Source organism: Marmota flaviventris, chromosome 1 (assembly GCF_047511675.1).
Source record: "Marmota flaviventris isolate mMarFla1 chromosome 1, mMarFla1.hap1, whole genome shotgun sequence".
NCBI classification, from domain to species: domain Eukaryota; kingdom Metazoa; phylum Chordata; class Mammalia; order Rodentia; family Sciuridae; genus Marmota; species Marmota flaviventris.
In genome coordinates this window covers 195,422,380-195,544,275 of record NC_092498.1, presented here as the reverse complement: position 1 = coordinate 195,544,275, position 121,896 = coordinate 195,422,380, and the positions used below count along the sequence as shown (strand labels likewise).

At 40.2% G+C, this 121,896-nt stretch overlaps 1 protein-coding gene across 5 annotated transcripts; it reads left to right on the top strand.

Moving 5' to 3' along the window:
• Window positions 1-285: 285 nt before the first annotated feature.
• Trank1 (tetratricopeptide repeat and ankyrin repeat containing 1) lies at window positions 286-105,730 on the top strand. 5 transcript variants are annotated; one of them, XM_071619748.1, is made up of 25 exons: window positions 286-327; window positions 21,824-21,955; window positions 25,492-25,618; window positions 29,363-29,513; window positions 32,223-32,341; window positions 35,430-35,513; window positions 36,147-36,285; window positions 38,153-38,284; window positions 55,865-56,035; window positions 63,335-63,496; window positions 66,354-66,608; window positions 67,957-68,133; window positions 69,231-72,137; window positions 74,958-75,157; window positions 75,451-75,588; window positions 78,172-78,243; window positions 79,790-79,936; window positions 80,687-80,843; window positions 90,537-90,625; window positions 93,531-93,634; window positions 93,757-93,889; window positions 97,617-97,762; window positions 98,595-101,638; window positions 102,514-102,612; window positions 104,141-105,730. In XM_071619748.1, the coding sequence occupies exons 1-25, from the start codon at window positions 305-307 to the stop codon at window positions 104,239-104,241; spliced, it is 9,009 nt and encodes a 3,002-aa protein (XP_071475849.1). In that variant the 5' UTR covers window positions 286-304; the 3' UTR covers window positions 104,242-105,730. The 5 variants fall into 5 exon arrangements, with proteins under 5 accessions (XP_071475849.1, XP_071475850.1, XP_071475853.1 ...); XM_071619749.1 differs by lacking the exon at window positions 35,430-35,513; XM_071619752.1 differs by lacking the exon at window positions 63,335-63,496.
• Window positions 105,731-121,896: the final 16,166 nt, after the last annotated feature.

Genomic DNA, 121,896 nt, shown 5'->3' with positions numbered 1-121,896 from the left:
GCGGCGACGTGCACGTGACAGTTTTCGGGCTCTCGCAACTACGTGGAAACTTGGCCTCGGTCTGGTCTGCGGCTGCATTCCGCCCGGGCGCCGGGGTCCCGGCGCCCCCGCTCTGTTCAACACGGCCGGGGAACCGAGCCGCAGGGAGCAGGGGTCCCCGCGGGCGGCCGCTGCCCCGCGCCGCCCCTGCCCCGCGCTACGGCGCCCGGAGCTTGCGGGCTTCCGCACCGCCCGCCGCGCGCGCCCCCCGGGCAGCGGCTCCCGAGGCGGCGGCGGTCCTGGCGCGGTCCCTCCGGCCCCAGCCATGTGGGACCCGCGGGCAGCTAGGTGCGTAGCGGCGCTGGGAGCGCGGGGCGCCTCCGGCCTTCTGGGCCCGCGCCCCTGCCTGGCGGGAAACGGCCGCGCGGGGGCTGGCGACCCCAGAGGCGGCGGCGCAGCAGGCCTGGCGAGCCATCCCCGGGAGGCCGCAGCGGTCGAGACACAGACCTGGGCCTGTCGCGCGTGGGCGGGCGTGGGGGCGGCTCTGGCCTTCCGCCCCGGGGGACTAGGGCACGCGCTGCGACAGGACTGCGGCGGCGCGCGGCCTGCCTGGATCCCACCGGGACCTCGAACCTGCCGCCCTCGGCCCACTTCCCCTCCTCCGGGACCCCGGCCCGCTGGCGTAGTCCCCGCGGACGCACCCCCGGGGCACGCACTGGGGAAGGCTGGCTCCCGGGCGCGGGGTTCGGCGGGGCACGGAACGGCGCCAGGCTGGAAGGGCGGGATTCGCGGGGAACTTTGAGAGCGCTGGCCTCTTCCCGGCAGGAGGAGGCCTCCTTCCCTGCCCATCCGGATGGGCTTGCCTGAATGGGGCCGCATGGCCCACCTTCCTCCCCTGACGGAGTAACGGAGCAGGGTGGCAGCTGGGGGCCCAAGACAGAGCACCAGAGTCCTCAGAAGCCCAAGCTTTCTGCTTCTGAGAGTTTCCCAGCGTGTGCTTGGACCCTGTTGCTTTGGAAGAGCTCTCTGCTCCGCTCACTTCCCCAACCCTAGTCCCGCGCTCATGCCAGCAGGGAGCCCTCAGCCCCACTGAGATGGGCTTGCTGTGCTGGCCACCGGTTCTTCAACTTGGGGGCGTTTCTGGCCTGATGCAAGCTTTGGTGTTTCCTAGGGAAATTTTTTAGGGAGGTGTGCAACTTGAAAAAAAAATTGAAGAGAAAGAAAAAGGGGGTTCTGAGGTCTCCAGTGTCCCTATCTGCCCCCAGCCCAGTTGCTGTTGGCCCAGTTGCCGTGCAGCAGGCAAGCTTGGACCCAAGTACTGATGTTCTCTGCTGCTGCCTAATGCTGAGCCTTCTTGTGCCAGGCATCTTTTTGAAGCAAGGCTGTTACCCTGATGGTGTCTTTTGTTGAACATCTTTGGTGCTTTCTAGAAAGTATCATATTGGGTGGCGGGTTTGGTGGCGGGTGTCAGAAGTTTGTTTCAATTGTGTTTAGTCAAGTCTGTTTTGTAGGATTGTAGGATGGGTTCTTGAGTCTGAAGTACCCTTTGCAGGCTTTTGCATCCTCTACAGGGGATAAAGGTGGGATGGGTGTATGTGGCAAGTGCTCCCAGAGTAGAATCTCCCTGCTACTGAGGGTTTTCAGTCTTTTTTTTTGGATCAAGACCCACAATAGAGATTCTCACACCCATGTACATAGAGGTTTATAAAACTACATCAAGAGCTTCTTTTGGTCGATCCTTGTTTTCTACAAGGTGAGACACACTAATTCTATTCTGTTGGACTTAATGTATTTTAAAAAGCTAATCATAATTCATTAACTTGACTTTATGACTGACTAACCAGTTTTAGGTGACAACTGCAGAGCTACAGATGCTTTTGGTTACTCTGGTTCTGGCTGTCTATTCACAGGGAGCCCAGTGAGGCATTGTGAGAGTGCTGGGAAGGTGGGTGCATAATGATTCCTTTTTTTTTTTTTAATGTCATATTTTGGAAAGAAGAAGAAAGGAGAGTGCTTCAAGACTGCAGTAGACTTTGGACCTAAAGCTTTCAACGGGGATTCTTTAAGTCTTTCCTTGGAATTTCACAGCTGCAGTGTCAAGAACTGAGCCTTAATTATTTCGTAGAGGAAGCATTTGCACCCCAGGAAGACCATGACTTGTTAGTCATTAGCTGCTAGAGTAGTGGATATGGTATTAGACATCTGCTTTCTTGACTTCCCTGCCCATGACAAATAGAGAATTTGTCCTCTGGCATTTTTAAACTTTCCTTTACAACTTGGTACTGTTTTCTGTGGTTGCCACCAAAGGCCCATTCTGTGGTGTATACCCTCTTATTTTATCTTTGCTTCTTGGAATGAAGATTCTTTTAGCAGCAAAGAAGAGTCTACAGGTCCCATGTCTTTGACATTTTTGAGAATTGAAGTGGAGTTTGGAGTGTGGGCATCTGGCCATTGTTTTTAATGACCTTGAGGAATGAACCCTCCTTTGCTTTTCCAGATGGGCAAGTGAAGCTGACAAGTCAGAGCTTTGCCCTCAGAATGACTGCAGGCTCACTGGTTTTGGAGCAAGTTTCCTTGGAGTGCAGCCTGAGGTTTTCAAGGCCAAACTTCATTACAAGAAATCTTTTCAAGGAAGAGGAGTTTGGGGGAAATGAACTTTCATCTTAGCAAAGATGACACTAAGTTTCAGCAAAGTTCTGTGCTGGGGGCAAGTGGTAGGATGAATTTAACGTTTTTTTTTTTTTTTTAAAAAGCATTAAAGCAGATAAAAGTCATTTTGGGAACTCAAAAATGTCATAGTGTTGAAACCAACAGCAGTATGGTTTTCTTTTTTGGTTGTTCATTCTTCCCGACCAGACATTTTTCTTGGTCTCAGGTTGTATAAGTAAGTGTTGCCTTATTTCTTTGGTTTTGTTGAAAATATGGAAGAGTGAATGAATTGGGTAAGTGAATGATACTCTGGACTCAGTTAACCTGAATCAATTCCATTTATTGCCTGGATGTTGACTCTTAATGCCCATGCTGCAGTCACCATAGCATGCCTGTCTAAGCGCCCACGAGCCTGGTGAGCTGATGGTACTCCCTGTATGTCTTTTGGAACCAAGCCAAATCTAAATTTAGCTTTATCTGTCTTCAAAGTTCTAGTGATATTATTTGGATTGGGATGTTTTATTTAGTTAATTTTTCTGTGCTGGCATTTGAACCTAGGGCCTTGTGCATGGTAGGTAAGCACTTTACCTTTGAGTTACATTCCCAGCCCAAATGTTTTTATTTTCTAAGCACTGGGTCTTTCTATCAATGGGATAACACTTGAAAAGGGTCAGGGTTGCTAGCCCTGGAAAAACAGTGATGATATTTTAGAGGAGACAAGGCCAGTGTAGAAAATATGAAGAATTATAGCACCCATACTGGGCTTTTTTTTTTTTTTCAGTACTAGCGATTGAACGGTAGGATCTTACACATGCTAGACAAGTGCTCTACCACTGAGCTACATCCCCAGACCCCTTTGAAATTTTTTTATTTTGAGACAGTGTTTCTAAATTGTTCAGGCTGACCTTGAACTTGTGATCCTCCTGCCTCAGCTTACTGAGAAGCGGGAATTACAGATACTGTGCCCAGCTCATCCTGGTCAATCTTGATTCATTGTGACAAGAATGCTTAGATAGCAGCCTTGAACTGGGATGGACTTATCTTTCATGTCCAGCTGTGGCTTCCTGGGCAATCTCATTTGGTTGAGCCTGGGCCACATCATTCTTTATCAGAGTCTACTGTACCTGGGAGCCTCCAAACTTGGTGACTTCTAGGGGTCATCCCATTCAGTCCTGAACACTCTGTTCAGGTACTAAGGATACTCATGAGCTAGCCTCCAGAATTTCTGATGTGCTCTTTCTCCTTATCTATTCTCACCTCTTTTTTTGCTTTTCATTTTTTCAGGTCAATTTTGCTCCTTAGATATATCTGAGGGCATTGTATTGGGCTAAAGAAGGATGTAAACATAAAACAGACCTGCTAATGATGATGAAACAGAGTTAATGTCAGGAAGACCTGTGAGAATGGGTTAGTGAAAATGCAGGCAAGCGCTTGGGGTTTTTAGGTCCTGAATGCATCTCAGGAGGAAGTATGGGAGGTCAATTTAGAGCTGTACCTAAACAAGATGAAGAGAACTTCAAGCAGGTGGAATGAGGTCCCGAGAGAGAGAGAGAGAGAGAGAGAGAGAGAGAGAGAGAGAGAGAGAAACATTTTACAAAAAAGAAATTATATTCCAAATACCAATGTAATCATAATAGTTTATCCTGTACCAGGCTCTATATAAAGTGTATTTCATATATTATTTAATTTCCATAGAAGTATTGTGAGTAATCCTCATTTTACATCTCTACCTACATAGAATATGAGCTTCATGAGGGGAGTAGTGGTTTTCTGTCAGTCTTATTCACATATTCCAAGCATCCAGCAGAGTGCCTAGAACCCAGTAGACAATCAATTAACATTTATTGATTGACTGAGAAAATGTAGAGTCCAGGTCCAAGTCATGTAAGGCAATACTGTTCCTGTTTCTAGTAAATAAAACTGAGGCCTGGAGTTAAGTGAATTTTGCTGCCTGACATCAGGCCTGAAAGAGGTGAAAGTGGGACTTGAACTCAGGTTTCTAGGCTTTTTGTTCTGTGAGGAGGATACTGAGTTCTATGTCATCCTCTGGTGCTAGCCCCAGCCCTATTACATTGCATTGCAAAGACTTTTAAGTTGGAGGGAGCCGGGTGAATTTGGAGTCATATGAATATAACACAGCAAGAATAGTGTTGGAGAATGTTGGGAAGGTAAGGTAAGTGTTGTGTATGGAAATCTGAGCTATTTGGGCATTATTCTAAACGAGGTTAGAAGCCATGGAGTGAGTGAGTGTGTGTGTGTGTTTTATTTATAAGGTTAACTCTGGAGGGTGGGAGTGTGGATGAATCAACCTGGCCAAAGTCTACATATTTTTCAAGGCCAAGTCAAGGCCCTGTTTTTCAGGAAATTGTCAGCACACACATTTTCATTAAAGAACTTTTGAGAAATGCATCCTTAGGTGACTTCATTATTGTGTGAACATCATAGAGTGTATGTACACACACTGGGAGGGCTGGGAGGTCACTGAATGATGTAGTTTAATGGGATCACCCTCATATCTGCAGTCTGTTCTTAACCAAAACATTGTTATGGGGTGCATGACTGTTACAGAGAGACTAGGGGAAGGATCTGGAGGAGGGAATGACTGGACTGCTGTTATTCATAACTCAGGATCTCCTTTGAATGAGAAAGCACCTTTGTTCAAGACCTGTCACAGGAATGCTGTGTGCCTTTTTTTTTTTTTTGGCTTCTCAACTTCACAAGTATAGCTTCCAGGTGCTCCAAGGGAGAGCAGAAGCCTAAATGAGGGGAATAGCAAACTGGATTTAGCACAAATACCTGAATCAAGATTTTTAAATAAATGGCTGGAAACTATGGCTGGTGGATACTTAACCTCTTCATTTGTCTTGAGGTAGCATGTTCAATGCTAACCTCTCAGTGGTTCTTCAGATTGGCTTTTGCAGGAGTTTGATTTTAAAGCTTATCTTCTACTTTTTCCCAGTCATCCTCACCTTTTGTGTACTTCATCTCTCTCAGGGATTGTGAACACAGTTTTTGGTTTTAGACTTGGGTTTGAATCTTTTTAGAGAACTCCATTCATTTGTGTGGATATTTTGGATTTTTAAAATTGGGCTAATTGTACCCCTCTTTTATTGAATGTTGTTAGAATTATTCAGGGAGAAAATGCCTAGAAGGGTTTGGCACAGGGCCTGTCATATGGTAAGTACACAAAAGATTTTACCTGTTCCCATGCAACTGCCTTGAATTACTCTCATTCAAACAGCAATAGGGAAAACAGCAGTCTGTGGCCTCTGAGGAGGTATTGTGGGTCTACCACTGCCACAAACTGAGAGGGAGGTGTTCATATGGCTCCCTCTTCGGAGGTTTAATGCACCAGTGGTAGAAACTGATCTATCTTTGCCTTTTAGTGTTATTTCTTGATCATTTTCCAGGGGTCTGACTTGGTTTTTAGGACTTGAAATGTCTGTCAGGGCCCAAATCATCTGCATACTATCCAAGATTAAAATTTGATGTAAGGCTTTTAGCTTGTTTTTCCTTGAGGATGACTGTCTTTAGGCAGAGTTTACATTCTTCTTCTTTCTTTGGAGTTAAAGTATTTCTTTTTTTTTGGGGGGGGGGTGAAATTGTGGGGATGGTAGATGGTACTCATTTTTTTGGAAAATATTCTTACTTGGAAAAATAATGAGTTGGAAACTCTAATTTAGGTCCCCTTCAGTTTCTTTTGGTGTGTGCAAATGTTATTGTTTGCCAGTTCCAAAAATTTAGAAACTGCTGATCTATGGGATTATTCTTTAACAGTTTTGAATCTCCAGGACTATAATTGCACATGCAGATATGTGGCCTTGGATGCTGACCATTAAATTCTGAATGAATATTTTTAAATTTGTAGGTGTCTTTCTCCTTTTCTCCCCTATTAGCCAACAGCTTTGGTGATTTTATTTCAGTTGGACTTAATCTGGTTAGTATTTTGTGTAGTTGGCTTTGATTTGGCATCTTTATCCAAGGGAACAGCTGACAGTTCAACATTTCTTGGCTTTCCAAGAAATGGCAAGAAATCCAGCACTATTAGTGAAATCATTTAGTCCAAAATAACTGTCCCTCCAACTTTCTTCCTTTTCCACTAAGCTAATCATCTGTTTCTGATAAAGAAGCAGCCAGGAAATTATTTATTTATTCAACAATGCTGAGCCCTTGGGTTGCAGAAATAATGATTAACAAAAGACTTAGTTTCTGCCTTACGAGAGTAGGCTGCTGGTGAAAACATTTAAACAAATAAATGTTTAGCACAGAGTTTCTGAGACTTAGCACAGTACCTAAAACATAGATGCTGTTGTATATATTTCTAAATATATTTCCAAAAAGGTGAGTAAAGAGCTCACACAGAGGTGTTCAGAGCAGCAGCAGTTACTGTGGCCAGAGAATGGCCCAGAAAATCTGAAAGTTCCCTGGGGAAGAGCTGATGTGGACGGAGGCAGGTAGGGTGAGGCCCTAGGTGATATTGGAGGGTTTTTCATCCTGGACACAGCACATGATCTGATGGACTTGGGAACTGACTCACTGATGGTGTTGAGGAGGCTGAGCTGGAGCTGAGTGAGACTAGAACAGGGAGAGCAATGAAAAGGCCAGTACTACATTAACACAGGATGGTGAGGAAGATATTTCTGGAGGGTGTGTTGAACCAAATTCAGAGATAGCTATTCTGGGGCCTGCAAATGCCCCTTTTTCTGCTTCTCTCTGGGTATAGGTATCATGTTCTCTTACTGAAGATTGACTTCTCAGTGGAAAGTAAGGCTGATCCCCTCTGGAGCCTCCTACCCGAGCTTCCATTTCCAGAGGATTCTTCCCAAAGTTCCAGTTCAGAAACTCCCAGAGAAGGGCTCTGACCTGTTATATTTGGCACATGAAGAGCACAAGGCCCTGGGGCTTGTGTCTGTGCACCTTAGCTCTCCCCTGAGAAGGCCTTTGCATTGAGGTGAGCAGCCAAACCAGAGCATGCCTACTATGATGACACTGTCCTCTAGCTGGAAAGTGTTTCTTAGGTCCTGTAAACAGATGCTTTTCTTCCCAAAGGAACAATTCAGTAGTAAAAGATTTGGGGCCATTTTCAAATATCCTAGTGCTGACCTCTCCTACTCTAATCATCAGCCTCATCTACCTTGGGAAGTGGTCAAGGCCTTGAGATTCACAGCTTTTTTTGCTGTCGCTGCTTATCTGACTGGTAATTTCAGGTAACCCCTTTCAAAAATACTAGGGCATTGTTTTCACTAAAGGTTTTCTCTTTGTTGGGCAAACAAAACAAAGGTTCTGTAAATATTGCAGGAATTATACTCAATAATGGGCAGGGATCCCCAATGCCTCTTGGACATTAGCCTGAGCTGTCATGGACCAAAGGTAAGACTTGCATTCTAGTCTTGGCTTTCCTGCCTACCCAGAGGTGATGGGGGCAGGGAGCTGAGGTGAGTGAGCCCGGATTTCACCTTTGGTGTTCTTTACTGTGTCATCTGACTTTGGTCCTAAGAGTCTCCAAGTCTTGGATTACTTGCTCTAGAAATTGTAGTTCAAATATCTCAATTTATTAAATTCTTTCTATTTATATGATTCAATGAGGTATTATATTAGTTTCCTAGGGTGGCAGTAAAGAATCACCACAAACTGGGTGACTTAACAGAAATTTATTCTTTCATAGTTCAGGATTATTCTGCCAACTCCTAGATCTGTTCCCTAAAGATCACCACTCTCACTAGTTTCCTAAGTGCCCTTCCAGAATTTCTCTCAATAGATCAAGTGTACACATACATGCACACATTCATACACATCCTTAAAGCTCTCCAAGTTGTTCTCCAAGTTGCTCTATAAATTGCTTTCTATTTTGATTTATTCACTTTAATTGCATATTTTGACATCCTTTCCTTTTTATCTAGATCTACCTTATAGTTTTAAACAATGTTCTGTTCTAAGCTGTATCACACTTTATCTAAACTTCTCCAGTTGTTGGACTTTCGGATTTGTATTATTTTGCTTTTACAGAGAATGAGGCAGTGAACCTCCTTATATCCTTGAATAAAATGTGGTTGTAGAATAAATTCCCAGCAGCTAAATAGCTATGTTACAAGTTTGTGCATTTAACATATACCACTTCATTCTGCCATCAGCAGTACATGAGAGTGCTCTATTCACAATTTTGTTGATTTAGGGTACCATTAAACTTTTTTCAGGTCCTTTTAGTGTATTCCTATAGATTCCTATACATTGTAGTTTTCATGGATTCATATATTTCACTTTTCTTTATGGTTTCTACTTTTAGTATCAGTAGAGTGGACTTCTCAAAATTGAAGATTACCTACTCCCCCCCCCCACTACATTAAAAATTGTTATAATTTATGTCATTCAGGTATCTAGAATATAAAAAGGTTAAGAAGAAAAATCTCCCCTTCTCCACCCTCTGCTCTGCTTCCAATAAAGATAGTTTAATTTCTAGAAGTTCCTTCCAGAATTTCTTTATGTATTTGTAAGCAAATGCAAATACAGATTCTTATTCAGCTCCTCATTTATTTATTTATTTATTACACAAAAGGTAGTGTAGAAGACACAATGTTCTATATCTCTTTTTTTGAAATATATTTTGGATCCCAGATTGGTACATTTTTTTGTTCTTTTTTTTTTGGTACCGGGGATTAAACCCAGAGGGGTTTAACCACATCCTTTTTTGTATTTTATTTAGAGACAGGGTCCCACTGAGTTGCTTAGAGCCTCACTAAGTGGCTAAGGCTGGCTTTGAACTCAGGGTCCTCCTGCCTCAGCCACCCAAGGCGCTGGGATTACAGGCGTGTGGCACCGCACCTGGCTCTTTAAAAAATATGTTGTATTTATATGCAATAAAATAATTTTAAGTGCCCTTAGTCAATCCTGTTGTAAGATTCTGTGAAATCAATTCTTGGCTGATGTGTTGGCACACACCTGTAATTCCAGGGACTTAGGAGGTTGAGGCAGGAGGATTGCAAATTCAAGGCCAGCCTAGGCAGCTTAGCACAATCCTGTTTCAAAATAAAAGAAGGAAAAGGACTAGGTATGTAGCTCAGTGGTAGAGTGCCCTGAGTTTAATTCCTAGTACTGCAAAACAAAACAACAAACAACCACCCCCAACCAATTCCATGTTGATGGGCATTAAAGTTAAGTCCAGATCAAAGTGATGTAAACATCATTTTTTTAGATATTGGGCATATTTCTTCTTCAAGTGATTAAAGATGATCTAAAATTTGTACCTACATTTTCTTTTAGTGCTTTTCATTTCTTTTTCTCAGTACTTTAAAAAATGGGATATTTATATGCAATAAAATAGATTTTAAGTGCCCTTAGTCAATGAATAAGCACAGCAAATGTATACATACACCTATGTGACCAACCACCCTGATCAAAATATAGAACAATTCCACTCTGTCAGAATGCTCATCCATATCTCTTTCTAGTCAGTATACCTGTCTCCCTAGGCAACCAGTTTTCACTCTTTCTTTTTAAAATATCTGTATTTATTTATTTTTATGTGGTGTGGAGAATCGAACTCAGTGCCTTACACACGCTAGGCAAGTGCTCTTCCACTGAACCACAACCCCAGCCCCAACAACCACTCTTCTTATTGTTTAGATTTGCCTGTTCTAGAACTTCATCTAAATGGAATCACACAACATTTGCTATTTTGAGTCTGACTTCTTGTGTTCAGTCTAATAATTTTTGAGATTCTTTATATTGCTATGTGCATTAGTGGTTTGTTCTTTTTTATTGCTATGCTATTTTTTTTACGTTCACTTTTTTTTATTCATTTGGAACTATTTTTGGCATTTGATGTGTATTTTCTATTGCTGCCATATAAAATGACTACAAACAGTAGTTTAAAACAACACAAACTTATCATCTCATTGTCTGTAGGACACAAGTCTGGGTTAGTTTGGTTTGTTTCACAAAGCTAAAATTGGGATGTTGGCTGCTGGGTTCTCTTTAGGAGAGTCTGCAAAGAATCCTCAACCAAACTCATTCGTGTTGTGGCAGGATCTAGTTCCTTGTAGCTATAGGTGTGAGGTATCCTGTGTCCTTACTGAATGTCAGCTGGGAGACCTTTGGTGTTTTAGGGCCACCTATGTTCCTTTACCTTCAAGGCCTACAGTGATCGACCTGGTCCTTTGTGAAGCTTGGTCTGCTACCTCTGTCCTGCCTTCATCTTCCCCTGTATCTTTCTGGTTCTAGCCACAGAGAGTTCTTTGTGTTTAAGGATTCATGTAATTTAGATTGAGCTCATTCAGATAATCCAGGATAACATCCCTGTCTTAAGGTGTATAATCCCAATTATATCTACAAATTCCCTTTGCCATATAATGCTATGTATCCACAAATACTGGTGATCAGGGTATGGACATCTTTGGAGAGTCCATCACTTAGTTTACCATATGGTGTGAAGTGGAAATTTAACCTCTTTTCCAGACATTTAGCCAGTTGTGCTGATTGATTCATTCTTTTCCAGTTTATTTCAAAAGCAACCTTTATCACATATGGAATTCTTTTATAATATATATTTATTTCCTATTTTTCTGTTTTATTACATTGGTGTGTTTACTTTCATATATGAGTAATACATTGTAAAATTAGATAAATCTTATAAATACATTTTAAAATGTTAGAGAAGATTCTCTTTTGATACTTCTGTTTAATTAAATTCTACTGGCTATTTTGGTATGTTTATTCCTTTGAATGAACTTGATAGTTCTTCCATTAATTTTTTTAAACATCTTTTTATAAAATTAAATTTTTGTTGAAAATATATAGTCATTGATATGGAAAGATTTGACATTTTATGATAACGAATTTGCCCAAGCAGAAACGTGGAGTATTTTTAAAATTCAAGACTATGTGTTTGAGTGAATTAGTTACTCTAGTTTTTCTTTGAAAATCTGTAGTTTATGTTCTCAGGTTATTTTAGTCCTCTGATAATTTAAGCCTGCAAACCTCAAATCATAAAGCAGTGTCAATATAATTAACCTCCCTAGGAGTCCTGCTTCTGCTTTTCTCACATAGCAAACTGTTCCATTTGTAATCTAAAATTTAATGAAAAACATGTTTTGAAGTACTGTTTAGTCGAGGGACAAGAGTGAGTCAGTCTGAGGTGAGTCAGGTCCTAAAATGAATATCAGGGGAAATTTAGGACTTTAAAGTTGGCTATATTGAAAATTCTGAACAGCTAATCAAATAGGGATCAAACCAGTGGAATAAAAGGCTTTTTTCCTTCTCCCTTTTAAACAAAACAAGTTGTTTCATGAAGTCAGGAAATTTTCTTTACAACTTGCTTTGCAAGGTTAACAGCAGCATTATTGGGTCTCACCTTGGCTTTGCAGGTTGTCACTCCATTTTTTTTTAAGGGGACAAGTAGTAAGGAAACTTAAAATTTCATATTTATGGGGATGCTATGGAGCAGTTAACGAGTTTCTAATTGTAATACTGTGGGCAGTAAATAGGGGATGCTTGGAGGAGATATGAATTGAGTTTATTCAATACAACCTGTGACTCCACATTCTGTGCCAAAATGTGGTACAGAAATAATTTCAAGAGAACTTCATAGTTACAGGTGTTATTCACCTTTATATGTTGAGTGTTGTGCATCATAGAAAGAATGCATGAAGCTCAGAGATGGCAACAGGATAGTGCAAAGAGCATGGAAATACCCTGCACACTGAAATTCTGGGAAATAGCCTTCATTTATCCATCATGCTCACACACAAGGAATTGGAAGCTAAATTTTCCACTGAATAGAAAAATAACATTTTAGATGTTGCACCTGGATTACTATTCTATCCAGAACCACATTCTCCAATAGAACTTTCTGCAATGATGGAGGTACTCTAGCTCTGTACTGTCAGATATGGTAACCAGGAGCCAGCCACACATTGCCATGGAGCACTTGAGACATGAATAGAGTGACTGGGAAGCAGAAGTTTAATTGTATTTTGGTTAATTTAAATTTAAATTTCAATATCTTCATGTGTCTAGTGGCCACCATATTGGACAGAATGTTCTAAATAGAATAATAAAAGAATAGTATAGGAGCCAGATCAAATAGTAATAGTTAAAGCTAAATCACCATGTTTTTAGCTTTAAGTAACAGAAAACCCAATGTAAGCAATAAGAATATTTATTGCTTCATTTTGAGACACTCTATTGCTTGGCAAACCCAACAGTCCCTGTCAACCTCTTTTTCTGCCTACCATTATAGATCCAGATAGTATTTCTAACCAGTGACACAGGTGGGATCTACTTAGGGACTTTGGGAAAGTTTCCTCTTTTGTGGAATAGTTGAGTGGTATGGGGTTGTGTGTGGCTCTTCCCTTTGCCCTATTACTGCCTTGAAGGTTATACCTAGAGTTTTAGCAGCTTTCTTCAACCCTCCACAGACAAATATGAGGGCACAAAGCCAGTGTGTTTATAATGGTGTCACAGAAAGATGCAGAACTACTTTTACCCCCTGACTTTTGATTATGTGAGAAAATTACTCCTCCTGGTTTAAGCCATGTTCACATATTCTGTTTCTGGGATTCAGATACATCCTAACTGATGTTTTCACATAAACAGAAGTAAGTCCAGAGATGGGACAGGCTTTAACATTCTTTCAAATCAGTGCCTCCCATCAGTTTTCCTGTGATTCCTTGGGCTTGGTCCTCTTTATTTGAGTGTTGGTTTTATCCTTAGGCCAGAAACAAACTGAAGCTGAAGTTAGGGTCACATATCTACACATCACAATGTCTAGATTCACAGCCTCACATCCGTATTAGACATGCCCCAAGAAATAATGATCCTTTTCTGGAAGCTTGTTCAAAAAAGTGATAAAACATTTCTCCTGAGTCCTTCAAAAAACACTTCTTACGTTTTGAGGTCCAGAACTGTGCCCCATGCTCAATACTGAACCAACCCCTGGCAGGGAGATAGGATTTGCTCATCAAAACCTTAGAAATGGGGCTGGGGTTATAGCTCAGCAGTAGAGCACTTGCCTCACACATGTGAGGCACCGGGTTCGATCCTCATCACTGCATAAAAATAAATAAAATAAATGAAGATATTAAAAAACAAACAAACATTAGGAACTAGGAATAGAGTCGGCTTTTCTTAAAGCCAGGGGCTTTTGGAGGGGACAGAGGTAAATAACTGAATCAAAATTGGGGTTCAGTTAGACAGGAGCAGTTTCTTTAAATGGCCCAAGAATGGATCCTATAGCCAAATGGGTAGATTGTCAGAGCTTCCTAAGTTATAAATATCATTAAGGGTCAAGTTTCACATTTCTACCATAAAAGATTAACCTGTTTTTATTACAAAACCATTTCCTGGCACCAGGCTATCTCTAGAATCTAATGAAATCTCCTTAGCCACTTATCGGTAATTGGTGCCTTAGAAAATTTATTTCCTGAGCTTATTTGTGTGCTGTATAGCTGAATGATGACTGTAAGGTGTCTAGGTCAGAGTCCACTCTTCTCCCAGCTCTTTGGTAGTGATATTACTAAGCTGAGAAAATGGTTCTCATTGTTATCTAGTGGTCTTACATATTGCTACCTAATAGTTACTTATTAAAAACAACACAGGGCTGGGGATATAGCTCAGTTGGTAGAGTGCTTGTCTCACACGCATAATGCCCTGGATTCAATCCCCAGCACCACAAAAACCAACAACACAATTCTCTGTGGTTGAGTCAGATCTTCATAAAATAGGACAGTCATATGGCCCATAAACTTAAGAAAAGGCACTCAACGTTTTTAGTCATCAGGAAAATGCTACTTAAAACCACAGTGAGATACCACACTGGCTAAATTTGAAAACACTGACAATACCTAGCATTGAAAATACTGGCAGTTTATACTCTCAGCATACTGCTTTTGGGAGTATAAATCCATTCAACCACTTAGAAAACTGGTGGTATCTACCAAAACTAAACAGTGTATCTCCTCTGCACCTCACCGATTTTCACCCAGTGCAGACATTATTCACTGAGAGACATGTACAAGAATGTTTATAACAACTTCATTCATAATTATCTCAAACTCATCAACAAATGGATAAATAAGTGATCATCAATAGAATGGATAAATAAATTGTGACATGTTCATACAACAAAACATTGCACTGCAATAAGAGAATGGGACTGGTACTTGCAAATACTATAGGTGAGTCTTACACAGATAAAGTTCAAGGAAAGAAATCAATTAAGAAGGGTACCCACTGTGTGGTTATGAGGTTCAAGGACAGGCAAAACTCATCTATGGTTGAGAAGTCAAAATAGTGCTGGAGGTGGGATTAGATTAGAAATGGGCAAGAGGGAATCTTCTCAGGATCTGGAAATGTTCAAATACAAATTTTGGTGGGAGTTACATGAATTTAAAAATTCAATGAGCCAGACATTTAAAGACCAGTGCCTGTTACACGCATTATTGTGTTTTATCTCAATAAAAATGTTACCAGAAAAAAGGGGGGTCTGTTTAAGATAATGGGATATGACAGATCCCTATTGTATCTCTTTTTATTACCAATGTATGGTAATTTTGATATATGTTATCTGACAATTTGACTGTAACCCCACGTGTATTTGTTGCATAATGTGATTATTCTTATGGTCACAGAAATTATACTGTGAGTTCCACCTGCTTGTGATGCCTGCTAAGAGATGAGTTTTAATTGCTATCTTGTCAATAGGGCCAGGCCTTCTTGTGGTTTTGTAAATAATTTGTATCTTGGCTGCCTTTACTTCTGGGGTATGCATGTAAATAAATACTAGTAAAGATGGGGGAGGCTTTGGTATCCTGCCATGTTTTAGGGATTTTGGTGTAGCATAGTGTGCATAAGTTAAATAAGTAAATTTCCTGTTATACATGGAATAGAAATACAAGTCTAGAAAATGTTCCTTTACATTGATGCTTTAATGTTTCTGTTTCTGGATTTCCAATTCATTTCTCTTTTACTTAGATTTCCTTTTAAACTGTGGTAAAAACCACAGAATTTTTCATTACCGTTTTTAAGTGTGTTTACAGGTTAGTAGTATTAAGTACATTTTCACTGTTGTCCAACTGATCTCTAGAACTTTTTCATTTGCAAAACCGAAACTCTGTATTTCTTAGACATAACTCCACATCTCTCCTTTACCCTACTCCAGTCAACCACCATTCTGCTTTCTGACTATATGAATTTTATTTCTGTAGACACCTCAGAGAAATGGAACTACATTTGTCCTTCTGTGTCTTGTTTTTTTTTTTGGTCTTTTTTTGTGTGTGTGGCATATAGGATTGAATCCAGGGGCATTCTATTATTAAGGGAGTCCAGCCATTTTTATTTTATTATCTTTTACAATTTTGAGGCAGGGTCTCACTAAGTTGCTGAGGCTGGCCTTGTACCTATGATTTTCTTGCCTCAGCTTCCTGAAGTCTCTGAGATTACTGATGTTAAATGTTTTACCCCATAGAGTCAGTGACATAGAATGGTTATTCACAGGGGGCTGGAGACTCTGTGTATGTAAAAGAAAATTCAGTAGTATTACATTTATATTTGAAATCAAAGCTCCCATTTGTATAATGCAGAGTAAAGTTTGGCTAAAAGACTTGAAGTTGATTTCTCCTGCCCCGTACTCTCAGTCCCATGAAGTCCATCAGCAACTCTTATTGGCTCTTCCTTCTGAATTCATTCTATATTGGCCTGTTCTTTTCCATTTTGCCTTTGGCTAGGATGATCCAGAAATATCCCTTAGGACTTATTAATCCTCAGCTTAAAATCTTCTAGTGCTGTACTGTCCAGTGCAATAGCCACTAGTCAAATATGGCTCTGTATGTATTTACTTAATTAAAATTAAGTAAAATTTAAAATTCAGTTTTTCAGTCATACTAACCATATATGTAATAACTGTATGCAGCTAGTGTATTGGATAGTGCAGAACAGAACATTTGCATTGTCAGAAAGTTGTAACGAACAGTGTTGCTTTCCCAATTGCATTTAAGATGAACTCCAAGCCCCTCTGAAGTCCTTTATGATCCTACTTCATTTATCTTTGTAGACATTGCTTATCCTTCAGCTTCACTTCTGCATCCTGCTTACCTGTCTTCTTGAACTGTGAAGCTCAGAGCCTTTGTACATACTGTTGCTCTCTCCTGAACACCTGCCCTTCGCTGGGATAACTGCTCTTCTAGAATTTTGGCTTTAAAAGTCAATTCCAAGAGAGGCAATCTTGCATTTTGACCCCTAGAAACTAAGCTGTTTTTCTGTTATATGATTTCTTATAACTGTGACTTTTTCTTTGTTAGAAGAAAAATCTATTTAATATTCTCATTATTATTTATTTAATGTTTTTCTCCCTGGGGATAGTAGCTATTCTTTTACCTTCAAACTTCTGATATGCAGCACAGTGCCTAGCATAGGTTAGGCATTGTATAATTTCCAGGGCTGAAGCATTCTGAAAGATACAGACTCTACCGGGAAGCACATGTGTTCAGTGAGTGTCTGAGATTTCACCAGAAGAGGCATGTAGGTTTAGAAAGTCAAGAGATCCTGCATATGAGGGAGGTATTTATTTATGGTGCTTACTTTTTACTGGAAGTATGACTCATAGGATGCAAAGTTCAGGACAGTTCAGAGCTGGACTAGTCAACTGGTTTTAGAATCATCATCTTGTCTTTGATGTATATGTAGTTGGGTGTGGATGAGGCTGTGTATATTAAGGAAGAATCATTTGAAGTTGATAGACAAAGGAGACCAGCTAGAATGGAACAGCTGTCAGTTTTTGGAGGCCACTTAACTGAGTTTTGATGGGTTGGGGCAGGCAGTGAGACTGCTGAGGCCTGGTGGCAAGGTGAACAGGCCGCCTTGTTCCATTTAGCACCTGAAGAGGAAAGGCTTTGGAATAGCACCTTACTTATCCAGAAGCCTCTGAAAGATTTTGAATGAGTTTCTTAAGAAAATCCCCACTCTTCTCCTCCCACATTTGTATCCTTTCCCTTATGTGGGGGGAAAAGAAAGCAAAGAAAATAAATTGGAATCCTCAGAATGAGTTCTTAGTTTGGATTCTTAATTTGAACTGTCTATGGCCCCCTGCCTGGGGAAAAGGAAATACTCAGTTTTAAGAGGAACTGTCTTTGAATTCAGTGAGAATTGTCTCTCACCCAGCATTCCAGAACTGATAATGGATCATTGACTGCTTTGGGAGTTTTTAGATTTAAAAAAAGAAGGGCACCAAAAAACGTAAGCAATTTTTTTTGGCAAAGAGGGGAGTCTGCTTAAGAACTCCCTTAGTGCTTCTATGGATTCCTTGGCTGGGTTTAGGAATTCAGTTTATATAAGAACTGATTATCATGTGAAAAGCACAAAAGTTCTATCAGTTTTACATATACATAGGTGTGAAGTTCAAAGAAATGACCAAAGCATGATGCTTTTATATTTTTCAGACAAAGAATAATAAATCTGTGAAGGAATGACAGGACAAATGGATATCTGGACTAGAGCAGTAAATTCAAAGGGTGTTACCAAGAGATATGTGTGGGAGGAAGATGGAGAAGCTAGTGAAGGATAAAGATTAAAGTTTGTTTACTCAGGTTCATTGCAGCCCCAGTTACTAGTATGTGGTGATCATGGTTCTTTTCCAGCCTTGGTATGTGAAGGGCATCCCTCCTGAAAGAATCTCCATGGCTTGCTGCACGTAGGCAAGGCCAGGTCATATGTCCTTTCTACAATTACAGATCTTCAAATGATTGCAGTCTGAAATAACCAATATACAAATTTGGCATGTTTTGAGATGGTACATTTTTAATCCCTTTATTGTCAAGAATTCTACTAGTATCTGGAAAAGATATGAAGACAAATTCTTCTTCTGCCCATCTCAGTTCCGCAGGAATGCCACCACTTGTAATCTTTGCTCTATTCCAATAACTCAGTTATAGAAGTTCATGTGTATATACACAGCATATATACACAGTAATAAAAAGTCATAACTTCTTGATTCTTCTGTGTTTCAGACTTGCTTGTTTCAAAATCTACTAAGTACATTTGCATTTTTCTTGCTTTTGCTTCCTCAACTTAGTGAGGCAGCCTGTGACACTTTCCAACAACTAGACTTTGAACTCTCATAGCCACGTGGTAACACTGACCAAAAGCCAGTAGTGCAGCTGTGAAACTGTCTTTATGTATCATGTAGCTTTTGCATCATTAATAAAACTGAAAGCATAGGGGAATAAATGCTTGGTACCAGCCCCAGCTATCATATACTACAGTGATTTTACTGGATGCTAACATTTTAGTTTCTGTCCTGGCCTGTCAGAGTATAGTTCTTAGTGCTTGTTTAAATTCCAGAACTGCCACTTTCCCATGTGAATGTGCCAAGTAGCTTAACTTCTTTTTGCCTCAGTTCCCCTTCATATAAAACAGTGATGCGAACATGCCTACCTGGGGTAAGAATGAAAGACACAATAATGTAAAGCTCACAGTGGGTACATATTAGCTCTCAAAAGTATTCTCATTATAGTAAATTATTGTCACTTTCATTTAATAATTTTATATTACAAATTGACTGCCAGTGATTTTAAAAAGAATCAAAAGACCCAACAATTGAGCTGTCTGTCTTCTGTGGTGGAGATATAAAGCATTCTTCCTTATAATGAGAACATAATTTTCAAGGAATCCTATTGGGAAGCAAAAAGCCTTTTTAGTGGTTGGCATTCCTCCTATCCTCTTGGCATGAGTGTACCAAGGAAAAGCAGAAACAGGTGAATGAATACCTTAGATATTTGCCTACATAACATTTAGTGCTCATGTTGGTTTTCTAAAGGGGTAAGAAAAAATTTTGAAGTGAATAGCTTTTATTGTTATTTGAAAATACAGTAGAAGCATTTTATGTTTAAATTTTCAATTAGACCCTTAAAGAGTTTCATTTTAATAACATTTATGGTCTGATTATTAAGGTGATACATTGCACAGCAATTGGAAATTCAGAAAAATATAAGGAAGAGAATTAAAACCCTGCCTAATCACAATGGCCTGGCTGTTAACATTGTGGCATATTTCAGTATATTTTATTACATTAAGTATATTTTAAATATATTTAAATTTTAATTTGATGGGCTGGGGATGTGGCTCAAGCGGTAGCGTGCTCACCTGGCATGCTTGGGGCACTGGGTTAGATCCTCAACACCACATAAAAATAAAATCAAGATGTTGTGTCCACCGAAAAACTAAAAAATAAATATTAAAAAATTTTCTCTCTCTCCTTAAAAAAATAATAATTTGACATCACACACTTTTTACATATAGCTTGTATTTTTCATTTACTAACTATCAGTAAATGTCCTTTTATAATATGATTTTTAAAATAAATATATGGCTTTCTACTGTATGTGTATTTACTGATTTAAATCCATTATGTACTATGGATCAGTTTTTCACCATGGTGAACATCCGTGGGGTTGAATCTATTTATGACATAGTATATTTCTTCTGTAAGCAGTGCCTTATCACTTGGGATCATTCTTTTCATTATTTTCCAATGTTACTTTGTTTAATTTTCTATTTCTTTACTTAGTAGTGAGGGTAATCCTACTTATCCACTGTTTTGGACTCTTACATATGTTGGTCAGAATATTGGTCTTTTCTTGCAATGGACAGGTATTGTCCCTTTGTCAGTTGTCACAGTGATTTCCTTGTTCTTGTTTTCTAATCATGGCCAGTTTAAAGACTTTCTATTGGACAAATGGCTGACAGTATTAGAGAAACATGTCTATTCCCTAGCAAATCAGTGCCTTATGTTTTTCTCATATTTTCCTCAGTCATCTCTGTGTAAATGTTTCATATAATTTAGAGATTATTGGATTGAAAGTATACGTAGAATTTTGTATTCTGACTTATTTAGGAGTCATGCCTCATTCTGAAAAAGCGCTGCCTAAGGAATGCAGTACAGTTCAAAAACCCACTCCCAACGAGCTTGGATGTGCTTAAAATAAGCCACAACATATATCTGCTTGGTCTTGCTGCTTTTCCTAATGCTCTGCTGAAATTTGAAATGATAAAGACTATAAGGAATATTATCTGTTCAAGAATTGAATTGATCAACAAGATACCCTCTAGATTTTTATAACCTCATTGGTACATGCTCTGCATGAATGCCTATATTGTCCTCCCATTTAAGGCCCTCCCTTCTGCTTTGCCTTGTCCACTGTGATCCTGAGAGAGGGAAATCCTAGGGGACATCTCTTTTGACCTCTTCCTTTTTCCTGCCTCCTTGGAAGCTGCTTCTAGAGGCATTCTTGGAAACTCTGCTTTCCTGCCTTTGTTCCGCCTCTACAGAGTCCCAGCATGTGGTCAGGGCTGCCAGGTACTTCTTTCCAACCCGTTGGCCACACCCAAGAAAATCAGTAATGTGCCTTCTTTATGGGTCTGGCATTCAAACTTTTACACCACAACATTTAAGTACCCTTATGTGTTAGGCCATAGAGCCACGAAAATGAATAAGACAGAAATTATGACCCAAAAGAGGCAGGTACCCTTGAGAGATTTGTATAAGTAAGCAAGCAGTGGCAACTTCAGGTACAAACACTTCAATGCTCTTTTTATAGTGTTTTAAGAAGGAAGTGGGGCAGGAGAAATAAGAGGCCTTCAGAACTACACCTGCCTTCTGCATTTTACTAAGAGGGCAGAAAGACTGTCAATGGGGTCTTGCTTATTGATGTGGTACAGTGACTAAGGACAGAAGCTTGGAATTGTTCAGATCTGGGATCAGAACTGGGAAATGCCATAGTAGATTCTTAGGAAAGTGACTTGAGCCTGTTTGGGTTTCAGTTTCCTCATCTGAACAGTGGGGATAGTACCTCCTTATGGGCTTTGGTGATGGGTAAACAAGAGAATAATCATGGTACCAGTTGCAGGAATAGTGCTCACTACCTGCCAGTTTTATGTTGTCCCATGCATGAAAGCAGCCTCCAGTAGATCTTTAATACCGAATAAATGAAGTGTTCTGGCTGTCCCCAACGTCAGAAAAGAACTGAGAAGGAAAAGTTCTTCTCAGAAGCCCTGTCTAAGCCCCTGTGCTGGTGAGAAGTGTTGCCAGGGTGTGGTCTCTGAAGGTGGGTGGGGCCAGAATGAACAAACTCCTCCAGGCTCTGGGCAATACAAAAGTGAAGGTGAACTTGCCTTACACGGGCAGCAAGCCTTTCCTCGTCCCCTACAGGATGGACCCAGCAGCTTATGCTGAGCTATTGAAAGAATCTGGCAACCAGGTTCTTAAGAATGGGAACTTCTCTTTGGCCATCAGAAAGTACGATGAAGCCATCCAGATTCTCCTGCAGTTATACCAATGGGGGTAAGTATTTGGATTTTATATCCACTTAAAAAAAATAAATGAATACTCTGTTGTTTATGTTTTCTTCTCATTTCTTACTGCACCATCTTGTTTCTGTTTCCTTTCTCCCTCACTTCCTATACATTGTCAGCACAGAAATTGAATGAGAATGTTAGTGGAAAAAGGGAAACAGAAACTGAAACACAGAGGGCTGTTGATAAACATAACAAGAGCTTCTACTTCTGTCTGGTTAAGGGATCGCACTTTCTGGGACAGCTGAAGTCCCCTCTTTCTTTCATCTTCTTGATGTTCTTGCCCTTTACCCCTGACCACAGGGGCACACCTTCCAGGCACCAAGGCTTACTCTTGCTTTCCTTGCCCCTTCAGCTTTAGGAGACCTGTTCTCAAACACTATAGTCATGACAGGATGAGAAATTATTGAGGACCCCAAACAGCCTTTGTTTATGTAGGTTATAGCCATCTGTTAATCCAAATTAAAACTTAAAACTGAGAAAGATTTAAAATATGTAATTTTTAATTTATTAAAAATACCCCAAGTCTATTATGTTTTTACGAAAAATACCTACGTTTTTCAAAACAAAAGTTTTGTGAGAAGAGTGGCACATTTTTGCAAGTTTCCTTAGCATTTACCTTAGTAAAAGATAGTTTGCTTCTTTACCTGTTTCTGCATTCATTTTGTTTTGATATTACATTATGTAGCCTCAAGAAAATTCCTTGTATGCTGTGAGAGACTAAGTGTGAAAAAGGTTCATAGTGTTTTAGTATTATTGTTCTGTTATTTCCTGATGTTGCTGTAACAAATTACCATGAACTTAGTAGTTTTAAACAATACATATTTTTCTTTTACATTTATGAAGGTCAGAAGTCTGAAATGAATTTTGTGGGGCTAAAATCAAAGTTTTATCAGGGTGGCTGCTTTGTGGGACTCAGAGGAGAATCCACTTTCTTGCCTTTATATCTTTTAGTGTCTATCTGTATTCCTTGGTTTTTGTCCCCTTCCATTATCAAAGCTCATTGTTCCAATCTCTGTGCCCATCATCATAGTGCCTTCTCCTTTCCTGTAGTAGTGTCTCACTTTGTCTCCCACTCCTAAAGATCCTTGTTATTGTATCATAGTCTAAGATTATCTTCCTTCTCAAGATCCATAAATTTGTCATAACTGCAAAATCCTTTTTGCTGTAAAAGGTTATATTTGGGAGCCATTGTTTGGCCTACTATGATGGTGAAAATATTTTGATCTTGTGAACCATCTGAAATGAAATGGTCTTATGACCCTCAGAGATTTGGAGATCATTTTGGGGGAAATGGCTGTAATAGAGGGAGCAGAAGTTGGCATCTGTGGGGTATACACAGTCTAAACAAGTCCTGTGAATTAAATTACTGAAACATAGCTCTCACCTCCTTTTTCTATCATCCCTGGTGTCTGAATTCTAAATGAACTTGAGTTGAGTGTGATTGATTTATGCCTGTAGCTTCTCTTGTTCTGTTTTAGCCTGGTACATAGATCAGGACTGTGTAAGACTGGGCCTAGAACTCCTCATTTAGTATAAAACATTCAAATTTCCTAATGAGGTACTGTTGCAGAGTGGTTTTGATGGTACACTGATTCCACACTGTTTGTGCTTAGATCTTAGCTCCTTCACTACTTTTGTGACCACTAATTGGGACTTCTGCCTCAGTCCTCACATGCTGCCGAACCTTCCTGACACTATGCCCTTGCCTACTCCCGGCTGCTTACTTTCCTGCCTTTGTTAGCAAACAGAGGGATTAGGTGTGTGTGATTTTCTGAGTGAGTCCTCTCAGGAGAATGGGACCCAGGGAAGCAAGCTGGGGCAGGTTAGAGCTCCAAGCAGGGATGGTACTTTCAGGGTGGATTCAGCCTGATTGCACTGGAAGTTCTGGAGCATGAATTCTACCATAGAGCTGGTTCCACTTTCAAACCAGAGGGCTAAACTTTTCATTGCCATGTCAGTCATTATAGGCTGTCCAGCCTCTGGGGGTTGTCCTAGGGAGTGGACTGCCATAACAAAATACTGTAGACTGGGTGGCTTAAACAAAGCGAATTTATTTCTCATAGTTTTGTAGGCTGGACATTCAAGGTGCTAGATGATTTGGTTCCCCTATGAAGGCTCTCTTCCTGGCTTATACGTAGCTGCCTTCTTCCTGTGTCCTTACATGGCAGATAGAGAAGAGAGCGAGTATGCTCTCTAGTGTCTCTTCTTACAGGGGCACTAGTCTTGTTATGAGGGCCCCCACCCTCATTACCTCATCTAAACATAATTACCTCCCAAAGGCCGTATCTCTAAAACTGTAACAGTAAGGGATTAGGGCTTCAACATATGAATTGTGGGGGGCATAATTCAGTCTGTAGCATGGTATAACTTCCTGGGGAGAGGGCAGCTTTTGTTAGTCAGAGGGTAGGTCACTGGAGAAGGGAGTTCTGAGAGCCCCTAGATGGAGCCAACAGTTGCTGCAGCTGGAAATGGTTACACATGTCTGGAAAAGTCACCATGGTATCACGTTTGTGGTCATGGGTACCCTGATAACACCTGCTACCTGCTTTGCCAGTCCCTGCCTTCTGAGTCTTATCCCTTCTTCTGAAGGAACTCATAGGCAGTGAAATAAGCCAGATACACAGAAAACCAAGGGTGGGGACAGTAATAGAGGTGATTTTTACTTTATTTTTGTTTGTATTACCTAACTTTTCTACAGTGATTTGTATTGTTTCACAATTAAAATATCAAATACAAAAGTTGTAAGTCTTGCTTTTCTCCTTTGTGTGTTTTACATTTCAGTGGCACTTGGGCTTCTCTTGACACTGTAGTATATTTTGTATCTTACTTCTTCCAACCTGGTTTCAGTTCTAACCTTGCTACTGTACTACCAATAGACTCAGGCAAGAGGGGCTCCCTGCTGTGCTTTAGAGGGTCCCCCCTTTGGCCATCCTCCAGCTGTGACCCTTCCTACAGGCAGGAGTCTGTGGGGTTGGGGCTTCACTCACCCAGAGCCCTTGCCTCCCCTTTGTCCACACTGATTAGCAGGACCCTGGAGTTCCCTGCCCATAGACCCTGCTCCCAGGGCCTGCAGGAGTCTTTAATCTGCAGCCTATGGTATGGTCATATGTTCTGCAAGATCCTTCCTGTGTATCACTGCATCCATTCAGCACCAGCATCTGTGTGGAGTGGTTCCTGTAAAGGCCCAGTGGGAACTCCCCTCCTTAGCACCAGTCACCATTTTTATAACATCTTCTCCAACAATCTCTGAAAAATAAAAAGATTTGTGGAGATCAGTGGGAGATGGAACTAAGGTAATGAGAATATTTGCCATTAGAAGGTGGGAGCAGAGAACTTGGAAGTGAGGAAGAACAAATTTGTACATTGTAAATGCTCTAGGCTTTCTAGGGGGCTACAGAGGACAGATCTGATGGGTGTAATTGAGACATTTCCTGCTGGAACCCTCTTCCTGATGCCAGGGTGGCCTTCAAGGATTGTTTTTCATGTTTGCTTTATTGACCACCATTTTGTTCTTTCTCACAGGGTCCCCCCGAGGGACTTGGCTGTGCTGCTGTGCAACAAGTCCAATGCATTTTACAGTCTTGGGAAATGGAACGAGGCTTTTCTTGCTGCCAAGGAGTGTCTTCAGTGGGATCCAACCTATGTGAAGGTATGGGTTGGTGGCAGCTTTGGGTGGTGGTTGCTGCCCTCTTCCTCTTAACCTGCCTCTTTTCCTCCTGTCTTTTTTTTTTTTTTTTTAAGCATAGAAAGCTAGTTTTATTTAAAGGATAGAACAGAGAGAGACTTCTCTGAAGAGAAGGGGCCCTAGAGCTGGGTGTCTGAGAAGTGGGAGTATCCTGCCTCTTTTAAACATTTTAGATTTCCTTTGTTCTCATGCTCTCTCCTCCCTCCTTTCTTTGTAAAATGTACATGCTAGATGTGCTTCTCCTGAAATTTTCTTTGTACTTAAGACAGCGGCCCATAGGGCAGGTGAGCATTACCTGGAAAAGAGTAAAACCAGTGTTAGCAAATAATTCACTTTTTTGGGACAGTGGAGCTTGGCCTCCTGGCATCTGGAGGAGAGTGAGATTTTGGAGGAGCTCATATTATTCTTATATAGTTATACCAATACTCCTAATCTGTTCATGTTTTTTGCTGTTTATAAGTTTCATTATAGCCAGGCTTTCTTTCAGATGCAAGCTGGGTAGATGACATGATGCCAGTTCTTCAGAGAGAATTTCTTAGTGTAGAAATCAGCTCCTTGAGGAGAAATCATGGAAGTTTGAGAGGCTGCATTTCAATTAAAATGCCCTAAGTGTCCACTTTTTTTGGGGGGGAGGGGCTTGTTGTTACAGTGCTGGGGACTGAACTCAGAGCCTCATGCATGCTAGGCAAGTACCCTACCACTGGACTGCATTCCCAGCCCTAGTGCCCACTCATCAAGGCAGGTACACAGGTTCTTGATGCCTCAAGGCAGACAAAAGGAGCAGAAGACACCATCCCAGCCATTTAGTATTTCACATTCAAGTTGGCAAGAGGAATTCTGGTGCAAATAAAATAAAAGGATTTAAATCAAATAGCAATTCTGGAGCTATCTGAAGCAAATGACAATTAAGTGTCAACTTAGTGGTCTAGACAGTTTTTAGAGAGGCTCCACAATAAAGTGGGAAAAGCCTAGGCCTTTCTGTCTCATGTTCTACAGTGTTCTGGTTTCAGCAGATTGGCTGAATTGCACTTCTCTCAGCCTTAATTTATTCCACTGCAAACTGAGATAATGCTTATGTGTTGCTTCAAGGATTAAGGAGACAGTAACCAAAGTTGTTAGCACTTAGTAAGTAGGAGTTATTGTTATATCCTTAGTGGCATTTGTGTATGATTGCTGGAAGTAGACTGAAGTGAAAAGGGGTGGGGAGGCTAGGCCTAGTGATTACTACCACCCTGAGAGAGGAGTGTGGATATTTTACATTGTAAGTAGGCACTGACCCCTAAGCCTCTCTTTTGGAGAATGAATACTTCTTTTTTTCCCTGCAGTTCCAGGGTTCATACCTATGGTCTAATGCATGCCTGGAAAGCACTCTGTACCACTGAGCCACACCCCCAGCTGGAGGGTGGATATTTTGAAAGTCACTGACTAATTTTAAATGGGGCTAGGGTGTGGCCCTGTGGTAGAGTGCTGGCGTAGCATGCATGAGGCACTGGGTTCGATCCTCAGCACCACATAAAAATAAAACAAAGATATAATGCCCACCTAAAACTAAAAAATGAATATTTAATAAAAAAATTTCTTAAAAAAAATGAGAGTGCAGGTCTGGGCTTGTGGCTCAGTGGTAACGTACTTGCCTCACATGTGAGAGCACTGAGTTCAATCCTCAGCACCACATAAAAATAAATGAATAAATAAAGATATTGTGTCCATCTACAACTAAAAATAAAAAATAAAAAAATGGGAGTACATTCCTGAGAAACTCTTCCCAAAAGCATTTCAGGATTGTCTCATTTTCTAAGCAGGACAGGGTAAGGAGTAGTTGATGTTTGTCTGCATCTCAGAAGTTGTGACTGTGGCCCAAGGGGCAAGAGGTGCTAAATGATACTCCAGGCTTCTTCTTTGAGTGGCCAAACTTATAACTCTTGACAGCACAGCCACCAGGGCCACTCCTCCCTTCTTATGCAGGGATTCTGTGTGTCATTGTTCTCTGCTCCCCATTTCCATTGTTCTCTATAGGAGAGGAAAAAATTTTTCTCCTCTGCCTATTTTTGGTACAATAGTTGGGCCCCTATAAACAACACTGATAAGAAACAGTTTATCAGAAGGAAAGCGTACAAATTTATTTTTGATGCTGATTTTTGTGTGACATGAGGACCTTTATAGAAAAGAAGTAAACACCCCAAACAACGGGATAGGCCGAAAATGTATATGTAATTTTCAACAAAGTAATAAATTGTGTAGATATGGAAAGACAAAGGAAAAGAACTTTTAGGGCTGTGACCTGTGGGAAGGTTGATGTATTGAGAAACAAATGGAAGGTAAGGACAATCTTAGCAAGGTTTGTGCAGGTCCATCTTGGAACCAACTTTCTTTCTTTCTCATGATCATACAACTTTTCTGGTAAAACATTTCTTAGGAGTTTTTGCATTTAGTCAGTTAAACTCTGGGAAGGCTTCTTTTTGCATCTGCTGAATCTTAAATTCCTTCAGTTTAAAATAGTCTATATGCCAAGGTGGCATATTCAGATTCCCTTCATCTCTCTTCAAAATAAAAAATGAAATTTAAATCTGAGAGTCAAAGAAATGGAAGAATCTGTACCAGCTTGCCTGGTTGGGGTATAATACAAACAACAAACACATTTTTTTTTCTTCTCTCTTTCTCTCTCTCTCTCTCTCTTTTTTTTTTTTTTTTGACTGTTAACCTGAGGTCCTTAAACTCTCTTTTTTCTTTCTTTTTGGTACCAGAGATTTAACCCAGGGGTGCTTAACCACTGAGCCACATCCTGAGCCCTTTTTTTATATCTTATTTAAAGACAGGGCCATGCTAAATTGCTGAGATTGGCTTTGAATTTGTAATCCTCCTGCCTTAGCTTCCAAGTTGCTGGGATTACAGATGTGCACCACCATGCCTGGCTAAACTTTAAAATGAAGATTAAAACAAATAAAAAACAATCAGAGATTTGGTGTTAGTTGAAATTTTTAAGTGCTTTCCCTTTTATGAACCTAGTTTGTGAACACTTAGTGTATTATCTTAGAAAGTTGTATTGATAGATCCTGATACTGATTTGGATGATCAAAATGGGGAAGGCAATGTCATTCCTAATTTAGAGTCTTTCAATTAGTATGTAGGCAAAACTAGACTTTTTTAAAAATTAATCTTTATAGAAATCAAAATTTTTGCCCTCTTATATATATTGCTTATAACAAAGAGCACAGTAAACCTCAATGCTGGCCATTACAATTTTTTTTTCTTAAATACCTAGTAGAGATTGTGTTTATTTTGATTGAAAGAATCAGGAAACAATTTCTGTGTTTACATGAAAATCTCATTCTTTTCCTGAATACCAGTCATGGGATTTTTTTCATTCCTTTGTCTGGCCCAGACTGTGATTAGAAGTATGAATAATAAGCCACACATGTAATTGGAACCAGGCCTACTTCCTTCTATCTGTGTCACATGTTAGATGCTGTGTACATTATAGAGTAGAACTGTGATTATGTATTCGTTTGGCAGTTACAACATGATAGAAAGAATGTGGCACAGAATATAATGTGGAAACCCTGTAACCTGTGCTTGTTAGAAACCTGTGTCTGCCTGGAAATGAGGCTTCTGAGTTGATTCTCCCATATCACCAGTCTTGCCTTTCCTTTCAGCAGCAGGTTAGAAGAGATGGGGACATTATAATTTTGCTCTTTTTTCCTGCTCCAGGGGTACTACCGAGCTGGTTATTCCTTGCTGCGATTGCTCCAGCCTTATGAAGCAGCCCGCATGTTTTTCGAGGGTCTGCGACTTCTGCAAAGTGGCCAAGATCAAGCACAGATTGCTGATTTCCTTGTTGGTGTCTTCACCACCATGAGCAGTAAGTCACACTGGGGGAAATTAACTTTAAAAAAAAAAAAATCACTGCTGGGGTTGGGATTGTGGCTCAGCGGTAGAGCGCTCGCCTAGCACGAGTGGGACCTGGGTTCGATTCTCAGCACCACATAAAAATAAAGGCATTGTGTTGTGTCCATCTACCAAAAAAAAAAAAAATCATCATTATTTTATTTGAGAGCCTTGTGGTGAGATAATTCCATGTTGTTTCTTCATGGCCGAAGTATGTAATTTGAATGAAACTGGTTTGCACATTAGAAAGCATTTTGGAAGCTTTGCTGGCTCATGCTTATGTAAAAACAAGGAAGTACTAGTACAAATGACTTCAGGCTTTTGAAGTTTTTTTCAGACCCTATAAGTTTTCTGTATTGCTATTTATAGTGATTTTTTTTTCTCTCTCTCTCTATGTGTGTGTGTGTGTGTGATTTCCTTGTTTTTATAGACATGAGCCAACAAACCTTCCGGTATATATCATTTGTCTTATGTGATTTTTGCATGTATTTCTCTAATCTGTTAAGAAAATACTCTTATTTGCTATGAAAATAACCTGGAAGGCTGATGGATGGTCCTGGGAAAGCTCCCTGCCTGGTACAGTAGTGCTTTCAGCAGAGGACCCACCCACTCAATCTAGGAGGGACTCCTAGGGGAACCTTCTGAATCTCTGCATTAGATCACCACTCTGATGACCTGGCCTGTGAGATGCCTTGGTCAGTGTGTAGTTTAAGCAAAACCAGAAGCCTGTAAGCACAATGAGATGGTGTACTATCAAGTCCTGCCAATATCCAGGTCTTTGTTTTGAAGTATTGTATTTGATCAAATTTAAATTGCACTGATTTAAGATGTGTCATTAATTTATGGTTTGCCAGTTGTAGACATGTCCCTATTTCATAGTATAGAATGTGAAAAAAAGTACATATTAGAGTTACTGAGAAATGGTCTTTGGCTTTCAGAAGTGGGAAATCACTAATAGTTGAGTCAACTGTTATCAATTCAACTGTTCCCATTGTTATTATGGGAAAGCAAATTATATGATCTGTTTGTGGAACCCTGTGAATTTTGACTAGGTTGGCCCAGAGGGGTTAGCAAGGTTGCAGTGGGAAGGCTTAGAGGCAGGCAGGTCCTCAGACAGAGAAATGCAAGGTCTCCAGACAGGTGTGGGTGAGGCACAGCTCTCCAGTACCCGCTTTGCTCACAGTGGCCTCTTTCTGTTAAAAAAAAATTAATGTTTTATTAGTGAATTATAGTTATACATAATAGTGGGTTCATTTTTGACAAATTCATTCATGCATGAAATATAATTTGTTCCATTTCAATCCCCAGTACTTCCACTTTCCCTCCATTCCTCTGTCCCTTATTCCCCATCCTCTACTCTACTGGTCTTTCTTCTATTTCTTTATTGTTTTTTTAATTGGTGCTTTATTGATATACATAAAGGTGGAATTCACTGTGGTATATTCATATGTGTACATGGCATAGTTTGGTCAGTTTCGTTCCATAGTTCCTCCCCTTGTCCCCACCCCCAATCTGCTTCCTCTACTCCACTAATCCCCCTTCCATCTTCATGGGATTCATTCCCTTTTATTTTTTCTTCTTTAACTTCTGCATAGGAGAAAGCATTCGACCCTTGACTTCTAAGTCTGACTTATTTCACTTAGCATGATGTTCTCCAGTTCTGTTTATTTACCAGCAAATGCCATAATTTTATTCTTATTTATGCAAAATGGCCTCTTTTTCCACCTAATCTAGTGGCTTGGCCCATTCTCTGAACTTCCCCACTGTCTTTTCTTTATCTTTTAAAAGCCGTTGTCCTGTCAGAAGCCAGGCAACAGTTATGGGAATTCAAACAACTGCTTTTTGGTGACTGTACCTTAAGATAACCTGAGTGATTTCCGTTCTGCCCATCCTGAAGGGGCAGTTAACAGGATTTCTTAGGGCAATAAATACATCTGATACTTTTTTACCAAAGTACTTCATTTTGTAGGGTATGGTCCAAATTTTGAAATTTTGAGAAATATATTTATGGAAATTTTATAACCTTTCATATAGTGTTTGTTTGTTTAAATGTTTATTTATGCCTTGAACTTAATAACCCCAGAAGAGGTGCCATGTTATTCTGGCACTTGGCCTGTCCCTTTGGTCATTCTCATCCTAGAGTTTGAGAGAGGTGATGCAGAGGATCATGAAATGCTTTAGGTTGATGGGACACTAGGTTAGAAGAAGGTGTAGTGACTAGAAGAATTGGTAGATCTCAGCTTCAGTCTTGGTTTTTGTCATGACCAGCTAAACTATATGCCATGAAACCTGTCTTCAGTGATCATAGTTTCAATCTGTTAGATAACAATAATATTTGTCACATTTTTCTTAAGGGAATTGAGTTTTGTAACTTCCCTTGAGCTTCCATTTCCTCCTCTGTAAGTGCAGAAAATAGACACTGCCTTAGTGGTTTGTTTGAGAGATTAAATATAAGCATTTATCACTGGGCCCTGCAAATAGAAAGGCTAAGTAGATGTTAGCCCACATTATGCCTCCTGACTCTTTGGAGATTAATTTTATGGGTAAATGTAAAATGATTGCCACTTCAGTCAATTATAAAGGACTTTATATTTTGAAATGCCTTTCTTTTTAAGATTTTTAATTACCATTTGTCTGTGTGTGGTCTACATTAACATTTCTAAACTATGGAACTTTTTTTCAGGTGACTCCATTGTTTTGCAGAGCTTTTTGCCCTGCTTTGATCATATTTTCACTACTGGATTTTCAACAGAAGTGTGGCAATCTGTAATAGAAAAGTTGGCAAAGAAAGGATTATGGCATGTAAGTAAAAGGAACTGGCTCTCTTATGGGGAAAGTGTACTTTTTTATATTTATTTTTTAGTTGTAGTTGGACACAATGCCTTTTATTTATTTATTTATTTTTTATGTGGTGCTGAGGATCAAACCCAGGGCCTTGCACATGCTAGGCAAGCGGTCTACCGCTGAGCCACCACCCCAGCCTTGGAAAGTATGTTTTTGATGAAATTATTTCTTTCTTTTCACACTGAGGGATTGTGAAGTATTATTTGTTTATCTTGATGTCAGTAGCTTTTTAATTGAAATAGTGTTAAAGATAGAAAGTTATTGAGAAATCTTAATCAACCAATTTCTCTCTCTTTTTTTTAAGATAGTAAAAATACTTAATCTGTGGCAATCTGGCCTCTTGATCTGTGTCTTCAGTGTTATCAAAGAGATGTAAAGTTTGAATGCTAATGGTAATGTGAGATGAGGACAATGAACATTGTACATTCATTTTCATAATTCCTTGTTGTGCTTCAGCTATTCTGGGCCCCAGAGGACCTGTGTGCTGATCAGAGGGTTTCTGAATAATTTTTAAGTGTCTGCAAAAACCAGGGAATAGCTGCTAAATGAGGGTGTAGGTATCCGTGAATCCTAATCCTCCACTTGCTGCTTTGGTTTGATTACTTCCCCTTTGAGCCTCATTTCCTAATTTGTAAGTTGCAACATACAAACTTTTTCTTTAAAGTTTTTTTTAGAATTAAGAAATAATGGATTAGAGTATCTAATAATAACATTAGCTAATACTTATTGAAGTCTTCTGATGTGCTAGGCACTGAGCTAGGAAGTTCTGTGATACCTGATATATGCTAAGTGCCCAGCGAATAGTAGTTTTCCTTAATGATGGGTTGTAAGTGCTCATGAGAATAAGGTGGCCAAGGCTGGGAGATTGATTAGGAAGGGGCTGTTAGGTTTTCTAAAGTTGGGCATTCCAGAAAGTTCACCAGAATCAAGGGAAAACTGTTAAGGACTCTAGGTCTAGGCAAGTTAGATGACTTTAGAATAGATAAATTCAGTTTTTGGCAAGGTCATGAATTCCAGTAGAAATCTAATGAAAACTATGGGGCTCTCTTTGCATTCGCAGATAATTGTACATATAGTTTCATGGGTTCATGGGAAACTCCATTAAGTTTAGCCATGGTCTCTTGAAGCTTACTTCCGTATTAAAAGTTCTTAGGAGGGCAGGCAGCAAGGATCAAGAAAGCAGACTAAACTCTTGGAGATCAAGAAATCAGAAATCCAGGACCCTGTTATGACATTTTGGATCTTCTCTCTTTGGTTAAAAAGGGTGGACTCAGATCTATCAATAAGGATCTTTCCAGCTTTATTTTTAGAAAGTTCTGAAATTCTGTGATTCTACTACTAAGGTAAATCTCTAGGAGGTCTTAGTCTTCATTAGCAGAAATGCTAATTTATACAGACTTAGGAAGGAGCTGGGTTCTCTCTTCCCAGTGTGAGGTAGACATGAATAAAATTCCATGGCCTAGGTGGATGTGAAAGAATGGGATCCAGGCAGCTTCTAATAGATTATCATTCCATGCAAACAATAAACATCAGGAATACAGCCCAAGTAGTAGGTTGTGTTAGTCAGTTTTTTGTCACTGTGACCAAAATACCCAGCAAGAACAACTTAGAAGAGGAAAAGTTTATTTTGGGTTCACAGTTTCAGAGGTTCAGTTCATGGTTGACAGGCTCCATTGCTCTGGGTCCAAGATGAGGCAGACATCATTGTAGAAAGGTATGGTGTAAGAAAGCTGCTCAGCTCATGGCAGCCAGGAAGCAGAGAGGGAGGACAAGGTGCCAGGGGGCGGGGGAACAAAAACCCAAAGTTATGCTCCCAGTGACATTCTTTCTACACCCTACTTGCCTAGAGTTACCACCCAGTACAGTAGTTCATTCAAATTATTAATCCATCAAATGGATTAACCCACCAATTAGTTTGCATCTCTTATCATCTGATCATTTTACCTCCAAATAGGCCTGCATCATCTCACACATGAGCTTTTGGAGGATACCTCATGTTCAAACCAGAGCACAGTTCTGACATTTTGGCTGCAGTGGGGCCTGGTAATTCTCAATTACTGGAAACAGGCATCTCGTAAAAGCCACACCAGCAATCAGGACTGTCAAAGGCCTAGATGTATCATCTTGGGTTGAGTGTGGGCACGTGCTTATTTAAGTGACACCAAACTGAAAGAAGTTAGGAGAAAGATGAGGCCATAGTACCAATTTCTGAAGTCCTAAGTCTTTTGACAAGGGTATACATGAGGGAGGTTGGAATTGAGAGTGAGTCATACCATAGCCTGGAGTTATTCATCCTGTTGGCATACCTGGATGATCTCATTAGGGGCGTTTCAGAGTATGCCTGACCTTGGAAAATTTGCTTAAATTCTCTGAAGTTAGGTTTCATGATTTTACATAAGGTCATGGTTGAACAACTGACCTTCTGGCATGGGTGGGCGGGGGGGAGGGAGGGAGAGAGAGAGAGAGAGAGAGAGAGAGAGAGAGAGAAAGAGAGAGAGAGAAACCTGATTTGTAGTATTTGCCAATTTCCGTAGTGTAAATACTCTCATCACAGCCAAGATAGGAAGAGATGTGCATAATCAGCTCACTAGTTGGTTCTACCATACCACACAATAGGGTCTAATGGGCCCCAAATACTTGGGGCTTATGAAACACTGGTATGTTAAAGAATTGATCAGGATGTAATATTTCTGAAGGATTCAAGTCTTCTGGTCATACTTTAAGAACTTGGCAGGGAATTACTTTTTTAGCCTGCTGTCACTATACTGTCTGTGTGCAATGCTGTGTGACATGGGCTGCTCCTGTCCTCAGCAGGCATTGAGGAAGTATGGAGAGAACTTAGTCTTCAGCAAGAACAGGAAGACATTGATTCTCAATACTTAGGCTGAAAAACTTGGTAGGTAGCTTAGCAATAGCAAAAAAAGGACAGAGCTAGAGCATGTTTTTTTGTTTGTTTGTTTAAGGCTTAAAATAATCTTTATGCTCTGATAACCTATGTGAAGAACATTATTACTCCAACCTTTTCTTTTTTCCCCCCTCCTATCAGTCATTTCTACTGTTGTCAGCAAAAAAAGACAGACTACCAGAAAATATTCATGTCCCTGAGTTGTCACTGAAAAGTCTCTTTGAGGTAAGGTGACTTCTTGAAACTTATGGTTTCAATTCAGGCCACTTCAGCCTTGTATTTGGGACTTCCCTTTCAGCTGCCTCACCACAAATTTGTTATTTATAATAATCTTAAACTTGGACTACAACAAATCCAGGTTTTATTAATTCCAAACTTTATGGGCAAAGGAATTTTAAATTACATATTTTTGTGTTAGCTTTTTGTTGCTGTGACAAAATACCTGAGATTAACAATTTAAAAGGAGGAAAGATTTATTTTGGCTCATGGTTTCAGTCCATGGTCATCTGGCAGTACGGCTTTAGGACCTGTGGTAAGGTAGAACATCATGGTGGGGAGCACAAGGTAGAACAAAGATGCTCACCTCCTCATGGCGGCCGAAAAGCAGAGAGAAAGGGGACGGGGCCCCAGTCCCAATATCTCCTTCAAAGGCATGCCCCTTATGATCTGCTTCTTCAACTAGGCTCTACCTCCTGAAGTTTCCACCACATCTTTGTAGTGCCACCATCTGGGGACCAAGCTTTTTGGCACATGAGCCTTTGCTGGACATTCCAAATCCAAACCATAACAATATAGTTGTATTTAATTTCCATAATTCTTATTATTATTCCTCTGTGTGTGTGTCTGAATGTTTTCCAGAAATATGTCTTCATTGGACTTTATGAGAAAATGGAACAGGTGCCCAAGTTAGTCCAGTGGCTCATCTCCATTGGTGCAAGTATTGAGACGATAGGACCATATCCTCTTCATGCGCTCATGCGACTTTGTATCCAAGCAAGTGAGTGTTCTCCTAGTTACACCCTCCAAGCTGCCCTCCAGCTCTTAGACCTTGGTCTCTGCTGAGCTCAAAATAAAATCAGAATTTAACCAGTTGAATGGAGACTATCCAAATTTGATTTAAAATTTCAAATGAATTAAAGGAGCAGCACAATGGTGTCATTTTCATTTCTCCTGGGACCTAGTAGCTATAAGAGATTTAAATTGAAAGGATTCTGTGATCCTGGACAGATCTGGCAACAGGGTGAATCCCTAGGACCTAAGGAAAGGACTTGGAACAGACAGATGCTTCTGGGCAGCACTCTGGGGAGAGCTGTGATTTTCCCTGCTGGCAAAGGCAGTTTTGATGGTCCTCTCCCCTCCACATTTATTTTGTCTGTAGCCCAGAGGGTCTGCTGCTGTGTTGTGGAACTTCAGCTATGAGATCCTAAGGGAAACATGGTTATTATTGATACAATTGGGTTCTGTTCTTTTAGAAGACTGCTATTTTTGTAAAAAAAAATTTTGTAAGCTTCACCATCTGGTTATAAGATTTAAATTTAAAAATATTTTTATTCTATCATTGACACATACACTCACTCACACTTTAGACAGAAGCGTGTTTTTCTTTGCCAGACATACCGGGCATCAATATTGAACATTTGCCCAAACCATTTTAGAGCCAAAAGGTGTCAAGAAAACAAGTTCCCATCTACTTGTCTCCACAGGAATGGGAGTGGTTGGGATGGCCAGAAGTTTGAGGCCTTAGACCCCATCTTTGTTTTTGTCAAATTTTTGTCTTGCCATATCTATTTCATAAGTGCCCCTGGGTTCAATCCCCAGTACAAAAAAAAAAAAAAAAAAAAAATGGCAGTTGAATCCAATGTTCTCAGTTTCAAATTAGGTAACTGGAATGCAGAAAAGTGTTTCCCTGGTTAATTATCCTAGTTATAATGTCATTTCTCTCCACTAGTCTACTCTTTAAGTAAGCTCCTGCTGTTATAGGCAGAATTGGTAAAATGAAGTCTTTAAGTTTATCCCTGATTGGTTTCTTAGAGGACAACTCTAACATGGTGCAAATGGTATCCACAGAGTTGACAGAGGTATGTGGCTTTCCTAGATCTCAGTAGCTACAAAGAAGGAATCTAGGAAAACACTTAAAATCTATTTCCTGTTGATAATGATGGAGTAGGGCAATCTAATCAGAGATCCTAACTTGATAACTGAAATGGAGGCTAGTGGTGCCCTTTCCATATTCTCTTTACAACAATGCCTGTCCCCACCTGCTGTCTTTGTTGGCATATAACAACTCACAGTTGCTTCTTTGGCCAGGAGCTTTTTACTCCTAGGCATCCCTTCCCAGGGAGGTTCTCCCTCAACCTTGCCTTCTTTCTTGGGGACATTCTGTTCCTTTTTGACTGATTGAGTAGGGAATACAAAGGTCAGCCCAGGCCTTGAGGGTAGGTCAGAGCTGTAGTACAATTCATGCCCTAGAACTGCTGGAGAGATCAGGCTGGAGCCAACTGCAGCCAAGGCCATTTCCTTGCTTAGCTCCTTCCCTAACCCTGTCCTGCTGTCTTTCTCCTGAGATCTCTGTCTTTCCCTTGATAAATCACGTGTATAAAAATCTCGACTTTCCCTCAATAAATCACATGTATAAAAATCCCTGTTTCAGGCTTTTAGGGAATCTGACCTGAGCTTAAAATGAATAACTTTCTGTAATTCATCTTTTCCATTTACACATTCCTGTGTCTCCCCACACCTGTTTCTGGTGAGTGGAAACGTGTTGGATTTACCATTTATTACCTCAGTGTGGCACACATTGATTTGCTTTGCTGATTTTATGTAAGTAAAAAATAACATCTATAATCAATTTTAATTCCCTCTAGGGGAAAACCAGCTTTTCAGGTGGTTAATGGACCACAAGCCTGAGTGGAAAGGCCGCATTAACCAGAAGGATGAGGATGGCTGCACTGTCCTGCATGTTGTCGCTGCCCACTCCCCAGGATACCTCATCAAGCGTAAGTGTGGGCTGTGCTGGAGGGGTGGTGTGGGCCTGGTAGTTTTAGGCTTAGAAAACCCACATAACTCACCACCACCTTTTCTCTTCCCACCTTGTGGCAGCCTCATAGGGCTAATCTTTCCCTTGAATTCAGCATGATTGGGATAATAGACTGTATGTAAAAAGAGGGTGGGGTGAGGGGGAAGAATTGCTGGGATCACTTATTTTTTGGCTTTAAGTGGCTTCTGCAAGCTTGAATGACCCAAGAACATGGGCTTTGGCTGTGTTTGTCCCCATCCTCCTTACACTGCATGTTACAAGTTGCTTTATTTTATGCCAGATTTGTGTTAGCTGCAGAGTTTAACTCTGAGCCAGACAATAGATGTGGTCTTGCCTTCCTGGAACTTAGAATTTAACACAGGAACTATATGTAGCCTTCCATACTTACTGGGGCCAGGCAGGCCACATGGAAGAGAGGCTGGTACATATAGGGAAAAACTGGTTCTTTGGACATGGACTTACTTAGTTTTGTGAAACAAGAAGATGTTCACTCCCATAGAGCTCTCTGATGGCACCCATTTTCCCTCAAACTCTCAAGCTTCTCTGTCTTTGTTTTCTGTTTTGGATGGAGGATACAATTTTTTCCATAAAGGTAATGGGCTCTCAGACTCAGTGGAATGGAGGTGACAGGGAGTTATGGGGAGCTTGTGTCTGCTGCCGTTGCAGCCTGAAGCTGATCATGGGCACCAGGTTGGGCTGTCATCTTGTAATGGCACGAAACATTGGGAATGTGAATTGAAAAAAACAAAACTGTGATATCTCATGATTTTCAAATGGCTGATCAGAATTAAACATACCTGTGGAGCAGACATAGCCTAAATGACTCCTTTTGGTGGCCTCTAGTTTGGTGGGTCCTCAGAAATTGCAGCAGGTCTCAAAAATTCTCTTTTAATCAGGTCTCCAGAGGAGCTGGTGAGTCTTGTTTTTCTAATGTGGTTCCCCACTGAACTGGGACCCAGGAACCTATATGTGGGACAACAGAGAAAGAGTGTCCTTTGGATTTCTTTTTTTTTTTAGTGGTTCTGGGGATTGAACCCAGGGCTTTATGCATACAAGGCAAGCACTTTACCAACTGAGATATACCTCCAGCCCCTATGGATTTTTTTTGAGATTTATTAAAATATAATTCATGATTATATAATTCACCTGTTTAATGTGTGCAATGTAATGCTTTTTAGTAAATTTGCAGAGTTGTGCAGCCATCATCACAGTAAATTTTAGAACATTTTTGTTATCTCCCAAAGAAACTCCATATCCATTAGCAGTCATTCCCTACTTCCCCTACCCCTCCAGTCCTAGGCAACCACTAATCTAATCTACTTTCTGTCTCTATGGATTTGCCTTTTCTAGAAATTTCATGTCAGTGTAATTGTATAATATGTAGATTTTGGGGACTGGCTTTTTTCTACTAGCATATTTTCAAGGTTCATCCATATTATAGCATGAATCGGTAGTACATCATTCCTTTTTTTTTTTTGTCCACGGAGCTACATTGTTTTTAATATGTTTTTTTTATAATGTTATTAATTAGCTTGCATTATTTTTGGACAGTTGGCTCTTGTGAACTATGAATGGTATGTACTGGCTCCAGCATGTGCTAAAGCTAATATTAACCTATTTATAGTTAAATTCTATGCCACCAATCACTATGCTGTTCTTACATATTTCAGCCCTGCAAATCATCAAGAAAAAACATTTCAAGTAAGGACTTTGCAAAGAAACATACCTCTAGGTTTCCTATTATCCATGTAGCTTGACTAACATTTGGGTATTTTATAGATGTGTCATGACTTTAGTGCTAAATTGGCAAGCATTCTAGTTTTAGTAAATGTTAGCACAAAAGGACTGGGCCGGATGCAAACTTCATCATATCAGCAAAAGCCTTTATTCAGGAATAAGTCATGCCTCTGATGGACCCACTTTCCTGGTGGAAAATGAGCCACTGGCCAAAGGGGGAGCTTATGCTTATGCAGGTTACACTGAAAGGTGACTTTAATTAATGAGTGTGTCAGTTTGGGCACTCAGGAATTTGAGATCTGTTCTTACTGGGGCAAGATGGGGGTCTGGGGTCAGTGGTCAATATCTGGGATTTGTCTTTACTGGGCCAGATGGAGGGTCTGGGGTCAGCAGTCAGTATCTGGAAAAGGATTTTTTTGGGGGAAGGATTAATGCTTTGGCCTCTTCTTAGAGACTGTCATTCCAGACTTGATGGATATCTCCTTCCTGGAGCCTGTTTTGTCACTGGGAAAGAATGTATTGGGAAAGGATCAATATATTACCTTCTCCTTCATCCCCTCTCCTCAGGCCACACTATTTTGGGGTTTGTCATTTTCCATATCCAATAATCAGCACTGTCTAATGCAAATATAATATATATTATATAAGAGGGACTTTATTAGATTGGCTTACATTATCAGAGGATGAAAAGTAAGTGGATAGCCAGAGAAATCAGTAATTTATCAGTCCAAGAAACTGGAAGCTTTAGAACAAGAGAGGGGCCAATGATATAGACCCTGTCTAAGGCCAAAGACCCCAAAACCCCATGGAGAGCCATTGGTGCAAGTCTCTATTGAAAGGCTGAGGAGCCTGGACTGTGATGTCTGTGGGTGACAGCATCAGAGAAACACACACACTCTAAAACGGAAAGTTTGAACAAGAGCTGGTTTCCCCTTCTTCTGCTCTTTTGTTTCATCTGAGCCCTCAGCTATTATTTATTTATTTATTTAGTGGTACTGGGTATTGTACCTAGGGATTTGTACATATGAGGCAAGGACTCTACCAACTGAGCTATATCCCCAGCCCTTAGCTTATTTGATGGTGCTGCCTACATGTGGGGCAGGTCTTCCTCACTGCGTTCACTGACACATACACCAATCTTTTCTGGAAACACCCTCATGAACACACCCAGAAATATGCTTTACTAGTTCTCTAGGCATGTCTTAATCTTCTCAAGTTGACAACCAAAATTAACTATCACAATCTGTACATAAGAACATGCATTATTTGTTTTTCTCTGATTGCATTTTTTTACTTAAGATAATGTCCTTCAGATCTATCCCTGTTGCTGAAAATTATAGAATTTCATTCTTTTTGTGACTGAATAATAGTCCATTGTGTGTGTATCCATTTTCTTTATTCATTCTTCTGTGGATGGAAACTTAGGTTTATTCCATACTTTGCTTATTGTGAAAAATGCTGTAGTATGCATGGTGGTGCAAATGTCTCTTTGACATACTGATTGCAATTACAGTAGTGGAATTGCTGAATCATATAGAAGTTCTGTTTCTAAATTTTTGAGGAAACTTGAAACTGTTTTCCATAGTAGGTACACTAATTTATACTCCTCAAAACAGTGTGTGAGTTTTCCTTTATCTGTATCCTTACTAGCACTTATTATTTTTTGTCTTTTTTATAATAGTCATCCCAACTGGGGTGAGATGTTTCAATGTGGCTTTGATTTATGTTTTCCTGATGATTAGTTATTTTGAACATTATTTCATATACTTGTTGGCTATTTGAATATCACTTTTTGAAAAATGTTTATTCAGGCTATTTGCTGGTTTTTTAGTTGGACTTTTTTTTTTTCTGTTTGAGTTTGCAAATTCTGGAAGTTAATCCTTTGTTAGAAGAATAGTTTTAAAATATTTTCTCCCATTCTGTAGGTTGTCTGTTTACTGTCTTTATTCTATTGATTGTGTCCTTAGCTGTACAGATGATTTTTGCTTTGATTTAATCCCATTTGTCAATTTTTATCTTTACGTCCCATACTATTGTGGTGATGTCCAAAAACATCTTTGCCAAGACCAATGTCCTAAAGTGTTTCTTCTCTGTATTCACTTAATAGTTTCATAGTTTTGGGTCATACATTTAAATCTTTGATCATTTTGAGTTGATTTTTTTTGTATGGTGAGAGATAGTGATCTAGTTTCTTTTGGAAGCATATGGATATCTAGTTTCTTCAGCACCATTTATTGATGAGACTTCCTTTCTCCATCGTATATTCTTGCTTATTTTGTTGAAAATTATTTGGTTGTAATTACATGGATATATTTCAGTGTTCTCTATTCTGTTCTGTTGCTTTCTTAAGTCTGTTTTTATGCCAGTATTATATTGTCTTAGTTACCATGGCTTTGTTATATGTTTTTTTTTTTTTTCTTGGTGCAGGTACTAGGGATTGAACACAGGTGCACTTGACCACTGAGCCACATCTCTAACCCTATTTTGTATTTTATTTAGAGACAGGGTCTCACTGAATTGCTTAATGCCTTGCTTTTGCTAAAGCTAGCTTTGAACTCAGGATCCTCCTGCCTCATCCTCCTGACCTACTGGGATTATAGGTGTGTACTGCTGAGCAAGGCTATAATATGTTAGGTGTGGTAATGGTTACAACTTTTCTCTTTTTTCTCAGGATTGCTTTGGCTATTTGGGATTTTTAGTGATTCCACACAAACTTTAAGATTTTTTTTTCTATTTCCTCAATGAATGTCTTTGCTGTTTTTATAGGAATTGCATTGAATCTGTAGATCACTTTTTGTAATATGGACATTTTAACAATATTAATTCTTCTGATATATGTGAATATGAGATATCTTTTCATTTTTTAATGCCCTCTTGAATTTCCTTCATCAGTGTTTTGTAATTTTCATTGTAGATATCATTCATTTCTTTGGTTAAATTTATTCCTAGATTTTTTTTGTAGCTACTGTGAATGGTATTTCTTTCTTGATGTATTTCTAAGCAATTTCATTATTTTTGTATAAAAAAGCTACCTATTTTTACATGTTGATTTTTGTATCCTGCAACCATACTGAATCTATTTATTAGTTTATCAGTTTTTCTTTGTGGTGAAATATTTAGTTTTTTTCTCTATGTAAAATCATGTCATCTGCCAACAGGGATAATTTGACTTCTAGTACTGTGTTAAATTGATGGTGAAAGTGAGCATCCTTGGCTTGTTATCTTAGAGGAAATTAGTTCAGCTTTTCTCTATTCAGTATGGTATAGGCTATCTCTTATTGTGTTGAGGTACATTCCTTCTACTCCTAATGTTTTAAGGTTTTTTTTTTATCATGAAGGAATGTTGAATTTATTGTCTTTTTCTGTGTCTTTTGAGAGTATGGTTTTTAAATCTTCATCTTTTTTATATGGTGTTGTATTATGTTTATTGATTTGATGAGCTATATTATGTTTATTGATTTATGTATGTAGAACCATCACTATATCCCTGGGATAAATCCCACTTGGTATGTAATCTTTTTGATGTGCTGTTGAGTTTGATTTGCTAGTATTTTGAGAATTATTACATCTATGTTCATTGGGGCTATTTGTTTCTAGTTTTCTTTTTTTTGTTGTTGTTGTTATTATGTTCTTTTCTGGTCTTGGTATTAAGGTAATGCTGAGCTCATAGAGTGTTTTTAGGAAGGTTTAGGAAGGTTTTCTCCCTTTTAATGCTTTGGAATGGTTTGAGAAGAATTGGTGTTACTTTTTTTCTTTATAAGTTTGGTAAAATTCAGCAGTGAAGCTTCTGATTCTGGGCTTTTTTAATGTTATTTATGTATTTATTGGTACTGGTCACATCCCCACCCTTATTTTGTATTTTACTTGGAGACAGGGTCTCACTGAGTTGCTTAGTGCCTTTCTTTTGCTGAGGCTGGCTTTAAACTCGAAATCCTCCTGCCTCAGCCTCCTGAGCCACTGGGATTACAGGCAAGAACTGCAGAGTTAGGCTATGATATTTTTGGGGGGAGACTTTATTCCAATTTAATTTAGTTACTCCTTACTGGTCTGTTCATGTTTTCTATGACTTTATTGTTCAGATTTAGTGGGTTTTGTGTGTCCAGAAATTTATCCATTTATTTTAGGTTTTCTAATTCATTGGTATATAGTTATTTGTAATAGTTCCTAATGATACTTTGTATATATGTGGTTACCAGTTATAATGTCTCTCTTTTTTTTATCTGTGATTTTATTTATTTGAATTGTTTCTCTTTTATTCTTGGTTAGTCTAGTTAAAGTTTTGGCTTTTGTTTATCTTTTCAAAAACCATCTCTTTATTTGGTTGATCTTTATCTTTTTAGTTTCTATTCTATTTTGCTTATTTCTACTCTTTGTTATTTCTTTCCATCTACTAATTTTGAATTAGGTTTTTCTTGCTTTTCTAGTTCCTTGGGTTTTATCATCAGTTTTTTTTAATCTTTATGTTTTTCTTTTTATTTTAAATGAGTTTGGAATTCCTATCAAATCACCTGTTTATACTGCTTTTATTATCTCCCATAGATTTTGGTATATGTGTTTTCATTTTCATTTAAGAACTTTTATAATTTTGCTTTGATTTTTTTCTTCTTTGACCCACTAGCTATTTAAGAGTATATTGTTTAATTTTCATGTATTTTTATAATTTCTTAAGTTTCTCTTGTGTGTGTGTGTGTGTGTTTGTGTATGTTACAAGGGATCAAACCTAGGACCTTGTGTATGTCTAGGCAAGTGCTCTACTTCTCAGCTTTAACCATAGCCTTCTTGTTTCATTTCTGGTTTTATTCCTATGTGGTCAGAGAATAAATCTTGTTTGATTTCTAGTTTTATTCCTTTATGTTCAGAGAAGATACATGCTATTATGTTATATTTTTGAATTTGTTGAGACTTGTTTTGTGCCTTAAAAAATGGCAAATGTTCCATGTGCTGGTAAGAAGAATGTATTTTGCAGCTGTTGAATGAAATGTTCTGCAAACTTCTATTTGGTCCATTAAATCTATAGCATAGTTGTAGAAATATGACAGGAGGAAATGGCAGAGGAGAGCTACTTAGTTCATGATAGCCACGAAGCAGAAGAGAGAGTGAGAACTCAAGGAGCCAAGGACAAGATATAGTCCTTAAGGAACATCCAGTAACCTACTTACTCCAGCCTTGCTCCACCTGCCTACAGCTACTGCCTGGCTATCAAATTATTAATCCATCAAGTGGATTACTCCAATGAAGAGATTACAACTCTCATAATCCAGTCTTTTCACCTCTGAACATTACTGCATTGCCTAAAACATGAGCTTTTCAGGGGGACATTCCTAGATCCAAACCATAGCAATATCTTTTGTTCTTTTATTCTGCTTTTCTCATTTATCTTGTGGTTTAGGGGGATTTTTATTGATAGGGTTTGATTTTCTTCTTGTTCTCTTTTGTGTATCTTAGTTTTGTGTACTACTGAGTTTTGTTCTACTATGTGTTTTCATTATGGTCATTATCATTGTTTTGCTTCTAATGTAGGGCATTTCTCTCCCCTTCCTCCCTCCTTTCCTTTCCTTTTCTCTTCCTTCCTCCTTCCCTCCCTTCCTCCCTCCCTCCCTCCCTTCCTTCCTTCCTTCCTTCCTTCCTTCCTTCCTTCCTTCCATTGAACCCAGGGCCTTGCACATGCTAGACCTTAAGTATTTTTCTTGTGGTGTCCATCTGATAGTGATGAATTCCCCCAGTGTTTGCTTGTCTTAGCAAGTCTTTATTTCTTCCTCATTTGTGATAGATAGCTTTGCTGGTTATGGTATTCTTGGTTGGCTAGTTTTTCTTTCAGGACTTATCATATACTGTCCTATTCTGTTGAGAAAATTGCTGTTAGATTAATGGGGATGCCCTCATAAGTGACTTGATACTTTTCTTTTGCTGTTTTCAGAATTCCTTTTTTGTTTTGTTATTTTTGACAGTTTAATTATATATGTGCCTCAAAGAGGACTTTTTTGTTTTTTTGGATTGGGGGAGTCCTTTGAGATTCTTGGACCTGTATACCTGTATCTTTTCAAGCAATTTTTTTTTGTTGAATATATTTTGTGTGTCTTTTCCTTCTCTTATCTTTCTGGAACATTCATAATGTGGATGTTTGTTCATTCAGTGCTGTTTGACAGTCCAATTGTAGCCTATTTATTTATTTAAATTTTTAAATTTTAATTTGTTATATATATAACAACAGAATGCATTACAATTCATATTACACATATAGAGCACAATTTTTCATATCTCTGGTTGTACACAAAGTAGAGTTACATCATTCATGTCTCCATACATGTACTTAGGGTAATGATGTCCATCTCATTCCACTATCTTTCCTACCCCTATGCCCCCTCCTTTCCTCTCCCTCCCCTTAGCCCTATCTAGAATTCATGTAATCCTCCTGTGCCCTCCCCTCCCAACCACATTATGAATCCACATCCTTAAATCAGAGAAAACATTTGGCATTTGGTTTTTTTGGGATTGGCTAACTTCACTTAGCTTTATATTCTTCAACTCCATCCATTTACCTGCGAATGCCATGATTTTATTTTCTTTCAATGCTGAATAATATTCCATTGTGTATATATGTGTATACATATTCCATTGTGTGTCTGTGTGTGTGTGTGTATATATATAATCACATTTTCTTTATCCTTTCATCTGTAGCCTATTTGTTATACATAGTGAAACCTTTCCAGCTCTCTGAAAGTTGAGAGAGTAAAGGTTAAGTAAAGAGAGCCCTTTCTGTCTCCATATAGATGTATACACAGGCTGCCTCTATGGCCTCTGCTAAATAAGGCCTCTCAACTTTTATAGGCTGCTTTTCCTCCTTTTTCCTTCTGTTTCTCCTAAACTCTTTTCCTCTTTCTATTTTTTTAAATTAGGGAAACTGTATTATTAAAAAAAACAACTTTATTTTGAAGTAATTTGAGACTTACAGAAAATTTGGCAAAAATTTTCTTATGCCCTCACACAGTTTCCTATAATGGCAATGTTATATAATCAAAGTTTAATTGTTAAAATCAAGAAAATAACATTTATATAATACCGTCAATACTATATAGACCTCATGAATTTCACTAGTTTTTTTCACTAAAGCACCTTTTCTGTCCCAGGATCCTACATTACACAGTTTCTTCCAATCTGTGACAGTTTTTTGATCTTTCCTTGTCTTTCATGACTTCGATCCTTTTGAAGAATATTGGTCAGTTATTTTGTAGACTGTGAATCAGTTTGAGATTATTTTATATTTTCTCATGATCAGAATGCATTTTGGGTAAGAATATAGGAATTATCTTGTGTTTTCAGTATATCATATCAAGAGATTCATTCTGTCAATATGTCTTATATGGTTAACCTTGATTTTTTTGGTTGAGGTGTGATCTTTTGGTCTCTCCACTACAAAGTTACTAGCTTTCCAAATTCTAGTTAATGAATACCTTGGAAGAGATACTTCAAAACTATTCAAATAATCCTGTTTCTTCTTGAAAGTTTTGAGGCCAATTATAGTATCCATTGGTAGATTTTGTCAGTAGTGGTTATTACTTTAATCTCAATATTGATTTTTATCTTTTTTGTTTGGAATTCACTTGTAATTAAGAGCTGTTCCTTCTGCTCATATATTTATTTTATTTTTAAAATTTTATTCTTTTTAATTATACATGACAGTAAAATGTATTTTGACATGTTATATATACATGGAATATAATTTCCCATTATACTACTGTCATTACTGTCATGTATAACTAAAAAGAACAAATAAAAAAATTTTAAAAAAACCTTCCTATTCCTGTGGTTGTACATGATGTGGAGTTATACCGATGTGTATTCATATATGAACATAGGAAAGTTATCTTATTACCATCCCCAGCCCTTTCCTCATTCCCCTTTGTTTAATCCAACGACCTTCTATTCTTCACCCACATATTATGTGTTAGCATCCACATATCAGAGAGAACATTCAGCTTTTTGTTTTTTGAGATTGGCTTATTTCACTTAGCATGATAGTCTCCAGCTCCATCCATTTACCAGCAAATGCCATAATTTCATTCTTCTTTATGATTGAGCAGCAATCCATTGTGTATACATACTACATTTTCTTTATCCATTCATCTGCTGAAGGGCACCTCGGTTGGTTCCATAGCTTAGCTCTTGTGAATTGAGCTGCTATAAACATTAATGTGACCGTGTCTCTATATAGTATGCTGATTTTATGTCCTTTGGGCATAAATCAAGGGGAAAACTGGGTCAAATGGTAGTTCCATTCCAAGTTTTCTGAGGAATCTCCATACTGCTTTCCAGAGTGATTGTACCATTTTGCTGTCCCACCAGCAATGTGTGAGTATGCCTTTTCCCCCACATCCTTGCCAACGTTTATTGTTACTTGTATTGATAATTGTCATTCTGACTGGAGTGGGATGAAATCTCAATGTGGCTTTAATTTGCATTTCTCTAATTGGTAGAGATGTTTAACATTTTTTCATGTATTTGTTGACCATTTGTATTTCTTCTTCTGTGAAGTATCTGTTAAGTTCCTTTTTATTGATTGGGTTATTTGGGTTTTTGGTGTTAAGTTTTTTGAATTGTTTATATATCCTGGAGATTAATGCAGTTATCTGAGGTGCAGGTGGCAAACATTTTGTTGCATTCTGTAGGCTCTCTCTTCACTTTCTTGATTGCTTCCTTTGCTGTTAAGAGGCATTTTAGTTTGATTCCATCCCATTTATTGATTCCTGATTTTACTTCTGTGCTTTAGGAGTCTTGTTGAGGAATTCGGTTCCTAAGCCAAAATGATGGAGATTGGCTGCCCATATATTTATTTATTCAATTATGTCAGTATGGACTCATGGATATTTATTTTATTATATGGAATAAAATCCAATAGCATCAATTTTTTTTTTTTTGCTTAAATGTCTCCAACTTTAGCTATGAGTCACTCCTTCAGATTAGCCCCTGTGTTTTTTCATCAAACCTCCATCTATTTTTGAGCACTTCCTCACAAGCATAAAATGCTTCAAGCTCATCTTGAGTTTTCCTTGTCCCAGCTCTGGAATCAACCACTCCACTTCTCTAGGGATCTCTGGTTACTATTTGGAGATGATATTGAAAACAAGATCTAGTAATAGGTGTGACATTTCTTTCTTTTTTTTTGTTAAATAACTATTTATTTATTTATGTTTAGTTGTAGATGGACACAATATCTTTATTTTTTTTTTTTTATGTGGTGCCGAGGATCAAATCCAGTGCATCACACGTGTGAGACAAGCACATTACCACTGATCTATAGCCCCAGCCCAATAGGTTTGGCATTTCTAATTAGAGTGTCATTGTTTCTAGGACTTCTCAGTAGCTAGAGCTAAAATATACATGTGTATAAACTAACCTAGGATACTCACATCTATATTACTGAATCTATCTGCATATGTTTATATAAAAAACCTTGAGTTAAACACATGGTCATTTAGCCTTTTAAAATTTGTAACATAAAAAAAATTTGTAACATCTCTCATCTATTCTGTATTTATTTGTTTGTTTGATTCTGTGAATTTCAGGCTTGCTAATTTATACCTCAGTGAGAAACATTTTTATTGTATAGATTTATATTTATTTAGTCATTTTATGTTCATCTGTGCTTATTTTATTTTTTATCTTTAGCCTTTGAACAGTGAGTCAAGGTACTGTTCTTTCCCACCCACTTTACTGTGGTTTTGTTAGTCATTTGTAGATTGCTTAGGCTCTTTTTTTCAGTGTTTGTCCTATATTTTGTTTTTTTCCCAGTCTTATTAGTTTGTTTGTTCATACTTGGGGTATGTAAAGAGCATGTGAAACATTGCTGTGGGATTCAGACTGTCTGGGAGTCTGACCTTTCCAAAAGATGTATTTAGAGAAATGTTACTTCCTCCTCATTCTGCTCTACTCCCTCCATCCTCATTTCCCCTTCTTTGTGCTCCTTACCTGTCCACCCCTGTAAATAAACTGTCTTTAATTTCAGGCTTCTTCTTCCTTTTGCAGCAGTGAACAGATACATATGTATTTTATTACATCTCCTTTTTTGGGTGAAGAGTCACATTGTACAGATACACTTTGGCACTTCGCTTTTCATTAACAGTATATCCTGGGGAATGTACTCCATATGAATTCATAGGAATACATGCATATGTAGTATAGTTTGATTATATATTAAAGTTTTCATGTAGGAGAGTTGCACCAATTTCATTACCACCAATAATGTATGAGAGTAACTCTCTCCCCACAGCCCTCCCAACAGAATTTGTTGTCACATTTAACTTTTTTTTTTTTCTGGTCTGATAGATGAGAATTGTTCTCTTGGTGTCATTTTAATTTGCATTTCTCTAATTATGTTGGATCATTTATGCATTTGAGAACTTTTAAAATATTTTTCTTTGAAAAAGAATATGTAAAAAAGCATATTTATGTATTAATATTAATATCTCTTCCCCATTTTTCTATTTTTTTTGTCCTTTGTCCTTGATTTTAAAGAATTCTTCCATTTATCATCTCTTTGTGGTATATGAGTATTTTTCTCCCAGTTTTTCAGTTATCTTCTGACTTTATCCTTTTTTGCATACAATTACAATGAAATCAACTTTATCAATCTTTTGTTTTATTCTTCCCAGATTTGGAGTCAAAGTTAAAAAGTCTTTCTCCACAACAAAATTACAAAGGAATTTGCTGATATTTTCTTCTATATATTTTCTGCCTGTGTGGGTTCTTTTTATTTATTCCTGAACTGTTGGAATTTAAGGATGAGTTTTATCTTTTTCCAAATGACTTCCTATTTGTCTCACCTCCATTTATTTAAAAAAAATGGTCTTTGACCTCAGTGATTTCACATGCCACTAATTCTAGACTTTCTCTTCTATTCTACTCATCTTTTTGTCTGTTGATGAATACATCAAGCTTCTTTGAATCACCTCTTTAAAAACCAGTTTAAAAATTTAAAGTATACTCATATACACATTAGGATGGCTAAAAGAGACAATAACACGTGTTGTGACAATGATATAGAAAAATAAGAAAGTTCATTTGCTGGTGGTTAGAAAAATGGCTCCTCTGCTTTGAAAACAGTGTGGCAGTTGCTGAAAAAGTTCAAGTTACCATAAGACCCAAAAATATGCTCCTAAGCACATACCTAAGACAAATGTAAAAGTGAACAAATTCTAAAATGATTATTTATAGCAGTATTATTCAAAATAGCCCCAAAGTGGAAAATACCTAAATCTTCATCAACTGATGAATAGATAAACAAAATGCAGTATATCCATACAGTAGAATATTATTCAGTCATAAAAGGAAGTACTAACACAGGATGAAATATGGATGAATCTTTTATTTCACTTAGCATCTGATGCTAAGTGACAGAAACCAGACATAGAAGGCCACATTTACATGAAATGTCCAGAATAAGAAAATCCCTAGAGGTAGAAACTAGATTACTGGTTTCCAGGGGTTGGTATATAGGATTGGTGGGAGATAAGGAGTGACTGCTAGTAAGTATGAGGTTTCTTTTTGGAATGATGAAAATGTTCTAGAATTTGATAGTAGTAATGGTTGAATAACTTCATAAATATTCTGAAGCCTGTTGAATTATATACTTTAAAAGGGTGAATCTTATGGCATATAACCTATATCTCAGTTAAAATATTTAGAGGAAAAAATAGAAAGTTCAAGCACTTGGTAAAAACAAACAAACAAAACCCCAAACACTTAAAAAGGATATGTGATAAAAAGTTAATCCTTTCCACAATGTCAGTTGCCAAACTATTTTTTTAAGTCTTGTCAGTGTGTGTATTTATAAAATAATTTTTCCTTTTTCAAATATAAATGTGGGCATATGATACATTCTATTCAGTAATACTTTTCATTGAACAATATATCTTGACTATCTTCCTAATAGTAACTTGATAGCTATGTCATGTTTATAACCCCTTATAATATTTACTGTTACAACCATATGCTATTAATTAAGATTTAAATGTGTTTTAGTTTATTTTGCTGTTGCAAACAATGCTCAGAGATCATTCTTTTTATATTTTTATGAGTTGATAGGAATGTATCTATAAAATGATTTCCTAGTTGAAAATTTTGTTTGAAATTATTTATTTATTTAGATAAATTTTAAATAGATTACCTTAGAAAATCAAAAATACGAATGGTATATGCTGAGAGTCTCTATTCTAACACAGTTCTTCCATCTCCTGAATCTTATGTTTTCTTCTGCAAATATTTTTGATGTACATAAGTTTGTGTATGTTTAAAACATTAGCATGTTGGTATATTTGGATTTTGAAAGCTATTACTAACTTGAACCCAAGAAATGTTGCCCTAACAGTGAATGGGATTATTTTCATATTGGGTATTTTTTGATAATGTAGAGTCAAAAACTCTTCACATTCTTTAATCTCAGATAAATTTCAAATCTACTATTTGAAATAGTCGTGACATCAGTAGGACCTTAAAAATCTTTAGTTCTGTTGGTATTTTGGTAGCTGCTGGTTGTTATGATGGCCCTGCTGGCACTTCAGCAGAGTGATTTGAGAATCCCAGGAAAGCAGAGTCTCAAGGAATCAGCAGAGTTGGGCAGCAGCAGACCCCAAACCTAGAAACGGTCATCTTCTAGAATTGAAGTAAGAGCTTGTTCCATTTGGGTAAGAGCTTGTTCCGTATGGCTTGGTTAGAACAAGATACTCAAATTAGTTTAGGCAAGAAAGGGAATTTATTGACTCTTATGAACGAAAAGTCCAGAGTTTGGTTCAGATGCTTGCTGCAATGGTGTCTTCAAGAACCTGTCTTACCTCTTACCTCTGCTTTCTTCTGTGCTAAGTTCACTGTTAGTCAAGTTCCTTTTCAGTTGAAGCACCAGAACCTTCAGACTTACTTTCTGCCAATTTGTCAAACTCAGCCAAAGAGAGGAAACTCCTTCCAATAGTTCAGTAAAAATATTACAAGTATGTCTAATTCACCTGACTTTGTCACATGCCCTACATGAACCAATCACTTGGCCGGAAGGATGGACTGATCTAATTGGCTAAGTCCTGGTTAGGTGATATCACCTGAAGGGCATGATGAGATAGAACCAGTAGGATGGAATTATTTGATTAGGTAGGTGGTGGTGAAGCCTTCATCCCTTGAGCTGGTGGGTGGGATAGAACCAGCAGGGAGGAATGATCTGATTAGCCAGATCCTGGTGAGGTATTAGCTCTTGGGCCAGGGAGTTGGATTGGAGGTGGAATGTGACAGGTCTTTATGTCTATCTGATATTTAGTCTCATCAAATCAGGTAGGCTGAGAATGAGCAAGAGGCACTTTTCCAAAGGAAAACTGTCCCCCCCAACATCCACTCAGGAAAAAAGGGAATGAATACTAGACAGGCAAAAAATTTTGTCACTGGGCTGGGGTTGTGGCTTAGTGGTAGAGCGCTTGCCTAGCACTTATGAGATTCTGGGTGTGATTCTCAGCATCACATAAAAATAAATAAATAAATAAAGGTATTGTGTCTAATCACAACTAAAAAAAATTTAAAAAGAAAATTTTGTCAGTGGCCTTCAGATTTTACTTCTTTATCCCCTAAAATAATGTTGAAAACCTGTGTGCCTATTTATGTGTTTTTAAGTTGATATCTGGAATTTTTAGCATGGAAATCTAAATAATTGTAAGAAAGAATTATTTTCAGAATTTTATATATGTTGCTATTTTAAAATAGAACATCTTACTCCTTGTGTATAATAAAATATAAATGCCACAGAAATTTTATATCCTCTAACATCTATTTAAAATATTATAGACAAGCTCTTTAATAGCAAAAAATATCAACTGTGCATTCCTCTTTTTGGATCTTTCCCATTTACTTTTCTTTTTAAAAAAATATTTATTTTTTAGTTTTAGGTGGACACAATATCTTTATTTCTTTTTAATGTGGTGCCGAGAATCGAACCCAGTGCCTCACGCATGCTAGGTGAGCGTGCTACCACTTGAGCCACATCCCTATCCCTTTCCCATTTACTCTTCTAAAAGAAATTTACCCTAATATATTTTACGCTGGAGTACCTTATTGATCATCCAGTATTATTCTTCTGGAACAAAAATACTCATGTAACTTGAAATGTTAAAACATTTCTGTGATTGTCAGGTTCTAAGGGCTAAATATGTTTTCTGAATCGAATTTTGACTAAAATTATTACCACAAAGCTAATCAAAGCATAAATATAGTAAACATTTTTATAATTGTTAAACATAAAAATAAAGTTTTAGAGGTAGATAGGGGTGGATTGCAGTGCCTTTTAAAAGGGCTTTTTCGGCATCAGTTTTAATTGTCCCTTCATTTGGGGCAGTATAATATAGTAATTATACTAGTTTTCTATACTGTGTAACAACATAACCAAAACCAGAGTGGCTTAGAACAATACCCATTTATTAGCTCACAGTTCTATAGGTCAGTAGTCTGGTGTGATGTGACTATTTCGGCTCATTTTCTGGCAAGGATGAAATCAAGCTATTAGCCTCAGCTATGTTCTCATCTGGAGTTCTAGGCTCTCTTTCAAGCTTATTGGTTGAACTGACAGAGACAGTTCTTCCTATGTTTCCTTGATGGCTGACAATAGAAACTACTCTTAGCTTCTACAGGCCACATACATTTAAATGTCTTATGGTTCCCTGCATCTTCATAACCAGCTGGGGATTTCTTATGCATCAGATCCCTCTCATACTTTGAATCTTTGACCTCTTCTCTTTCTGAGCTCTAGAACTTTGACCTTTAGGACTTTTGTGATTAGGTCAAGCTGATCTGGATAATCTCCCCATCTTCAGGTCAATTGATTTGGGATCTTAATTATATTTTCAGAGTCTCATTACAGTAGCACCTAGATTAATATTTGATTGCATAACTGGGATAAAGTATTTTTTACATTATGGGTCAGGAATCTTGGTGCCTTATAATTTTGCCTACTGCAGTAAGATCCTTGAAGGGTAGGAAGTATGAATTTGTTTTTGTAAAGTGAAAGCTAGGCAGTTGTGACTAGGGAGATGAGAAAGGAGAACACTATAAGCAGGATGATATTTGGAATAAAGATGCCTTGGCAGGCAATAAGTTTTATTAAAGATTAGGTACGGAAGTTGGAGGTCAGGCTTTGATTTGTTTAACTCTGTGCCAACATAAGTCTTTGTGTACCTCCAGAGATATACCTGTTCCATTCTGAAAACTGTTGCAATTGTGATCACAGAGACACCTTGATGCTTGGCAAATAGAGTAGAGCAGCAAATGAAGCCTACAGCTAGAGGTTTGGGGCTGGGAGGGTGGAAACAATGACAACAAAAAACCCGGATGCCAAAGCAATTGCTACTTCTTTCTTCTTCTATCCCCAGATAGGCTTCTTCTTGTTCTTGTTCTTGTTCTTCTCTTTTTTCTGGAACAATATTCTGTTTCCTCTCTAGGGAATAAAGAACTGAAGTCACAGCTTGCTCTTATCCTTACAGCTGTAACTGTTGCCTAGTAACCAGATTCCCCCTCTCCTTGCTTGTTGCCAAGGAGAGGGGAGAAAGGTAGAGAGGAGCGCACTTCTGAACCTCTTAAAAGCTATTGTCCTTTCCACTCCACACAGGACTCCTTGCTTTGGGGAGTTGGGTGGACTGCTCTAATCTGACAGTTTAGGTTCCTTGAACAGAGGGAGCCTGATTCTTTTGTCCTGGGCAACTGGGAGGAAGAGCACTCATGGGGACGTCTCCTTATGGAAGGAACCATGACAGTCCCCCCTTCTCATTTTGGCCTGCCCTAGGACAAACAGAGGATGTGCAGATGCTCCTGCGCTTTGGGGCAGACCCCACTCTGCTGGATCGACAATCTCGGTCTGCTGTCGATGTCCTGAAGAGGAATAAGAACTTCAAAGCCATTGAGAAAATCAACAGTCACTTGGAAAAGCTGGCTACATGTTCTAAGGACCTATCAGGTACAGCTCCTGTAAATTAACTTTTTTGGGGGATAAAACTGGTTCTGTGATATCAGATACAAATCAGTTTATCTCTTCTTGGGACACATAGATCTAAGTGAGACCCCTCTTTTCCAACATTCAGAAAACTGGTATGCTTTTTTTGGAAAGATAGAATGAGACAACTCTTATTTAGAGGGTATCTATGACATTCTGGGAACTTTTCCAGACCCACCTTTGAACAGTATTGGTGATTTTTTTCCCCCCACATATTCACACGGTAACAAATGAAAAAAAAATCATACAGAGTAGGAGATGACAAAAATCAAGTCTACTCCTCAGAAAAAAAATTACTACCAATAATTTAAAATGTATATCTATTTCTGAATTTATTGACTTGGGTTAGTCTCTATTGACAGACTCTCCTGAATAAGAGGAAGCATTTAACTATATCGGTCCTACTTGTTGAATTTGATCTGATAAGGTTACTTGTATCATTTATATTCCATTTCTTAACTGTGAATTTTCCATGTTTCATCTATAGATTGATTCTAAAAAATGAGAACAGTGGGTGCATGGTAGTATTATATAAATGTTACCCTTTCTATAACTAGTGGCATGGCTGGACTCACAGAAATAAATCACTAAATGTCCTGAAAACTTTGTTCTTTGCATGTGATACTCTTAAAACATCCCAGTTTAATGAAATATGTATGTATTTTTATGTTTCTTGTAGTTTCTTGCACTTATGTATTATCTGTTACCTGAGTAAGTTTCTTTCTTGATCTGCTAGAGTAGCTACTTAATAAGTTTTTACAAGGGCAGCATCGATGGTAGACTTAATAAGTTCTTAAAAATGTCTTTATTTTTTCCTCATATTGATTAATAATTTGTTTGAGTATAGGCATTATATTCATTGATAGTACGTGTACTTTATTCCATTTTATTATTTTTGTAATTAGAATGAGTTTTTATAACCAGTGATATGTTAAAGTTTAATGGCAGTTTTTTCTTATGTCCAACAATCTGTGCTATCTTTAGGTTTGTGAAATACATTATATAACCTTGTTACAGCTTTGAAGAAATTGTTTCATTGCCTTTTATCCCCAATTTCTACTGATTAGAAGTCTGATGTTAATCTCATTTTTCCCCTTCTAGAATTTTTCTGTTTTTGAGTTCTCAAATTTCTTTCAGATGTATCAAGATGTGGGTCCTTATTCATTGTTCTTGTTTGGCACCTGTTGGTACATTTTAATCTGTCTTTCTTACCTTAGAGAAATTATCTTTTATTATTTTACTACTCTCCAATGTTTCTTTTCTCTTATTGCTACTACTGTTAAATGGCCAAGTTTCTTGAATTAATAATAAATGTCTTTCAACTTGTCCCTAATATTTTCTCCCCAGATTTTTAACTTGGCTTTTAGCTTTTCCTTTTATAACTCAGTCTGTCCATTGCTACATTTTGAATTTGGGAAATCATAGTTTTAATTTCTAAGAATCTCTTTCTTCTTATTATTGTTTCTTATTATAGAAGCTTATTCTTATTTTGCATTTATCACATCTTCTTGAATTACATATAAGAATATTAATTGTATATACATGCAGATATATAAAGAATGTATATGTGTGTATGTATGTGTGTATATCTATCTCTGTCTCTATCTATCTGTATTTATTTATTTAAAGAATGTTCTCTTCTATTCCCTGAATTATTGCTTTTAGGGTTAGTTGATTCCGTTTCTTGGTTCTATTTTGTGCTGTTGCTTTTCCTTAATCATCTTCTGTTCTTTGTATTATTTATGTTTGTGAATGAAGTAACACCTTGATCAATACTTATTAAGTGGATAGTGTACATAGTTAAATTTGTTTCTCCAGAAATATTCCCTCCCTGAAATGAGTGGGTGAAGCTACTCTGTAGGTGGAGAGCGTTGAGGTGGGAGGCAGTCTGACGTCTAGGGATTAGATGTAGAGTATGGAAAAGGTTTACGTGGGGAGGTTGAAGCTGCTTTTCATTTAATACACCCTCACTGGAATTTCCCCATTTGTTTCAATTTTTACTTATTTATTTTAATATCATCTGTCCTTTCCATGAGGCCATGATAATGAGGAAAGAGAAATGTTTTTGCAGAGTTCTCTTTTTTTTTAATGGATGTTCTTCTCAAGCGATGACATATTATGTTTAGTTTTTAAATGACCTCTTGTTTTAAGGAATTATGATTTTGTCTTGAGGTTATATAATTAACAAACCATTGTGAAGTGCTGAGAGTTTGTGTACATGATGTCAGTTTCAGAATTGTTTCTCCAATTTGAGAAATTAAAATAACCACAGGGATTACTTAGCTAATTAATTTCTAGGTTTCAAATAATAACAACAAAAAGAGAACTCCTAGTTAATAGAAGAAAATGGCTGCTTTGTTTGCAAATTTATCTTTTATTAATTATGATTTTAATTCTTAGAATAATGGGTATCTTTAGTGTTATACTTCTTAGCATGACATTCGTCATTAAAGTTTTAAGTTTTGATTGTTTCCTTGTATAATAGAATCTCTGAATACCTGCTAATCCAAAAAACATCTAATTGTCTGAGACAAATTTTTTTCCCCCCTTTTGTGGGACTGGGGATGGAACCCAGGACCTTGGACATGGTAGCAGGTGCTATACCCCTAAGCTATACCTGTAGCCCTGAGAGATGATTCTTAATCTTACTTTGATCTTCTTCACCAGTTAAATCAGTAGCCTCTGTTTGGAACCCAGAGAAGAGACTCAGGAGAATCTCAGCCTGTCTATACTCATTACAGTTCAGCTTACTTGCTTGGCAGAAAAGCATTCATGAGAGGAATGTGCACTAATTCAGGCCTGCCATTTGACTCATCAGGTAGCCTGTGATGGCAGTGGATACATGTAAGCCTAAAGCCCCCTGTCCTCCTTGGCAAACTTGTTGGATGTTTGAGTACTTCAAAATTTTCTGAAACATTGACCATGAAGACTTTCATGACATGCTAAAGGAATATTGAAAGACTATAAACAATTAATGTGAAAAGAACTGAACTGATACAAATTTAAAAAGAAGAGGATGATAGTAGTCAGGAAGGGCCAGTAAATCAGAGCCTTCCTGTATTCCCTAAAAGTACTTCTAGCAGCAGAACCCTTGTAGAAGTCTTCAAATATCTCTGTGTGTAATGATATCTGGATGGGAGAGACATTGTCCGAAATGTCAGTGTTCCTTTATACGTCCATATGGCTGTATATAGTTGTAGTATACTTTTTGTTTCTAATATTTTGCCTGTTGCACAAACTTCAAAACCTAAGGTGGGACTAGGAGATCTTTCTAGACCAGTTCTATGCGATATAATTATATGAGACAGTGGAAATGTTCTGTATTTGTTGTGTCTGATATAGCCATTGGTTACATATACCCATTGAGCAATTAGAATGTGTATGTCTTTTTTATTATTATTTATTTTTCCACATTTTTATTGGTGCATTATATTTATACATAATGTTGGGATTTGTTGTTATATATTTGAACAAAATGTGTATGTCTTGTACATCTGAACAATTGAAATTTTATTTTTCTTTAATTAACTTTTATGTAAATTAGTGTCCACTATATTAGACAGTGTAATTTTAGACTTCAACTATCAAAAGTTCTTTATATTCAGAATAGTGATCAAGAAAATGGTGGGAGGGTGAAAGGAAAGTGCCCTAAGAGCCATGGGAATGAAGATGGATTTACTTTATTTTTATGGACCATAATTCCTCCCCATCTTTATCCATTGAGGGGACAGATGGAAATGTCTTTGGAAACAGCTGCTGCTGGAGTGTTTGTACCCCTGTTCTTGACTAAAAAGTCTCACCCAATGATTTTGATTTTTTTTTATATCAGTGGTCCTGAGTGCAGTACATTTAGGACATGAAGTTTTATTCACTTAGATGATAAATGAACATTTCAGTTTCAGACTAGGATTAAAGATGCTTTCTCTCTTGATCCTTTCTGAGAGTTTCTGTTCCCCATTTTGCTGAAAACAGTGGTGCTGATCTCTTTGGATAGGGCTATCTTTGGCATGGAGGTAAAGAAATAAAGAGTCTTGTGGAAGATTTCTGGTTCTCTAAACCAGAGCTTTCCCAACGTGTTCATGTATAAATATTTGGAAGCCTATGTTAAGATGCAGATTTTGATTCATCAGGTTCAGGGTGGGATCAGACATTCTGCATTTGTCTCAGTTGCCAGGGAATGCCAGGGACCACTTTGAAGAACAAAACTTTAATCCTTTATAAATAGTCAAGATTATAGGTTATTGCCTTTACTTGCCTTTTATGGCCACCAGCAGATGGCAACCATGTCCACTTTCCCTAGTGGCTGTTGCTGCTCAGCTCTTAGGACCAAGAACAAGCAGATTGGAACCTTTGTCTTACTAGCACTGTGCCTTTTCAAGTGAGCTCAAGTTCAGACCTCTGAGGGGAGCCAGATGTATTTTGCTCAACACCAAGACAGTGCTTCTTTCCAGTTAATGCAGATGTGGGGTTTTGATTTAAAAGATGTCCATCGCATTTTCTCCTTTTTATAAACCTATGTTTTCATTTGTTTTAGGAAATGTATGAAATGTAGCAAAGGAGATATTAATTTTTATAAATATACCTCTAGGAAAATTAATATATTTGGGATTTGGTCATTTAGTCTAATTCTATGCATTTATAATTATAACATTTTTATTTTCTTTTATAAAAATGGAATGGATATATTAATTGAACCTGATCAAATTGTGTGTAATACAATTTATCAGTTTTGTCTTTTATACCTTAAAAAAGGTATTTTGGGCAAAAATGAAATGATTTATTTCTATTTCCTAATATTTCCCAGCACTATTGTAACTTCAGAAGATCTCTTTAATTTTTAATTTCAGATTTGCTGATATAGTTTTGCTAAATATGGTAATTACAGAGATTTATAAAAATATAGTGTTATACGGAAACAAAATTTATTATAATCATACTTTGGCTTGTTTTCATTTAGTCTTGTTATTGTTTAATTAATAGTCATTTTTAAGAAAAATCTGTAATTATAATGCATAAGCAGCTTCATATCCTGATGTTTCTTTGTCTCTTATTAAGCTTGTAGGAAATTTAGGAAAAAAGAAAAAAAAAAAAAACAACAGAAAATTTTAGTGTAATATACAAGTCACCCACCATCTTACTTCCCAGGGACACCATTTGTCATATTTAGACTTTCCTTATATGTATTTTTGTGTTGTCAGTAACATTCTTTGATTTTTTTTCCTCTAATACCTGGAGGTTTCTCTAATTAGGAACTGCCTTCTTAACTATCTAAACCATCTAATGTATTTATAATACTGCATCTAATTATCTCTATTGTCAGCTTAGCACATTTCTGTTCATTTTCATGTGACTTTTATACTAAGCCAGTTTTTCTGGAGAAATGATCTGCCTGAAAAGCTTTTAATGGCATGGTACAAGGGGGCAAGCAAAGAAAGTTCTTCTTTTACCAAAGGTCCTATTTTTTTTTTTTTCTGTACTGTAAGGTTTTATTGTTTTCTGTGGCTTCATAGGTATTTTAGGATGAAGGTAGGAGGATACGTCCAGGGATGCTAGCCAGACATCATTCCACCACCCACATGTTTTCTGTCTCACAATAAACTTCTAGCTAAGGTGATGTGGGCTCATCTGGCAAATGGTTACCTTTTTCTCTTCTCTGGAGTATTGTAGATTTTACTTCTGCCGGGTGTCTGAAGCTCTCTTGATTAGATGGCAGTGAATGTTTGCCCCAGAAGTTGGTGCATGGATATTTCTGGTGTTCTGATTTGATTTGTTGAAATGGTAATCCAGGTGTGCATCAATAAGGTTGTCATTCCCTGCCTGCCCCATTGGATCCTTTTTACCATTTCTGTGTACTTCCTAATCTTTGAGTTTCTTCACTTTGAAAAGCCAGTTCCTAATTAAGGCTTGTTTTGTTTTCAAGAAATGTCTTTGAGCTTATAGAGCCTGTTTGGCTCATGCTCCTTCAAACCAGAGGTGCCTAGGAATTTCCACTCTCCCATTGCAGCCCGTAGGCAGTGACTGATAGATGTGAAAATATGAAAACCCATTTCCCTTGTCTTATGTGGAGACAACTCTGAGGTCTGATTTATACTCCAGAACTCCTCTATGGGATGAGGCAAGGACACCCTCTGTGGGACTTTGCTTGAGTTTACCTTCTCAGTTGGATTCCTCTTCCACTTTTCTTTGGCTTTCCTACTTACTCCTTTGCTGGTCTTCTTCCTTAATAAACTACTTGCACACAATTCTTTGACTCTGGATCTGCTGCTGGGCAATCTGTTTGAAAATAACAATGTTTTCATTATTTGCACCCATTTTCAAATAGTCCATCTCTTTTAATGTGTCTATACTTTGATAGAACATGACACTGGACATTAATTTATGTCTTTACAACCATGATAGCACTTCTACTGTGAGTCAGGTACTTTTTCTTTGGTGAGAAAACAGACGTCCACCTGTGCTCTCCTATCTGTTCAGTAAAAATGCTTTTTGAGGATATAATTTGATTTTAACATATCATCAATAGGTGTTTTGTCATTGTGACTGTTTCCTTGAATAAGTTGAATCAAGGAGATATTATCTTTCTTGGCCAGCAAGATGACTCCTTACTTAAATTGGCCTTTCCAGGTTGTCAGTAAGACATACAAATTTGAATGGCTGGCATATGGTTAGATGATGACATTGCACCAAGCCACCTTTCTACTGTTTACTTTCCTGAATTATTTTATTAGTTATCTAAACAGACTACCCCAAATTTATTGACTAAAAAAAAAAAAAAGCATTTGTTTAGCTCTAGATTCTGTATGTCAGCAGTTTAATTTGGGCCGTTCATACTGTCTTAATTGAACTCCTTCAAGTGTCTGCAGTCTTTGCTGATCTTGGCTGGATTCTTTCACATCTATGAGGCCTCAGTTTGGACAATAGATTTCAATTTGTTCTATGCTGTCTCTTATTCCCCAGCAGGCTAGCCTGGACTTGTTCTTATGGCAGAGGCCAGGTCCAAGAGCCAATAGAGGTATACAAAATTTCTTGATACCCAGGCTCAAAACTGGCACAAAAATCACATCTACTGAAATATACTGGTCATAGCACTCTATAAGCCAGGCCAGAATCAAGAGACTGGAATGGAGAATAATCCAAATTTCTTGATGGAAGGAGCTGCAAAAGATGTGAAAAAATAGAGGGGAAGAGAACTGTGGTTATTTTTGCAGTCTACCACAACCGCGATCTCTGCATTCAGAAGCATCACGTGGTGGTGTTTTGCAGGACTCAGCAATGGTGATGGACCCACTAGTGACAGCGACATTTTCCGGAAGACCTCTGAGCAACTGGTGCAGTACATGAATTCAGGAAACCGGTTATTGCATAAAAACTTTCTGAAGCAGGAAGTAGTTCAGAGGTTTTTGCGCCTCCTTTCTTCTTTGCAAGGTATTTTTCTTCACAACATTGAGTTGTGTTAAAGATGATCTGTGCCCATTAACTTGCTTTTCCATGGACTGGGGATGTAGCTCAATGGTAGAAAGTATTCTTAGCCTGGGTTCAGTTTCCAGTGCCACAAAATCCAAAACCAAATTCTATTCTGGTATCTTTTAAAAATTATTCTCTGAAAATAAAGGTAATGCATCTACATCTAGAACCTTCAAATAACACAAAGTTCTTCAGTGAAAAGTCTATCCAGGCTGCATGATAGATATTAGTTTCTAAATTCCATCCCCAGAGGCAACCATTGGTACTAGTTTTTCATGTAAACCATCTTAGTGATTCTTTGCATATGCAGTCACTTTTTTACATACTATAGTTGTTTGTTCTATAGATAATGGCTAAATGTTGGGGTATAGGTTATTTTAGAATTGAATGTTGATTTTGTGTTTATGCTCACACCAGGAAACTTCCCCCAAAGAACTTTAGATGACAAACTTTAGATAATTATGACATGTTTTAGAAATTCTAAGTTGCTGAAACTTAGCATTTTAAAAATTGACATTTCATAAGGCTGAGATGTCTCAGTTTTACGCAGTGTATGGGAAGACATGACCAGAAGAGCCAGAAATGCTTTTCAGGATATATAGCAGACCCTAGTATTTAAGGCTTGAAGTTTTGTGTTTGAGTCTTAGCTCTACCACTTACTCCATCTATGACTTTTAGTTCAATTACCCACTTCTTTAAACTTCAGTTTTGTCATCCTGGACTCAGCTGGGGAGCTAATCTCATGAGATAATGTATAGATCACTTGATCCAAAGTCCTCTACATAAAATGTTAATGCCCATTAGCTTTTAGGGTGAGTTGAATGAAGTTGGATTGTAATATTGGGCTCGTTGTATATGAAAGAAATGGGTCAGAGACAAATGACACACACAAGACCCTAGGATGGGCCCTCCTTATATGAGATATATTAGAAGTGGACATTCTGTACAAATTACATCTAGGGAATCCTCTTGGTTTTGGACTTAATGTCATCTGACACATGAAGTCATTTCTTTTATACTTACTTAGGGTTATAAAAATAAAACTTGACCTTGGTCAAAAATTTATCACAGATGGGAATGTTACTTTTGGAATATCCTTTGTTTCTTAAGGTCTATGTTCCTGGGCTTCCTTTGTTTCTCTTTGGGGGATCCTGTGGGTTAGTGTGGGATCCTCTGTCTCTGGCTAGGGTCTTTCCCTTTTAATCTGTGTTCCATACTATTTATGTCTTTCCTATTGGTCTTCTCACAGCTCTCTTCCAGAGTTCAGTCTTTAATTTACTTAACTCTTTTGATTCTTTATCTCTTTTTACTTTTTCTTTTCTCCTATTTGTGTCCTTAACTGCTCATAGGGTGGGATGTTGATAATTGTTTCTATTGGAATTTACAGAGTCAAATTGGTTTAAGTTGTCAAAAAAGTAACTTTTTAAAAATTTTTACTTTCATGCTAGAAATGCCACTAGCACCCATTCCCTCCCATCTTCAACTCAGCTGTCCTCTGGTCAGCTTTTATCTCAGACTCTCAGTGGGAACAAGTCTAGATCTCTTAACCTGTGACTCATCCAGCATTTCTGGACTTGTGGACCCAATTCTCTTTCATGGCAGTTGGAAGAAAAGTCCTAGGCTTCACTTTTGATCACAGTGTGTACCTCAGAACCAATAATTGATCAGGAGGATGGAAAGTCTTGATTGGCTCAGGCCCAAATCACAGGCTGCCCTATCCCTTTCATATCTCAGTAGAATACTGGAGGGTGGGAGTGTGGTTACCAGAAGACCAGTGAATAGATTCTGCGAAACAGAAATTGTGAATGTTTATTTTAAAAGTTTGCCTTTTATACTTTTATTCTAATCCTTGTTAAAATAAGATGATAGACTTGCCTATATTTAATTTGTTCTTATTTTAAATGAATATTTAAAATATTAAAATGAATATTCATTTTAGAAAAAATGGGAAGCAAAAACCAGCAAATGCAAATCACATTGCTCATGTTTAGGTAATTTTTAATTTCTTCCCATCTGCTCTTTCTCCCTACTTTCTTACTGGTAGGATTGTCAGACCAAATACAGAATGCCCAGTAGAATTTGAATCTCAGATAAACAATTATTTTAGTGTATATTCCAAATATTTCATGAAATACACTAAAAATTTACTTGTTCATCTGAAATTCAATTTTAATTGACTTCCTATATTTTTATTTGTGAAATCTGGCAATCTACTTACTGAGGATCTGTTTTAAAGTTTTTCTCCCTCAAAATTCATCAAAAGTTTGGCATGGGATAACCATTATCCTGTCACTGGACATCAAAGACCAGATGGCAACACTTAATGTAGCATGATACAAAATTCAGAATGAGGGATCAACTACCCTCTATTATCCTACAACTCTTGACTTTTTAATTATCTTCTAGTGTTCCCTGTAGTTCAGTGCTTCTTAAGCAGGGCATACTCTTAATATTATTAAAAATTTAAGTCAGGATTTTGCCTGTCTCAAGTGTTTGCCCTGAACTCAATCAAGTATTCTGCCTTAAGAAGCAATTGTCAATTCTTCTGTCTCTGAGGCCAGGCTCTGTATTCCCCTACGGTATTTCTAATGTCCTCTAGAAGCCTGTGAGATCATTGGTTACACTAATGTTCAAGAGTGCTTAAGTGACTTACTCAAAGTAATTAATTATTTATTTGTTTATAGTTTTGCCAATATATCAATAAAAATATTGATCTGTAATCCTTGTTAGTTGCATATAAATATTGGGTTGTAGTTGGGGGAGGAAGAGAAATCATATGAACCGTTTGTGGAGTGTGGTTGATTCTTATTTTTAAAAGAAATTCCTCCTGACCTGATCTGTGACATTAATCGAGACTGCGCCAACACCTTCATCAAGTTCTTACTGGAAAAACAAAAATGGTCCGAAGTGCTTCTGCTGTTAACACGCAAAGTAAGTGGGGAGCCACCACCCGGAGATTGCCTCATCAAGGACTGCAACCTCTCAGACCTGGACATCTGCACCATCATCCCCCACCTCAGTGCCTGGGACCAACGGAAGACACAGCTCCTGGGCCGCCTGATAGACAGTGGAGGTGAGAATGCCCAGATGAAACATGCTGGAGTATTGTCCAGGTTGTCTGGACTGGTGGTCTGGCTTCTTCTTGCTTTTGGAGATACCATGAAATTCTGCCTCATTCTCTTTTTATCTTCATCTTTTTGAAGCAGCTATGAGGGTCAATGGATTTTTCTGTAGGAATTCTGAATTTTTGTGAATTTCAGTTATCCCTATTCTCTTTCTGTCATATATAAGAAGCATTAGGTGTATGGATGGTCCTTGGCTCTGGTTTAGCCCACAATGCTCATTTCTCCCTGGCCTCTGGCTAGATTTTCCCCTGCAGGGCTTTTGGGCAATTCTTGTGGTATTCTCTTCTAATCAATGGATTGGGATTTGAGATGCTTGTTTTTAGTGTGAAACAGCCAAGGAATTGGTGGGTGGAAAATCTGTCATTTTAATCAAGAACAATCTCATATAACTGGGCATATGTCCGGAGTGTGCAGACATCTTGTTAGGTTGGGTTTTATTTTAAAAAGTAATTTAGAAACACCAGCTCCTTTCCCAAACCTCCACTCATGTAAGAGGAAGTGCCCTGCCCTTTATAAAGAGCAGTAGCACTTAGGTCCTCAGTCCTCAGAATGCCATACCCAGTGTATGTAGAGCCTTTAGGCATTGCTCCACCCACTGCTTTCGGGAGGTAGAGGAAAGCCTTCTACAATTTATTTCTTCAAACCCCTATGTTCAGTGTTACTTTCTTTGCTCAAAAACTATAGTTGTCATGGTTTCCTTTTTTATTCCTTGGTTCAGAGCCTCTCCTAGGATCTGGTGCTAGGAACCAAGTCCCAGAGGTAAATGCATAGCTGCTGCAGATCTACAGAGGGTGAGGCTGCCTTGGTGGAGTTCAGAGAGCCTGTAATGCAGAGGGTGTGTGTGGATTGAGCTCAAAGGAAGGTGATATTGGAGGAAGATAGGTGTCAGGGAAGATGGCAATTAAAGGTAGAAGCTTAGTAGAAGAAAAATGTGGGGAAGGTGTTCATGTCCTGCTCACTGATTGTGTGTCAGGTATGGTATTATGCAAGCATTAGGATTGCCATTATTCTGCCCTGTCCTCACTCTGAGGCAATGCATAGTGGGAACTATGGGCTCTGTGGTGGCATGAGAGGAGGGGCTGGAAGGGGAGTGAGGCCCACAGACAGAGCACTTGGAGCAGCAGGGCTTTCAGCCTGAGGGTACTGGGGTGGTAGGAGGATCTTGGTAATCAGGTCAGCAGCAGCTCCTCCTTGGCATCTAAATAGCAGAAACAGTCCCTTTCTCTTCAGGTGAGCCAGGATGTACCTCTTCCCAGGATGTCACTCACAAGTGCCCTTCTCTTCTGCCTTCTCCAGCCTTGCCCGATGGTCTGCAGCAGAGCCAGGAAAGGCCACTTCTCATGTGCCTGAAACATGAGGACTTTGAGTTGGCTTTTCTTCTCTTGACCAAGGGTGCAGACCCCCGCAGTATTTCTCTCACTGAAGGGGATACTCCTTTGCATGCAGCACTCCACATCTTTTTAGATATCAATGGTAAGCATTGTTTTTTAAGTGATCTTTTCCTTGATGAGTGTTTTAGTTAGCTTTGCATCACTGTGACCAAAATACCTGACAAGAACAGCTTAGAGGAGGAAAAGTTTATTTGGGGCTCACGGTTTGAGAGTTCTGGTTCATAGATGACCGTTCCATTACTTTGGGCCCAAAGTGAAGTAAAACATTATGGGGGAATGACATGGCAGAGGAAAACTGTTCCCCTTATGGCAGCAAGGAAGCAGAAAACGAGAAGGGAAAAGGCAGAGGGGGCTGCAGAGAAGTTGTATCCTTCCAGGGCATGTCCGTAGTGACCTATCTCCTCCAGCCTCCCCACACCTGCCTATAGTTATCACCAGTCTGTTGAAACTGGGATCAGTTGATTAGGTCACATCTCCTATAATCCAATCATTTCACCTCCAAGTATTCCTATAACACAGGAGCTTTGGGGAACACTTTATATCCAAATCATAACAGGGTTGGAAGCTGGAAATTAGAACTGGTGCTGTGCTTTTTGATCTTTCCATTTGGGAAAATCATTGTCTGAAAAAAGTCCATTTCCTGGACAAGCATGCCTATATCTCCTGACCTCTCACCCATAGCAAAATGAGAAGAAGTGACCATCATGATGAATGGTCAAAGTGGGCACATTGATTTTTAAATTCCAAAGTTGACTATTGGTAGCTGACAGATACTTTCCATTTATTTACACCTTTTTCAAGAATCCTGGCATGCAGGATCACTAGAATATTATAAGGTGATTTCAGGACTTACTCCTGACATTTGAGTTGGGGACTTGTTTGTTGTCAAGAGCTATCTTGTGCATTGTAGGATATTTAGCAACATCCCTGGTCTCTTCCTACTAGTTGCCAGTGGTACCCTCCTGGTTGTGACAGTCATGCCTCCATACATTGCCAAATTTTCTGTGGAAAGTAAATCACCATTGTTTGAGAACCCCTGGGTTATTTAATTGGGTATCAGACACCTGGGGGAGGTCAGTGTTATGAGATGTCCCAGGCTGGCATCTTTCTCAAACCTAGGTCTTCTGATCCCTGGGAAAACTGGCTCAGTACTCACAGGATTTTGTTTGTGTCTTTCAGCTGACATTGGCTTTAACTTCCTCAGCCATCTCTTGGATTTATTCTGGTCCAACCCCACTGAATATTACTACCTCAACCCTAACATCCAGGACAGCAATGGGAATACCCTCATGCACCTCCTCTTTCAGAAGGGCATGCTGAAGCGCATGAAGAAGCTGATAGACCTATTGGTGAAGTTTGACATCAACTTCAACCTGAAGAACAAAGAAGGCAAAGACGTACGGCACCGGATTAAGAAGAATGATGCTCTGCTTTTGGCCTGGAACAAAGCTCTGACAGAGAACAGGCGGAGGAGCAGGCAAGACTCTGCTGCCCACCTGGGGAAGCTCTCAAGGTCTTCCACTGCTGGTCATACATCTCAGCTCAAGTCCCAGGGTTCCTTCAAGTCACTGCCATGTGGCACCACTGCCAGAACCCCCTCTGAAGGAGCCACAGTTCCCGATAGCTGGGAGACTCTCCCTGGTGCTCAGGTGACCAGGCAGGAGTCTGAAGCTATCAGGCCACGCTCCCTGAGAGATCGCCTTGTACAGGACATTACAATTTTGATTCAGCAGGTTGAATTGGATACAGCTCTTCCAGAGGACTGTCCTCAGTGCCCTGAGCCTCTGGAGGTACGAGGTGTCATGGAAGTAAAGAAAGATAAACTCCAGCGAACCCTGAGTGTGGGGAGCTCTGGCAGTAGTGGGAACAATTCTGCTGTCCCTGAGGCAGGGGAAGGACACGCTCAGGCAGGTCCTGGGGCCTCACAGCTTGTTCCTGCTGGCAACAGAGGGAGGGAGGGCAGTGATGATCAGGACAATTGGAGCATGCAGGAAATCGAAGCATGCCTCCAGGATTTTGATAACATGACCTGGGAGATCGAGTGTACTTCAGAAATGCTGAAGAAGCTGTCCAGTAAGGTTATGACCAAGGTCATAAAGAAGAAAATTATCCTTGCTATTCAGCAGCTAGGGAATGGTGAGTGGACCCAGGGCCTGCAGAAGCGGCTAAAGCACCTGAAAGGAAACATCCGGCTCTTTGAAGCTAAGCTGGACAAAGGAGCTAGGATGTTGTGGGAGCTCGCCATCGACTTCTCCCCTCGATGCAGTGAGAACCCAGAGAAAATTATCGCTACAGAAAGAAACACGTCCTCCATGGAGAAATCAGGGCGAGTCTACACGGAAATCATCCGGATCTGGGACATTGTCTTAGATCACTGCAAACTGTCAGATTCCATTATGGCCATCTGCAGTGCCTACAACCGGGGATTGTCCTGTGTCCTGCGTAAGAAGCTGAAGGGTATCAACAAAGGCCTAGTTTCAGCTAACATGAAAATCCAAAAGCGAATACCCCGCTGCTATGTGGAGGACACAGAGGCAGAGAAGAGCAGGGAACAAGTGGATCCGGAGTACTTTCCCCCAGCCAGTGCAGTGGAGACGGAGTATAACATCATGAAGTTCCACAGCTTTAGCACCAACATGGCCTTCAACATCCTCAATGACATGACAGCAACAGTGGAGTACCCTTTCCGAGTGGGTGAGCTTGAGTATGCTGTGATTGACCTCAACCCAAGGCCACTGGAGCCCATCATCCTCATTGGTCGGAGTGGCACTGGGAAGACAACCTGCTGCTTATACAGGCTATGGAAGAAGTTCCACGTTTACTGGGAAAAAGCTGAGCAGGCAGGAAGCCCGCTGCTGGCCAAACAGATGTGGCCAAAGAGAAAGTTGGAAGCAGAACCCAGAAAAGAGGGTTCAGATAGGGAGCAAAAAGAGGAAGAAGAAGAGGATGAGGAAGAGGAGGGTTCCTTTGAGGTGGAAACACTAGACAGTGTAGAGGAGGAGCAGGAGAGTGAAGCCTGTGCAGGGGGAGCTGGGGTAGAGGCAGTGGGGGATGGCCATGGGGTGGAAGGGTATACATCAGAGCATCCCCACCAGCTGGAGCATTTGCATCAGATCTTTGTGACCAAGAACCATGTCCTGTGCCAGGAGGTACAAAGGAACTTTATTGAGCTTTCCAAGTCTACCAAAGCCACCAGTCACTATAAACCACTGGAACCCAATGTTCACAAACTCCAGGACCTGAAAGATGAGAACTTTCCTCTGTTTGTCACTTCCAAACAGCTGCTCCTCTTGCTTGATGCTTCTTTGCCCAAACCATTTTTTCTGAGAAATGAAGATGGAAGCTTGAAAAGAACCATCATAGGATGGTCCACTCAGGAAGAGTTGACCATCCCTAATTGGCAAGAAGATGATGAGGAGGCTGAGGTGGATGGGGACTATAGCGAGGAGGATAAAGCTGCAGAAATGCGTACAGGTGACAGTGACCCCCGTGTATATGTGACGTTTGAGGTGTTCACCAATGAGATATGGCCCAAAATGACCAAAGGGAAAACCTCCTATAACCCTGCACTGATTTGGAAAGAAATAAAGTCTTTTCTGAAGGGTTCTTTTGAAGCCCTCAGTTGTCCCTACGGGAGACTAACTGAAGAAGCATATAAGAAATTAGGGAGAAAACGGTCCCCCAATTTTAAGGAAGACCGGAGTGAGATATATAGCCTCTTCTGTCTATATCAGCAGATCAGGTCCCAGAAAGGTTATTTTGATGAGGAGGATGTTCTGTACAACCTGTCCCGAAGGCTGTCGAAGCTCAGGGTACTCCCCTGGTCTATCCATGAGCTCTATGGTGATGAGATTCAGGACTTCACCCAAGCTGAGCTGGCACTGCTGATGAAATGTATCAATGACCCCAATGCCATGTTCCTCACCGGAGACACAGCCCAGAGCATCATGAAGGGTGTGGCCTTCCGCTTCAGTGATCTGCGCTCTCTGTTCCACTATGCCAGCAGAAACACTGTGGATAAGCAGTGTGCTGTCCGCAAGCCCAAGAAGATCCACCACCTGTACCAGAATTACAGGTCCCACTCTGGTACGTCTAGCATGGCTCACCTGCTGGGTAGGTGTGTGGGCATTGACCTGGTGCAAGGGAGCTTTAGGACAGCTCCTAACATGCTTTTGCAGCTAAAGCAAGAGTCACATTTTGGAGTTTGTTAGTAATTACACTCAGGAACAAGAAATCTTATGATTTCTGCCACCACTCAGTCAAAAATCTATAATTAAAGATGTGGTTGGGTGAAAATGGACTTCAAGTAATTCTTCCTAAGAAACTTGCCATGGCATGGAAACATTTCAAGGGAATGCTTAAGCTGCTTTGAGAACTTTTGTTAAAATACCTTGGAAGAACCTGTTTAATCTGGGTGAAGTAATATGCTAGTTACAAGTCATTAACCTTTAAAACAGCTTTTCTCCCAAGGAGGAGCAAAAAAACTGGGGTGCTTTTTATTTTATTTCAGTTATGCCCCTTATCTGTGCCAGGTGTGATGCTAAACAGCTTACATCTAGTACCTATGCTTAATCCTCACAACAGCCATGTGAGGTAGATATTGTTCCCATTGTATAGTAGGAAACTGAGGCACAGAATGTTTAAATAATATGACACCCATATCAGAAAATTTCCTTTATGGTTTATAAGTGTTTAAAAATATTCTTTCCATTCTAAACTATTCATGAACAATATATGGTGTTATTTTATATATTTTTAAACCTTATTCAATAAGATCATTCCTGGTATGCCTTTCTTCAGCTATATTTTTGCCATACAATGTGTTTTTGAGATTTCTGCATGTCAATTACATGGCACTTGAGTTTATGCATTTCTTATTTTTTAAAATATTTTTTTAGTTGTAGATGGACACAATACCCTTTATTTTATTTATTTATTTTTATGTGGGCTGAGGATCAAACCCAGTGCCTCACACATACTAGGCAAGCCCTCTACCACTGAGCCACAACCACAGTTTATGCATTTCTGACTTCTTCTATTAGTAATGTATTTTAGGACTGTTCCACAATTTGTTCTCCATTTTCCAGGGATGGATATTAGATTCATGTCAGTTTTTTACTGTGACATAATCTTTGCCTACTTTTAAAATAAGTTGTTTTTTTCTTATTGCTTTTTAAGAATTCTTTATGAATTTGCCTTCACATCTTTTGTTGATTTTATATATTGCAATTTTTTCTCCCATTATGTGAAACATTTTATTTTTTCTAATCTTGACATATACATTATATACATCTATCGTACACATTTATTGAATATGTAGTGAATATATATGCTATGTTTAGTGAATATTTTCCCATTTTTTAAATTATTTTTCAGGTTGAAATTCACATAGCACAAAACTCATCCATATGAAATGTTCAATTTAATGATTTTTTAAAATAAATTTACAAAGATATGTAACCATCACCACTATGTAATTCCAGGACATTTTTATCACCCCAGAAAGAAAACCCCATAGCCACAGGAATTTCTTCTCATTGCACTCTTTGTCCTATTCCATGGCAGCAGCTCACCTTTCCTTTTCTGTGGATTTGCCAACCGTAGACATTTTATTTAAATAGAATGATACAGTATGGGGTGATTCCTGTCTGGTTTCTTTCACTTAGCACAATGTTTTCAAAGTTTACCCACTTTATAGTGTGTATCCATATTTCATTCCTTTATATGGTTGAACTTTTATTCCTTGAGTATGGCTATATCAACCATTACTTATCTAGTTTCCTGAACGTTATTTAAGTGGATTCCAGTTTTTTAGCACGATGAACACTTGTGCTCTTGCATTTTCTGGTTCTTAATGAAGAGGAAAACACAATTGATTTGCTTAGATGCAACAGTTTCCACTGATGCTCATGATTGCTTTCTGTACTTTATTAAAAGTACAGAACAGATGGTAACAGTCTCCTTTACTATTTGGTAACAGTAATGGGGATATATATGTCCATTTCATGGTGTTCTATTTAGACTATTATAATCTATGTATGTTAAGCAAAGAACACATGACCCCTAAGAGAAATGGAGAGATCTATGAAAATGTACATTCAATCCAGTTTCAGTCTCATCACTTGAAGGTGTTTATTAACTTCTCAGTCCCCTTTGTAAAAGTGAGATTGTCTCATTTGTCTCACTGGGTTGTTGTAAGGATTAAACGGAATGATTTCTAAGAAGATGACTATTGTATGTTAGATGTTTAGTCAATGTCAGTTTCACTTAAATTAGAAAATAAATGGGACCTGTGGGGAAAGTGCTTTGGAAAATATTTTCCCCTGTTCTGACAAGTTTTCTTAGTGTAGTCCTCAGCTGGCTATAAACCTGGAGGAAAAGGTGATAGAAGCCTTGGGTGTTGTCTCCAGCTAACATCCAGAGCTGCTGTTACCATGGTAACTTTGCTTCCAGTACTCTGAGCACCAATGAAAGAAGATAGGGTAATTCTTGTTTTCTTATGATAGTCTATATTGGTTTCTTTTATGGGCATTCAAACAGCTCTAATTATTTAGATTGCCTTTCTGCCTTGACTCTTCTTTAGGAGGTAATTTTCTCTAATGGGACTATACGTTGGGGATAATGTCCCACAAAACTCTCTCAGCACAGCAATGCATCTCTGCCTTCATCCATTGCACTCAGAGTAGTATGGAGCCTCATTGATAATCAAATGAGTACTGGAAATAAGCTTGTAATTATACAGTTATACATACAGCTGGCACATGCTCTGGGGGCAGGGTGTGGAGAAAACAAAGCAACAACAACAATAAAGCAAATAAACCCAAAAAAACGAACAAATAAACCCCCAAAATAAAAAACTCAACTGTGTTGCACAGTATCTGACATGTGTCTTCTGTTTTATCTCAGGGATCCTCAATCTGGCATCAGGAGTAGTGGATTTACTTCAGTTCTACTTTCCAGAATCTTTTGATCGCCTTCCTAGAGATTCTGGCCTCTTCGATGGTCCCAAACCAACTGTTCTAGAGTCTTGTAGTGTAAGCGACTTGGCAATTTTGCTAAGAGGGAACAAAAGGAAAACCCAACCCATTGAATTTGGTGCCCACCAGGTGAGCTCCTTGGGATTGTATGTTTTGTAATAAAAGGAAGTTTGCAATTGAAAAAAGTTTGAGAGGCTGAATTATTCCATAAGGTAGAATTCAGTAGTCCATATCCCAGAGTGGATGAGCTCCAGAGATATGTGAGTATGACTAATTGTTTTAATATTTCCCTTGTCCTGACTGACCAAATCCATGCTGGCTGTTTCTCTTTAAAGACATTATTTAATTGCCTCCCACTGAAATAGATGGACCTTTATCATGGTTTTCTTTGTAGAATTTGATGTTGTTTTGTTTTACTTCAGGTAATTCTTGTTGCCAATGAAATGGCAAAGGAGAAAATTCCGGAAGAGCTGGGGTTAGCACTTGTGCTAACAGTTTATGAAGCAAAAGGCTTAGAATTTGATGATGTTCTCCTTTACAACTTTTTCACTGATTCTGAGGTATGTTACACTGATGTCTTTTCATATAACCTGAACTGAAGTTCCCATTCTGGGGAAGAGAATTTGGAGCTGAGGATAAGTTTGTCACACAGGTGTCTTTTTGTGTTTTAAAGTACAATTTATTTAGTGTGGAGGTTGGGTTTTGACAATGGCTATGGGTTGTTTCATGGGATGTCATGGGCTGGTTCTCTTTGTTCCCAGGAAGGGTACCGAGAAAACCAGCCCATAACATGCTTTGTCTTGTCTTCATCTTCTGAATGCCTAGGATTCAAGTGCCAGTTTCCAGTTTTCATTAGCTACTGTTATCCTTGGCTCCCAGGGATTCCTAAGTTGGAGCAAGCTCTAAGGAGAGCCTTACAAATGAAGGCAAGGTTAGCAATGTCCATCCTATGAGGACAGAACTGGGCAAGGTCAGTTCATAGACAACTTCAGGAAGACAAATGAGGCTTGGCTCCTTCCTGCTGGATCAGGTAATATGGGGAACAAAAACCACTGCCCTGCCTGGGATCTCTCTGTGGCATGGCTTCACTATCACTGCTTGCAGCCCAGGCAGACCAGGGCAGCCAGAGAGTCCCCAGGTTGACCCCCAGTGACCTCTGTGTCAGCCCATCATTTTGAGTTGGCTCTTGAGTCCTTATGATGGTTTTGCCCTTCAGCTTAGTTCATTTGGGGGAGAACCACCAAATAAAGAGCATCATTACAGCTTTCCTAGCCACTGGTTTGATTTTACCATCTTTGGGTGGGGACTCAGGCTGATTGCTGACTGTGCTGTGGAGTCTTTTTTGGAGACTTAGCTGGCTGTGTCCTGGTCCCATTTGCAGAGTTCTCACTACATATTGTGCATGCTTGAAGGGGCAGTTTTATACCTGAGTCAGGAGCACTGTCCGCTTTGACACCTTAAATCTGCCCCAGAGCTGAACCTAGAAATAGAATCCTTACATTTTTTTCCTGATCTCTTTTAATGTCATGTTTGCCTTAATACCTATGGCCAATATTATTATAGGCGTTTTACAGTTTATAAAGTATTTTTTAAATGCATTGTCTGACTCCACCAACCCTTTAAAGCTATGTTTATTATCATTTTATAAGGAAAACTGAAGGTCACTGAGGTTAAGTAAATTAACCATAATCATAATATAGGCAGTAGGGCCTGAAGACAAACTCATATGCTTTGAGTTATGACTCTTTCCCTTGTACTCCCTTTATTTTAAAGCTTCACATGTGAATTGGTTGTCAGAACTTTCCACAATGAGCATATACTTGAAACTCCTTATGTACATCCCTTCTCTGTCAAATTTTGCCAATAAAATCAGATGCACACTTACTAACCCTGGAACGATTTTTGCATCTGAGGATTACCTTTTTTATTCTAATAATACATATATTGGTCATGGCTGGACTGAGGCTTTCTTAAAAGAGGAAGGAAGAAGACTTTGTTATTTCTGTTCTTTTTATTAAAGTGCCAGTTGTATGCATGTGCCAGTATGAAACTCAAGCATCTGGATTTAAAGATCTGTAAGTTATGGTGGGTTCTGTTGGTGAATGAGTAATCTAGTTGTTTGGTCTTAACTTGATCCTGGAAATAAATAAGGCTGAACTCTGTGCTCCCACTAATGGTTCAGGGAGTTGCATGAAATTAAAAAAAAAAAGAAGGAAGAGGAGAAAAGGGGGGCACACACCCCCAATCTGAATCTTTTGGTTACATTGGCTTTATCCTATGTACATGGTAGACTTCTAAAACAACTTTTGATGTGGTACTTCCCAACATAAATGTAATCGTGCATTCCCGAACACAAAGTTCACCTTTATCACTTATAGTCTCTAGCCATAAAGCATCTGTCAGCAAATGAGAAGAAATGCTTTAATAAAAGGAAAGGGAAGACAGATCAAATATATCTCCAGCCTTTATGGGCTGGGTCCTAGGGTTTCTTTCGAGGTAACTGGCTGATAGTTGCTGATAGTTGTTATTATTGCTCTTTGACATGGGCAACTGTGAGGAGCTTTTCTCTTTTACCTTGGCCTCTTTCTCCACCCCTGTTGATATTTCAGGCAAGCATTCTCTTTGCAGCATCTGTTGCTAGGGCTTGTGAGGTGTATGGACAAGGGTGGGGAGGGGAAGGCCTTGCTGTCCCTGTTTGTGATTCTTCTTTCTAGAGGATTTCTTTTGCTGTTAAACCACGTGGTTGCCAGGGCCACCTTATGAGATGGGGAAGGAACTAAGGAATGTTATACCAAATCTTTCTCTTGTGGGATGCTGCTTTGTCTTTGGGGAGGGGCATTTATTTTCTCAGTTACCCCCAAACTATCCTTCTGGGGATTTGGAAGTATAATTACAATTTACACTCTGCTCCAGTGGGGTATCCTTCTTTTAAGCTCATGTGTGAATGGGACGTAAGGAACTTTGAAAGCCCACAGATTTTATGGGTTAGCTAACTGGTTTGGCTAATGGACTTTGGACTTCAAGAATAAGCCCCTCAAAGGTAGGTTTGCTAGTAGAATCTAAGCGTTGGTCCCACAGGAAGAACCTGGAAGACTTTTACATGTTGCTTTTTTTTTTTTTTTTTTTTTGCCACATTGCTGTAGGCCAACATTCTTGCTACAAAAACACATGTTCACATATTCCTAAAAGTCTCCAACTTTGATTCATGGAAACAGGTCAGTCATGTGCCATCTAACCAGCTTTTGCTTCTCTCCTTGCAGTTTTAAAATATACTATGCTTCCCCAGCCCTTTCAAGGTCAGCCAGTTTGCACCTCACATTGCCTGCCAGGAGTGTCCTCTCAAGTGTCAAGCACTTGTGTCTGTGTCTACTTCCTTGGCAAACAATTCTGCCAGCTAAATAGCTTCACAAAAAGGATAGTAATAAATAGTCTTGAAGGTTTTTTTCTAAACCTTTCAGCTACTTAAATGATTTCCTGATAAACATCTCTTTTTAGAATATAGTGATTAATTCCGTAATTGATTAATAGCATAACCATTCCTCTTTAATGAACAGTATTTAAGGCATTTAACATAATTTAACTGCATATTTTAACTTATGGGGTGACTTAAAGCAGGTAATTAGCTATCGACTTCATCTTTTCTGCATTTTAGATTACATAGATGTTAAGTAGATGGCAAAGAATACCATTTTATAAAAAGAAAAGTAAAAGCTATGAGAGTTAACTAGCTACTCTTACAAGGTACAGTAAATTAGGAATTTTGTACTCCGAATACTGCATATAATCTAGGTACTTCAGCTTTGTTGGGATCTGAACACTATAGTCTGCTGGCCAAATCCAGCCCACTGCCTATTTTGTACATTCTGTGGACTAAGAATTGATTCTAAATTTTCAAGTTGTTGGAAAAAACTCAAAAGGAGAATAATATTCCATGGTACATGGAAATTATATGAAATTCAATTTAACGTAGCTTTATTGGAACATAGCACACTCATTCACTTACATGTTGACTGGCTGCTTCAGCACCACAGTGGCAGAGCTGAGTAGTTTCAAGAGAGGCCATGTGACTTGAAAAGCCAAAGTTATTTATTATCAGACCCTTTAGAGAAGAGAAATTTGCTAACCCCTGGTCTACACAGTGGTTTTGGGGTTTGGGTAAAGGGGAAAAAAATGTTAAAATGTCAAGCACTCTACTAGACACTTGACATTGATTATCTTATTTTCCCTACAAACTTGAGTGGTTCTGTTTTTGCCATTTTACAGAATGTGTGCAAGTTCACATAGTTAATAAGTAGAAGACCTGCATTTTTCCTGTCTGATCTCAGAGTCTGCCTTTTACAGTGCAACCCACAGCACCTGATTTTTCTTGCATCCTTGGTAGAATAATTTAGGTAGAAAAATTTGCCACATGTCTTAATTGCTGACCCTAAGTGGCATTTCTTAACAATGTTGTAAGAAAGGATTAGAATTTCCCTGCCTATAGTATTTGTTGAAGTTCTTTCATTAGAATAATTTCCTGGGCCCTTAGTGTTTTTCCCCAAGGTGGGCACTTTTGAGCTATGTTGGCCAAGTGTGTATGGGACCCTGCTTGTCAACCCTAGTCCTGCTCCCTTCTATTCTGAGGCCACAAGATGGACGCTTCCTCATAGCTAGGATTGGAGTCTTGATCCCAACTTCACTGAGTGAGCTAATCTCCATGAAGCTTGGGGAGGCAGTTCAAAAGCATATTTTGTTGGTCTTTAATTTGTCATTGTTGTCCAGGCTTACAAGGAATGGAAGATCATTTCCTCATTTACACCTTCATCATCTGACTCCAGAGAGGAAAACTGGCCATTGGTTGAGGTACCCCTGGAGAAACCAAGCTCTTCTCAGACTCGGCCCCTCATGGTGAATCCAGAAATGTACAAGGTGAATTCTGCCATTTGTCTACACGCTAATTTGACATGGAATTAGTAAACAAAGCCTATAAGAGAAGATGAGATGAAAAATATAGGCTTGCACGTTACTGGTCCTCCTTTACATCAGCAATGGGCTGTAGAGAATGGGAAAGGAAGGGACAGGGGTGTCAGTGTTGGTAAACTCCCTTTTTCTCAGCACAGAGCTAGACTCAATAGATAAGGTACTTTCTAAAAGCAGAGAAGGGAGAGTAGTTCTTTTTGTTCACCTCTGAAACTCAGCTCTGTTCAGAAATTTTGATGTGGTAATACTAATGATATGTGTAGTACTAATGATAGCTACAATGGTTTAATTTTTAAAAACAAGTCACAGCAATTATGTAACACGTAACCATTGTGGTAAACTGAATGAAGGGTGCACTGTCTTTGTAACTTTTTACTATCTTTGTAACTTCTGATGTATATATAATTGCTTCAGAATTAAAACTTTAAAAACCTATATCAGATTCAAAAGTCATCTTGTGTTGATGGCATGCTCACTTACTTTCTCTGTGGGAAGGTATGGAGTTTCTCATAACTTTGCTAGAGCCTGGCTTACCTGTGCTGTAGTCACTGAACTCCTGGGCTCCTGTTCACAGCTGTGCTGGGCTTCTCTAAAATTTAGTTTTCTGTTTTTCCAAGATCAGAGTGAGCCTATTGAAATGTATTCCATTTTAACTGTAGACAGAAGGCTCATAATCTTTGTCCTCAATTTTATCACCAGCTCCTTAATGGTGAGCTTAAGCAGCTGTATACGGCCATCACACGGGCTCGGGTCAACCTCTGGATCTTTGATGAAAACCTGGAGAAACGGGCTCCTGCTTTCAAATATTTCATTAGAAGAGATTTTGTACAAGTTGTGAAGACAGATGAAAATAAAGGTAAGATCTCATTAAAATAGTGTTGGAAGAAGCACATTCCTCTCATCTGCTCTTATGACCAGGTTGAAAGGGCATAGCTTTGTTGTTGCTGTTCTGTTTTGCAGTGCTGGAGATTGAAACCAGCACCCCATTTTTTTTTGAAACACTTCCTTCCCTTTCCAGGATCTGAGAAGAGAGAGCCCTTACTTATTTGTTAAGGTGTGTGGGAAAGCATGGTTGTGGTGAAATTGAGAGAGTTAACTCATTCAGGGAAGATCTTTTATTTGTCCTTTAAAAGTGAGTGCTATGACCAGAGAAATGAAAAGTTGTGCTGCAGTTGTGTACAATGAATAAAAATGAATTCTTCTGTCATATATACCTAATTAAAATAAATAAATATATAAATTTATTAAAAAACCAGAAAGCCAAATTAAAAACACTGACACTAAGTGGCCAAACAATAAATGTCAAACTTTGTGGAAAACAAAACAAAAAAAGTGAGTGCTATGAACAGAGGTTGAAAGAAATAGGTCCTATTGGGATACTACAAATTGCTATGAGCTTTTGAGCAGTTGAATGGTGATATCTATCAACATAAAGATAGCACAGCCCTGTTTGTAATTACTCGAATCTAAAAACAAACCTAAGTATCCAGTGTGTTTCTTTCAGAGGATTCCATGTGACCATTAAAAAAAAGTAAGATGAATTTCCATTTACTGATATGGAAAGATGTTCAGGGTTTATTCAAGATTAAAAAAAAAAGCAAAAGTTAAAGCAGTATAGGTAGAATGATTAAATTTTTAAAGAATTTTACGTTATACCAATATAAAAACTGCATATGTAAATCAGTATATATTAGCATAGAACCATTATTTAAACGTGTGTGTGTGTGTGTTTGTGTGTGTTTGTGTGTGTGGATGTGTATACAAACACTATTTTAGTGTCCTTAACTATCAAACCTAATTCAGTTTCTGAGTATGTGTGTTAGGAGTGGGGTTTGTGAGACTTTGAGATAATGAATTGTCTGCATCTTTTAAGTTCCCAAGTTTCACAAAAGGAGAAAGAAGAGTTCAGATAGTAAGGGATTCACCAGAGTTAATCTGTATCTATTCAGTTCCTGTTATGGGTTACAGGAATCTAAACTAGGAGAGTTTGGAGAGAGAGAAAGAATGTGGACACCAGCCATTTGTAATGGTTACTGCTGCTGTTAAGACTGGGGGACACCATTTACCTTTCATCTTTATGACTTCTATGCTATTTGCAGGATTTACAAAAACTATTATCATGTGTTATTTTCATAATTTACCAAGACTAGATAATTAAAAAATGAAGTCAAAATGTCCTGATGGGATAGCTGTAAAGAAGTAATCAGCTCTTCATGAAGGAGAAAGGTTAGTCTTTTTTGAGAGCTAGTTGCTGAGTCAGCTCCTCTAGAGTCTTAGTTCTCTAAGGGTAGAGGAAGGACCAGGCTCTGCTACTGTGGAGAAGTTTGCTGTGTTCCTAAGCATTCCTTAGCTGTTTTGTGGAGACTATTTTTGGTTATTGCTGATGGCTCAGTTGGGTACCAGGATTAGATGTTCTGTTGGAAGGATCTGACTGTTGTGGTGTGAGGGAAAAAGTCAAAGACATGGAGTTTGAAAACCTGTCTTCTCCTAAAACCTCTTCACTCATGTAGTCACATGACCCTGTTTAGACCCCACTTTCTCTCCATGGGCCTTTACCTCCTCCACTAAAAGGAAAAGGAGTGGTCATTCTCAATTTTTTAGCATGGTCATTCTCAATTTTTCCTGCAGCTCATATTCCTTTTAACCCCACAATATCAACATAGGCATTTTTTTTAAATTTAAAAATTCAAAATGAAAAAGCATTATAATTCATGTCTTGGTAGCATAGGAATGCAAGAAAAAGTACAGTCTTAATTATGAGTTATAGTTGCACATGGTTAAGTCTTTCAGAGCACCTGTTTCCCCTGAGCAGGAGAACTTTGGGTGAATATGGCAACTTGCAGTTTATGTTTCTTCAAAATGAATCCTGCAGAGTTCACTGGCCCTATTCAGAGGTAATACAGGGTTTTGCTGTGGGAATAAAATCTCACCAGGACAGTAATAGCATATGTGGAGTCAGAACAAGACACTGTGAAGTTATCTGTACACAGTGCCACAGTGGATAGTAGAGAGAAAGCAATGGAGGGATCAGGCTCTGAAGCCTTCATCGGTTATTGCACCTTCTAAAAAAATCTGGCCTGTCTGCCTTACTTCTCTGATTACTATTCATTGGCCTGGGTTATCTCTGACCCCAGTTCTGATTTGGGTCTTCATTGTCCTAGCGTGCACTGTCTTTCTCATGCTTCAAGAAGCTGTGAGTTTTTGCTCATTGCTAGTGATACATTGGGGGGTTTGTTGGGGGAAGACTGATACAGTCACCACAGGCTAACATGGAATAGAATAGCGTGTGTCCAGCAATAAGAGTTTGACACATTGCTTTCTATGATGAGGACAAAGTCTACACATTGGGAAATACACATAGTTCCTGGATTACTGTGGTTCATTTTAGGGTTTCTCAACTTTATTATGGTGCAAAGTGATACTCTGTAGAAACTGTATTTCGAGTTTGATTTTTTTTCCTAGGCTAACAATATGTGGTATAGCACTCCTTTGTGATGCTGGGCAGAAGCAGTGAGCTACAGCTGCCAGGCATCCATGCAATCACAAGAGTAAACAATCAATTACTCTAAAGTATACCATGTTGCTGCTAGGCCATGATGTCAATGGATTAGGTGTATAAAGTACATTTTCAACTTATGATATTTTATTTTTATTTTTTAATTTTTATTGTTGGTTGTTCAAAACATTACATAGTTCTTGATATATCATATTTCACACTTTGATTCAAGTGGGTTATGAACGCCCATTTTTACCCCGTATACAGATTGCAGAATCACATCAGTTACACATCCATTGATTTACATATTGCCATACTAGTGTCTGTTGTATTCTGCTGCCTTTCCTATCCTCTACTATCCCCCCTCCCCTTCCCTCCCCTCCCCTCTTCTCTCTCTACCCCCTCTACTGTCATTCATTTCTCCCCCTTGTATTATTTTTCCCTTTCCCCTCACTTCCTCTTGTATGTAATTTTGTATAACCCTGAGGGTCTCCTTCCATTTCCATGCATTTTCCCTTCTCTCTCCCTTTTCCTCCCACCTCTCATCCCTGTTTAATGTTAATCTTCTTCTCATGGTCTTCGTCCCTACTCTGTTCTTAGTTACTCTCCTTATATCAAAGAAGACATTTGGCATTTGTTTTTTAGGGATTGGCTAGCTTCACTTAGCATAATCTGCTCTAATGCCATCCATTCCCCTGCAAATTCTATGATTTTGTCATTTTTTAATGCAGAGTAATACTCCATTGTGTATAAATGCCACATTTTTTTTTTATCCATTCGTCTATTGAAGGGCATCTAAGTTGGTTCCACAGTCTTGCTATTGTGAATTGTGCTGCTATGAACATCGATGTAGCAGTGTCCCTGTAGCATGCTCTTTTTAGGTCTTTAGGGAATAGACCGAGAAGGGGAATAGCTGGGTCAAATGGTGGTTCCATTCCCAGCTTTCCAAGAAATCTCCATACTGCTTTCCAAATTGGCTGCACCGATTTGCAGTCCCACCAGCAATGTACAAGTGTACCCTTTTCCCCACATCCTCGCCAGCACTTGTTGTTGTTTGACTTCATAATGGCTGCCAATCTTACTGGAGTGAGATGGTATCTTAGGGTGGTTTTGATTTGCATTTCTCTGACTGCTAGAGATGGTGAGCATTTTTTCATGTACTTGTTGATTGATTGTATGTCCTCCTCTGAGAAGTGTCTGTTCAGGTCCTTGGCCCATTTGTTGATTGGGTTATTTGCATTCTTATTGTTTAATTTTTTGAGTTCTTTGTATACTCTGGATATTAGGGCTCTCTCTGAAGTGTGAGGAGTAAAGATTTGTTCCCAGGGTGTAGGCTCCCTATTTACCTCTCTTATTGTTTCTTTTGCTGAGAAAAAACTTTTTAGTTTGAGTAAGTCCCATTTGTTGATTCTAGTTATTAACTCTTGTGCTATGGGTGTCCTATTGAGGAATTTGGAGCCCGACCCCACAGTATGTAGATCGTAGCCAACTTTTTCTTGTATCAGATGCCATGTCTCTGATTTTATATCAAGCTCCTTGATCCATTTTGAGTTAACTTTTGTGCATGGCGAGAGAAAGGGATTCAGTTTCATTTTGTTGCATATGAATTTCCAGTTTTTCCAGCACCATTTGTTGAAGATGCTATCCTTCCTCCATTGCATGCTTTTAGCCCCTTTATCAAATATAAGATAGTTGTAGTTTTGTGGATTGGGTTCTGTGTCCTCTATTCTGTACCATTGGTCCACCCGCCTGTTTGGGTACCAGTACCATGCTGTTTTTGTTACTATTGCTCTGTAGTATAGTTTGAAGTCTGGTATCGCTATACCGCCTGATTCACACTTCCTGCTTAGCATTGTTTTTGCTATTCTGGGTCTTTTATTTTTCCATATGAATTTCATGATTGCTTTCTCTATTTCTACAAGAAATGCCATTGGGATTTTGATTGGCATTGCATTAAACCTATACAGAACTTTGGGTAATATCGCCATTTTGATGATGTTAGTTCTGCCTATCCATGAACAGGGTATATTTTTCCATCTTCTAAGATCTTCTTCTATTTCTCTCTTTAGGGTTCTGTAGTTTTCATTGTATAAGTCTTTCACCTCTTTTGTTAGGTTGATTCCCAAGTATTTTATTTTTTTTGAGGATATTGTGAATGGAGTGGTTGTCCTCATTTCCATTTCAGAGGATTTGTCGCTGATATACAGGAATGCCTTTGATTTATGCGTGTTGATTTTATATCCTGCCACTTTGCTGAATTCATTTATTAGCTCTAATAGTTTCTTTGTAGACCCTTTTGGGTCTGCTAGGTATAGAATCATGTCACCTGCAAATAGTGATAATTTAAATTCTTCTTTTCCTATTTTTATGCCTTTAATTTCTTTCGTCTGTCTAATTGCTCTGGCCAGTGTTTCGAGAACTATGTTGAACAGAAGTGGTGAGAGAGGGCATCCCTGTCTTGTTCCAGATTTTAGAGGGAATGCCTTCAATTTTTCTCCATTCAGAATGATGCTAGCCTGAGGCTTAGCATAGATTGCTTTTATAATATTGAGGTATGTTCCTGTTATCCCTAGTTTTTCTAGAGTTTTGAACATAAAGGGATGCTGTACTTTGTCGAATGCTTTTTCCGCATCTATCGAGATGATCATATGGTTCTTATTTTTAAGTCTATTGATGTGGTGAATAACATTTATTGATTTCCGTATATTGAACCAGCCTTGCATCCCAGGGATGAATCCTACTTGATCATGGTGCACAATTTTTTTGATATGTTTTTGTATCCGATTCGCCAGAATTTTATTGAGGATTTTTGCATCTAGGTTCATTAGAGATATTGGTCTGTAGTTTTCTTTCTTTGAAGTGTCTTTGTCTGGTTTAGGAATCAGAGTGATGTTGGCCTCGCAGAATGAATTTGGAAGTTCTCCCTCTTTTTCTATTTCCTGAAATAGCTTGAAAAGTATTGGTATTAGTTCTTCTTTAAAGGTTTTGTAAAACTCTGCTGTATACCCATCCGGTCCTGGGCTTTTCTTAGTTGGTAGTCTTTTGATGGTTTCTTCTATTTCCTCAATTGATATTGGTCTGTTTAGGTTGTCTGTATCCTCCTGACTCAATCTGGGCAGATCATATGACTTAAGAAATTTATCGATACCTTCACTATCTTCTATTTTATGGGAGTATAAGGATTCAAAATAATTTCTAATTATCTTCTGTATTTCTGAAGTGTCTGTTGTGATATTGCCTTTTTCATCCCGTATGCTAGTAATTTGAGATCTCTCTCTTCTTCTCTTCCTTAGCATGGCTAAGGGTCTGTCGATTTTATTTATTTTTTCAAAGAACCAACTTTTAGTTTTGTCAATTTTTTCAATTGTTTCTTTTGTTTCGATTTCATTAATTTCAGCTCTGATTTTAATTATTTCTTGCCTTCTACTTCTTTTGCTGTTGTTTTGCTCTTCTTTTTCTAGGATTTTGAAATGAAGTATGAGATCATTTATTTGTTGGTTTTTTCTTTTTTTAAGGAATGAACTCCAAGCAATGAATTTTCCTCTTAGAACTGCTTTCAGTGTGTCCCATAGATTCCGATATGTTGTGTCTGTGTTTTCATTTATCTCTAAGAATTTTTTAATTTCCTCCTTGATGTCTTCTATAACCCATTGATCATTCAGTAACCTATTGTTCATTCTCCAAGTGATGCATGATTTTTCCTTCCTTCTTTTATCGTTGAATTTTAGTTTCATTCCATTATGATCAGATAAGATGCATGGTATTATCTCTACTCCTTTATATTGTCTAAGAGTTGCCCTGTGACATAATATATGATCTATATTTGAGAAGGATCCATGTGCTGCTGAGAAAAAAGTGTAACTGCTTGATGTTGGGTGGTATATTCTATATATGTCAATTAAGTCTAGGTTATTAATTGTGTTATTGAGTTCTATAGTTTCCTTATTCAACTTTTGTTTGGAAGATCTGTCCATTGGTGAGAGAGGTGTGTTGAAGTCTCCCATGATTATTGTATGGTGGTCTATTAGACTCTTGAACTTGAGAAGATTTGTTTGATGAACATAGCTGCACCATTGTTTGGGGCATATATATTTATGATTGTTATGTCTTGTTGGTGTATGGTTCCCTTGAGCAGTATGTAGTGTCCCTCTTTATCCCTTTTGATTAACTTTGGCTTGAAATCTATTTTATTTGATATGAGTATGGACACTCCTGCTTGTTTCCGAAGCCCATATGAGTGATATGATTTTTCCCAACCTTTCACCTTCAGTCTATGTATGTCTTTTCCTATCAAATGTGTCTCCTGTAGGCAGCATATTGTTGAGTCTTGTTTTGTGATCCATTCTACTAGCCTGTGTCTCTTAATTGGTGAGTTTAAGCCATTAACATTTAGGGTTATTATTGAGATATGGGTTGTTCTTCCAGCCATATTTGTTTATTTATGTTACTAAACATGGTTTGTTTTCCTCTCTGATTATTTTCGCCCCCTTTACTGTCCTACCTCCCACTGTTGGTTTTCATTGTTATTTTCCATTTCCTCTTCCTGTAATGTTTTGCCGCGGATGTTTTGAAGAGATGGTTTTCTAGCTGCAAATTCTTTTAACTTTTGTTTATCGTGGAAGGTTTTAATTTCATCTTCCATCCTGAAGCTTAATTTCGCTGGATACACAATTCTTGGTTGGAACCCATTTTCTTTCAGTGTTTGAAATATGTTATTCCAGGATCTTCTAGCTTTCAGAGTCTGTGTTGAAAGATCAGCTGTCTGATTTGTTTACCCCTAAGTGTAATCTGCTTCCTTTCTCTTGTAGCTTTTAAAATTCTCTCCTTATTCTGTATGTTGGGCATCTTCATTATAATGTGTCTAGGTGTGGATCTCTTATGATTTTGCACATTCGGCATCCTGTAGGCTTCTAGGATTTGGGATTCTGTCTCATTCTTCAAGTCTGGGAAGTTTTCTTGTATTATTTCATTGAATAGATTGCTTATTCCTTTGGTTTGGACCTCTATACCTTCCTGTATCCCAATGACTCTTAAGTTTGGTCTCTTTATGTTATCCCATATTTCTTGGATGTTCTGCTCATGGTTTCTTAACAGTCTTGCTGAGCTGTCTATGTTCTTTTCAAGTTGAAATACTTTGTCTTCATTGTCTGATGTTCTATCTTCTAAGTGTTCTACTCTGCTGGTAGTATTCTCAATTGAGTTTTTAAGTTGGTTTATTGCTTCCTGCATTTCTAGGATTTCTGTTTGTTTGTTTTTTATAACCTCTATCTCCCTGTATAGTTGATCTTTTGCTTCCTGGATTTGTTTATGTAATTCATTGTTGAAGTGATCTTTCATTGTCTGATTTTGCTGTCTAATGTCTTCCTTGCGACTCCAGATCATCTGAAGCATGTATATCCTGAATTCTTTATCTGACATTCCATCTGCTGCAGCTATTACCTCTTTCTAAAGTTGAGTTGACCTGCATTGCTTGTGGTCCTTTCTTTCCTTGTCTTTTCATACTGCTCGCGTTTCTTTCTGCTTGGTGAAACTGTTGTGTTTTTGAAATTTCCCCCCTATATATTTATATTGCTCTTGTATAGTTGAAAAATCTCCCTTGCAGGGGCGGGCGGCGGCTGTGCTCCTCCTCCAATTGGGGTGATCTGTCTACCACGCTGACTGCCCCTGGGCCTGTTCTGCCGGTCGGTCACAGGTCTTCCTACTTTGCAGGCACGGGCGGCGGCTCTGCTCTGCCCCTCCTCCAATTGGTGTGACGTGTCTACCACACCCGCGGACCCCTGGGCCTGTTCTGCGGGTCGGTCGCAGGTCTGCCTACCTTGTAGGCGTGGGCGGCGGCTCTGCTCTGCCCTTACTCCAATTGGGGTGACGTGTCTACCACGCTGGCGGGTCGCTGGGCCTTTTCCGAGCGCGGGAGGCGGCTCTGCTCTGCCCCTACTCCAATTGGGGTGACGTGACTACCACGCCGGCCGGCCAATGGGCCTATTCCGCCGGTCGGTCGCAGGTCTGCCTACCTTGGGGGCACGGGCAGCGGCTCTGCTCTGCCCCTACTCCAAATGGGGTGATGTGTCTGCCGCGCCGGCAGGCCGCTGGGCCTGTTCCGCTGGTCGGTCGCAGGTCGGCCTATCTTGCGGGCGTGGGTGGCGGCTCTGCTCTGCCCCTACTCCAATTGGGGTGTCGTGACTACCACGCCGGCAGGTCGCTGGGCCTGTTCCGGGCGCGGGCAGCGGCTCTGCTCTGCCCCTCCTACCATGCCCGCGGACCGCTGGGCCTGTTCTGCCGGTCAGTCGCCAACTTATGATATTTTCAAATTTCAAATTACCATGGGGTTTATCAGGATATAACCATCATAAGTCAAGTTGCATCTGTTCTGTAATACCCCATTACCTTGTTCCTTGTTAAATTCCCTGCCTGGGAGCTTGCAAAGAGCTATGTGGCTTTGGATTTTTCAAGAAGGAGTTAGTAATTGCTGTTGTCTTCTGATTCATAGACATAGAAAAGGAAAGTAGGCAGAAATTTAAAAAAACCAAACCACATTCTTTTTCACCTCCATCTTTTCCTTCTGAAACCCATACCCACCTGGCTTGGTAAGCTAAAATATATCTTAAAAGAAGACTAGCAAGATAACATGGGTGTATTAGCCTGATGTGTCTGCCATAACAAAATCCCACAGGCTAGATGGCTCAAATGACAGAAATGTGTTTCTTACAGTTCTAGCAGCTAGAAGTCCAGGAGAAAGGTGATGGCGGGGCTGGTTTCTTCCAAGGCTCCTCTGTCTTGTAGATAGCTGATTTCTTGCTGTGTCCTCACACAGTTTTTCCTCAGTGGGGTCTCTGCATGTCCTTATTTTCTGACATCAGTCAGGTTGGGTTAGGGCCCACAATAATGGCCTCGTTTTAAGTTAATCACTTTTTTAAAGGCTCTGTTACAATCTGATATAGTAGGGTTTAGTACTTCTACAAATGAATTTTGGGGGACACAAAATACAGCCCACAATAACAGGTATGAGTGAATGAATGCTCAGAGAAGCAAACCTGCTTTTCTTTTTCATTTTAGACTTTGATGATAGCATGTTCGTTAAGACCTCAACTCCCGAGGAGTGGATTGCCCAAGGAGAGTATTATGCCAAGCACCAGTGCTGGAAGGTAAGGGGCTGGACCAGCAGTCAGTGGTCAGGGTGCTTTGTGACTACTAGCCTTGTCATGCCTCATAGGCAGGTTTCCTACCATCACAGGTATCAACAGGCTTGTGCCATTTGTTCTTAAACATTAGGTCACCTGAAGATGAGGAGAGCTACTTATCCGTCTCCCTCCCCTGTCAAGGCAGACCTTAAAATCCTTTCCTTTGGCCAAATATCAACATGTGCTGATAGGTAAATGGAGGGTCATGGCCTTTGTTCCACCAGAGAACCCTTTTATTTATTTTTTGTACTCGGTGCTTAAAAGCTTTTGTTGTTATTTTAAAGCAGTAACAGATTGGTTTTTTTGTTTGTTTTTCCCAATTGATCAGATATTGATTGCACTGCCAGTGAGAATCTGGTGAGCAAGGATGTACTTGTCACTAGACTGAACTGTGACCCACTTCCAGCTTCAAGCCTTCCTTCAGGAAAGGAAGTGGACCTTTTGAAATATTGAAACCAAATTAAGGAGCCCATCACTTTCCCCACAGTCAGCATTCCTCCACCTCACAGGGTCTCAGGTGGGGCACCATGGCAGTTATCTCCCAGGAGGTAGTGGTGAGGGTATCTTCACCTACAAGTCACAAACACCCTGCTAGAAGAGTTGTGGGTTTTTTTGTAGTTCAACAAAATAAACATGGGCCCAATGTTATTCTTTATCTTTCTTGTGTCATCTGTAGCTCATAAGAGATATTCCTGCTATGGTTAAGTAACGTATGCTGCAGTGAGTCCAAGCACCCAACCCCCTCAGTAGCAACCCAAACAGGAATAAGGGCAGGCACCTTCTTTTTATGGATCCTTTTTTTTTAAATCATGAAATTGCCAATGGCCTTCCTCATACATCTCACTATCACACGCCCCCATCCTGTTTGCAAGGTCCAGCTCTTCATGTGTTACAGGAAAACTGTCTGCAGTTTCTATTGCTATTTCTGAAGAAGTGTTTTGAGATGATGATTCTCTGGAGGGCTTTTTTGTTCTAATAATCCTCTTCTCATCAGAATTTCATGGAGCTGGGCCTAAGTGAAGGGACTGGGAAGTGATAAGAAACTTGAAACTATAAGCCAGAACTTATCAGAATCCATGATGTGAGCTGTCTGTGGTCTGAATGCCTATAAGAAGGAATTCCCAAAGTCTCCTTGGTCTCATTTCTTAGAAGAGCTTTCTCTGCTGTGGCAAGGAAAAATAGTTAATGTCCACAGCAAATAATTCACATCTAGTGTTTATTTGTTACCTGTTGCTGCATAACAAATGGCTTCCAAATTTACTGGTTATAACAAGTTATTTATGTTGCTCCCAGTTCTGTGGTTCACAGTGTGAGTTTAGTGGGTTGTCCTTCTGTTCTCAGCTGGGAAACTTGTGATTCTGCATTCAGCTTCCACTCAGCTAGGTAGTTGTGGGGTTGACTAGCGCTTGGAACAGGTGAGGGGGTCATTGGGGTTCCTAGACCATCTTTCCTTCATCCTCTAGCAGGCTAGTCTGGACTTGTTCATGGGAGGCCAAGGTTCAAAGAAGGTGAGCAGAAGTACTTGGCCCCTTGAGGCCTGGCCTTGATGCTGGACAAGTGTCATTTCTGCTGACTTCTGTTGTCCAAGCAAGTCCCTTTCACATGAGAAGGGAGGGGAGATAGGCAGCAGTCTGAAGCTGAAAAGTTACACTATAAAAGGATGTGGCAGAGATAGGGTGGAGTGAAGGACTATGGCTACTCTTGGAATCTGTTACATGAGGTGAGAAAACAAAACTTACACCAGTATAAGTTTGATTTGTCTGGAAGGCAGTTTCAAATATATGTACTATTTAGCTGTAGAAATTGATCAAGCCCTAAAATTTTATTCATTGCCTATCCTTGTTATAATTGAAAAGAAATACTGAACATTTGGCTGTTGTTGTAAAACCAAGAACTTTTTTTTTGTGAAATAGAGGGTGAGTGGTAGGGAGGGAAGGAGGAGAGAAGATGGGCAGCAGGTGTTGGATGATATTGGAAAATTCCCTTTATTCCCCTCAGAACTCTTTGGTATTACCCATTCAAAAATACTTTTGAATGTTTGAATTTAAAATCTTTTTAGGGAGGCAATCACAGATGAGAATGTTATTAAAAAAAACTTCTTCTCACCTGAATTTATTTTGATCCTACTAAAGGACTTCAGGACTCAGGTGGTTTATTGAGTTTCTGGCTGCATGTCATGAATGTTTCAGAACTACCACACAAGATTGAATCATTCAACAAATACTTGCCCTTGTAGCCTACACTTTGAGACATGGTATGAGCATTGTTGTTTTATAAAAGCAGCTTTCTGTTGGCAATGATTGGGGTGCAGACTGACTCCCCTATGACACTTGCCTGCATACTTCCTAGACAGTGAGCTTGGTAACAGATCCACATGCTCCAAATATCTTGATATTTCTACTCCCAGTACACATACTGTGATTGTTTCACCAGCACCACAGTATAGCTGTTGTAGTTAGCAGCTGTGTTAAAGCCCAGAAAAGGCACAGGGTGACTTTGAGCCAATTGCTCCCTGGCTCTGACCTGAAGTTGATATATGTAGCAAGGATACCTCTTGCACATGGCTATTGGAAAATTAAACTTCAGATGTCATTATGGTGGCCTATAAAAATTAATAGTATCCATCTTTTCTATGGCTTCCGGATACTTCCTAAATAAGATTTTGAATGTGTTGGCTGGTACACTGTTGGGCTTTATCTTCTGAGGTTACTCTCTTTGGCATAACTGTACCTTTCTGTTTCTGCTTCTCACATTGGGCTGAGTAAGGTATAGTGCCTTATCAATCTAACCATATAATGCATACTTGAACTCTTGTTCTGTGTCACTTAACATTAGTTTTCTGAGAATCAAACCCCTTTGCCTATTCCAGGTTGCAGCCAAGTGTTACCAAAAAGGAGGTGCTTTTGAGAAGGAGAAGTTGGCCCTGGCCCATAACACTGCCCTGAATATGAAATCCAAGAAAGTTAGCCCCAAGTAAGTTTGACTAGCAATGTGTCAGTATCATTTCAGATTTGCTCTGATGAGAGCAGCAGGTTAAATATATTGGTGTTAGATCAACAGTGTATGGAAATACTGTTTTATTTCCCTTCCTCCAGGGAAAAGCAGTTGGAGTATTTGGAACTGGCTAAGACCTATTTGGAGTGCAATGAACCAAAGCTGTCCCTTAAGTGTCTGAGTTATGCCAAGGAGTTCCAGCTCTCTGCTCAGTTGTGTGAGAGGCTGGGAAAGGTAAGGCCTCCAACCTCCAATTGCTCCTGGGAGAACTGGGCTTCACTTGAACAGAATGGGGGATGTGACCCTTCACCTCTGCTTGTGGCCCTTTTCTTTCTCTACCTGCTCAAGCTTTTATAAGGCTCTGAAGATTGTGTGTGTGTGTGTGTGTGTGTGTGTGTGTGTGTATCTATGTCTGTGCTAACATTCAAGGCCTGATATTATCCAAGGGAAGCCAAACGTTTAAATCACAGGGCAGATGAGTATTGAATATTCCTGCCTTCTCTTTCCCTGTGTTCATAGTCTGAGGTTAGCTTGGGCAAGTGGCCTAGTGTTAACATGAAGGTTTTTCTATGTTTCTGGTAATTACTCTATATCTGCTCTATCCAATCCAACAGCCACATGAGGCTATTTAATTTAAATTTTAAATTAATTAGAATGTACTACAATTAAAAAAAATTCACACCCTCAGTCTCACTAGCCATATTGTGAGTGCTCACTATTATAGAATACTTCTATCATTGCAGAAAATCCTGTTGGACAGAATTGCTAGTCAGGAGCAGTTATTGATGGAGAGTCAACCAGCTGGCAGTGGGCTGCAGACTGTTGTCTGAAGCAAGATTAATACAGAAGAGGGAAGTAAGCAGTTAGAGATTTTTATAGCTGTTTGGTGTTGCTGTGGACATCCAAGTGGTGGTTGTTTTCTTGTCAGTTCATTTTTCAGTGTATCAGTGGTGGTGGATTAGAAATTTTAAACAATCGATCTTTTACCAGAAGGAGTTGGAGATGTGCTTTAGAGAGTCCAACTGAGCTGTTGCATCTCCCCTATGTCAGGTTTCGTGATCCTCCAATAGAAAGACTGGTTTCCATGTCTTTGTCAAATGCAGTAATTCCTAGGATACTCAGAGCACCCTGGCCCCTGGAGGGGTAGTAGTGGAACCTACTAGGAAGTTTGAATGGTGACCTAAAGTCAGTGTCTGAGAAGAGAAGGCCTTACTAACACTGCCTTCCCTGCTCCATGATTATTATAGGATGTGACTTCTCAAGATATGGGAAATGGAGACAAAATAGGGAGGGACACTGGAGAAAACATTTCAGTGTGGGTGGAATTTTGGGTCATTTATTCCAGGAACTAGAATAGTTTCCAACCTCTTCAAGTTCTTTAGTCTCTGCTCTCCAGTTGTCAGTGCCACTATGTTGAACTCTGAGCAGTAACTACACTCTTTCCTTTCTGCCTATCAGAACCTGCCAAGACTGAGCTAGAGATCCTTCCCTTGTCTGCTTACCCACCTTGATCGCCTAACCTGTCCAGCACTGCCTCTGACAGTGGGGGTAGGGGAGACCAGTGGATCATAAGTGTAGCCCCCACAGCCTTCTCCAGGACTGCAGTTCCTTCAAAGTGTGGAGGCTATCCTGTTCCTGGAGGATCAGTTTTCCCTGTACCTTTCTGGTTGCCCAAGTCTGGTTTCTAGGTCTTCTTCTACTTTTTCTTTCCAGCACATTCCAGCAGTTCTAAAATCTATTCAGTGAAGAATCTGGTTCCTATCTTTGATGAGCCCCCCCCATCCCTGGAAGGTCATTCAATTCTCAGCCAGTATTGTGATCATCTCCCCACTTTGACTAGCAAGATTAAAATTGACCATCTTGGCAATAGCCTTTGCTAAGTCATCAGGCCCAACTGTCTTCCTATTCCCAGCTCCCAAATGCATGCTATCTGTGCCAGTTAGCTGTTCACTGCTGCAACCAAAATACCTGACAAAAACAACTTAAAGGAGGAAAAGTTTATATGGGGCACATTGTTTCAGAGGTTCGGTCCATGGTTGGCTGGCACCATTGCTTCCAGCCACACTTCATTTGCCTGCAATTATTACCTGGTAATTCATTCAAATTACTAATCTATCAAATGGATTAATTCATTGATTAGGTTACAACTCTCATAATCTGATCATCTCATCTCTGAATATTCCTGCATTATCACATAAGCTTTTTAGGAGACATTTTATATCCAAGCCAAGCCATAACATAACATAGCATAGCATAACATAGCATAGCATAACATAACTCTATCCCTGGGAAGAAATGTTTGTGTGGGTGCTATGGGAGTGTAAGTCCTCCTTTCAGGGCTTCCTATGCCTAGCTTGTGTCCTGCCTCTCTTCAGGAAGCAGTGTTGGTTTCCCTGGAAACCTTTCTGCATCCTTTCTGGAATGGGAGGTACAGCCTCCTCCCAGTAAGGCAACCAGAGGAGGGGGAGTTGCCACTTAAAGCCAGCCCTCTCTTTTCTATCTCTCCTATTGGACACACACTTGACATCCAGTAGGCTTTCATGTATACACATGGATTTTTCTCTTGAGTAATTGGCATTGACGAGGGAGGAAAAAAGGGGTGGTTAAATGTAGGGGTTGTAAGGTTTTGTTTGTATGACTGAGATTGGTCTAGAAGCTCCCTTGTCTATGAGGTCTCTGGATGTAGAAGAAACTCACATCTGTATCTGTTTATTTTAGCACTTCATGTATCTTATCTTATTAAAGATGAGATTTGGTGGGGGGGATCATCACATATATTTTGTTTGTTTCATTTTTATTTTTTCTCTTTGAGCCTAAGATGCAGCAAGTACAGTTTTGAAATTAAACATTCAACAGATAGACCTCCTACTGTGTGCCAGGTGCTTTGTGAACAGGAGACCATAAAGAAGAGAGCTCAGTCTTTTCAGAGCTCCCCCCCATCTCCCTGTGCAGGAGAGATATAAATATATAAATAAATAGTTTGTGAGATGTCAGTGAGGATGAGTGCTAAGAAGAATAAAACATGTGAGGGGAGAAGGGTTTGCTATTTTAGATAGTGGGGTCAGAGAGCTAACTTTTGAGCAGAAATTCTGAGGACAGCTGCTGGCAGACCTTATAGCCAGACTCTTATAGGCAAAAACTGTGAAGTGGGAGAATTTTGGCAAGTTTGAAGAATAGCAAAGAAGCCTGGTTGGCCAGAGTATAATGGGGAGGGTAGAATTTGTGCCATGAGTAAGAGAGGGTGGCAGGAAGAGAATATGTGGGGACTTGTTGCCTGTGGTAGGACCACACTTTGTTCAAGTGGAATGGAGAGCCTGGGAATGTTTTGAGTGGAGAAGTGACATGAAACTAATTAAGTGCTCCGTGGAGAGTTTTAGAGGGCAGTAGAAGTGGAAAGGTCAGTTAGGAGTGTAGTCTGAGATGATGGAGTTTACACTACATGATGATGGTGGAGGTGGTAGAATGGGGTCATAGATGGGAAATGAGGGGTTAGGTGATGGCCTAAATGAGAAGTGTAAGAAGGAGAGTCAGATATATGTTTCTGTTCATGGCAAACCCACCTTGTTGGTTACAAAGCCCAATCATTGCATTTTATTTGTTCATTCTCTTCCTCTTCATGGCCAGTTTCCATTTAATAATAGATTTAATATTATGTGTCCATGAATGCATGTGTTATTGAAGAAGTGTATCTAAATAGCATCTTGTTCTGTTTTTCACATTTTCCAGCACCATGGGGTGGCACATCTCCTCATGGTACTGTATGAACCTTTTATGGCATATATTGCTAGGAGTGGACATCCACACTACCAAGTGTGACCATGTTCCTTTCCAGAATGGCCATACCACTTTGTGCATGAGATTTTTATGTTCCCTTCATTCTTGACTATGTCCAACACATACTGGTTTTATTTTAAAAAGTTAAGAATACTTCAAATAAAGGTAAAATTTTACTCTGTCCCAGATAAGAGATGCTGCTTATTTCTATAAGCGAAGTCAGTGCTACAAAGATGCTTTCAGATGCTTTGAGCAGATTCAGGAGTTTGATCTAGCACTCAAAATGTACTGCCAAGAGGAGCTTTTTGAGGAAGCTGCTATTGCAGTGGAAAAGTAAGTGTCTTCATTCTCTCCCATCTCTCTTCCTTCTCCTGCTCTCTCTGGGGGCAGGCTACCCTGGGTGGTATTATCTTGCTGCTTCTGAAGTGCCTGGGATGTAATGACCTCCTCCCACTTGAGTGCAACCTTAGTACTGAGTCAGGAAGTCCTTGAGACTAAGACTGTTTTCCACTCTTGATAAGCTTTGACACAGTTTCATGAGAGGGGGCCAAAGAAGATGAAGGGTTTGTTATGAGTGTGTATATAGCAGGCTGTACCCACTCAATCAGCAGAATAAAGGAGGACCCATCAGAGCTTCACTAGTCTCACATGAATCCATGCACACCTGGCGAGGGAAGAATCATGCGTTGGATAAGAGGAAGACTGGTACGATTGCTGATGTGTATATAGCACCCATGTCATCCTTTCTTGTTAATTGCCTTCAAGTTTATTGGAGTTGTATACTTAAAATAATTATCATGCTTTTATCAGAGCTGAAGGGAGTTTTATTCAAGGATAATTTTGACTGTGTATGAATTTTGCCCTATAGATTGGCTTTCAAACTTCATTCCTATTTGCTTGAGTTGTAACGGCAATATATTTCACTAATTATGCATACTAATGCCTGATTTCTTTGAAGAAAAAAGATTTTATTAGTTATAATTATTATACTGATAACTATATAGTGAAGCACTTATAAAAATGCTTGAATGCTTGATAAATTTAGGTCTTTTAAAAAATATCTCCATGTGGGAGTTTTATTTAAATTACTCTGTGCTATATTTTGAAGGAAATTCCTATTGGTTGGGTGATAACAGGTTGACATTTGCATGACCTGTTTTTTCAGGTATGAAGAAATGCTAAAGACCAAGACCTTTCCTATTTCCAAGCTCTCATATTCTGCCAGTCAATTTTATTTGGAAGCTGCAGCGAAGTACCTGAGTGCAAATAAGACCAAGGAAATGATGGCTGTCCTCTCAAAGCTAGACATAGAAGACCAGCTGGTATTCCTTAAGTCTCGAAAACGCCTAGCAGAAGCTGCAGACCTGCTGAACAGGGAAGGTCGGAGAGAAGAGGCTGCACTGTTGATGAAACAACATGGCTGCCTCCTGGAGGCTGCCAGACTCACGGCTGACAAGGACTTCCAGGCCTCCTGTCTGCTGGGGGTTGCCCGCCTCAATGTGGCCAGAGATTCTGACATAGAGCATACCAAGGCCATCCTAAGAGAAGCGCTTGATCTCTGCTATCAAACCAGCCAGTTGTCTGGCATTGCAGAGGCCCAATTTCTGCAGGGGGTAATTCTGAGAGACTTCCAGAAGCTCAAAGATGCCATCCTCAAGTTTGACACGCTCAACCATTCAGCTGGAGTGGTGGAAGCACTCTACGAAGCAGCCAGTCAGTGTGAGGCTGAGCCTGAGAAGGTTCTGGCCCTGGCTCCAGGGGGCTTGGAAGTTCTTCTCAACCTGGTCAGGGCCCTTAAGAGAGTAACTAACAATGCTGAGAAGGAAATGGTCAAATCTTGCTTTGAATTTTTTGGAATTTCCCAGGTGGATGCCAAGTATTGCCAGATAGCTCAGAATGACCCTGGACCCATATTAAGAATAATTTTTGACCTGGATTTGAACTTGAGAGAGAAGAAAACGAAAGATCATTTCTTAATAATGACTGACCAAGTGAAATTAGCCCTCAACAAACACCTTTTGAGCAGGCTGTGTCAGATCACACAGAGCCTGCTTGGGAAGACCTACCCAGGGATCTGTGCGAGGTTTATTGTAGGTTTAAAATGTGAGGATGAAAACTGTGAAGATTTTCACAGGCCTTTGCGTCGTTGTGAGGCCAAGTGTTTGGTTCAGTCGAAAATGCACCTGGTGGCAATCAATGGATTGCTTTTAGAAGCCAAAAAAGTATTTCCTAAAATCTTAGCTGAAGAACTTGAAGAAATAGATTATATTTTGTCTACAGATACATATGGCCTTTGCAAATCCTTTCTAAATGTCCTCTTCCCTAGGCATTTCCATCAGAGAGTGCTGTCAGAAAACCCCATGGCATGCAAAGAAATCCTCAAACCAAATTACAAATCATTCCGATCCTACAGGTTTGCCTTGAAAGAGTACATCCACTCTCTATTTCAAAATGAAAGGGCACGCAGCCGTCGGGAGTCCACAGACCTGTGGCTGAGCGCCATGCAGGCTTTCCTTCTCTCCTCCAGCTACCCAGAGGAGTTTGGAAAGCTGCTCCACCAGGAGGAGGACAACTACAACAGGGAACTGAAAGCTCTGGAGTCTGAGAAAGAAGAGAGGGGCAGGGGGAGAAGCAGCAGGATGAAAGGAATAGAAGGAAAATTTGGCATGCTGGTACCCAACAAGGATGACGAAAGTGCAGAGAAGACCCATCTTTGCTTCATCCGGCTGCTGGAGAATTGCATCGACCAGTTATATGTGTACAGGAACCCAGAAGACTACAAGAGGCTCTTTTTCCGTTTCATGAACGTCCTCATCAAGAGGTGCAAAGAACCACTTATCCCCAGCATTGGAAACACAGTGGCCCTGTTGGAGTTCCAGTTCATCCACTGTGGGGTGGTGCTGGCCCGCCTCTGGAAGAACGCCATCCTGTGCCTCCCCAAAAGCTACATTGCACTCCTGCACTACTGGGAGTTCCTTTTCAGCAAGAAGGACAAGGAGCTTGGGGACGTGTTCTCCATCATTCAGGATTACAAACCGAAGGATGTGACAAGAGCCATTCAGGACTTCCGATTTCACCTCTCCTACCTCGTCAAGGTGCTATGTGGCTATGAGAATGCAAACTTCAATGTCCTGCTTGATGCCTTCAGTGAAATAGACTATGTGGTCTCAGGTGAGGCTGAGCGGACACTGGTGCTGTGCTTGGTGATGCTCGTGAATGCTGAGGAGGTTCTGCAGCCATTCTGTAAGCCTCTTCTGTACCGCCACTTCCAGGAGATTGAGACGAGGCTGCAGCTAATGAGCATGGACTGTCCAGATCAGGTCCCTGAGAGGCTTCGGAAGGTGGTGAGGCGAGTGTTAATGGCTGTCAATGTGAAGTCTGTGGCCGAGGCACTCCAGGATCTGCTCTTTGAGCGAGACGAAGAGTACCTGATGGACTGTCACTGGCGGTGGGACAGTGTGCACACCAAAGGGTCTATGGTTCGTGGCCTCTGTCATGAGGAGGTCAAACTAAATCGCTTACTCTGTGTGGGCCCAGTGGACTACTTTTCTGAACCCGAGTGTGAGTTTGGTCAGGATGAGACAGATGAGCTGGCACTGGAAGACCGAGACCACCTCCTGGCTGCCATCCTTTCGCAGAAGCAGCGGAAGGCCTCCATCCAGCGCAAGTTGAGAAGAGCGTGCCTGGTGGTATCTGTCTGCATCAGTTGGAGGAGACGAGTTCAGACTGAACGTGTCAGGGAGGAAGCTAGAGAGCCTGGGGTTGGGAACTTCAAAAGGGCTGATGTAGACAGGACCCAGTGCGACCTGTGTGGGGTGAAGTTCACCCGGAGCCCTGAGAACTACTTCAGCTCCAGCAAAGCATTTGAAGGAGCGGCTTCAGAGGCTGTGGTCCTTTCCAGGGCTGAGCTGGAAGGAAAGGAGTGTCGAGAGAGGACCAGCGAGTCTTATGAGCAGCACATCCGCCTAGAAGCCCACCAGAGGCAGCAGGTGGCTTACCAGAAATACTCAGAATTTTTCCATGCGAAGGTAGACCCAGCCATTGATGAAGGCAAACTGGTAGTACAGGACATTGAGCAGAGTGTGTGGATCCGTAGTCACCTGGGCTCTAAAGAGCATAGCCACATGCTGCAGAGGAAGGTCCAGGAGCACATCAAGAGGGTTTCAGATTTGGTGGAGGACCTCTACAGGCGAAAGGCCTGGGCAGGAGGTAAGAACCTGTGGAGATGGGGCCCAAACGGTGTTAGGCATGTTAGACACTCAGAGTTATGCTGTTTGTAGTGAGGGCTGACTTGGGGGGTGATGGTATCTTGGCATTAGTGGAAATATAAGTAAAGAATTTTTGTCCTCAAATTATGGCAAAACCTCATTGTTTGAGCCACCCATTCCCCAATTAAAAAATTGTGATTATCTTTGGCCCTACAGATGAGAACATGGTTTGCTAACCAATTATGTGGAGAAGATATAGAAAGAATGTTTAAAGTCTTGAGAAAACTCTTTTAGGGTCTCCTAATTCATTAGTTCAGTGCTCTTTTCTTGAGCACCTATTATGTGCAAAACCCTAGAGTAAGATCTGGAAGTGCATAGCTGGTTTCTCTTTTGTAGGAGGGTCCCTTCAGTCATACTCCAGTGTGGGCTTTGAATAATAACTCTTATGTGGTCTTAAAATCAAGTGTCCTCCAGCTTTCTTATAAGCTATTTCTTAGCAATACTGGGTGGAAGTTATGTATAAAATTAGCAAAATTGCATATTTTAAAATCTTCTATAATTCAGACACTCTCTTCAGTGTAAGTTTTAATGACATTTCGAGTGCAAGTTTCCTGGAAGGGTTTGTTATTGGCAGTCTCTGCAGATGTACAGTAATGGCATAGGGCTAGCATTAAAGACATTATATTATTAAAGACATTATACAGCTTTGTGGCAGCAAAAGGCAGCTTTAGGTCCCTTACCTTGTAAGGAAGCCTCTTTTCAGAGAAAGAGCAGACACACTAGCTCTTGGGCATGGGCACTTTGGCTCTAGTGCATGGTGTTCTGGTTCCTGCAACAGCCTCTTGACTCAGAACCCTTGTTCCTTGGTTTCTTCAGCGGAGGAGGCAATGACTCATCTGGTCAAAATTCTGGTCCTGTCAGTCAAGGATGCACAGGAGTGGTTGACAAAAACAGAACTCCACTTAAGGGATGAAGGTAAGGAGTCCTTTTCTCCACAGACAGGTAACATTTTGGATCCTGTCTTTTTGTTGTTGTTGTTGTTTTGTTTGTTTGCTTAGTTAAAGATGGACATAATACCTTTATTTTATTTATTTATTTTTATGTTGTGCTGAGGGTCGAACCTAGTGCTTCACACGTGCAAGGCAAGTGCTCTACTGCTGAGCCCCAGCCCAAGCCAGGATCCTTGGTTCTTGATGCTGCTGGCTCCTCAGTGAATGTGAAGTAGGGCTTCCTCTGATATCAGTGGCCGCTTCTCACTGTCTAGAAGTATCATGACAGTAATAAAACTATTAGCAACATAATATTAAAGTTTCCCCATCAGACTGTGAGGGCCATTATTCTGGGCCCATTTTAGTTGCTAGAAACCTTTTGCTGCTAATGGACTATTATTAATGATGTTCAGTCACTGCACATACTCAATACAGTGAAGGCCAAAGATAGGCAAAGTATTGTAAAACCATCCATTGATAAAATATTTGCCTTTGTTAATCATTCATTTAAATCAGTGAATATAGCTGGGCATGATGGTGCATGTCTAATCCCAGCAGCTCAGGAGGCTGAGGCGGGAGAATTGCAAGTTCTAGGCCAGCCTCAGCAACTTAGAGAGGCCGTAAGCAACTTAGCAAGATCCTGTCTCAAAATAAAAACATAAAAAAGGTCTGGGAACATAGCTCAGTGGTAAACACCCCTGGGTTCAATCACCAGTACCAAAATTTAATTAATTAAACACACAAATCTGGGGATATTTTCTGAGCATATAGTATATACTAGTGCTGTGTGGGTCTGGAAATATGCTTGTGAACAAAACAAACAAAACCAGTGGGGAAGCTTGCAGCATCTTTCTATAGAGGGTTACAGGACTGAGAAGAGCGATTCAGGTTTCTTTGTTGGCAGTCAGAATTTCTTGACAAGTTCTGTGGGATGCACTGTGTCTTCCCTCTTGCCCATTCCAATTACTGCCCCTTCCCAGCTGGACCACACTTCCTTTTGCTCTGAGGATTTCATCAGCTTTGAATGCCCTTCCAGATGCTACTGGGAAATCCAGACCCCAGCACTGGGGAAAACTTGAAGGGACTTGGCACAAATATCTCTGCCAATTAAAACTAAAAACAAACAAAAACCCCCACCCTTTACCATACAGTTCCTTCTGGGTACTATAATTTTGTGATTGTTTCAAAAGGAAGGTAATTAGTATACCAACTCAAGAGTATGGTTGAGTTTGCTTGATTTGCCACTTAAATGGCTTCTAGAAAGGCCAGAGGAACCAGCTAAAAAGAATTTATTCTGGAGAAGGGTGTTTACTTTGTCACTTCTTGGGAAGCAATATCAGTACTCAAAGGAAAATTCACTTTGGCGGCACCCTAATAGAAAGCTTCATTTCTTTAATATAAAATGATTACAGAAATATTAGGTTTTACTAGGATGTTATGTTTTACAGTGGAATAAGGGAAAAATCACCTTTGCCTTGTCTCTGTTTCATGTTTTTTTTTCTTGTTCCTTTTAGGTATTGTTCAGGAAGATGATTATGAAAATGAAGTTGAAGACTTTGGTGAACTCCGTCCTAGAAGACGTTCGCGAAAATGTGGAAAGCAGAGAAAATACTAACATCTAAACACAGCCGCTGCCTCCTAAACTTTCAGAACATTCCATCCTGTCTTAGAATTCTGAATGCTGGAGGGCAGAAGAGAATAAGACTGTAAATTAGCATTAAAAAAAAATAGAGTATGGGGGGTGTCTAACACCACCTTTGCTTGTTGTTATTTCTCTTTCAGTGGTGGCTTAGGGTCTGATTGCTCCCTCACCTGCAGGTACCTTGTAAGTGTTTTCCAAGTTAAGGTCTAACAGTATTACTCCCGCTAGACATGTTCAGGTTAGAGGAGTCCTGTTGAAGGGAACATTGGGACTCCTTGCCCTAAAGCTCCCAGGCTCTCTGGTTCAATCCCTTCATGATAAGAGTCAGTAGAAGGGGGTTAGTCATTTAAGATGGACACCCCTCATCTCAGAGTTGCCACTGCTTGGGGCCAGGAAATCCCTCTGTGGATTCCCTCATTTCCTGCCACACTGCTGCAGCAGTGAGTAGTATAAAAGCTGTGTGTGCCCAGGGTCCATGTGGGCCCTACTGCCAGCCACCCCGAGCCTAGGTCGCATCCTCCTTATCTCTGAGCCCACTTGTAGCGTAGTTCCTTCCGTTATATAATGTTAGTCTTTTCTCTATATGGCAACTTTTCTGCCCTCCCTCCCTCCATCTTTTGTGACCATTCTCAGCTACCTGTGCAAGTCATGATTAGACTACCTCAGAATGTAGTCAAGAACTCACCCAGCATCCTTGGGACGCCCTTTCCCTCTAGGGGAATGTTGCCTGGCGTTCCTGGCCTGCCTCTCCAAGGTGGTCCTAATTCCACTTTGGCTATGGTGCAGACATTACAAAAAGTATTTTGTATGTAGCACTAGGTGTCCAGATTTCTTGGTTTCTCCCTGGCATGTTTGCCTCCCAAGCTTAGGTTGACATATTGATATGTTTCTACCCACTGAGCTCACGACTGTGGGATAGTGACCTGTAGAACTGCAGGTTAGAAACAAGTGGGCAGAGGAGGAAGCCAGCTCTACAGTGCCAGTTCTTCAAGATTTGGCTGTGCATCACTGCCATGTGGCTGAGAGGCCCTGTAAGAGGAGCTTGCATGTGGGCTGTTTGCAGGAGGCCACTGTCCCCCTACGCCCACTGAGCCAGCACCATCGATCTGGTCCTTGGGAAGCCTTCATGCCTCTCTGATGGTTACTGCCCATCCTTAGCCCACTCATCCCAGCCTGGTATGAAAGGTCAGGTTCATGTTGGTCTTTGATTGTTCTGTCCTCATAGCCGAACCAACTTCCCCATGTAGCTGCTGCTTTAGCTGCTCAATGTTGTCCCTTCCTTGTCTTTCTATGTCTTTTAATGACTTGTTTCCTTGAAATGTTTGTTTCTAATTTTATTAGGTTATGTTTCTAATTTTTATTCCAGGTGTTTTTATAAACTTTACTTGCCAGAAAAAGAAAAGGAAAGAAATCAAATATTGCTGTATTATCACATTTTTATAAAGTTAAATCATTTCTCTTACTCACAACTGTCCTGTGGTTTATTTCTAATCTTTACTAAGAGAAAAGGGCTAAATTTTGAAGATGGTTCCTTATGGTCAGCTGATTGATGCTGGCCAGAGCAGGTTTCTGTGCCTGCTGAAATTAAGAAATCCAGCATTAGAGAAACACAGCTCAGTGAAGGGACACACAGGTGGTTGGAATGTTCTTGTGGGCCCTCCTTGTGCATATTCTTTCCAGTCTGGGTGCTCTTCAAGCATGTGGGGTTTGGAAAGTAAGGAGCTTTGTCACTGCTACACCAGGACATTCCCTTGGAGCTAGGAGACTGTTTCCTATTACTTATGAGCCATGTGACTTGGAGAAGGTCAGATCTGTTCAACCCTGAGTACAGCACCACCCTTGGGGCCTCATGATCTAATGTGGTGGGTGGGTGGGAGACGTGTGTGTATGAAAATACTGTGGTGATAGAAATGTGCCTTGAATAGAGGTGGTAGCAATACTTTTATAACCCAGCAGAGCTTTAGTTTCCCCCTTAGAGAAATTGGTCTAGAATTCCTTCCTGCCAGAGTGGTTTCCTGAGCCATTGCCATGGGTCTGATTACCCTCAGTCTTGGTGTTGTGATGTCAGTGTTCACTTGTGTGGAGTGAGCAGGACACTTGAGCCTTAGCAAGTATTCAATACTATTCTATTTTTTTTTTAAAAAAAAACATTTTTAGTTGTAGATGGACACAATACCTTTATTTTGTTTTTATTTCTATGTGGTGCTGAGAATTAAATCCAGTGCCTCACACATGCTAGGCAAGTGCTCTACCACTGAGCTACACCCCTGGCCCCAATCCCATTCTTCAAAATGAAAGGCTCAGCACAGGAGCAAATGATCTGGTGCCTTCTTTATTGGCACTGTTCAGTAGAGCTGCCTGAGAGAGCCTCCCCCTACAATCTGTCTAAACTCATAAAGGTCAGAGCATGGATGTGGAGGTTGGGAGGGGAGAATGGAGTTCAGTGAAAGAATCAGAAATATCCATGAATGAACTGAGTTCTGGAGCTCAGTCTGGTAGTGGGGCTTTGCTAGAAGTTCAGAATGGGGGTGTATCTCAGGGATCCTAAAGACTGATCTTGGGTTCTGAACTTCACTAGGGAGGGCTTGTAGAACTCAATATGTAGTAGTCATGATTGTGGTTTGTAAAGCATGCCAGGCAGTCAGTAAAGGCAAAGGGCACAAAGGCAAAGTCCAGATACTAAGTACAAGCTTCTGAGTATCCATCCATAGCCACATGGAACATGATTAGCATATTTACACCAATGAATTGTGGGAGCACACGTGAAACATTGCCAGTAAGGAAGCTTATTAGTAACTGAGCACTCAGGGATTTTACTGGGGGCTAATCATGTAGGCAGCTTCTGCCTAGCACGTGTCAAAGTGCCAGCCTCAGAAGGAAAACGTGTTCAGCAGAAACTACCTTTCTGTGTAAACAGTTTAGGCACTCTTACCAGTTATAGGAATGGTAACCTTCTCGAAATACAAGTTCCTAATGCCAGCCAAGGGCTCACCTTGTGGGCAAGCCTTTTAAAGGCTTCTCGGTTGAACCATCTTCTGTATGGGGGATTTCCTTAAGTTGAGGCTTTATCATGTCATCCCATGTTGCCTTATGGTTGCTTCTGTTTCTAGTGGTTAGCTAAGTGCATATGTGACTACTCTCTCCTCAGTCAAGGGAGTGAGTGTTTAGGGACAGTTTATTCTAAAAGCCATCTTCCTACTGGTCTTAGACATTGGTTCCACTTCCTTGCATTAAGTGGTAGCCATTCTTAATGCTATTTGGATCCTTGAGTTCAGCTGGGGACAGGGGAAGCCTTACTTATGCCTCTGGTGGCTGTTCTCTCCCCTTCTCCCATCAACACACACATGCTTGGGTCTGAGCATTCTGGCTCAAGAACACTTGTTCTCAGGACCATAGTCCAGTCTTCCAGTGGCTGAAGGAAGGATGAACACCAATGAAGGAGAAACAGCATCTGCACTCTGATAGTGCCTTACCTTATCACCGGTAGGAAAACTGGTGGAGGCTGAGATGGTGTGACTTGTCCTAGGTTACAGAGCCCATTTGGGGAGGGCTGGGACCTAGACCAGGGTTTTTCTGATGCCAGCCAGCACTCTTTCCACTATGGACTTGGGTGCTGAGGTCAAGAGCACATGCCAGCAATTCTTTCTCGGGGCCCTTCACTTCCACCAAATATCAGTGCACAGAGCATGCCACCCCTTGGGTATTTAGAAGTAGCTTATTCCTTTCAACCTCTCCCTTGTCTTTTTTTTTTTTTTTTTGATACCAGAGATTGAACTCATGGGCACTTGGCTACTGAGACACAGCCCCCACCCTTTTTTGTATTTTATTTAGAGACAGAGTCTCACTAAATTGCTTAGTGCCTCACTTTTGCTAAGGCTGGCTTTGAACTTGTGATTCTCCTGTCTCAGCCTCCTGAGCTGCTGGAATTACAGGCATGTACCACCGCACCCGGCTTCCCCCTTGTCTTTTGACAATAGTGTTTTTCTGTAGGAAAATGGAACGCCCTGCAATAAGTCTGTCTTACTGCTGCCCACTAGGAGCAGCCTGGACTCTGACCCCTCAAAAGAGGACCAAGAAGATGCCAAAATGCATTCCTAGTAGGTAGCCCAGTCCAGCACTGCTCCTGAAGCTGCCGGCTTTTCTCTCTTCTGTGCCCTCACCCTTCACTACCCTCAGTATTGCGGTTCACATCACGAATCTCATGCTTTGCATCTCTATCCCCAAACCCATGGCTCAACATACTGTGATCACCTTTTCCTAGCCAGCCTGCCTCAGTTAGTGTGAGTGGAAACACGTAGTTCAAAATGAGCCCTAAGTTCGCTGGGCACCCTGGCCAGCAAGACCACTGCTCACAGAACTCTGGGTAACTGACAACTGATGTTACACCTGCTCTGGGATAGTGTGGAAAGAGGGAATATTAATGCTCATAGGTCACAACTGTCACCAAGCTCTCCCACTGGTGACCAGCTATCACTTTCTCTAGTGTCAATAGAGCAGGCTCTACTGGGATGGGAAGGAATGAAGAATGACTGTCTTTGAAGTTCCCCCAGTGCCCTCAACTCCCTACTTGGTTCTACATTTGTGTCTGCTCTCCCTGTATTTCCCTTTTTCCTTTTCAGGAAAGTAGCCATAATTTTAGGCCCCCTCAATGCAAAGATAAGGCAGATGTGTGTGTCATGACCAATAGAAGTAGAATCTGCCTCCCTCCCCTCTGACCAGCTTTAGCCAACAGACAACAGCAGAAGTAACACTGTGACCATTCCAGGTCTTGCCTTTAAGCAGACCTAGTAAATCTGGGGGTAATCCAGCTGGCATGGAAGGATTTGACTACCATGCTGTGACAAACCCTAGCATTGGAGAGACCATGTGTAGAAGCCAGGGGGGAAGAGTCCAAGGCACCACTCACGCGAGTGAAGCCCTCTTGTTTTAGGCTCAGATACTAGCTGAATGTGGTTGAATAGTATCCCTCGCTGATGCCCAATTGAACAAAACCACCACTAGTTGAGATCTCCCCAAATTTCTGACCCCTAAAATTATCAGAATTAATAAATGATAACTGTTTCAAATCACTGTTATACAGCAATACATAACCAAAATGAGGGACTATTGTGTACTGTTAGGCCTATTGCAGCCATGATTTCTGAATCTTACAAGAATTCTCCAAAACATACTTATTTATATAGCCACAAAGTGAGAGGTGAGCCTGGGTCTGGGGAGCAGGTGGGTGGCAGAGCAGCACTCCTTATTGGAGCCCCTGCATTATAGTCTATCATTGCAAGGAAAGGGCTTCATCCACCTTTTTCGCTAGCTTGGTGGGGATCCTAGTACGATAATACCTAGGACCCTAGGACCCTGAGGGGATCCTAGAATCCACCCTTAGCACCAAGTTTTTGTCATCTTGGCAACCAGCAGTCATGACTTGGTTTCCAGGGCAACCTGTAGGCAGAGTGAGTTAATGTTATGGGTTCTTATCACTCCTGGGGTCTGGTTCCCTGCGGGGCACCGGCAACCAACATGGTTGGCTGTCACATAAGGAAGACCTATCTCTAAAATTTGTAGGGTGGGGATAAGATTATGAATGGGGACTTCTGCCCCGTCCCTTCTCTTCCCATCCTTGCTTAATCCACGCCATGAAAGGCCTCCCTTGCATGTGTGGACATGGCAGCCACGTGTCAAAACTCATTCCAATATGTCTGCACACTCTGTTCCCCCAGTAGTCACCCTTAGACTCCTCAGACACAAGACTTTAGAGGAAAGAGGCTGAGGGCTGAGGGCTTTGGATATGTATTCTTTTTGCTGGTTCAGGTGATAATAGTTAGCTAACAGCACAGTGCTGTACCACTCTTTTTGTTCATTTCTCCTCATGCATCATTTCCTTCAGGGTCCTTGCAGGACAGGAATCTAGTATTCTTTGATTCTCTAGCTACAAAACCATTAAAACCTCAGAGTCTAATCTCTCTGTCTTTCTCTCTCTCTCTCTCTCTCTCTCTCTCTCTCTCTCTCACACACACACACACACACACACACACCAAAATAAAATAAGTACTCCCTTGGCCTTCCCCAGCAGGGTTATCTGGTGTCAAAACTCATTCTGGGTCTGGGATGATTTAAATGTGTTCCAGAATCAATACCATGTAATTGTCACAAATCTGTGTCCCTGAGGTCCTTCTCTCAGAGGATGGATAAATCAATGCATCAGGTAGCTGCTCTCCTTTCTGTCATAAATCTCTCTCCTAGGCAACTGAAATGGCTTTATCTGACCTTGTCAGTAAATCTGCTTCAGAGATTCTCACTGAAAAACAAAAGGCCAGGTAGGCGGCATGAGGAGCCATCATGAGAAGTCACTCACCAACCCCCCCAAACAGTACAGAGAAGAGTTCATTGCAAAACTCTTTGTTTAACCTGGTAGACTTTAATTCCTTACTGCAGCAGAGAAACCAGGTCTGCCTCAGACAGCTGATCCTCACTCCCACACACCACTGTGTTTCCCCACTCAGGAAGGAGGGGGAGAAGCCATCAGCAAGGTACCAGGCGTACTTTAGGTAGGCTGTTGTTTGAAAGCCTATCACTGGTGCTGAAGCCTTTTGTCCCTGTTCAGAAGTCTTTGTTCTCTGTTAAGACATATAAGTCTCATTCTTCTCACTGTGACATGATCTGATTATCTGATAGGACCTTTAGGGGCATTGGGTTGCAACAGGTAAACAGAGTACTATCGCCATAATATTTTGAAGTGACATCTCAGATTAAAATTAGGGTTCTTATACTGACTGTGAATCTAGACTCCTTACTTAAAGTCTCTGAGTCCATCTGGAAATTCATAAAATGGAAATAATAACACAGCCTTGTGGCTTGATTTCATGACCTTAACCTCCCTCCCTTCCCACCTTCCTTCCATAGATAGACCAAAAACTCTAAAAAAGTTCATGTAGGGATTTGTTTCCAGGGCCAAGAAGTATAGTCACAAGCAACAAGGAGCTCTGGGAACAAAGCTGGGTCAGCTTTTGTGTGCCCTTTACAGAGGTGGGGACATTTCTAAGAGGGCTTTGTTCCCAAGGACCCAACCTCCTTTTAGAGACTGAGTCTATTTTTAACCCACATTTTAGTGATTATGCAGGACAGCTGTTTCAGGGAAATATGTAGGCCAGTCTGTGATTTTAGGAGTCATCATTTTTAAGGTTAGGGAGTGGGATGGGGGAAGAGAACTAGAATAACTCTGGAGTTTCCGGAGGCATCCACAGAGATCTACACCTACCCCAAAGACAGCTGCACTCTAATTTACTTTACAGCCATTCTGGAGTATCCGGATGAGGTGAGCAGAGGAATACTCATGTTATACATCGAGTGTGTTCATTTCTGTCCTCTTTTCAACCCCATCTGCTGTGACCAAGTCATGACGGAGAAAAGATCTACAGCACCCATGTTGCAGAGCCTTGGCAAAGGTTTTTCCCACAGTCTGGAGATGGAACATGGCCTGTGTCACTGGCACTTCAACAAAAGCTATTAAAACTAAGGGTGGACTCGCCTTTGGATCCAACATTCTTTTTCCTTTTTAAAAAATTTATTAAAATTTACCAACCTAGCCATTTTAATGTGTAGTGTTCAGTAGTGTTAAGTACGTTTGCGTGGCTGGATACCCAACCTCTGGAACTTCTGAACTCTGTTTCATCTTCCAGAACTGAAACTCTACCCACTGAACACCAACTCCCCCTTCTTGCCTCCGCCACTCATCCCCTGGCAGAAGTATCACCTTCTGCTTTCTGTCTCTATGAACTTGGCGACGCTACCTACCTTATATAAGTAGAATCACACAGTAGTTGTGTTTTGTGAATGGCTTGTTTCACTTGGCATGGTGTCTTCAGGTCTCTTCTATGCTGTAGAATGTATCAGAATGTCCTTCCTTGTTTAAGGCTCTATTCCACTGAATGTATGTACTCAACATTCTACTTTGATTAATGTTAGAGAAACATTCCTATATGTGCCCAAATAAAGGTTCACTTTAGGAGTGTTTAGGCCTTCCCTGGATTCTGTCTGTAATAGCAGCTACCATTTTTTGAATGAGTCCTTCATACTGGCTCATACAGGTACTTCCCAGGGACTACTCACAACAGCGCCACTAGAGAGTTGCCATTATTATAGCCATCATACAGGTGGAGACGGAGGCTCTAAGAACCTTATCTAGTTTTGTCCCTCTGGAGGACAACTCCAGCATTAGCCCATGTAGTAACTTTGTACAGAAATATGGTGGAAGTTTTCTTGAGGATATGAACATTTTCTTCCATCTTTTATCCCATAAATTTCTTTATTTCCTTCAAGTGGATATCCACATGCTTCCAATTCCTTGGATCCTTTGGTTATTTTGATGCTAACCTTGCAGGTGTTAATTTGGTGTCCCCCATTCCCACCCCTCGCAGATGTCTGTGATTTTCTGTGGACACAGGTGAGCTGCTCACAAGCCCATTTTCCAAGGTGGAGGCCAGTTGGTGAACCCAGTGCTGGGAATTCATTCCCACTGCTCCTGCCAGCCCTGGAGAGGAACCCCTGGGACCACACAGAGCCCAGACACCTTCAAGGAAGGAAAAGAATCCCTCTCATGGAATGTTTCTGATTTCACAAGGGAGGATACAGACCTACAGATCAGGTTGGTGACTTTTTCAATGTAGGACTTCTGGGTCAGAGCTGGGGGAAAAGACTTCATCCCCTCTAGATGGGGCTGTGCAATACCAGAACAGCTGGACAAAAGACAGAAGAAGCAGTCTGTTGTCCTGGGACTTTATGTCCTGGGCACTGCCAAACACAGGAGTTCTGGGAACCAACCACAACGTTGTGGACCTTGATCGTCAACTCTGCTAGCTCATCAGAGCTCAATGCTTTAAGAACCCAAGTCAGGCTAGGGTTTCCAGAGTGACCTGGGCTTGTGACTGAGGCACTTTTCTGGAAGAATTCTAGTCTCTCTCTTATCAAGGGCTTCCAAGTAAAAATTTTAAAGAAGCAGAAATTCTTTTAGAATAAAAGTAGATTTTGGAGATGTGGGGTTGTCAGATGCCGGTTGTGCTGGAGGAGGCAGAATATGATCTGGGTCCCCAGGGCTCAGCTGTGGAGAGGCCGGGAACCTTTCACATGCGCAGGTAAATGTGCACAAATGTGTGTGTGCATGTGTGTGGCAGGGCTGAGGCACGGAGAAAGAGAGTGCATGTGGTTGAATTTCTCATCTCTTCTCTTCCTTTTTTGCATTTTACTCAAAGAAAAAAAAAAGACTGTGCAGGCTGCCTGGGGGTGTCCAGGTGGAATTAAGGCCACTTGCAAATTAGTCCAAGTGAACTAAAATCTGGAAATATATCTGAGAAGGGGACTTTGCCAAGAGGACAAATACTATTTTGTCCAGCCTTATTACAGGAGATATTTTAAAAAATAAAGTGGGAGCTTGCAGTCTGAAAGGATCTAAAAATCCTTTTATTCTCCATGCAGTGACGGGAGTAGGTGGATGGGGGTGGGGTCGTGGATGGGGGTGTTCTGCTCAACATGGAGAGGCTGCCTGTTTGGTATAGGAGGAAGCAGCCTAGAGGTCATTTTGCTAAAGCTGTCACCCCACCAACAATAACCAGGTGCATTGGTTTGCCAGGGCTGCCACAGTACTGCAGACTGGCTGGCTTAAACAATAGAGATTTATTTCCTTATAGTTCTGAAATCCAGATCAAGGTGTTAACAGGTTTGATTTCTCATGGGGAGTCTCTCCTTGGCTGGTTGATATCATTCTTCTCCTTGTGTCTTCTCATGGTTCTCCCTCTCTGTGTCTCCAGGTCCTGATTGCCTCTTATAAGGACGCCAGTTGTATTGGATTAAGTCCCACCCTGATGATTTGATTTTGACTTAATTACCTCTTTATAGGCCCTCTCTCCAGGCAGTCACATTCTGTGGTATGGAGTTAGGATTTCAATCTATGAATATGGCAGGGACCAATTTAGTCCATAATCCCACATAAAAACATCGGTTTTCTGAACAAGACTTGAGGAAGAATAGGTTTTCTTGAATCCCAGTTTTCAATCAGAGACCAGAGCTAGGGATGTAAAATTTTGGCCCAGCAAAAGGGACTAAGCTCTGTTGTCTCCCTTCCTCTTGGTTTTCTATTCCCTGACATCTCTGCCACTCTGGTGGTGGAGGGTGTCTCAGATTTTCAACTGTACTCAGGACTTCACCATCATATCTTGCTATTGGAATCCTCTTCCATGGATTTTTACCCTCATGCCACACTGGTGCACTAAAACCCAGCATGTCCCACACATGCTTTCCCCGTGGGTTGGCTTTTCCTTCTGATTCCTCATTTCTCATTAAGGTTCATCCTCCTCTCAATCAGGAGAACCTGGTGGCCTCCCTCAATAAAACCATGGACTCCCCAAAAGCAGGACTGGGCTATTTCCTTCCACATCCTCCATGCTTGTGTGTGCAACCATTAGTAGGTACCCAAGAGTCTGAGAAGATGAATCTCTACTCCTGTTTTACCCCCATGGCTAAATTCTATCCCATCACTAAGCCTCAATTTCATCCATCCTTTTTTTTATGGGGCAGTTACCATGTGTCTTGATCTCTTTAAAAATTAGTTGAGTAGTAGGCAGGTGTGCAGAATAGGGCGGGAGGCACTGGGCATGACATCAAGGACATGTTTGCCCTTTCCACCCTGCCCCCAACGCTTACCTCAACACTGACCCAGGGCTGCATTTCCTCTTGTCTGGACCACCACACTTACCGCCCAGGCTGCACAACTTGAGTTGTCTTTTGGGTCTTAGACGTGACTGCCTGTCTGTGTTTTAAAGCTCATCTCGACTTTACCACTTCACTCCTCAGAGACAGAGAGCACTCCTCGTGCAGAGCCTGGGTCTTCAGCCCACTTGCCCTGCCTCATATTCCACGTCAGACGATGTTCCAGCATCTCCCTGTCCTAACTGCACTTCCCAACATGAGCATCCTATTGCCCATACTAGTGACTGCTAGGAAGTCCCTTTCCCACTCAGATTCACTGTAGAAGACCTTTTCCCCCTTTAACACTCTTTACCTAGACCACTGTCTGCAGAAGGCGTTTCTAATCTCCATGCATAAATTAATCTCTCTGAGGTGGGCGCTGGTGCTCTGCTCCCCTACTGTGTGGTCTCCAGGCCTCTACTGCAGGAATTTTGAGCAGAAGGTGAAATAGAGATCTTTGTGCACATGACTACCTCCATCTAGCCAATGCCGCCCAACATGGTGGTCACTATTTATTTATTAAAAGTAAAATGATGGAAATGAAATAAAATGGACATTTCAGTTCCTCTGTTTTCCTAGACACATTTTAAGTGCCATGCAGCCACATGTGGCTAGTAGTTTCTGTATTATATGCTATAGGCATGGAACACAGAACACTCCCATCGTCCCAGCAAGTTCTGTTGCACTGTACTGTCTAGATAGAGAGCTTAGTTGCCTGTCCTGGCCATGAAGCATTGAGATGACCCATAGTAGCTCCTTGACAAATGTTTGTTGAAATGCATTGGACACAGGTTTTAGAGGTAGTAAGGAGAACCAGGGGACTATTAAAACAAAAGCCAGGCACAGTGTCACTCACCTATTGTAATCCCAGCTATTTGGGAGACTGAGACAAGAGGTTCACAAGTTTGAAGCTAGCCTCATCAACTTAGTGAGCCCCTTTCTCAAAATGGAAAGGGCTGGGGAAAAAAGAAAAACAAAAAACAAACAACAAACTTCTTCATGCGATCCTTGGAGAAGTTCTGCAGACTTCCAAAGTGAATTCACAGCTGGTCCTGAAGGGCAGAAGGCAAGGGAGAAGGAAGAGAGGTCTAGAAGTAGAGCCCCTGCTGCTCATCACGTCTGGTATCTAGTCCAAAAGTTTGATGGGGCTGGTGGGGTACGTGTGTGGGGGTGCAGACAATTACTATTCTAGACACATTTTCTTGTCTAGATGAGACACATTTTTGGCTCACAGCTTCTCACAGAATTAGGGCCAAGAGTGTACACTTGAGTGGGTGCATGGGAGACTGTCATAATGTTTGAGTGCTGCCTTCTCAGTTCCCTGGCCCACCAGCTTCTCTGCTCTGCCCAGCCACATGAGCCCCTCATGGAGGGGCTAGGCTACCCTGAACTGAGCTCCTGAGAGGTGATAATATGGCAAGAGTTAAAAAAAAAAAAAAAAGAGGTGAGGCCTGTGGAGGCAGTGAAGAACTAGAATCCTGGCCTTTTTCACAGCCCAAATCTAGAGAAACTGGGGCTGTGTGTCAGTCTCAGCTTCAAACAGAGGCAGCTCCCTTGGAGCAAGAGCAAGCTGGTTTCTCTGGGAAACCCAGTCTGCAGGTCCTCTGCTGTGAGTGGGAGGCTCTGTGCTCCGTCAGGCTCAAATCAAGAAGCAGATCATCTCCCTTTTCAAACTCTGTTCCCTTCCCTGTAAATGCTTCTGGGAATTAATATCACAAGACAATGTTGCCACCTGGGAATCGATCTATTCCTGGTTGAGGAATTGGCACTTATTTCCTTTTCCTTTGCGAATGCTCCTGAAACATCCAAACAGCCATCACAGCCTCTGCGTGGAGCACCTATTAACTGGTATTTGATAACCAAGTATCTCACTGTATCACTGTACTTAGTCTTCCTGGTAACCCTGATCTGTAGGCAATGTCCACTTTGCACATCTGGAAATTGAATTTTCAGAGGTGAGGCAGTCTGCCTGTGCATTTTCCTCATCACCCTTTGGTTCATGGCCCTGCTCCTCACTAGCATGATGCAAAGATGAGGGATGGGGTGCTACCCCCACAATGTTCATGACAGTTCTCAGATTTGATCTCTTGCAGGGCCAAGACTGAGTCCAGACACCCCAGCTGGGACTGATGCAGCATCCAGGACCACCAACTCCTGCAACTGGAGTTGAACCTTGACCTATCCTACCACTATCACCTGAGCAGCACCCAGCATAGATGCTTCTGTCAGGCAGGCCATGAAAGCTCTGTGCTGCTTACCAGCATCTTCCGGTTCTGTCTCCACCACATTCAGGGCATAATTTGCTTGCTTCCTCTCTCAGGCTCTTTATAGCCAAGTTCATTGTGCCACTCTTCACTTCTCACACCCCAGAAACACCACCTAACTATTTCTCCTGGGCTCCTCCAGATTTTGGAACAGATTGTATTTTCCAATACTTTTAGTCCAAATGCTCTACTAGCATTTTGACACCTCTCATTGAGTGACAGAGTCTATTCCCTTGCCTGAATCTGGGCAGAACTTTGTTTCTAACAGAAGGAATAGAATATAGCAGAAACAAGACAGCATTATTTCCAAAGCTAGGTCATAAAAAGCAATATGCTTTTTGCCTGGCTCTCTCTTTTGGTAAACTCAGCCACCATATTGTGAGGAAGCCCAAAGAGCCACATGGAGAGTCCATGTGTATGTATTCTACCCTAAGGCCCAGGGAAGATCTCAGCTCACAGATAGCTTCAACCAGACAGCTCACAGATACAGCAGTGAGCAAGTCTTCAGATGATTCTAGCCCCAAGCTTTCAGGCTGTCCCATATGAAGCCGAGAGGAGCAGAGACAAACTATTCTCACTGAGTTCAACCCAAGTTGCAGAGCCATAAACAAGATAAATGTTATTTTAAGCCAGTATGTTTTGGGGCAGTTTTTTATGCAGCCATAGTAGCTGAAATACCCTCAATGGATTTTTTTTTTCAATATCCTTATTTTTTTTATTTTTATGTGGTGCTGAGGATCAAACCCAGCGCCCTGTCCATGCTAGGTGAGTGATCTACCATTGAGCCACAACTCCAGCACCCCCAGTGGATTTTTTTAATGTGTATTTTTAGTTCTTTTTTAAGTGGACACATATCTTTATTTTACATTTATGTGGTGCTAAGGATCGAACTCAGTGCCTTAAGCATGCTAGATGAGCACTCTACTACTGAGCCACAACCCCATCCCACCCCCAATGGATTTTTAATCCTAATAATTAATGTTTATTGATGCATCTTTTTTTTTCTTCTGATTTTCCCCCTCCAAGTCCCTTGTCTCTGGCTTCTATTTAGAACATGTCCTAAAGATAAATTTCAAAATACTACATGGACTGTGACCCTGTGTTTAGTTTTGTTAAATGTGTTCCTGATCCAGTTTTGAGGCCCTGGCTATGGGCTGACCAGTTTCCCTTCTTGAGCAGCAAACTAAACTAAGTCCATATCCCCAACCACCTCCTCTATCAGGCTCTCATACCCAAGGCCACAAAACCTGGTCCATTGTACCCTTGCCCTAATTACTCCAGGACATGATGCCTGATGATTAGGGACAGCCCCTCTGCCTCACAAATGATTCCAATTAGCTAATTCTAGAATTACCCAAAGTAGCCAAACTAGCCTTATCTACTGCTTACCCTGCCTTGCCCATTCATCCCCACAGAAACCACCCTAAAGGCATTAGCCCTCACTCTCCTTTTCTCCCTCTGTTCTGTCACCACCTCTGCCTAGTGCTTCCCCAAGCGACCCTGCATGGTGTGCTAGGTTCTCCTAGTGATCGGTAAATAACAAAACTGCAAAATTCTTTCCTTCTTGATCTGCTTTTGGCCTCTACCTACTTCAACCAAGGTTATCTGTTTAAAACACCTTCTTGACTCTGTTCCTATTGGCCAGAAGCTCTGGGTAACCAATTACCTTAACAATCACCTAAAACACAACGATCCACTATGTTAGAGATCACAGTTCATAAGGCCGGGCTGGGCTGATCTTGACTAGTCTTGCTTATGTAAGTCTGTGGGTCAACTGGGGGTTGGCCCCAGACTGAACTTGGTTAAGCCATCTTACCCGGAATAGATCTGCTCCATGTATCTTCACCCTCCCTGGGAAATGTGGGCTAGTCTGGGCATGCCCTTCTCATGGAGAAGCACAGAAGCAAGCTGAAACAAGTTTAAAAAGAAAAAAAAAAGCTGAAGTAGCCAGGCATGGTGGTGCACACCTATAATCCTAGCAGTTTGGGAAGCTGAGGCAGGAGGATTGTGAGTTCAAAGGCAGCTTCAACAATTTACTGAGGCCCAGAGCAACTCAGAGAGACCCTGTCTCTAAATAAAATATAAAATAGGGCTGGGGATGTGGCTCAGTGGTTAAGCACCTCTGGGTTCAATCCCCAGTATCAACAAAACAAAACAAAAAACCCCTGAAACTCTTAAGACCCGGTGTTAAAATCGATACCCTATCCCTTATGCCTCTTTGTGTCAGCAAGTCAGATAGATGCCAGGGGTGGGGAACCAGGACCCAGCCACAGGGAGAGGCCATCGAAAGTTACCTGAGAAATGCAAAGATCTGGGTACAAGAAGGAGACCAGTTAAGTAGTCAAGATTCAACCAGGGTTTTAATTTATACGGGTTCATTTTTCTTTGCATAATCCAAGGAATCATAAATCATGCCAAAGCAAATTGTCTTGCCACCTCCAAAATGGATTCTGAATCCAAACACAAAGATGACATCTGCTGTGGTCTTGTACATTCTGGCTAATTTTTCTCGAATTTCTGTCATAGGTACTGTTGCTTTCCCAGGGTGAAGAACATTAATGACCATTTGTTTCCTCTGAGGTAGTTGGTCATGAACTTTCTGGTCTGGATAGTTACTGTGTCATCCATGATGGTGGCAGATCCTCCAGTATATGTTCTTTTCTTTTTTTTTTTTCTTTATTTTTTACATATATGACAATGGTGGAATGTATTACACTCATTATTTACCCATTTACAGTCAGTGTATGTTCTTTATCCTCCATTTCTTCTTCCTCTCCTCCTCCCCTCCTCTTCCTCCTCCTTACTCCTCCCCCTCCTCCTTCTATCTCTCCAGTTTCTCATTTTTATTCTCCTCCGGCAGCTATTGTCAGGAAAATCAAATGAGGGAGGAGTCAGGGCTGTATTCCCATCTGGCAGGCTCATGGTGAACTAGCTTATGTTGCAGCCTGTGTGTGTGTGTGTGTGTGTGTGTGTGTGTGTGTGTGAGAGAGAGAACCCATACGCACTAAGTTTTTACGCTGATGGAGATTGACAGCTGCAGAAATGCTCGTAACTCAGTCTTTCCCACATCCACAGAGCTCTTCCTGTAAGATTATGTGTCTCTTGTGTTTCCTGTCTTTGTATGTAGCCAATATCCCTTGCCAAATGGGCTCCAGAGAATCTCCTACAGCTGGCCCACAACCTGACTCCACAGTCCTAGTTACAGAGTACAGACTCTACCCTGAGAAGTCTACCTTCAACTCTGGAGCTCTATATTATGCAGGATTTGTCTGTGAAAGCAATGGCAGGTGTCCCCTCTCAGGGTCTTCTCAGAGGCAAGAAAAACAGGATTTTCTTTATTTTCTAGATTGGAACAGTTATCATTACAGGTCCCTATCCCACCAGGCTAGTAGAAAAATCAACCTTTTCCCTACCCCACTTGCCATCTTACTAAGATTGTGTCCAGGTTTTGTGGATCTTCCAACAACCTTGACTCATGTCCAGAATTTATTAGAAAAGATCCTGGGAGCCAGGCACAGTGGTGCATATCTGTAATCCCAGTGATTTGGGAGGCTGAGGCAGGAGAATCACAAATTCAAGGCCAGGCTGAACAACTTAGTGAAGCTCTGAGCAACTTAGGGAGATCCTGTCTCAAAATTTTTAAAAAATTTTGAAAAAGGAGCTTGGGATGTGGCTTTGTGTAACTGTCTCTGGATTTAATCCTTGGTGCCAAAAGGAAGGAAGGAAGGAAGGAAGGAAGGAAGGAAGGAAGGAAGGAAGGAAGGAAGGAAGGACAGACCCTAGGAGTGGGGTGGTTTGGGGAAAGGAGCTTTAGAACAAGTGAAAGACCTCCCTGCAGCAAGCCGCATTCTTCTGAGGTCTTCTGATTTTTATATACTGGAGCCTCAGAGATTGCAAATGATTCCTTAGTATCCATTCTCCCTCTCTCTTTTAGTACTGGGGATTGAACCCAGGTATGCTCTACCACTGAGCCACATCCCCAGCCCTCTTTATTTTTCATTTTGAGGCAGGATCTCCCTAAGTTGCCCAGATTGGCCTTGAATTTGTGATCCTTTTCCCTCAATGCCCTAAGATTACAGGTGTGTGCCACGGTGCCTGGCTCTCCTTTTCTTTTGTATAAATAGAATCCCTGGTGTCTAACTGGTCACATGGACACAGCTAATAAAGATAATAACACATTTATGTTATTAATAAATTATTAATTTATGTTATTAATAAAGATAATAACACATTTATGCCTCCCTTTTAGCAAAAGGAAAGCCCAGGAGTTATGTGCTGGTTGGAACAGCATGGAAACAGGATGAATATGTTCAACTTTTGTATATTTTTAAGAAAAATAACATGATGTTTTTCTTTTCCTCCTTCCTTTTGTCTGACAACTAGCCAACAAGGGGCCTGTTTTAGATCACAACTGGCATTGAAAGTGTGGGCCAGGCATGATAGAGTCCTAGTTACTTGGAAACTGGACATGTCATGAGGAGTGTCTTGCCAGCCAGCTGTGGGTTGCCCATATCTTAGCTTCCAGGAAAGAGAAATAAACTTCTGTCTAGTTTATTTAAATGTCTTTTTAAAGTTAGGTGTCATTCATACGTCAGCTGAACTTATTCTTAAATATTATATTTGATTCAGC

What these genes read in the sequence shown, in the direction of transcription:
- Trank1 (XM_071619748.1), top strand. Translation starts at nt 305, where the DNA reads ATGTGGGACCCGCGGGCAGCTAG. An exon ending in CTGCAGTTATACCAATGGGG is followed by an intron (nt 21,956 to 25,491) that starts GTAAGTATTTGG and finishes TCTTTCTCACAG; the next exon opens with GGTCCCCCCGAGGGACTTGG. An exon ending in ACTCCACTTAAGGGATGAAG is followed by an intron (nt 102,613 to 104,140) that starts GTAAGGAGTCCT and finishes TGTTCCTTTTAG; the next exon opens with GTATTGTTCAGGAAGATGAT.